The following is a 144,179-nucleotide window of genomic DNA, read 5'->3' as shown; positions in this document are numbered from 1 at the left end:
TTGGACTCCGTCTATCTTGAGTGTGACCCAGATAGTCTGGTGATCCTCCATTTTGGTTACCTTATGTAGTTTCAGACAACCCAGCTCCTTGCTTCCGGAGTCTGTATCATTTCCCTGTTCGTCTGAACTACTGTCCATCACCTTATGTACCTTTTTGTACTTCTCCTGTGGAGATTTCTTGCTGTTGGTTTTCTTCCCTGACCTGCAGACTCTTGCTATGTGTCCTGTTTTTCCACACTGTCTGCACACTTGGTCCTTGAACCAACAATCCTTCTGATCGTGTGTTGTTCTGCCGCAGCGAAAACACTTCCCTGCTCCATATGACATTTCATTGGTGCCGTATTCTTGCGGTCTCCGTTGTATCTCTGCAGCGCCCCATGCGGCTGCATCGTGTGATACTGCCATGCTGAAAGCCTTGTCCAGCGTAAGATCCTTTTCTGATAAAAGCCGTTTCTGAGTTCCTTCACTTTGAAGCCCACACACAAACTTGTCCCTTAACGTATCTGATAGTCCCGCACCAAACTGTCAGTGTTTCGATAACTTGCGCAGTTCCGTTAAGTACTCAGCATTACTTTCGTCTTTATGCTGGTTCCTTTTGTGGGACTTAAATCTTTCTGCTATCAGCAGCGGTGTGGGTCTTAAGTGGTCCTGTAGGATTTCTACTATACTTTCGAAATTCTTCTCCACGGGCTTCTCTGGGGTTATCAGGTTTCGCAGTGGGCCATAAGTTTTTGCACCCATGGAATTTAACAAAACCAGTGCTTTCCTAGCATCTGGCACTTCATTCACCCTGCAGTACACCTCAATGCGTTCCACATATGTCGCCCAATCTTCGACTTCATTGTCGAACGCCGTGATACTGCCATTCTTCGCCATCCCTGGGTGTAATTTAACTGTCTAAATGGCATCTCCCATGCTCTCCCTTCTTCTCCGCTGGAACAAAATGGCGTCTCCCGCGCTTTCCTTCCTTCCCGCGCTCGCCCTTCTTCTCCGCTGCGGCTTCAAAAAAAATGGCGTCTCCCGCGCTCTCCCTTCTTCTCCGCAGCTCAATGGCGTCTCCCGCACTCTCCCTTCTTCTCCCCGCGGACGCAGTTCAGCCCTTGAGCCCTGGCTGTGCTCTGCGCGTTCTCCTGTACGCCTTTCCCGTTGCCGTCGCTCGGTCCTGAACCCGGCTGCTGCTTTAACCTCTCTCTCTCTCTGCTTGTTTTTCCTCGACGCCGCTTCACCCTCTCTCTTACCCCATCGACGCTGCTTGGCTTTTCTACGCCGTCGGTCGGCTCCCGCCGCCGCTGTCCGGGAAGGGTGTGCACTGCACCTGTTGCCAGTCTGTTGCTGGATCATCGTGGCTCTCAACAGCCACTCCTGCGATGTTCACTTGCTGCCGGATGACTGGGTGGTTGCTCGTGGTCGACACCCGTGCTTCTGGCCTCGACTTTCTTCCACTGTCCTCCCGGAGCAACTCCTTGACGGGAAATGCAGAGTTGCAGGCAGATTCGAATCAACCTCGTCGCCACTGTTAGATCTGTGATTCTTTAAATAGGATGTTTCCCCAAGAACGACACGGAGGCTGTAACTTAACAATCAACAGGTGTTTACTAGAGTAGAGTAGTCTCAAGACTGACGTACAGAAGCCTGCTCCGGCTTTATATACAGGTGTGGTCACTGCCGGTACTACAGTATACAGGAGCTGTAAAACAGTTCTCTCTTAAAGGTACATACACAACAAGTTACAGGTGTACTGTTGCCCTTTAAAGGTAAAGGCAAACTTGTCCTGATCCTTAAAGGGATAGACCAAAACCCATTGGAAATATCCAGCACCGTGAAAGTGGTCGCGGATGCTGGGATACTCCCTATCAGGTCGGCAACTGCTGCTACCGTCGGCGCGCAGGCTGGGATGTTGCTATTGAGGACTCTGTAGTCCACCGTGGCTCTCCAGGAATCGTCCGGCTTCCTCACCGGCCATAACAGAGAGTTTACATGGGTGACTATCGGTCTCAACACGCCCTGCTGCACCAGTGAAGACATTGCTGTCTCCATGTCGGGCTCCGCTTCCAGGGGGAAGTTGTACTGTTTTTGGGGTCGGGCCATGGGGTCTCCATCTACTCTGACCTCAAACCCGGTGACCCTCCTGCAATCGTGCTTGTGCGTGGCAAACGTAGTCAGATTGTCTGACACGAATGCCTGCAGATCTGGGGTCGTAGCCCTCTTTTGGCTTCACGGTACACAGGGTCCCCCTTTCTCCTTTCCCTGGGATGACGACTACCTTGCCTGGCTTACCCTTACCCGCTCCCCAAAGTCAATGATTTCTTAGATCCACGAGGATCCCGTGGTCCTAAATGAACGGAGAGGGGAATGGAAAATGCGCCAGCCTGTTCCTTGCCTGTGTAGCCCGACAGAATATATGGAACCCCGGTGGACAGAGGTGAGGTGGCAGGGTCATCTGTGTGGATCACGGTGCACGATGCCTCCGTATCCAGTAAATAGGTCCCTTTCACCTCCTCCACTTCCATCTCCACGAGGGGTCGCCTCCATACATCATATCGCAGCGCACACAAGTAAACGGGCTGCGCCGGCTCTAGTCATTTGGGCACAGCGGTCGGGGTTTCGGGAATGACAAGACCAGTGGTGACGGCTATCTTCCCCTGTGCGATCATCAGAGACCGCATTGTCCCTAAGATTGATTCAATCGCAGCGGGATCCATAGCTGCACCAACTCCTTGGGCTGGGGCAGGAGCTACGGCTTGAGTTTGGGCTGGTGCTGGGGCGGCGGTCTGGGCTTGGGCTTGGGCTGCGGAAATGTTCCCTTATTACCCTTCCACGGATTTCTACAGTCCTTGCGCCAATGTCCATCCTTCCCATACCCGTAGCAATTGAGCTTGGCTTGGGCAGGGTGATTCCCCTCCTGACGCCACTCCTTCTTGCTTGGGGCTGCGGGTTTTGCCTCATGCACCTTTCCCTTCTGGGGAGGTGTTTCCTGCCCTCTACAATTCTTATACGCAACGTTGAGCTGGCGGAGTACCGTCTCCTCCATGACACCGGGACCTTGGGGATCAAACCAAGATCTGGCTAGGGCCCGTATCTGCGGCAAGCTGTTGGTGACCAAGCAACGGAGCCAATGAACCCGCTGTTTGTCGTTCATTGCAGCCCAGTCAGGCATGCCCGGACAGCTGCGCCGATACACTGGCCACAGCCTTTCAGCGAAAACCCGTGGGGGTTCTCCAGATAACTGCACAGTCCCTTCCACACGGTCGAATGGACTACCGTCATCCACTCCCATTACTTCTAAAACTTCCTCCCTGAGATCTGCATACCCTTTCCGTCCCCTCTTACTCTCATCTGAGAGGCACTGAAGGATTGTGCAATCCAGGGAGAAAAGCAACATTTTTGCCAGTTCCTGATCATTACAGTCACTAATGGCTGCTGTCTCCTCTGTCTCCCTGAAATGAATCGAGGGATCTCCCTTTACCGTGAGTCTTGCAAGGTGGCTCACCATGGACCTTAATTGCTGGGTAGCGTAGGGCACCACGAGCTGGTTCTGGTGGGGTCCGGCATCGCCATTTGCGGCGTTGCGACCGAACCTCTGGTGCCGAGCAGGACACATTGGTGCCGGCTCCGGCTTTGCTACCAGTGGCTGTTCTTCCTCACATTCCACCTCGGCTACCTCCTCTTTTACCACCCCCTGATTTTCCGACCAAGCCTCACGATAGCTCGGCGGTGCTGAGGCCTCGGTGGCTGGTACCACAACTGCTTCGGCTGGAATCGGCTGTTTCGATTCCTTTAAAAAGTCCATGTGACTGGCTTTCGGGCTGACGAGACACACCATGCCTTTTGCCCTAGCCAGGGCCATTCTCAGGTCCTCTATGGTCTTTTGGCAGGGGCCATGGTCTGTGCTCTCAAACCCGTGCTCGAGGGCTAGCTTGTAAGCTGCCTTAACCTCCACTACTCTCTCCTCCTGCGCTCTTCGCTGTTGTGTGAGGTGGGCGTTTTTCTCCCGTATCCTCATTTCATTGATCTTTGCCTCAGTAACCTGGCACTCCAGGTACTCTATTCTAGCCTGATGTTGACTAGCTACCACTTGGCATTCCTTATTCAGCGCGTGAAGCGCTGTGATGAGTTTTTCCCCACCCGTGGCCTTTTCCTCTATCTCTGCTGCCTGGGTTGTGATCCTGGCTGCCTGTGCTGCAACAACTCGGTCCAAGATCTGAACTTGCTTCTTGTAACACATCAGCCACACTGCCTTCTCCACTGACTTCTTATGCTCTTTGCTCTCTGTCCACCTGATGGCTGCATCCACCGGACGCCCATCCAGTAAGAGATCGGAAATCCACTGCTTAGTGAGATTTACCTTGCCAAAGACATAATCTGCTATCCTCTCATCCATTGCATTTCGGCCATTCAAACTTGGACCTACTACATTGCAATCCTGCTGCCAGAGTCCTGCTGCGGTCGCCATTTTCTGTAAGGGGTTTTAGATCGCAGAGGTTTCTCTCTCCAGAGGTCTCTCTCTCTTGCACAGTAAAACCGTGAGCGGTTCGACCCACTCGCCCCTTAGATTGTGTACTCTGGACTTTGGGGCAGGAACTACAATGTAGAGAAAACTCTTATAGACCAAGTTTGATGAAACAAAATGGAATTTTATTGCATAATGTAAAACAAATCAAGATGCAAGCAAATAAGAGGGTACATGGGAGGGGAAAACATAAACAAATCATAACGACACAGTACTAACTAAGGCAAATACAGACATATTATACTCTACAAAGATCATCATGAAATGGGGAAAACACACGGAACATCGAGGGACAACAACTCCTGTTAATTATACCCTTAAATGTCCACCCCCTTAAACCTATCTAGATCTGATTATGAAGGGCCAGAAACATGCTCACCAATCCAACTAGGAAGTGCAAGGTTTTGAAACAAGTCTGCGTTTGATCCTTTCAGGCGTCCCGTCTCCACGTGGTTGTTGGAGCCCCAGCGAACTGCGCCACACCTCTCTCGGTGTGGGGGTCGGGGATGGCTGGACATCAGCTGGTCTGGATGTCGGCGGGGTCGGGGATCGTTTGCTCGACCCCGGTCAGAGGAGCCTTGGGCTGGCCCCCATTATCTTTTCTGTAGTTTTATCTTATCTCTTCTCCCGAGCCAGAGCGGGTCGATGGCCTCTCGTTTCGTCAACGGCCCGGGGTTGGTCGATGATCTCCCGATGTTTTACCCCAGGGCGGGACGCCGGCTCGAACCGCCTTCCTCTCCGATGATGGCCGCTCCGTTTATGTCATCCTCCCGTTTTCCACGATGCTTCCCTCGATGGCTTCTTTCTACCTCCGGGTTCCCAGATATACTTCTCAACAGAAGCCCTTATTATTGCGCCAAATCAGGTTAGTCTTTTGTTTTAATTTTGGCGGGCTGGGAGCACAACGGGGTAGTTATTATATTTTAAACTGTTCTTGGATGGCTGGTAACGGGCCATCTCTGGTCTGGAATGACCTTAATTGTTTTTAATGTCCTGGTGATGTCATTAACGGGCCCTTGATGCTCTTCTCATGAATATGAAACTGTTCCCTTTTGTCTGGTTAAACATTTAGATGGCCTTTATCTACAGGCCGATCTTGACTGCATCTGCATCCAATCTATAGGTATATGTGGGTGTCTGGTTTCATTCTCTCAGAAACGGCTTCCAGAACTTACTGGTATAAAGTATATACATTACAGTTTCACTGTGAGGGGTCTCCCGTTGGCAGAGGCGTATCCGCGGCGGGACCAAATGGCCAGGTACTCCGTACACGAATTGCACGTGAACATGCTGTCCGAGCAAATCGTGTATGGGGTGGGGAATATTTCGGGGTGTGCAACGACGTACACTACCGCGGACAGTTCAGCATGCTGGGCGCTCATGGTGCTGGGGAGCTTAATCGCCAGGGCAATGTTTGCCGCTGGGTCGTAAACTCCACACCCCGTGAGACGCTCGCCAGCAGATACCGTGCTGGAACCATCTACATAGATCTCGCGGCCTGTGGGATGTATCCTGGCCTGTAAACCTATGTCCACTTCCCAAACCCCTTCTATGGAACACCGGTGGGCTGTTCCAGGATATACCAAGTTGGCTGTGAGCTTTGGCTCACAGAGACCCTTCACTTTAATATCCATCTGTGAGAGGAGCAGGGTCCAGCGGGCAATGCGGGCACTGCTCACTGTTCCATCCTTGATCCTTCCATCCAGAAGCATCTGGGTGGGTGTGTGATGGGTGAGGAGGGTGATGGGAGAGGTGCCTGTGAAGATCAGTGATCTTTTCACAGCCCAATGTGTGGCCAAGAGGTGCCGCTCACAGTTGGAGTAGCTCCTCTCCACATCCGTATCCTGGAAGAGTAGACCACCGGCCTTAGCCTGCCGTGCCGCTCTTGGAGCAGCACAGCACTCGGGCTGTCCCCGCTGGCTGCTACCTCCAGGAAAAACTCTTTGGCCTAGAAATTCAGTATAGCCACTTTTGGGGCGGTAAAGTCGGGCGGCCGCTAAAGTTTGCGCCCGGCGCAAAGTGGAGGCCACTTCGCCGATATTCAGTAGCTTTGGCCAAGGAGTTTGCTCGAGCGCTAAAACTGGCGATGCACGGCTATCTTTAGGCGCTAAGCCGGCGGTGCAGAGTGATACCGCCGAGGCCGGGCGCAGCGCAGGTGCGGTCATTTCTTGATTGACAGCAGACACCCTGGCGCCGGCCAGCTCTTAAAGGGGGAAGGGTCGAGTTCGTCTGCTGCCACGCCCTGGATACTGCAGCCCTCCAGCTAGGCCTAAACACTGCTGCTGGAGAGAAATAGTGCCAGGAAGGATGCAGAGGGCCCGTGAGCGAGTGCAGCGCTTCTCTGCCCATGATTTAAAGGTGCTGGTTAGGGCTTTGAAGAGGAGACGCCATATCTTGTTCCCGGACAGTGGCAAGAAGCCTGCCACCAGGGTGTACAGGAAAGCCTGGAGGGATGTCGCCCAGAGGGTCACAGCCACCTGCGATGTCCCCAGGACTGGTGTCCAATGCCGGAAAAAGTTTAACGACCTCACTCGGATTGTCAGGGTGAGTACCCTTTCCAGTGTCCTCCTCATCCTTGCATGTGCACCTCACATTATGGGCAAAGGGACCTCAAAGCCCTAATGGCCAGCCCTCATCCAGCAGCTATGGCACTGGCATGAACATCAATTGCACTTTCTGCACTTTACACACTGGCCAAGCTATTCGACCATGGGAGGCAGTGCATACAGCAACAGGGCACCACACTGGCCAAGCTATTCGACCATGGGAGGCAGTGCATACAGCAACAGGGCACCACACTGGCCAAGCTATTCGACCATGGGAGGCAGTGCATACAACAACAGGGCACCACACTGGCCAAGCTATTCAACCATGGGAGGCAGTGCATACAACAACAGGGCACCACACTGGCCAAGCTGTTCGACCATGGGAGGCAGTGCACACAACAACAGGGCACCACACTGTACTTAGAGGCCGTCCTTTCTCTTGCAGGCCAAGCTGGCCCAGAATCTGAGGAGCCGGACTGACACCGGGGGAGGCCGTCCCCAGTTCCAGCAGCTCAGTGGCCTGGAGGAGCGCGTGGGTCAACTCATGGGTGGCCGGCTGATTGGCCCCGTTGCATGTGGAGATGCCGACCCTGTGCTGGGCCCCAATGGTAAGGACATCACCTTTTGGACCTCTCTCGTTCCCCTTGCGCTTCAGATCTACATCCTTTGCCACTGTCCGACCAATGCGCTGAATGCCACCACTCATGCCTCCCTCGCTGACGCCCTGTCCTCACTCTAAAGCTACTCTTGTGCCTTCCTGCTTTCAGCTGGTGAGGAGGAGGTCCCTGAAGCTGCCAGTGACAGTCCCTCGGAAGAGGAGGACGAGGAGGAGCAAGAGGAAGGCGGCCCATCGGGGGAACCCTCATCCGCGCCAGGGGATGGCAATGGAGGGGACACGTCTTCCCTGGAGGAGAGCCAGGGGGAAGTGTCGGAGGGGGGTGTAGCTCCTGTGCCCAGTGGCGTCCAGCAATGCAGGAATGGTCGGCCAGCTCAGCGGCCTTCTCCCCAGAGGGGGGAAGTGTTGCAGGGGAGTGTAGTTGCTGGGCCCAGTGGCGTCCAGCCACGCGGGAAGGGTCGGGCAGCTCGGCGGCCTTCTCCCCAGAGGGAGAGTCCGGCCTCCAGTCCGGAGACGGTCCTCGCCCAGGAGGTGCGCCTCCTCGATCAAATGTCCGCGGACTCGGATCGCCGGCACACCGAGTTCATGGGGGTTGTGGCACGGTTGCCTGAGGCCATCGAGTCCCTGGCTCATAGTGTGTCCGATTTCGGGGCCTCACAGGCCAGGGGTTTCGAGCAACTCGGGGCAGCACAGGCCAGGGGTTTCGAGCAATTCGGGGCAGCACAGGACGCGAGTCGGGCCGAATTCAGGGCAGCACAGGACGCGAGTCGGGACGACTTCAGGGCAGCACAGGCAGCGAGTGGCCAGTTGATCAGTGGTGCCGTGCAGTCACTGGCTGGTCTGATGCGGGCACAGACCAGGGCAGTACGGGCACTCACTGCTGCCACACTCGCTGTGTCAGCCAGGCATCGCCAGGGCACCCGCCGCGCTGCAGCAGCACAGCGGTCTGGCCTTCAGCAGATTGCTGCGCATGCTGCAGTGCCAGCCCGGCCGAGTGCCAGTGTCTCAGGCGAGCAGCGAGCGCCTGGCATCAGCCAGCTTGCCCCCATTGCTGCAGCCGCCACTGCCACTCCCCCAGTGAAGCTGCCACGAGCTGCTGGAGAGACTGATGATGCCCAGCCCACAGCTGCAGCAGTCAGCAGCCGACCCCTCGAGGGCCAGAGCTCGTCTAGGCCGACCCCCAAGGGCATCTGCCGTCACGCCATGTGCCCCTCAGGAGCCTTCCCCCAGCCTTGCAGCACCCACAGGGCCCAGGTTGAGGCGGAGCAGCAGGTTGGCCAGGGGCCGGAAAAGGCTGGACAAGGACTCGCCCTCTCGGCACACAAAGTAGAGGGTGTTGCCAAATGTTTTTTTATATGGGGGTGGTTGTGTTGTCTATGGGGGTGGTTGTTTTGGTAAGGCCGAGGATGAAGGCCATTTGGATGGAAAAGTTTTGTTATTCCTCCCCAGGTTGTGGGAGTGAGTCATGTGTTTGACTGTTTTTTGGGGGTGTTGTCTGTTTTTGGGTTTCATGTGGGAAGGGCCCTGAGTTTGTTCAATAAAGCTTTTTCTTTATTCAGCTTGTCCATGTTTGATGTTTGAAGTGGTTGTTGCGTTAACCGGCTGAGGGCTTGCGGAGCGGCTGCATTCATGTCCCTTCATTGCCACAAGCCATTCCCTGACAGGGGGCCTAGAAGTGTCGTTCAATAAGCCGCCGACGGATGGCCCTTGGACCTTGTGGCTCCCTCCTGGGCTGGTACTCCTCCTCCTCCTCCTCCTCCTCATGGTCCTCCTGCTCCTCCTCCTGAGGTGGTGGTCCAACGTGAGGTGGCAGTGCCTGAGTCCTGCGGATAGCCAGGTTGTGCAGCATGCAGCAAACGACGACGAACTGGGAGACTCTATCCGGCGAATACTGCAGAGATCCGCCGGAGCGATCCAGGCAGCGGAACCGTTGCTTGAGGACGCCAATCGTTTGCTCTATGATGTTCCTTGTGGCTTGATGGTTTTCGTTGTATGCCTCCTCAGCAGGGGTCCTGGGTGCACGGAGCGGGGTCATGAGCCATGTACACAAAGGATAGCCTTTGTCCCCGATAAGCCATCCTCTTGGGGGAGGCTGTGCCTGGAACATGTCAGCCACAGTAGTCTGGCGCAGGATAAATGCATCGTGGCTGCTGCCTGGAAAGCGGGCATTGACAGCTAGGATGCGCTGCCTGTTGTCACACACCAGCTGTACATTGAGGGAATGGTAGCCCTTCCGGTTGTGGTAATCCTCGGCATTGTCGATAGGTGCCCGCAAAGCCACATGCGTGCAGTCAATGGCGCCCTGCACCATGGGGAAGTCCGCGATCCTCGCAAATCCGACTGCACGCTGCTCCTGCCTCTCCAGGGTCATGGGGAAGGAGATGAATTGGTGTCTCCTTGTGAAAAGGGCATCGGTGACCTGCCGGATGCAGTGATGCACGGCGAACTGGGATATGTTAGCTATGTCCCCAGCAGCGGCTTGGAAGGAGCCGCTTGCATAAAAGTTCAGAGCCACCGTGACCTTCACTTCCACCGACAGAGACGTCCTGCACATCAGCTGTGGATGCAGATCTCTGTGAAGCAGCTGGCAGATCTCTGCAACCACCTCCCTTCTGAAGCGCAGCCTCTTAACACACTGCGCGGCAGTCATGGTGAGATAGGACACCTGCTGGCGGTATTCCCTGAGTGGGTAAGGCCTACGTTGCCGACGCCTGATGCCCCCTCTGCGTCTAGGTATGGCTGCCCCTCTCACACAGCGTCTGCGAGCCCTTCGCACATAATGCTGGAACTGAGGGTTGCCACCCCATGCAGCCCCCATAATATACTGGCAAACAATGAAATCACAATGAGGCAAATTGCCAAGCTCTGGCCAGAAGCCAAAAATACCTCTCCTATGTTGGGCCAAATCAGTAAGGTCTCTTCCTTGGTCTCTGTCCAGAAATCCGTTGCACAAAAGTAATTGCAGCAAAATGGCTGGCCTTTATAGTTCAGTGTAAGTGCCCTTTAATTAGCGCTCCCCGAGGCCCGCAGGGCCTCTGCTGCGTTCCACTTCACAGTTCTTAGCACTGCCACGCCCACATTGGGCGGGCGTGACTGAAGTTCCGGTTTGGGGGGCACAAAGGGCGTTGCACGACGAAATGACGTCATAAGCTGCGCGCGCAGCTGAGCGCGCGCAAACACTTTGCGCCGGTGCTAAATGTCTACTGAAGTTGGGCGTAGGCGCAGATCGCGCTGCGCCCGGCCGCTAAGTGCCTAGCGCTCGAGATCTACTCCTCTTAAGGCGCTAACGGCTGGCGCATGCAACTGAATTTCTAGGCCTTTCCCCCCATCTATGGCCCCTAGAGCTGGTGTGGTCTGCAAGTCCTTCTTGAGCCTGACAAATGCTGCCTGGCAGCCCTCATCCCAAACCCACTCCACTCCCTTGTGTAGGAGTCGGAGCAGAGGGGCCGCTGTGGCTGCACAGTCCTCAATAAAGTCTCTGCAGTACCCGGTTAGCCCTAGAAACGACCTCACACCCGTTACTGTGTTGGGGACTGGTAACTCTTGTACCGCTTCTCTACTAGCCTTATCTATGGCCCTTTCTCCAGCGCGTACGGTCAGGCCCAGGAATTTCACCTCCTGCTGGCCGATCTGCGCTTTCTTGGGGTTTACCTTAAAACCCTTCTGCCCAAGCAGCTCCAGCAGTTCGGCCAATAGTGGGCCATGCTCCTCTCTCGAATCGGTGAACAGGAGCAGGTCATCCACATATTGTACCAACTGTCTGGGCTGACTGAAATCCTTTAAACTGTTGGCCATGCATTGATGGAAAATGCTGGGGCTGTTATGGAAGCCCTGAGGCAAGCAGTTCCACGTGTACTGTTGCCCTTTAAATGTAAAGGCAAACATGTACTGATCCTCCCTCCTTAAAGGGATGGACCAAAACCCGTTGGAAATATCCAGCACCGTGAAAGTAGTCGCGGATGCTGGGATACTTCCTATCAGGTCGGCAACTGCTGCTACCGTGGGTGCACAGGCTGGTATGTTACTATTGAGCACCCGATAGTCCACCGTGGCCCTCCAGGAATTGTCCGGCTTTCTAACCGGCCACAATGGAGAGTTTGCATGGGTGGCTATCGGTCTCAGAACTCCCTGCTGTACTAAAGAGGACATGGCTCCTTCCATGTCTGGCTCTGCTTCCCTGGGGAAGTTATACTGTTTCTGTGGTCGGGCCATGGGGTCCCCGTCTATGCTGACCTCAAACCCGTTGACCTTCCCGCAGTTGTGCTTGTGTGTGGCAAATGTGGCCACGTGGGCCTACACAAATGCCTGGAACTCCTGTGGGGTGTTACTGACCATAAGCTTGAGGTTTTAACCCTCTTTGGTCTTCATGGTGCATAGGGTCCCCTTCCCTTCCTTTCCTGGGATAACTACTATCTCGCCATCCTTTCCTTTACTTGGGCCCCATAGGCAATGATTTCTCAAATCTACTAGATTCCCGTGGCCTGCAATAAAGTCGGCTCCCAGGACCCCTTGGAGCGGAGCGGTCCTAAACGAATGGCGAGCGGGATGGAAAATGAACTGGCCTGTTCTTTGCCTGTGAACCCCGACAGACTGTATGGGACCCCATTAGATCGAGGCGAGGTGGCGGGGTTAGCTGAGTGGACCACGGTGCAGAAAAGACTCGAGTAGACAGGTGGTTTGGATGTAAGAAAACCAAGATTTTATTAAAATTGAAATTAACACAATCTTATGAGAAGTTACTAGTATAGAATTACAGGCAAATACAAATAACTAAACCTATACAGGGAATGGGGAACACACGGCACATCAAGGGAAAACAAAATATCTTAACAATCCCCTTATCCTTATCCCACCCCTTATACCTAACTAGATTAAGCTATGAGGGGCCAGAATTCATGCTCACCAATCCAAAATAAAAGCCAACTGTTAACGAGTGCGAGTTTTGAAGTCTGGTTTCTGGTCCTTCTAGGTACCCCGTCGCCACGTGGTCTTCAGGGGCGTGGTGCTGGGTCTGTTACTGCGACACACCTTCTCCCCTGCGCTGCCACCGTCGACTCGTCGCAATGGGTTCTCCTCTTCTTCTTCCTCGGGCGGTCGGCGGCGGCACCGTTGTGCCTACAGGGCAGCTGGCAGTTTTAACTGCCTAGATTGTCCTACCCAAGCTTAAGAACGCCAGTCTATTTGTTGTGGCGTGTGTATTGATTTCTTTGTGGGTTCAATGACGAGACATTTATGAAAGAGAATGTCTTTTAATCTAAAGTCTGTTCAACTCTTTTTAACAGCATTACAGGAGACACCATGCTAGAAATCCATCTAAAATGAAACTAAAACTAAACTGCTTGTCTCTGTCACATGCCCTCTGCTGGTCAGGCATAAGTAATCAATCAGGCAACTATGCTGGTAAGGCATCATAATCAAACAGGCAAATACCATCACTATTTGCTGATATCATTACATCTCCCTTTCTTAAAACAAAAGTATTTTACTTTTATCTAACAACATGTTTTCTTTGTATTACTCTGCATTTTAACTGTAACACTTAATGAACTTACATTATCATTATCACGATCAAGGTTTTTTAACCTTGCTTTGTGTGTTCACATGAAATATGTAAATACACTAGAACTTGAAGAAAGAATAAGATAACATTACTTCCTTCTATAACAATAGTCCTTAAATTTGCTCAATGAGTCTCTCAGGAGGCTTCACGTGTCTTGAGGATTTTCTGATTGATTGTCCTTGAATCTGAGTTGTTGCCTCCGATGATGATTTCTCAGCTGTGTGATTAGGTTGTTCAACAGTATCAGTCTTTTGACCTGCTGTGTGATCAGGTTGTTCAACAGTATCAGTCTTTTGACCTGCTGTGGCTGGTCCCCTGAGAAGATCTCGACGATTTCTTCGCAGAACAGCACCCTCATCTGTCTGAATGGTGTATGATCTTGGTTGAACTTCACTCAGGACAGTTCCCTTCTGAGTCCATATGTTTGTTTTGTCTTTGAACCTTACTTGGTCACCAGTGTGGAGTTCAGATAGGTTTTGTGTTCCTCTGTCATAGTAGTACTTTTGCTTTTCTTTCTGTTGTTCTTTGAACTTCCTCACTTTCTCCCCCTCTTTTGTTTTCAGGAGGTTCTCCGGGATGGGTAGGTTTGACCTTAGCCGACGTCCCATAAGGAGTTGGGCTGGTGACATACCACACTCGAGCGGCGTTGTGCGGTATACAAGCATGCTCTGGTAGAAATCAGTTCCACTGTCTTTTGCCTTGTACATCAGTCTTTTCACTGTCTGGACTGATTTTTCCACTAGTCCATTGGACTGTGGAAAGTGAGGACTTGACGTTGTGTGGACAAAGTCCCACTCTTTGGCAAAGTGTCGGAAACTTGCATTGTAAAACTGGGGTCCGTTGTCTGTGAAGACCTCGCTTGCCACGCCATGTCTGGAGAATATGGCTTTCATACATGTTATCACAGCATCTGCAGTGGTGGTGTACAGTCTACAAACCTCTGGATACAGGGAGTAATAGTCTGTGACTACAAGATAGTCCTTCCCTTGACATACGAATAGGTCAGCGCCTACCTTCTGGTAAGGTCTGTCTGGCACTGGGTGTGGCTTTAGTGGTTCTACTGGATTGCTTGCTCGATATTTCAGGCATATTGTGCAGTTTGACACCTCATTTGTCACATCTTGGTTGATTCGTGGCCAGTACATCACCTCTCGTGCTCTTTTCTTACACTTTTCGATTCCCAGATGTCCTCCATGGATCCTTTTTAGCATCTCTTTTCTCAGACTCTTTGGGATAACTATTTTACTTCTTTTGTAGATGATGTCTTCGACCACCGATAGTTCCGCCCTGCAGTTCCAGTACTCTGCCATGTCAGGTGAGCAGTCTTGCTTCATGTTGGGTCATCCATCCAAGATGCTTTTCCTCAGTCGTCTCATTGTTTCATCTTTGTTTGTCTCAGTCTTTATGAGCTCCATTTTTGCATCTGTTATGGGCAGTGCACTTGTGATCATGTCCACGTAGGCGTTCACTTTTTCATCCATTTTGGTGTTTGCGGGCTCACTTGGGTCAACAGCTCTGGACAACGTGTCTGCTGTATACATCAGCTTACCCGGTGTGTACGCAACATTCAGTGTATAGCGTTGCAGCCTGATCATCATTCTTTGTATTCTAAGCGGACAGCTATTTAGTGGCTTTTGGAACAATGCAATCAAGGGCTTATGGTCAGTCTCTACACTGATTGCTTGTCCTGCCACAAACTGGTGAAATCTTTCACAGGCGTATGTGATGCTGAGCAGCTCCTTTTCTATTTGAGCATATCGCGTCTCCGCGTCTGTCATTGAGCGCGATGCATATGCAATAGGTTGCCAGTAGTCATATTTTTGCAGAAGAACGGCACCGAGCCCACTCTGTGATGCATCTGATGATATCGTGATGGGTCTCGCTGGGTCATAAAACCTCAGAACTGGTTCCTCTGTGAGCAGTTTCTTTAGATCGCTCCATGACTTCTCATGCTCATGATTCCATTCCCATACTATGTTCTTTTCAGTTAGTCTTCTCAGTGGCGCCATCTTTTCTGAGAGGTTGGATATGAATTTACCCATGTAGTTGATCATTCCATTAAACCTCTGCACGTCCTTTTTGCATTGTGGCTTTGGCATATTCTCAATGGCGGACACCTTTCTGGGATCTGGTCTGATGCCCTCACTGCTAAGGATATCTCCCACGAATGTCAGTTCTGTCACCCCGAGCTGGCATTTCTCTCTATTCAGCTTCAGGTTTGTTTTTCTTGTTGCTTCCAGCACTTTTTTCAGTCTCTCGTCATGCTCAGTTCTCGTGGTTCCCCATACTATGATGTCATCCATTGATGTATCAACTCCCTCCAGGTGCTCATAGATCATATGGATAGTTTTGTGATACACTTCAGGAGCTGAGGCAATGCCAAATGGTAACCTTAGGAATCTGTATCTGCCAAATGGACTGTTGAATGTGCAGTCTTGAACTTGCTTCATCCAGTTTCACCTGCCAAAATCCTGATGATGCATCTAACTTGCTGAAATACTTTGCATTTGCAAACTGTGACATGATTTCCTCACGTGTAGGAAGCTTGAAGTGCTCTCTCTTTATTGCTCTGTTTAGATCTCTTGGATCCAGGCAAATTCTGAGCTTTCCATTCTTTTTGTCCACTACGACGAGGGAACTCACCCACTCAGTTGGCTCATCTATCTTCTGAATCATGTTCAGGCTTTCCATCCTGTCCAACTCTGCCTTCAGTTGCTTTTGAAGAGCAAACGGAACTTTTCTGCATGGATGTATGACCGTTGGCATACTTTTATCTACTCTGATTGTGTGTTCTCCTGGAAGGCAGCCTAGACCCTGAAATAGGTCGTTGTACTCATTCATGAGTTCATCATAGACTGTTTCTCCTTCGCTTTCCACAACGAGGACTCTCTTTACCAGGTTCAGTCTCTCACAGGCTTTTAAACCTAGTATGGCTTGCACATCCTTTGGCACCATGATTAATGCTAGCGTGTGCTCTCTGTCCTTGTGTGTCACTTTGACAATGCATCTTCCTTTCACTGGTATATCAGTACCTGAGTATCCTGTCACTTTCACTTTTATTCCATGTATCTTGGGTCTGGGTCTAATTTTCTTAAAATCAGTCTCTGATATCACATTAACTTGTGCTCCAGTATCCAATTTAAATGGAATATGTATGTCATTCACTTTTAGTGTCAACATCCAGTCTCTTTTTTTCTTCTTTGTTTTCAGACACAACATCTACATTGAACTCCTCTATCTCGCTTTCATCTACTGTATGGACTTTGCTTTGTTGCGCTTGGTTCTTGCAGCAATGGGCATAATGGTTGTTTTTGTTGCAACTATTGCATGTTTTACCATATGCTGGACACTTTCTTGGTGGATGCTGTGTACCGCATCAACTACATGACTTTCGATTGCCCCTTTCATTTTTGTTTGCTGGCCACGCCTCTTTTTTCACATTGGCGCTCTTTTTGTTAAACGGTTTGTATCCGTTCATTCTCACTGCATCCACGTTGCAGCTACTGTCACTGAACAGCTCCTTTGCCTGCAACTTCACAGTCTCTGTAGCCCTACACAGTGCTATGGCTTTTCCCAGGTCTAGATCTTGCTCTCTTAGCAGTCTTTCCCTTAGACCATTATCTGGAATACCACACACCAGTCTGTCTTTTATCAGCGAGTCTGTCAGTCCCCCAAATTCACATGTTTTGCTTCGGTTTCTCAGTTCAGTCACATACTGATCAATAGTCTCACCCGTTTTCTGTACACATGTGAAAAATCTGTGCCTCTCAAACGTCACGTTACGTTTAGGTATGCAGTAGGCCTCAAACTGTTCCATTATTTTATCCAGCTTCATTTTGTCTCCATCAACAGCGAATGTGAAGTTATTATACACCTCCAGCGCTTCATCACCCACGACATGTCAGAACACTGACGCTTTCCTTTTTATCACTTTTCTCGTCAGCTCCGATTGCCGCTATATACAACTCCAAACGTTGTTTGAACCTCCTCCAATTTTCAGCCACATTACCTGTCAACTGAAGCTTCGCCGGTGGGTGTAAACCTTCCATTTTTCACTTCGTTAGCTATTCTTCAAAGGTAAGTAACGATGTTCTCTTTTGGCTTGCTAATATGTGGAGAGCTGATTTAACTTCAGATTTTTCCTCTTCATCTCTTTCAATCACCTTCTGACACCATGTATTGATTTCTTTGTGGGTTCAATGACGAGACATTTATGAAAGAGAATGTCTTTTAATCTAAAGTCTGTTCAACTCTTTTTAACAGCATTACAGGAGACACCATGCTAGAAATCCATCTAAAATGAAACTAAAACTAAACTGCTTGTCTCTGTCACATGCCCTCTGCTGGTCAGGCATAAGTAATCAATCAGGCAGCTATGCTGGTAAGGCATCATAATCAAACAGGCAAATACCATCACTATTTGCTGATATCATTACAGCGTGGCCACCTGCGTTTTCACAGTGTTCAACGAGGAATGTTCGTCTTCCCAAGCGCCAGCTTATAACTAGGCGCTTGGTTTTCTTAGTGATATGTTTTTCGCTGCTCTGCTCTGCCCTTATCGAGTTGTTATCGTCTTCTTCATCTCTACTCATCTCGTCTTGTCAGACTACTATACAAGTCCTGGGCTACCTGCTCAACTTCGTCTCGCCCCTTTCTGCGGCCTGGGCGTCCTGGATGGCAATGGACTTGGGTCTTGTTCCCCTTCCCTGCATTTAGTATGGTGTAACTGGCTACTGAAAACCTGTTATGGGGAGAGAACCCGCCACGAGGCCAGGGCACGATTATGAGCGGCCGCCCAAGAGGCCGGAGCCACGAGAGCAGAGAGCAGAGTCAAGAGAAAGATTGCTACCCGGGTCCTTCAGTTATACTCCTTACGAAAACCCTTATCTGCGCGCTAAATCAGGTTAGTTCATTGTCCCAATCTTGGCGGGCTAGATTAAATAATTGTAGCAATCTAAACTAACTGTTTTTAGATGGCCGTTGATCGCACCTAATGGTCTGATGTCTGAGCTGTATTGTTATTAATGCATCTTAGTCGGCCTGTCCAGCCTCGATGGCTTCCTTAAGCTGTTTCCGATTATTTATGCAAACAACTTGATGGCCTCAAGTATAGGTCTAACTGGTTTTGGTCTGTCTACGATTTAGCTTAATGCATATTCAGAGTTCTGTCTGCTTTTCAAAATACAAAAGTCCTTCTTCACAGAAACTGCATTTTAGGTTTTGATTTCCCCAAAAGCTGCTTGTGCCACAGAGTCCAAGCTTTTAAAATCTTGCAGGCTTTTGGCCACGAGGTGCAGACGCCAGAGTGTGACAGGAAGGGACAGAATGTTTAAAAATAAGAATGCAACAGAAAATGGGGCCAAAACAAGGAGAAATGGTAAAAAGGTAAAGTTAAAAGCACTGTATCTGACTGCACGCAGCATTCGTAACAAGATAGATGAGTTGACGGCACAAATAGATACAAATGGGTATGATCTGATCGCCATTACAGAGATGTGGTTGCAAGGTGACCAGGGCTGGGAACTGAATATTCCAAGATATTTGACATTTCGGAAGGATAGACAGAAAGGAAAGGGAGGTGGGGTGGCTTTGTTGGTAAAGGATGGGATCAGTTCAGTGTTGAGAAGTGATATTGGCTCAGAAGATCAAGATGTAGAATCGGTTTGGGTGGAGATAAAAAATAATAAGGGGAAAAAGTCTCTGGTGGGCGTAGTCTACAGGCCCCCGAACAGTAACAATACTGTTGGACAGAGTATAAATCAACAAATAATGGAGGCCTGTAAAAAAGGTACGGTAATAATCATGGGGGATTTTAATCTCCATATTGATTGGATAAACCAAATTGGCCATGGTAGCCTTGAGGAGGAGTTCATAGAGTGCATCTGGAATGGTTTCCTAGAACAGTATGTAATGGAACCAACCAGGGAGCAGGCTACCTTGGATCTGGTACTGTGTAATGGGACAGAATTAATAAATGATCTCATAGTAAAGGATCCTCTAGGAAAGAGTGATTATAGCATGGTTGAATTTCAAATTCAGTTGGAGGGTGAGAAAGTTGTATCTCAAACGAGTGTCCTGATCTTAAACAAAGGCAATTACAATGGCATGAGGGCAGAACTGGTTAAAGTGGACTGGAAAAATAAATTAAAAGGTAAGACAGTTGAAATGCAGTGGCGGATATTTAAGGAGATATTTTATAACTCTCAACAAAAATATATTCCAGTGAGAAAGAAAGATTTTAAGAGAAGGGAGTACTATCCGTGGCTAACTAAGGAAGTAAAGGATGGTATCAAATTGAAAACAAAGGCATACAATGTTGCTAAGATTGGTGGGAGGCCAGAGGATTGGGAAATTTTTAAAAACCAGCAAAGGATGACCAAAAACTTAATAGAGAGAGAAGATGAATTATGAGAGTAAACTGGCAAGAAATATTAAAACAGAAAGTAAGAGCTTCTACAGGTATATAAAAAGGAAGAGAGTAGCTAAAGTAAGCATTGGTTCCTTAGAGGGTGAGAATGGGGAATTAATAATGGGGAACGAGGAAATGGCAGAGTCACTTAACAAATATTTTGTATCTGTCTTCATGGTAGAAGACACTAACAACATCCCAATAATGGATAATCAAGGGGCCACAGGGAGGGGGGAACTAATGACAATCACTATCACTAAAGAAAAAGTACTTGGTAAAATAATGGGACTAAAATATGACAAGTCCCCTGGACCAGATGGCCTGCATCCCAGGGTCTTAAAAGAAGTGGCTGCAGAAATAGTGGATGCATTGGTTGCAATATACCAAAATTCCCTGGACTCTGGAGAGGTCCCAACGGATTGGAAAACCGCAAATGTAACACCCCTATTTAAGAAAGGAGGGAGACAGAAAGCAGGAAACTATAGACCAGTTAGCCTAACATCTGTCATTGGGAAAATGCTGGAGTCCTTCATTAAGGACATTTGGAAAATCATAATGCAGTCAAGCAGAGTCAACATGGTTTTATGAAAGGGAAATCATGTTTTACAAATTTGCTGGAGTTCTTTGTGGATGTAATGAGCAGGGTGGATAAGGGTGAGCCAGTGGATGTGGTGTATTTGGATTTCCAGATGGCATTCGTTAAGGTGCCACATTAAATGTTACTGCATAAGATAAGAGCTCACAGATTTGGGCATAATATATTTTAGCATAGATAGATAGTTGGCTAACTAACAAAAAGCAGAGAGTGGGGATAAATGGGTAATTTTCCAGTTGGCAAACAGTTACTAGTGGGGTGCCACAGGGATCGGTGCTGGGCCCTCAATTATTTACAATCTACATTAATGACTTGGATGAAGGGACCGAGTATAATGTAGCCAAGTTTGCTGATGATACAAAGATGGGTGGGAAAGCAAGTTGTGCAGAGGACTCAAAGAACCTGCAAAGGGATATAGACAGGCTAAGTGAGTGGGCAAACATTTGGCAGATGGAGTATAATGTGGGAAAGTGCGAGGTTATCCACTTTGGCAGGAAAAATAAAAAAACAAATTTTTATTTAGAGAGAGATTACAAAATGCTACAGTTCAGAGGGACCTGGGGGTCCTTGTGCATGAAACACAAAAAGTTAGCATGCAGGTACAGCAAGTAATCAAAAAGGTAAATGGAATGTTGGCCTTTATTGCAAGGAGGTTGGAGTATAAAAGCAGGGAAGTCCTGCTACAACTGTACAGGGTATTGGTGAGACCACACCTCAAGTACTGCGTACAGTTTTGGTCTCCTTATTTAAGGAAGGATATACTTGCATTGGAGGCAGTTCAGAGACGATTCACTAGGTTAATTCCTGAGATGAGGCGGTTGACTTATGAAGAAAGGTTGAGCAGGATGTCTGAGCCCCAACACGATGTCCCATAGGATGACTGACCGGGAACCCTTTGCCAGTGGCTGCAGTACTAAGGATTAATACTGAAGAGTACAGATGGCATTGTCTAGCTAGAATTAAATTCAAACCATGCATCAGAGTGCTTTGTAATGGAACTGTTGTTGAGGGCTTTTGGAGCTCTAATTATTTTGTCCTTTCGTGGATGTTCTGAATATTATATTTCTCTAATTATAGCTTTCTAAATTAAATTGACTTGAAGTACAATGTAAGAAGGAGTGACATCGGATGGTGATGTGGATGTTAAAAGAAAAAATCCCTTGAAATAAAGACTAAGTCAAAACTGTTGGGGGGAGGAATTGGTCAATGAAAAGTTTTATTTTCACATTGGCTTATTTTTGATTTCTTTCAGCTTTGTGTGTTGTGGCACGGAGCTTGGTTTGAAAACTACTGCAATGGGAAAATTCACTGATGCCTAAAACAATTTAAAGGCCTTTGACACCTAATATTAAAATGTGACAAATGAGACTTTCAGGCTTTCCAGACACGCACAAAACAGACTTTTGTGGGGGGGGGGTTTTAATGAAGGATGGCAGTGCTGAGGAACGGTGCACTTTCCTATTTGGGCCCAGCCAGGTGAAACCCTATGTTCTCTTCAGCTCCAAAGTTTTCCTGTTTTGTATTGTTTTTTCAGCCACTGTCACCATCAAGCCTCTCGCAGGTCAGGTATATTTTGTAGGAATATGCACTGCTGACACAGAGGACTGAGTATTGGGAATTCAGGCATGTGCTCGCAGTGACTCTGCCCATTTTAAGGATGTTAAGATTGTGGGAGTGTGTGTCTGATTTTCCAAAATTGGCTCTTTGCAGGTAAAGCTTCATACTGGAAGAATGGGTTTGTAACACTATCCCTAGTAAGTCAACAGTGTTGGTTCTTGACTCCTGGGCTGAGAATACTGATTATATATAGGCTACGTAGTGGATTGAAATAGGCCCTTCTAAACAACATTGGGGATTAATGTTCAATTTTGAGTACCATATATTTAATGGGCTGCCACTGAACCAGGGGGATGGTTTGCTCAAGGACCCGAACCTTTGCACCTTTGCCTCCCCGATGGCACCTGCTTCAGCAAGGGGTGCAGGAGGTGTCAATCCTTGCAGCCCCGCCCTTCGTCTTTTAATGGGGCTAAATTATACAGGCCTTTTGCAGTTGGTGTACAGTGAGAGCCTAGGCCACTGTCATTTTGAGGGGAGCAATCCACGCTTGATAAAAACATAGGAGAGCCATAGAACCATTTGCCCGAAGAAGCCCATTGCTTCTGCACACAAGTGTACAATGTGTCCCACACATTAATTTCTCTGAGTGAAAGTTCTGAGATCCTGAAAGGGAATTGAAGCAAAGTCCAGAATATTCATCCAGCCCCATATCGTTGCTATTCAGCTCTAGCCTCCTACTCTCCACTGACAGCAACACCCTTTCCCCCCCATTCCCCATCTCATTTGCACAGGAACTGTCATAACCCTACAAGAAATGTACAGCGTGGTGGCGGCGGAATTTTTCACCCATTCTATGTCTGAAATCAGGGTGCTAATAGCAGTAAAGGTGCACCAGTTTGCACCGGTTCCAGAATTCGCCTGATTTTCCGGGGTCGGCGAGTGGGTGGAGAATTCTAGGTAACCAGAGCTCCCATCTGAAAGGGGCAGGAGTCTCCTCAATAATGGCAAATTGCAGCTGCATTATGTGATTAAGATACTGATGCATTTTCCCCAACTTTACCACCACTTCCTGCTCCCACCCCCAAGCCATGTTAGCCTTGAAGATGTTAGGTAGCCATTTCAAACACTATTTAAAGGGATCTTCAGCCGCTCTCTGGTAAAACAAATAGAGCTGTTAGATACATTTTCTTACACTAACTTGTCCTTATAGCTAGTAAAAATAGTTTTATTCACTACTCTGGACTGTGAGGGGGCTTTGACATTGCAATTGTATCTCCATCAAGGGTACTTTTATGGATGCCAATTTCGGGCTGGCCTCGGGCTTCATGTTCATTAGTTGGGTGAGCTGCTAGCGCCTGTTATGGTGATCACTGAGGAATGCTAAGAAGGCCCGGAGCCTCTTCAGAATCCATTTTAGCAATGGGGCCCTCTCTGTATATACACAAGGGTCCTAATGTCTGTTTTAGGTGGCCGCCAAAGCCGTTTAAAAGATGACTCGACCCAATATCTGGTTGGACCTCTTTCAGGTGTCATTGGAGCGCAAAGTGTTAGTCCCCAAAATTGGCCCTTGTTGTGCCTGTTTTACACTATTGTTTCCACTGATTTCTACCCCATTGTTTTTGACCCCTCCCAAAAGACAGAAGATTGGACCCCCCACCCCCCAACTCCTGACCTGCTGTTCACAGGAAGTTCATGGAAACATTGTGATTCATTCTGTGCTAAGTGCTCGTGATGCAGGTTATTTCAAATTGCAAGCGATGTGCTATAAATTCTCCCTTGGTGTTTCCTGGAAGGGATTTTACTGCATACAAAATCATCAGTTGGTTTGCAGCAGAAAGCTTTTCCTTTATGTCTGCCTTGGGCTCTTATTGGCCCGCTCAAACCCATTTGATGAGAATCCTTGATGTTTTCCTTGGTATTAATGTGTTCAAAATCACAGAGATGAAAGATATGAGCCTGGAGGAGATCTCGTTCCTGAACCTGGCCCTGCACCATGGACATCTGCAGCAACAGTTCCATGGTGGAGAAATGATCAGAACCAACTGCTCTCCCACCCCGCCCCTCTCCCCTGCCCATTGTGCAACAGCTATAGATCAATGCCAAAGCCCCAACTCTTTAGGAGGAGATTTAAACTGAGGCCTCACCTGCATTCTGTGAATGTACAACACCATTGAAACAGATTATCTGGTCATGTATCTTGTTGCTCTCTGTAGGACCTTCCTATGCCCAAATTGGCTGCTGTGTTTCCCTACATGACAACAGTGACTACACTTCAAAAGTACTTCATTGGCTGTGAAAGAAAAAAAAGACTTGCATTTATATAGTGCCTTTCACGACCTCAGGACATCCCAAAGTGATTTACAGCCAATGAAGTACTTTTGAAATGTAGTCACTGGTGTAATGTGGGAAATGCAGCAGCCAATTGGTGCACAGCAAGTTACCACAAACAGCAATGTGATAATGACCAGATAATCTGTTTTTGTAATGTTGATTGAGGGACAAATATTGGCCAGGACACTGGGATAACTGCATCTCCAGCTTTTTCCAGTTCTGACGAAGGGTCATCGACCTGAAGTGTTAACTCTGTTTCTCTCTCTACAGATGCTGCCTGACCACCTGAGTATTTCCAGCAATTTTTTGTTTTTATTTCAGATTTCCAGCAGCCACAGTATTTTGCTTTTGCACTGGGGATAACTCCCCTGCTCCTCTTCAAAATAGTGCCATGGAATCTTTTGTGTCCACCTGAGAGAGCAGACAGAGCCTCGGTTTAACGTCTCATCCAAAAGACAGCACCACCGACAGTGCAGCACTGGAGTGTCAGCCTAGATTTTTGTGCTCAAGCCTCTGGAGTGGGACTTAAACCCACAACCTTCTGACCCAGAGGCGAGAGCGCTACCAACTGAGCCACGGCTGACACTCCAAATGCTTTGAGACGTCCTGAGGCTGTGGAAGGTGCTATAGAAATGCAAGTGCTTTCTTTCTTCCTCTAAGCAACTCACCTGCCTTTGGATGAAGCTGATTTAACTGGTCAAGTATGGTAGTTATTCTTACCAGAGACTTTTTAAAAAGAAGTACTGAGATATATCCTGCCTTGGCATGTCTCTCAGAAATATCTCTAAGTGTTTCACATACAATGAATTAGTTTTGAAGTGCATTGGCAGCTGCTAATTAGGCAAGTGTGGCAACCACTTTGTGCATGGCAAGATCCCACAAATGAGATGACTGTCCGGTTATCTGTTTTTGATGGTGTTCCTTGAGGGAGAGATTTTGGCCAAGACAGTGGGAGAGCTCCCTGTTCTTTGAATAGGGCCTGGACCATTCGACCAGGCAGATAGGGCCTCAGATTAACATAAAATAAAAACAGAAAATGCTGGAAATACTCAGCAGGCCAGGTTAACATCTCATCTAAAGAAGGCCACCTCCAGCAATATAGCACTTTATCAGTACTGCAGTGGAGTTCCGGCCTACATTATGTGCTCAAATCCTGGTGTGGGGCTTGAAGCCAAACCTTCTGACCTTTACCAATTCACCTCTTATTTCATTTTCTTTACATAAAATCACCCTTTCCTCCATCAATTCTCTTTTTCTTGCCCTTTCCTCTTTTTCTTGTTCTCTCCTTCTCTTCCCCTTTACTTCTTGACCGATATCCTTTCACTTACCCCGTTTGTTTCTACAGCATTTTTGCAGATTTCCTGCAGCATTCCCACTGCTGGGTGGGGAGACTGTTGCCGAAGATGAGTGTGTGGCAGAAAACGCAGAGTTCAAGAGCAAGCTAGCCATAGTCATCTCTTTGGAGGGTGTGGTAAATCCATGCAGTGGAACAAGAACTCGAACAGGTGATATCTTAGAATTAGCACGAGTACTTTATTAACAACTGTGTAGCAAACAAAACAGGCCTGCATCCTGCATCCTGGCATTCCACCTTAGCTGACCTTAACAGGGAGCAAACCCCTGACCTTAGCAGCAGCATTGGCTACAGCACCACCTGGTGGATAACCTTAATCATAACATCCCAGATTATTATATCCCTCCCCCCCTTAAGATTTCAGTATGAATTTCTTAACAAACAACCATTCCTAAGGGTCACATAAGAAGTCTCCATTCACCATGTTCCATACTTGATGAATCTAACAGGTCAGTATCAATCTCTCTGGTGGCTTGCGAGTCCTTTGTGAATGTCTGATAGTAAAGTCCCTGCTTGTTTGTGGTGAAGCCACCAGCTGCTCCTGAGCAGTGCTCAGAGTATCTGACTCTGCAACGATGGTTTCCTCTTGAAGAATAGGTTCCTGTTGAATTGTCTCTGTCCATGGTGGTGGCACCACAGATGCACTTGGATAACTGGGGGCAAACCTGTCCTCAGCCATTGCATCTGGAACCTTCATTTCGATTTCCCCATGTCTGTGAAGTATCTGATCTACATGTCTGCGTACTACCCTACCATCTCCCAACATGACCTTGTATGATACTGGCCCTGTCATGGAGTCTATTAAGCCAGGAATCCACTTTGGTCCATAACTGAAATTCCTGGTAAGGACTGCATCTCCTTCTCCAAAACTTCAGCTCTTTGTTCTTTTGTCATGGTTCTCTTTTTGTTTGTTTTGTCTGTTTTCCATTTTCCTTTTTAGGTCGGGTGGACAAGGTCAAGAGTGGAGCGTAGTCTACGACCTAATAACATCTCAGCAGGAGAGAGTCCTGTGGTGGATTGAAGTGTTATTCTGTAGCTGAACAGAACCCGTGACACTTTGGCTGCTAAACTCCCTTCTGCACTTTTTTTTATCATCTCTTTAAATGTTTGTACGGCTCTCTCCGCAAGTCCATTTGAGGACGGATGATATGGAGCCGAGGTCACCAGCACTATGCCATTTTTTCTTATGAATTCTTTTGTCTCTGTACTCACAAAACAAGTGGCATTGTCACTTACCACGATCTCCAGTAGCCCTTGATTACTGAAGCTCCGACGCAGGCAGTCTATAGTAGTAGTGGAGGAAGCAGAATTAACAGGATAAACATCCATCCATTTGGAATGTGCATCAATGATTATGAGGAACATCTTCCCCATGAATGGACCCACATAATCTAAGTGCAATCTTCTCCATGGTTTATCCGGCCACTCCCAGGGGTGGAGAGGAGCCGCTGCTGGTGCCTTCCTATGTGCCTGACAAGTGCTGCATGTCTTGACTAGATTTTCTATCTCCTCATCTAGCTTTGGCCACCACAAGTATCTCCTAGCCAAGGCTTTCATACGCGAGACCCCAGGATTACACTGATGTAGTTGCTCTAGGATAGACTGTCGTGCTGGCTGTGGAATAATCACTTGTGCTTCCCACAACACGCAAACATCCTGCACACTCAGCTCTATTTTCCTGACACTGTAGGGTGTGAAGTCAGCCCCTTCCGGATGTTGTGGCTATCCCCTCACCACATATTCTCAAACTCTAGACAGTACTGGATCTTTACCTGTCCATGTTCTTACTTGCTCTGCAGTCACAAGTGCCATGTCAGTGTCCTCCAACATCAAAACTCTGTCCTCTGGGGCTGCACGGATAGGTGTGCCTGGCAGTGGAAGGCGGCTCAAGGCATCTGCATTCCCATGGTACTTGCCCGCCTTGTAGACGATGACATACTCATATGCCCTCAACGTCACGGCCCACCTCTGGATCCGGGGTGACACCATCTGTGGAACTGCTTTCATTTCATTGAAAAGAGAGATAAGAGGTTTATGATCAGTGCATATGGTGAACTTCCTGCCATATATGTACTTGTGGAACCTCTGTAACCCAAATATTACTGCTAACCCCTCTTTGTCTAACTGGGAATAGTTTTTTCTGCTGGTGTTAGAGTTCGGGACATAAACCCTATTGGTCTTTCAGTTCCATCTTCCATGCGATGTGAAAGAACTGCCCCCACCCCGTAAAGTGAAGCGTCACAAGAGAGAATGATGTCTTTCTCTTCATTGTAGTGAACCAGCACATCCGACAACAGCATCAATTTCTTGGACTGTTCAAATGAAACCCCCTGCTCCTCTCCCCACTGCCACTGTGTCTCCTTGTGCAGCAGTTTGTGAAGCGGTGTTAACACTGTTGACAAGTTTGGTAAAAACCTGTTATAATAGTTCAGCAATCCCAGGTAAGCTTTTAACTCAGGCACATTGGTAGGAGCAGGGGCATCCTGCAGTGCTTGTACCTTCTCCTTGAGTGGATGGAGCCCGGTGGCGTCCACTCTGTGTCCCAGGAACACTGCCTCATTCCCCAGGAAAGTGCACTTACTCCTCTTGAGTCGTAACCCTGCCCTCTCCAATCTCTGTAGTACCTCTCTCAGAGTGCTCAGATGCTCCTGGTCGGTTCTTCCCATCACCAGAATGTCATCCAGATAGATGGAAACATGTGGAATCCCTTGCAGTACACCTTCGATTGTCCTCTGGAAGATAGCTGGTCTAGATGAGACACCAAACGGTAAGTGGTTATATGTAAACAAGCCCTTGTGTGTATTTATGGTGACATACTTCTTTGATTCGTCATCCAGTGTAATCTGCAAGTATGCATGACTAATATCCAACTTTGTGAATTTCTTTCCTCCAGCCAGGTTTGCAAAGAGATCCTCTGTTTTGGGAATAGGATACTGCTCTAGTTTGGACACCCGATTGACTGTCAATTAATAATCTCCACAGAGTCTTACCGAATTGTTCGGTTTCAAAACAGGTACTATGGGAGCTGCCCATTCCGAACATTTCACTGGCTCCAGTATGTTCTCTCTCAATAGATGGTCAAGCTCAGCCTCTACCTTTGGCTTCATGGCATAAGGCACAGGTCGTTGTTTAAAAAACCTTGGCGGTCCCTCCTTGCCTACATAAATCTTAGCTGGGGGGCCATTAAATGTGCCAAGTTCCTCCTTGAACACATTCTCATGTTCACTCAACACTCAACACTCAACACCGGCAGCATGGTGGCATAGTGGTTAGCACTGTTGCCTCACAGCTCCAGGGACCCGGGTTCGAATCCGGCCTCGGATGACTGTCTGTGTGGAGTTTGCACATTCTCCCCGTGTTTGCGTGGGTTTCCTCCGGGTGCTCCGGTTTCCTCCCACAGTCCAAAGATGTGCAGGTTAGGTTGATTGGCTATGATAAAATTGACCCTTAGTGTTAGGGGGATTAAATACGTGGGGTTACGGGGATAGGGTGGGATATGTGTTGGTGTAGGGGTTACGGGGATCGGGGGTGGGATATGTGTCGGTCGGTGCAGGCTCGATGGGCCGAAATGGCCTCTATCTGCACTGTGAGGTTTCTGTGATTCTGTGATTCTGTGATTCTTGCAAAGTCAATTGTTTGCCCTCATCTATTTGATTTACTGCTCTCCAGTCTAATTTAAGTTATCTTATCCAGCCCCAACCTAACAGGTTTGGTCCGGTACCCGATACTATAACTACAGGTAGCTGTTCCACTGTGTCCCTGTGCTGCACAGTCACATTAGCTGCACCTAATGTTGCTACTCATTCACCTGTATATGTTTTAAGATGCAGAGAGCAAGACTTTAACTCTGGAACTTTTGCACGGTTCCACAATTTTGCGTACTCTGCCTTGATCATTATGGTTACACCGCATCCTGTATCGACTTCAAAGTTCACCTTAGAGTCATTTACTATCAGTTGCAATGTGATAGGAGCCACTTTTGGAATGTTCTCTAACATGCTATACATTATGAACATGTCTTCTTCTTCCTCAGCTTCCCCGCTGATGTGGTGTGCTCCCTGTTTTTTCACTTCTCTTCCTTGGTTTTGCTTTCCTCCCCCTTTTTGTTTGGATTCCTCCACAGGTGATTTTGCCCTGCATGCTTGTTTTATGTGTCCTTGTTTCCCACACTTGTGGCACTTTTCCTCCAGAAACCGGCATTCACTCGCCAGGTGATCGCCCTTGCATCTATAACATGCCTTCCCATGCTCACGTTGTGGTTTCTGATGCATGTTTAACTTGTGCACAACAACCTGACCTGCAACTTGCTTAGCATTAGCCCTGTCTGAACCCTGTATTTCTTTTACATCTCAGTTCGCTATCTCTATGGCTTGAGCAAGTTCCAATGCTTTTTCATAAGTAAGCCCAGTCTCGGATAATAATCTACACTGCATTTGGTCATCCATTATTCCGCAAACTAGCCTATCTCTCAGCATTTCCTTCTGGTTGTTCCCATAATTGCAATCTTGTGCTAATTTACGCAACACCGCAACATAGTCCATTACACTCTCTTCCTCTTTTCTGTTCCTTGAATTAAACTTGAACTGCTGTACAATCTCACTAGGCTTGGGGTTGACATGTTCTTTGAGCAAGGCCACTAATTCAACAAATGATTTCTCTCCAGGCTTTTCAGGACTGAGCAGATTCCTCATCAAACTGTAGGTCTGGCTTCCCACTGAACTAAGCAGAACGGCTTTCCTTTTTCCGGCATCATTTATTTCATTTACTTTGAAGAAATAACCCAACACTTCACAGTATTCCTCCCAGGTTTGTGCTCGAATATCAAAAGCAGAGACCATTCCTACCGTGGCAGCCATGGTCTCTTCCAACTGGTAGCTAACTTCAGCTCGTGAGTTTGATGTTTAAAAGTCCTGGCAGACTTCTCTTCTTTATTCAGGGTCCTTTTTACCTCATCACCAAATGTGATAAACCCATGTAGCGGAACAAGAACTCGAAGAGGCGATATCTTAGAATTAGCACGAGTACTTTATTAACAACTGTGTAGCAAACAAAACAGGCCTGCATCCTGCATCCTGGCATTCCACCTTAGCTGACCTTAACAGGAAGCAAACCCCTGACCTTAGCAGCAGCATTGGCTACAGCACTGTAGAGTCCACGTATCAATAACACACGGACTGCAGGAGAATGGTGTCACGGGGCCGTTTTGCTAGGGTTTCGGTAGAGGACCCAAGCGCAGGAAACATATCCAAGGACTCGAGACCGGGTAGAACTCGAAAGAAGCTTCACTTGATACTCGAAAACACAGAGACATGGTAACACTCGAAAGGAGATTCACTTGAGACTCGAAAACACAGAGAAACTTGAGAACGCCAGAGACACAGCAAGAGCTGTTACTTGCAGGCAGGCGAACCCAGGACTGAGCAAAGAGGACAGGAAACAGGAAGCTTAAATACAGGCCAGAGTGGTCACGTGACATAATTAATCAAATGAGACAGGAGACAAATACATTAACAAGACACAGGTGAGGCCAGAGGCACAGAGAAACAAGGCAAGGACAAAACTGAACAACTTTATTAACTAGCCTAATTACTCTGATGAGATCAATTACTCGAGAAACAGGTGAGGAGAGAGGCCCAGAAGGCACAGCAGCAGCGCACCGAGGCCTCAAAAACCACCCTCAGGCGCCGAGCAGAGCGAAGTGCCGCTGAAACCGTTACAGTACCCCCCCCTTTTAGGGACGGCACCTGACGTCCCATAAGCCTAAGATGATCCCAATTTTATTTATTTATTTATTTAATACTTTATTTTTTAGCGAGACTCGAGAATTAAACACAAAAAACACAGTGGGAGCTCGGGAGTGCTCGAGAGTTCAACAGCACAAAACACAGCAAAAGCCCAAATATTTGCCCAAGATAACTTGAGAGTTTATCTTGTGCAGGAGAGCTCGAAAGTTTAACTTGTCCAGGAGAGCTTGAGAGTGTATCTTGTCCAGGAGAGCTCGAAAGTTTAACTTGTCCAGGAGAATTTGAGAGTATCTTATCCAGGAGAGCTCGAAAGTTATCTTGTCCAGGAGAACTTGAGAGTTTATCTTGTCCAGGACAGCTCGAAAATTTAACTTGTCCAGGAGAACGCAAGAGTCCATACGATCCAGAAGAACTCGAGAGTTTAACTTGTCCAGGAGAGCTTGAGAGTTTATCTTGTCCAGGAGAGCTCAAAAGTTTAATTTGTCCAGGAGAACGCGAGAGTTTCTTATCTAGGAGAGCTCGAAAGTTTCTTATCCAGGGGAGCTCGAGAACTTAACTTGCCCAGGGGAACTTGAGAATATCTTATCCAGTAGAGCTCGAAAGTTTCTTATCCAGGGGAGCTCGAAAGTTCATCGATACCAAAGCCGAAGAGTTCGAGAGTTTATTTTGTCCAGGAGAGCTCGAGAGTTTATTTTGTCCCGGAGAGCTCGAAAGTTTACTTAAATTGCCCAGGAGAACTGGAAAACTTCTTCTCTTCTTTATTTTCTTTACTCCTTATCTTGTCCAGGAGAGCTCAAAAATCAAACTTGTCCAGGAGAACTCAAAAGTTTATCTTGCCCAGGAGAGCTCGAAAGTTTATCTTGTCCCAACCAGGAGGGTAGCAAACACAGCGGGGGTCCTCTTCCTAGGAGACTCGAAAATTATACACAAAGACACAGCGGGGAGTCTTCTTCCTAGGAGACCAAATATTTGCCCAAGAGAGCTTGAGAGTTTAACACAACGAAGGCCCAGGATGCTTGAGAGTTGACTTGAGAATTTAACAATGAAGGCCCAGGAAACTTGAGAGTTCACTTGGGAGTCTAACACAGTAGAAGCCCAGGATGCTTGAAAGTTAACGAGAAAGTTAGCACAATGAAAGTCCAGGAAACTTGAAAGTTCACTCGAGAGTTTAACACAATGAGGGCCAGGAGACTTGAGAGTTCACTCGAAAATTTAACTTGAGAATTTAAGACAGTAGAGGGCCAGGAAGCTTGAGAGTTAAACACAATGAAGGTCCAGTAGACTTGAAAGTTCACTCGAAAATCTAACACTATGAAGGCCAACAGGAGGCCTGAGAGTTCACTTGGGGGTCTAACACAGTAGAGGCCCAGGAAGCTTGAGAGTTGACTTGAAAATATAACACAACGAAGGCCCAGGAAACTTGGAAGTTAACTAGAGAGTTAACACAACGAAGGCCCAGAAGACTTGAAAGTTCACTTGAATTTAACATAGGAGACTTGAAAGTTCACTCGAAAATTTAACACTATGAAGGCCCAGGAACTTGAAAGTTGACTTGAAAGTTTAACACAACGGGAGGCCAGGAAACTTGAAAGTTGACTCGAAAATCTAACACTATGAAGGCCAACAGGAGGCCTGAGAGTTCACTTGGGGTCTAACACAGTAGAGGCCCAGGAAGCTTGAAAGTTAACACAATGAAAGTCCAGGAGACTTGAAAGTTCACTAGAAAGTTTAAAACTGGAGACTTGAAAATTCACTCAAAAATTTAACACAGAGGGGGTCTTCTTCCTAGGAGACCAAATATTGCCCAAGAGAGCTCGAAAATTAACTCGAGAGTTTCAAACCTTGGCTGGTTGGTTTCTGCTGGGTCCACGTATGGCTCAGTCCTACTGTCACGGGGCCGTGCATTCATGGGGCTGTTTTGCTAGGGTTTCGGTAGAGGACCCAAGCGCAGGAAACCTATCCAAGGACTCGAGACTGGGTAGAACTCGAAAGAAGCTTCACTTGATACTCGAAAACACAGAGACATGGTAACACTCAAAAGGAGATTCACTTGAGACTCGAAAACACAGAGAAACTTGAGAACGCCAGAGACACAGCAAGAGCTGTTACTTGCAGGCAGGCGAACCCAGGACTGAGCAAAGAGGACAGGAAACAGGAAGCTTAAATACAGGCCAGAGTGGTCACGTGACATAATTAATCAAATGAGACAGGAGACAAATACATTAACAAGACACAGGTGAGGCCAGAGGCACAGAGAAACAAGACAAGGACAAACACACAACTTTATTCATTCTCTGCCTTGCTGTCTGTGGTGCTGGTTGGAGCTGCAGCAGAGTGGAAAGTGGTGGTCGCCTTGACCAGGGAGTGGAGGGGAAGGAGAGACCCCAGGCCACCACTGCCATCAACCAACTTTATTTACCGAGGTGCCTGGAGAGGGAGGAGGAGAGGGGAGGAGGAGGCGAGGGGAAGAGGAGGCCAGCATTTACAACTGGAGAGGCCTTTCCATCACTGCCTCCCCAAATTGGCCTCCTTTCCAGGAGAGGGGAGAGGAGCTGCATTCAACACCCACTGCTTGGAAGGAGGGTAGGAGCAACTTCCTTTTCTATTTTGAACTTCTGCAGGGGGGTGTCAGTCGGTGCATTCCCCAAAGACTTTGTATTGTGGGTAGGGGGAGGAAGGAAGACCGGGCCGGAAGACCAAGGGGTGTCAAAAGCCCCTTCCATTGCCTGGCCTGGGTTAGCTGGAGCTGCCCGGGTGAAGCCTTTCCAGCACATCAAGAAGACCTGGTGTGGGGCTGAGCCTGGGCTTTTCTCCAGCTTCCCCAGGTGAAGACATCTTCTCCCCCTGCCTGAAGACCACCCGCAGAGACTTTATTTATTTTTACCATCGGGGAGTGCACCCCCTGCCGACACCCACCCACCCACCCACCCACCCACCTGCCATCCTGAGTGGCGCCCCTGCCTTTGCGGCCTCCCTCCTTCCCGCCCCCCCCCCCTCTCTCTTTGTCTCTCTCTCTCCCTGTCTCTCAGGAGGCACCTCTTTCTCCAAACTTATACTAATTGCCACTTGAGCCGAGGGAAGAAGGCCCCCCTCCCAATTACTTTCAACAAGGGGAGAGGCGGGCCTTTAATTTAACAGCTCCCTCTGCTCAAGGGAAGACTTTAAAAAACGGAGGCCTTTTTTAACTCCTTCAGGCCTGTGACTTGGGGTGAGTGTAGCTTTTTCTTTTAAAAAAAGAAGGACCACCCCATAATGGCGACTACATCTTCGCCGGTGGCGGGGTCAGTCAGGACCTATGCGAGAGTGGCAGCCGCAGCCACAGCCGCTCTCGCTTCTTCTGCTGCCCCGTCACCTTTTAAACTTATTACTAAAAAGCTCGGGGTGAAGAGCCACACCCACCCCAATATGACAATTGAGGCGTGCGTTAAGGCTATGGCCGGGGTTGTCGGCCCTCCGGCCATAGTGGCCGCCTCAAAAATGTACGGGAAGGCTGTCTTCTTCCTGGAGTCCGAGCGGGCGGTGGCCCTGGCCATCGCTCAGGGGCTCACCGTGGGCGGGACATTCCTGCCGGTGGACCCGCTGGAGGCCACCGCGCAGAGGGTGGTGTTATCAAACGTCCCGCCCTTTATCACCTGTGAGCTCCTCCTCCCCCACCTACACCAACTCGGGGAGGTGAGGTCGGGGATTTCCCCGATCCCGCTCGGACTCCGGGAGAGCAGCCTTCGCCATGTCTTCTCCTTCCGGCGCCAGGCCTTTATCCAGCTGGCGCGGGAGGGGGAGACGGACGGGGCTTTCACGGTCCTCCACGGGGGGACCTCGTACCGCGTCTTCTGGACGTCGGACGGCGTGCGGTGCCACGCCTGTAGGGAGGTGGGGCACGTGCGGAAAAACTGCCCCGCCTCCAAGGCCGCCAAGTCATCTGGCGTGGCCAAGGCTGGCGCCGTCGCCGCTCCTCCTTCCGGGTCTAGCCGCGCCCCCGCTCAATCGAATGCTACCGGGGCGCGGTCGTCGTCGGAGGCCAACGACATCCAGGCCTCCGGCGGGGGGGAGGAGGGAGGTCCGGTCAGAAAGAAGGCGCGGGACAAGACCAGAAACCGTAGGGTGGGTCCCCCCGCGGAGGGCGTCCCCCTGAATTTGGAGGCCCTGACGCCCGAGCGCGTAATCGCGATAATCGCGGAGTGCGGAGGTGGGGGGGACCTCGTGCCCGAGCCTGTGGCCGCGACCGCCGAGGCGGTCACGCCAGAACCTGCGGCCGGGCTCGGGCCCGGGGGACCCAAAGAACTCGCTCCACCAGAAGGAGCAGGGGAGGCCCCTGAGGAAATGGAGGCCTCCCTTTACCCCTCCGCGCTGAAAAGAAGGCGCGACCCCCTGGATGAGGAGGAGGACCGGGAGGAGGAAGGTCCCTCCGGTCAGGGGGAGTCGTCGCCTGCCGCGGGCACTGCGCCCCACCCCACCGCTAACACCATTACGGGCGAACGGCAGGGGTCGCCTGTCCCTGGGGAGGCTGAGGCAGAAGCGTCTGCCCAGCTCGTGCCTCCCGGGGATGGGGACGAGACCCTGCCCGTGGGGGGGGTCGCGGAACAACCCGCGGCGGTTATTGAGCCATTGCTGGTGGCATTGCCCCTCGACGGGTCGGGCGGCCAGGGGACCGGGTCGGGCGAGTCGTCTGAGGACGAGCTCGCCCAGAACGACCCGGATTTTTCCCAGGTGCTGCTCGACCTCGTCTAGGTGTGTCAGAATTTTCCCCCGTCTGCTGGGTCAGAGGCCGGTGGCGTCGCTGAGGAGGGCCCTCGGTCTGTGTCTCCGGCGCCGGGCGACTTGGAGGAGGTCCGGTTTTTGTATTCTCCGGTCTCTCCGGCCTCTCCGGTCGTTCCGGCGCCTGGGGCGGAGGGGGTCTCCGAACCGCCGCCACCTGCTGGCCTGGCCCCCCTAGAGGAGCCCGGGGGGGAATCCTCCGCTACCGATCCTGGGGGTGGGATCCGGGCGGAGGCGGGGCCGGCTGTCGCGGCCGGGCCGCCCGATGCGCATTGCGTGGTGGACGGTTCGGCCGCCGGTGGCGACCCCCCGGAGGAGGACGGGGACTCGGTGGTGGGGGCGGAGGAGGACTTAGAGTCCGTCGCCGACGAGGCGATGGATGACCTCGCGCCCCTCGCCGGGACCCCCCTCGTTCTTATTCCCATCAGGGAGCTCCGGGAATTTGTGGCCACGAGCCAGGGTCGCCGCAGGACCCAGCAGGCCCTCGACAGATGGTCGGGGCTGGCGCTGCTCATCGGGTCGGCCCGCGTCACCTACAAGACCATGGGTGCGGACGCGGGCGTGAGCCCGTCCGAGCTGTGTCGGTTCCGGGCATTCCTCACCGGGCTGCTAAGGGAGTGGCGGTCGGCTAGCGGCCGCCCTCCCTTCCCCCGTTAGGTTTAAGTAGGGGTTGGTTGTGCTTCTGAAATGAAGATAACCATAGCCAGCCTCAACGTCAACGGCAGCAGGGAGGCTAGCCGCAGATTTAATAACTTTTCGGTCCTTCGGGACGGGAAGTATGCGGTGTGCTTCCTGCAAGAAACCCACACCGTTCCGGGAGACGAGGCCACGTGGCTCCTGGAGTGGCAAGGAGGGGTCAACATGAGTCACCTCTCCAGTGTTTCCAGTGGGGTGGCTATCTTGTTGGCCCCGCATTTTCAGCCGGAGATCTTGGGGGTCAAGGAGCTCGTGCCGGGCCGCTTGCTCCAGGTCACTGTTCGCCTGGGGGGCGTGCCGTTCCATCTAGTGAACGTGTACGCCCCTCAGGCTGGTGCGCAGCAAGCGCGCTTCTTTGAAGAAGTGTCCACTCTTTTGGGCTCCATCGACGCGGGTGAGTGCGTCATCCTCGGGGGGGATTTTAATTGTACCCTCGAGGCGAGGGACCGCACGGGTACCCAGCCGTGCCCAGCGGCGATGGGGAAGCTGAGGGACCTGGTCGGGTCCCTCGACTTGGTGGACGTCTGGCGTAATCTCCATCCCGACTCCAGCGCCTTCACTTTTGTGAGGTCTGGGGGAGGAGCGTCCAGGATCGACCGCCTCTACATTTCCCGGGCATACGTCTCCTGCGTTCCGGCGGCTTCCGTGCGGCCGGTGCCGTGCACGGACCACCACCTGGTGTGGGCGGAGCTCGTGCCGCCGCGCGCCGGGGGGGGTCCGCGTACTGGCACTTTAACAACCTGCTGCTGGAGGACGCGCGGTTCCGGGATTCGTTCGGTCGGTTCTGGGCCGGCTGGAGAAGGAAGCAGGGGGGCTTCCCCTCCTTGAGGCTATGGTGGGATGTGGGCAAGGCTCACATCCGTCTCTTCTGTCAGGAGTACGCGAAGGGGTCGACCAAGAGGCGGGAGGCCCGGGTCGGGCAGTTGGAGAAGGAGGTGCTCGACCTGGAGTCCCGTCTCGGTCAAGTCGCCGAGGACCCGGCCCTGCGGCTGGCGTACGAAGAGAAGAAGGGCGCGCTGAAGGACCTGCAGCTCGTCGGGTCCCGAGGCGCGTACGTGAGGTCGCGGATCCAGTTCCTGCGGGACCTGGACCGCGGCTCCCCCTTCTTCTACTCGCTGGAAAAAAGACGGGGGGTCCGTAAGCAGCTTTTGGAGCTGCTGGCCGACGACGGATCTCCGGTCTCGGATCCGGAGGGAATCCGCGCGGAGACCCGCGCCTATTACAGGGCTCTGTTCTCTCCGGATCCGTCCAGCGAGGAAGCGCGCAGAGTTTTGTGGGAGGACCTGCCGAAGGTCGGCCTGGAGGGCACCGAAAAATTGGACGCTCCTCTGAGTTTGGAGGAGCTGTCCGGCGCCCTCCGCCAGCTCTCTAGGGGGAAGTCCCCGGGGTTGGACGGGCTGACCGTGGAGTTCCACAGGGCGTTCTGGGGCGTCCTGGGGGGCGACTACGTGCGGGTCCTGGGGGAATGTTTGGCGACCGGGGAGATGCCCCTCTCGTGGCGCAGGGCGGTGATCGTCCTGCTGCCTAAGAGGGGTGATCTCCGCCTCCTTAAGAACTGGCGCCCGGTCTCCCTCCTCAGCACGGATTACAAAATCTTTGCCAGGGCCATGTCCATTCGCCTTGGCACCGTGCTGGCCCACATGATCCATCCCGACCAGTCCTACACGGTCCCGGGCCGGACCATTCACGATAACATCCATCTGGTCCGGGACCTGGTCCACCATTCCCAGAGGGCTGGTCTGTCGGTCGCCTTCCTTTCCCTGGATCAGGAGAAGGCGTTCGACAGGGTGGATCACGAGTATCTTTTCGGGACTCTGCGCGCATTCGGGTTCGGGACGCATTTCGTCGCCCGGATCCGACTTCTGTACGCTGCCGCGGAGTGTCTGATTAAAGTTAACGGGTCCTTGACGGCGCCCCTTCGCTTCGGGAGGGGGGTGCGTCAGGGATGCCCCATGTCCGGCCAGTTATATGCCATTTGCGTGGAGCCTTTCCTGCGCCTCTTGCGGAAGAGGTTGGCGGGATTGGCTCTGCAAGGGCCGGGCGTGGAGGTGGTCCTCTCGGCTTACGCCGATGACGTGCTCCTCATGGTCACGGATCCCGTTGACTTGCGGAGGATGCGGGAATGCCAGCAGATTTACTCGGACGCATCCTCCGCCAGGATCAACTGGGGGAAATGTTCTGGACTCCTGGTGGGTCAGTGGCAGGTGGACTCTCTGCCGGAGGAGTTCAGGCCCTTCGCCTGGAGTACGACGCACCTCCTCTACTTGGGAGTCTACCTCAGCCCGGCCGAGGACGCCTGGCCGGCGAACTGGCACGAGCTGGAGGCCAAAGTCACCGCTCGCTTAGGACGCTGGACAGGATTGCTCCGAGTGTTGTCCTACAGGGGTCGGGCGTTGGTCATAAACCAACTGGTGGCCGCCATGTTGTGGTACCGGTTGGTTACTCTGATCCCCCCCCCTGCGTTTGTCGCCAAGATACAGAAGAAGCTCGTCGACTTCTTCTGGAACAATAGGATACACTGGGTCGCTGCCGCGGTTCTGAGTCTCCCGCTTAGGGAGGGCGGTCAGGCGCTGGTGTGCCTTCGCACCCAGGCTGCGACTTTCCGTCTTCAGACGCTGCAGAGATACCTGTACGTCGAGAATCCTCCCAGATGGTGTGCGCTGGCGACGTATTTCTTCCGCCAGCTGCACGGCCTCAATTACGACATGCAGCTCCTGTTTCTGGAAGTGGGCAGCAGGCGTGCCAGCCTGCAGGAGCTGCCTGTCTTTTACCAGGAACTGCTATGGGTTTGGAACTCCGTCGCCTCCAGGCGGAGCTCTCCCCCGTCAGGAATGGCGGCTGTCCTTCGAGAGCCGCTGTTCAGGAATCCGCACCTCCGCGTCCGTGAGTTCGGGCGGCTGGTGGAGCGGAGGGCTGTGCCTGGCAGGGTGACTAGAGTCGGGGACCTACTCGATGGCGGAGGAGCGGGCTGGATGGCGCCGGAGGAGTTGGCGCGGCGTATGTCGTGGGGCAACGTCCGGCTCGCGGTCGATGCCATCGAGGCGGTGAAGGCGAGGTTGCGCCCCGGCGCCACGAGGTGTATCGAGGCGGCTCAAGCGCGTGGGGCGATCCCGCCCGGGCTTACTCCCGTTCGGACGGAATTCCATATCGGCGCCCTGCCCCAAAGCTCCCCTAGGGGTTTGGTGCCTCACAACTTGAGCCGTCTCGAGGAGATGCCCTCCGTGCCTTTCCATTCTGCGCGGAGGGGTTTCCTGTACGGGCTGCTCTTGCACACCTTCCACTTTGCCATCTTCGCCTGCCGTCCGGACACGCCGTGGCGTGCCGTTTTACCTTCCGGCGGAGGCGGAGGTCCCCAATGGGGGGCTCTCTATGCGGGAGTCTTCCCTTGTTCTATTGGGGACTTGGCCTGGAGGGTGTTGCACAGAGCAGTCCCGTGCAATAGGTTTTTAAGTAGGTTCACGGACTCCCGGGCCGCCTGTTTGTTCTGCGGTCTGGAGGAGTCCGTGTTCCATGTGTATGTCGTGTGTGGGAGGTTGCAGCCCCTCTTTCACTATTTGAAGGGGCTGCTCCTCAAATTTTGGTTGCACTTCAGTCCCACGCTCTTGATCTACGGTCACCCGGTGCGGAGGGGAGCGGGCAGGTCGGAGGACCTCCTCGTGGGCCTGCTCCTGGGCCTGGCCAAGAAAGCCATTAATTGGTCCAGGCAGCGGGCGGCCGAGGGGGTCGTCCGGCCGGATTGCCTCCCTCTCTTCCGCGGCCATGTTCGCGGCCGGGTGGCCCTGGAGATGGAGCACGCGGTGTCCGCCGGCGAGCTCGAGCTCTTTCGTGACCGGTGGGCGCCGCGGGGACTGGAGTGCGTAATCGATTTAAGAGGCCAAATTTTAATTTGATTAATCGGGTCATTTAAAGGGTTTATTTGTTTAAGGGTTTATTTTTGGGTTTATAAAAAAAAAGAGGACAAGGACAAACACACAACTTTATTCATTCTCTGCCTTGCTGTCTGTGGTGCTGGTTGGAGCTGCAGCAGAGTGGAAAGTGGTGGTCGCCTTGACCAGGGAGTGGAGGGGAAGGAGAGACCCCAGGCCACCACTGCCATCAACCAACTTTATTTACCGAGGTGCCTGGAGAGGGAGGAGGAGAGGGGAGGAGGAGGCGAGGGGAAGAGGAGGCCAGCATTTACAACTGGAGAGGCCTTTCCATCACTGCCTCCCCAAATTGGCCTCCTTTCCAGGAGAGGGGAGAGGAGCTGCATTCAACACCCACTGCTTGGAAGGAGGGTAGGAGCAACTTCCTTTTCTATTTTGAACTTCTGCAGGGGGGTGTCAGTCGGTGCATTCCCCAAAGACTTTGTATTGTGGGTAGGGGGAGGAAGGAAGACCGGGCCGGAAGACCAAGGGGTGTCAAAAGCCCCTTCCATTGCCTGGCCTGGGTTAGCTGGAGCTGCCCGGGTGAAGCCTTTCCAGCACATCAAGAAGACCTGGTGTGGGGCTGAGCCTGGGCTTTTCTCCAGCTTCCCCAGGTGAAGACATCTTCTCCCCCTGCCTGAAGACCACCCGCAGAGACTTTATTTATTTTTACCATCGGGGAGTGCACCCCCTGCCGACACCCACCCACCCACCCACCCACCCACCTGCCATCCTGAGTGGCGCCCCTGCCTTTGCGGCCTCCCTCCTTCCCGCCCCCCCCCCCTCTCTCTTTGTCTCTCTCTCTCCCTGTCTCTCAGGAGGCACCTCTTTCTCCAAACTTATACTAATTGCCACTTGAGCCGAGGGAAGAAGGCCCCCCTCCCAATTACTTTCAACAAGGGGAGAGGCGGGCCTTTAATTTAACAGCTCCCTCTGCTCAAGGGAAGACTTTAAAAAACGGAGGCCTTTTTTAACTCCTTCAGGCCTGTGACTTGGGGTGAGTGTAGCTTTTTCTTTTAAAAAAAGAAGGACCACCCCATAATGGCGACTACATCTTCGCCGGTGGCGGGGTCAGTCAGGACCTACGCGAGAGTGGCAGCCGCAGCCACAGCCGCTCTCGCTTCTTCTGCTGCCCCGTCACCTTTTAAACTTATTACTAAAAAGCTCGGGGTGAAGAGCCACACCCACCCCAATATGACAATTGAGGCGTGCGTTAAGGCTATGGCCGGGGTTGTCGGCCCTCCGGCCATAGTGGCCGCCTCAAAAATGTACGGGAAGGCTGTCTTCTTCCTGGAGTCCGAGCGGGCGGTGGCCCTGGCCATCGCTCAGGGGCTCACCGTGGGCGGGACATTCCTGCCGGTGGACCCGCTGGAGGCCACCGCGCAGAGGGTGGTGTTATCAAACGTCCCGCCCTTTATCACCTGTGAGCTCCTCCTCCCCCACCTACACCAACTCGGGGAGGTGAGGTCGGGGATTTCCCCGATCCCGCTCGGACTCCGGGAGAGCAGCCTTCGCCATGTCTTCTCCTTCCGGCGCCAGGCCTTTATCCAGCTGGCGCGGGAGGGGGAGACGGACGGGGCTTTCACGGTCCTCCACGGGGGGACCTCGTACCGCGTCTTCTGGACGTCGGACGGCGTGCGGTGCCACGCCTGTAGGGAGGTGGGGCACGTGCGGAAAAACTGCCCCGCCTCCAAGGCCGCCAAGTCATCTGGCGTGGCCAAGGCTGGCGCCGTCGCCGCTCCTCCTTCCGGGTCTAGCCGCGCCCCCGCTCAATCGAATGCTACCGGGGCGCGGTCGTCGTCGGAGGCCAACGACATCCAGGCCTCCGGCGGGGGGGAGGAGGGAGGTCCGGTCAGAAAGAAGGCGCGGGACAAGACCAGAAACCGTAGGGTGGGTCCCCCCGCGGAGGGCGTCCCCCTGAATTTGGAGGCCCTGACGCCCGAGCGCGTAATCGCGATAATCGCGGAGTGCGGAGGTGGGGGGGACCTCGTGCCCGAGCCTGTGGCCGCGACCGCCGAGGCGGTCACGCCAGAACCTGCGGCCGGGCTCGGGCCCGGGGGACCCAAAGAACTCGCTCCACCAGAAGGAGCAGGGGAGGCCCCTGAGGAAATGGAGGCCTCCCTTTACCCCTCCGCGCTGAAAAGAAGGCGCGACCCCCTGGATGAGGAGGAGGACCGGGAGGAGGAAGGTCCCTCCGGTCAGGGGGAGTCGTCGCCTGCCGCGGGCACTGCGCCCCACCCCACCGCTAACACCATTACGGGCGAACGGCAGGGGTCGCCTGTCCCTGGGGAGGCTGAGGCAGAAGCGTCTGCCCAGCTCGTGCCTCCCGGGGATGGGGACGAGACCCTGCCCGTGGGGGGGGTCGCGGAACAACCCGCGGCGGTTATTGAGCCATTGCTGGTGGCATTGCCCCTCGACGGGTCGGGCGGCCAGGGGACCGGGTCGGGCGAGTCGTCTGAGGACGAGCTCGCCCAGAACGACCCGGATTTTTCCCAGGTGCTGCTCGACCTCGTCTAGGTGTGTCAGAATTTTCCCCCGTCTGCTGGGTCAGAGGCCGGTGGCGTCGCTGAGGAGGGCCCTCGGTCTGTGTCTCCGGCGCCGGGCGACTTGGAGGAGGTCCGGTTTTTGTATTCTCCGGTCTCTCCGGCCTCTCCGGTCGTTCCGGCGCCTGGGGCGGAGGGGGTCTCCGAACCGCCGCCACCTGCTGGCCTGGCCCCCCTAGAGGAGCCCGGGGGGGAATCCTCCGCTACCGATCCTGGGGGTGGGATCCGGGCGGAGGCGGGGCCGGCTGTCGCGGCCGGGCCGCCCGATGCGCATTGCGTGGTGGACGGTTCGGCCGCCGGTGGCGACCCCCCGGAGGAGGACGGGGACTCGGTGGTGGGGGCGGAGGAGGACTTAGAGTCCGTCGCCGACGAGGCGATGGATGACCTCGCGCCCCTCGCCGGGACCCCCCTCGTTCTTATTCCCATCAGGGAGCTCCGGGAATTTGTGGCCACGAGCCAGGGTCGCCGCAGGACCCAGCAGGCCCTCGACAGATGGTCGGGGCTGGCGCTGCTCATCGGGTCGGCCCGCGTCACCTACAAGACCATGGGTGCGGACGCGGGCGTGAGCCCGTCCGAGCTGTGTCGGTTCCGGGCATTCCTCACCGGGCTGCTAAGGGAGTGGCGGTCGGCTAGCGGCCGCCCTCCCTTCCCCCGTTAGGTTTAAGTAGGGGTTGGTTGTGCTTCTGAAATGAAGATAACCATAGCCAGCCTCAACGTCAACGGCAGCAGGGAGGCTAGCCGCAGATTTAATAACTTTTCGGTCCTTCGGGACGGGAAGTATGCGGTGTGCTTCCTGCAAGAAACCCACACCGTTCCGGGAGACGAGGCCACGTGGCTCCTGGAGTGGCAAGGAGGGGTCAACATGAGTCACCTCTCCAGTGTTTCCAGTGGGGTGGCTATCTTGTTGGCCCCGCATTTTCAGCCGGAGATCTTGGGGGTCAAGGAGCTCGTGCCGGGCCGCTTGCTCCAGGTCACTGTTCGCCTGGGGGGCGTGCCGTTCCATCTAGTGAACGTGTACGCCCCTCAGGCTGGTGCGCAGCAAGCGCGCTTCTTTGAAGAAGTGTCCACTCTTTTGGGCTCCATCGACGCGGGTGAGTGCGTCATCCTCGGGGGGGATTTTAATTGTACCCTCGAGGCGAGGGACCGCACGGGTACCCAGCCGTGCCCAGCGGCGATGGGGAAGCTGAGGGACCTGGTCGGGTCCCTCGACTTGGTGGACGTCTGGCGTAATCTCCATCCCGACTCCAGCGCCTTCACTTTTGTGAGGTCTGGGGGAGGAGCGTCCAGGATCGACCGCCTCTACATTTCCCGGGCATACGTCTCCTGCGTTCCGGCGGCTTCCGTGCGGCCGGTGCCGTGCACGGACCACCACCTGGTGTGGGCGGAGCTCGTGCCGCCGCGCGCCGGGGGGGGTCCGCGTACTGGCACTTTAACAACCTGCTGCTGGAGGACGCGCGGTTCCGGGATTCGTTCGGTCGGTTCTGGGCCGGCTGGAGAAGGAAGCAGGGGGGCTTCCCCTCCTTGAGGCTATGGTGGGATGTGGGCAAGGCTCACATCCGTCTCTTCTGTCAGGAGTACGCGAAGGGGTCGACCAAGAGGCGGGAGGCCCGGGTCGGGCAGTTGGAGAAGGAGGTGCTCGACCTGGAGTCCCGTCTCGGTCAAGTCGCCGAGGACCCGGCCCTGCGGCTGGCGTACGAAGAGAAGAAGGGCGCGCTGAAGGACCTGCAGCTCGTCGGGTCCCGAGGCGCGTACGTGAGGTCGCGGATCCAGTTCCTGCGGGACCTGGACCGCGGCTCCCCCTTCTTCTACTCGCTGGAAAAAAGACGGGGGGTCCGTAAGCAGCTTTTGGAGCTGCTGGCCGACGACGGATCTCCGGTCTCGGATCCGGAGGGAATCCGCGCGGAGACCCGCGCCTATTACAGGGCTCTGTTCTCTCCGGATCCGTCCAGCGAGGAAGCGCGCAGAGTTTTGTGGGAGGACCTGCCGAAGGTCGGCCTGGAGGGCACCGAAAAATTGGACGCTCCTCTGAGTTTGGAGGAGCTGTCCGGCGCCCTCCGCCAGCTCTCTAGGGGGAAGTCCCCGGGGTTGGACGGGCTGACCGTGGAGTTCCACAGGGCGTTCTGGGGCGTCCTGGGGGGCGACTACGTGCGGGTCCTGGGGGAATGTTTGGCGACCGGGGAGATGCCCCTCTCGTGGCGCAGGGCGGTGATCGTCCTGCTGCCTAAGAGGGGTGATCTCCGCCTCCTTAAGAACTGGCGCCCGGTCTCCCTCCTCAGCACGGATTACAAAATCTTTGCCAGGGCCATGTCCATTCGCCTTGGCACCGTGCTGGCCCACATGATCCATCCCGACCAGTCCTACACGGTCCCGGGCCGGACCATTCACGATAACATCCATCTGGTCCGGGACCTGGTCCACCATTCCCAGAGGGCTGGTCTGTCGGTCGCCTTCCTTTCCCTGGATCAGGAGAAGGCGTTCGACAGGGTGGATCACGAGTATCTTTTCGGGACTCTGCGCGCATTCGGGTTCGGGACGCATTTCGTCGCCCGGATCCGACTTCTGTACGCTGCCGCGGAGTGTCTGATTAAAGTTAACGGGTCCTTGACGGCGCCCCTTCGCTTCGGGAGGGGGGTGCGTCAGGGATGCCCCATGTCCGGCCAGTTATATGCCATTTGCGTGGAGCCTTTCCTGCGCCTCTTGCGGAAGAGGTTGGCGGGATTGGCTCTGCAAGGGCCGGGCGTGGAGGTGGTCCTCTCGGCTTACGCCGATGACGTGCTCCTCATGGTCACGGATCCCGTTGACTTGCGGAGGATGCGGGAATGCCAGCAGATTTACTCGGACGCATCCTCCGCCAGGATCAACTGGGGGAAATGTTCTGGACTCCTGGTGGGTCAGTGGCAGGTGGACTCTCTGCCGGAGGAGTTCAGGCCCTTCGCCTGGAGTACGACGCACCTCCTCTACTTGGGAGTCTACCTCAGCCCGGCCGAGGACGCCTGGCCGGCGAACTGGCACGAGCTGGAGGCCAAAGTCACCGCTCGCTTAGGACGCTGGACAGGATTGCTCCGAGTGTTGTCCTACAGGGGTCGGGCGTTGGTCATAAACCAACTGGTGGCCGCCATGTTGTGGTACCGGTTGGTTACTCTGATCCCCCCCCCTGCGTTTGTCGCCAAGATACAGAAGAAGCTCGTCGACTTCTTCTGGAACAATAGGATACACTGGGTCGCTGCCGCGGTTCTGAGTCTCCCGCTTAGGGAGGGCGGTCAGGCGCTGGTGTGCCTTCGCACCCAGGCTGCGACTTTCCGTCTTCAGACGCTGCAGAGATACCTGTACGTCGAGAATCCTCCCAGATGGTGTGCGCTGGCGACGTATTTCTTCCGCCAGCTGCACGGCCTCAATTACGACATGCAGCTCCTGTTTCTGGAAGTGGGCAGCAGGCGTGCCAGCCTGCAGGAGCTGCCTGTCTTTTACCAGGAACTGCTATGGGTTTGGAACTCCGTCGCCTCCAGGCGGAGCTCTCCCCCGTCAGGAATGGCGGCTGTCCTTCGAGAGCCGCTGTTCAGGAATCCGCACCTCCGCGTCCGTGAGTTCGGGCGGCTGGCGGAGCGGAGGGCTGTGCCTGGCAGGGTGACTAGAGTCGGGGACCTACTCGATGGCGGAGGAGCGGGCTGGATGGCGCCGGAGGAGTTGGCGCAGCGTATGTCGTGGGGCAACGTCCGGCTCGCGGTCGATGCCATCGAGGCGGTGAAGGCGAGGTTGCGCCCCGGCACCACGAGGTGTATCGAGGCGGCTCAAGCGCGTGGGGCGATCCCGCCCGGGCTTACTCCCGTTCGGACGGAATTCCATATCGGCGCCCTGCCCCAAAGCTCCCCTAGGGGTTTGGTGCCTCACAACTTGAGCCGTCTCGAGGAGACGCCCTCCGTGCCTTTCCATTCTGCGCGGAGGGGTTTCCTGTACGGGCTGCTCTTGCACACCTTCCACTTTGCCATCTTCGCCTGCCGTCCGGACACGCCGTGGCGTGCCGTTTTACCTTCCGGCGGAGGCGGAGGTCCCCAATGGGGGGCTCTCTATGCGGGAGTCTTCCCTTGTTCTATTGGGGACTTGGCCTGGAGGGTGTTGCACAGAGCAGTCCCGTGCAATAGGTTTTTAAGTAGGTTCACGGACTCCCGGGCCGCCTGTTTGTTCTGCGGTCTGGAGGAGTCCGTGTTCCATGTGTATGTCGAGTGTGGGAGGTTGCAGCCCCTCTTTCACTAATTGAAGGGGCTGCTCCTCAAATTTTGGTTGCACTTCAGTCCCACGCTCTTGATCTACGGTCACCCGGTGCGGAGGGGAGCGGGCAGGTCGGAGGACCTCCTCGTGGGCCTGCTCCTGGGCCTGGCCAAGAAAGCCATTAATTGGTCCAGGCAGCGGGCGGCCGAGGGGGTCGTCCGGCCGGATTGCCTCCCTCTCTTCCGCGGCCATGTTCGCGGCCGGGTGGCCCTGGAGATGGAGCACGCGGTGTCCGCCGGCGAGCTCGAGCTCTTTCGTGACCGGTGGGCGCCGCAGGGACTGGAGTGCGTAATCGATTTAAGAGGCCAAATTTTAATTTGATTAATCGGGTCATTTAAAGGGTTTATTTGTTTAAGGGTTTATTTTTGGGTTTATAAAAGAGGACAAGGACAAACACACAACTTTATTCATTCTCTGCCTTGCTGTCTGTGGTGCTGGTTGGAGCTGCAGCAGAGTGGAAAGTGGTGGTCGCCTTGACCAGGGAGTGGAGGGGAAGGAGAGACCCCAGGCCACCACTGCCATCAACCAACTTTATTTACCGAGGTGCCTGGAGAGGGAGGAGGAGAGGGGAGGAGGAGGCGAGGGGAAGAGGAGGCCAGCATTTACAACTGGAGAGGCCTTTCCATCACTGCCTCCCCAAATTGGCCTCCTTTCCAGGAGAGGGGAGAGGAGCTGCATTCAACACCCACTGCTTGGAAGGAGGGTAGGAGCAACTTCCTTTTCTATTTTGAACTTCTGCAGGGGGGTGTCAGTTGGTGCATTCCCCAAAGACTTTGTATTGTGGGTAGGGGGAGGAAGGAAGACCGGGCCGGAAGACCAAGGGGTGTCAAAAGCCCCTTCCATTGCCTGGCCTGGGTTAGCTGGAGCTGCCCGGGTGAAGCCTTTCCAGCACATCAAGAAGACCTGGTGTGGGGCTGAGCCTGGGCTTTTCTCCAGCTTCCCCAGGTGAAGACATCTTCTCCCCCTGCCTGAAGACCACCCGCAGAGACTTTATTTATTTTTACCATCGGGGAGTGCACCCCCTGCCGACACCCACCCACCCACCTGCCATCCTGAGTGGCGCCCCTGCCTTTGCGGCCTCCCTCCTTCCCGCCCCCCCCCCTCTCTCTTTGTCTCTCTCTCTCCCTGTCTCTCAGGAGGCACCTCTTTCTCCAAACTTATACTAATTGCCACTTGAGCCGAGGGAAGAAGGCCCCCCTCCCAATTACTTTCAACAAGGGGAGAGGCGGGCCTTTAATTTAACAGCTCCCTCTGCTCAAGGGAAGACTTTAAAAAACGGAGGCCTTTTTTAACTCCTTCAGGCCTGTGACTTGGGGTGAGTGTAGCTTTTTCTTTTAAAAAAAGAAGGACCACCCCATAATGGCGACTACATCTTCGCCGGTGGCGGGGTCAGTCAGGACCTACGCGAGAGTGGCAGCCGCAGCCACAGCCGCTCTCGCTTCTTCTGCTGCCCCGTCACCTTTTAAACTTATTACTAAAAAGCTCGGGGTGAAGAGCTACACCCACCCCAATATGACAATTGAGGCGTGCGTTAAGGCTATGGCCGGGGTTGTCGGCCCTCCGGCCATAGTGGCCGCCTCAAAAATGTACGGGAAGGCTGTCTTCTTCCTGGAGTCCGAGCGGGCGGTGGCCCTGGCCATCGCTCAGGGGCTCACCGTGGGCGGGACTTTCCTGCCGGTGGACCCGCTGGAGGCCACCGCGCAGAGGGTGGTGTTATCAAACGTCCCGCCCTTTATCACCTGTGAGCTCCTCCTCCCCCACCTACACCAACTCGGGGAGGTGAGGTCGGGGATTTCCCCGATCCCGCTCGGACTCCGGGAGAGCAGCCTTCGCCATGTCTTCTCCTTCCGGCGCCAGGCCTTTATCCAGCTGGCGCGGGAGGGGGAGACGGACGGGGCTTTCACGGTCCTCCACGGGGGGACCTCGTACCGCGTCTTCTGGACGTCGGACGGCGTGCGGTGCCACGCCTGTAGGGAGGTGGGGCACGTGCGGAAAAACTGCCCCGCCTCCAAGGCCACCAAGTCATCTGGCGTGGCCAAGGCTGGCGCCGTCGCCGCTCCTCCTTCCGGGTCTAGCCGCGCCCCCGCTCAATCGAATGCTACCGGGGCGCGGTCGTCGTCGGAGGCCAACGACATCCAGGCCTCCGGCGGGGGGGAGGAGGGAGGTCCGGTCAGAAAGAAGGCGCGGGACAAGACCAGAAACCGTAGGGTGGGTCCCCCCGCGGAGGGCGTCCCCCTGAATTTGGAGGCCCTGACGCCCGAGCGCGTAATCGCGATAATCGCGGAGTGCGGAGGTGGGGGGGACCTCGTGCCCGAGCCTGTGGCCGCGACCGCCGAGGCGGTCACGCCAGAACCTGCGGCCGGGCTCGGGCCCGGGGGACCCAAAGAACTCGCTCCACCAGAAGGAGCAGGGGAGGCCCCTGAGGAAATGGAGGCCTCCCTTTACCCCTCCGCGCTGAAAAGAAGGCGCGACCCCCTGGATGAGGAGGAGAACCGGGAGGAGGAAGGTCCCTCCAGTCAGGGGGAGTCGTCGCCCGCCGCGGGCACTGCGCCCCACCCCACCGCTAACACCATTACGGGCGAACGGCAGGGGTCGCCTGTCCCTGGGGAGGCTGAGGCAGAAGCGTCTGCCCAGCTCGTGCCTCCCGGGGATGGGGACGAGACCCTGCCCGTGGGGGGGGTCGCGGAACAACCCGCGGCGGTTATTGAGCCATTGCTGGTGGCATTGCCCCTCGACGGGTCGGGCGGCCAGGGGACCGGGTCGGGCGAGTCGTCTGAGGACGAGCTCGCCCAGAACGACCCGGATTTTTCCCAGGTGCTGCTCGACCTCGTCGAGGTGTGTCAGAATTTTCCCCCGTCTGCTGGGTCAGAGGCCGGTGGCGTCGCTGAGGAGGGCCCTCGGTCTGTGTCTCCGGCGCCGGGCGACTTGGAGGAGGTCCGGTTTTTGTATTCTCCGGTCTCTCCGGCCTCTCCGGTCGTTCCGGCGCCTGGGGCGGAGGGCGTCTCCGAACCGCCGCCGCCTGCTGGCCCGGCCCCCCTAGAGGAGCCCGGGGGGGAATCCTCCGCTACCGATCCTGGGGGTGGGATCCGGGCGGAGGCGGGGCCGGCTGTCGCGGCCGGGCCGCCCGATGCGCATTGCGTGGTGGACGGTTCGGCCGCCGGTGGCGACCCCCCGGAGGAGGACGGGGACTCGGTGGTGGGGGCGGAGGAGGACTTAGAGTCCGTCGCCGACGAGGCGATGGATGACCTCGCGCCCCTCGCCGGGACCCCCCTCGTTCTTATTCCCATCAGGGAGCTCCGGGAATTTGTGGCCACGAGCCAGGGTCGCCGCAGGACCCAGCAGGCCCTCGACAGATGGTCGGGGCTGGCGCTGCTCATCGGGTCGGCCCGCGTCGCCTACAAGACCATGGGTGCGGACGCGGGCGTGAGCCCGTCCGAGCTGTGTCGGTTCCGGGCATTCCTCACCGGGCTGCTAAGGGAGTGGCGGTCGGCTAGCGGCCGCCCTCCCTTCCCCCGTTAGGTTTAAGTAGGGGTTGGTTGTGCTTCTGAAATGAAGATAACCATAGCCAGCCTCAACGTCAACGGCAGCAGGGAGGCTAGCCGCAAATTTAATAACTTTTCGGTCCTTCGGGACGGGAAGTATGCGGTGTGCTTCCTGCAAGAAACCCACACCGTTCCGGGAGACGAGGCCACGTGGCTCCTAGAGTGGCAAGGAGGGGTCAACATGAGTCACCTCTCCAGTGTTTCCAGTGGGGTGGCTATCTTGTTGGCCCCGCATTTTCAGCCGGAGATCTTGGGGGTCAAGGAGCTCGTGCCGGGCCGCTTGCTCCAGGTCACTGTTCGCCTGGGGGGCGTGCCGTTCCATCTAGTGAATGTGTACGCCCCTCAGGCTGGTGCGCAGCAAGCGCGCTTCTTTGAAGAAGTGTCCACTCTTTTGGGCTCCATCGACGCGGGCGAGTGCGTCATCCTCGGGGGGGATTTTAATTGTACCCTCGAGGCGAGGGACCGCACGGGTACCCAGCCGTACCCAGCGGCGATGGGGAAGCTGAGGGACCTGGTCGGGTCCCTCGACTTGGTGGACGTCTGGCGTAATCTCCATCCCGACTCCAGCGCCTTCACTTTTGTGAGGTCTGGGGGAGGAGCGTCCAGGATCGACCGCCTCTACATTTCCCGGGCATACGTCTCCTGCGTTCCGGCGGCTTCCGTGCGGCCGGTGCCGTGCACGGACCACCACCTGGTGTGGGCGGAGCTCGTGCCGCCGCGCGCCGGGGGGGGTCCGCGTACTGGCACTTTAACAACCTGCTGCTGGAGGACGCGCGGTTCCGGGATTCGTTCGGTCGGTTCTGGGCCGGCTGGAGAAGGAAGCAGGGGGGCTTCCCCTCCTTGAGGCTATGGTGGGATGTGGGCAAGGCTCACATCCGTCTCTTCTGTCAGGAGTACGCGAAGGGGTCGACCAAGAGGCGGGAGGCCCGGGTCGGGCAGTTGGAGAAGGAGGTGCTCGACCTGGAGTCCCGTCTCGGTCAAGTCGCCGAGGACCCGGCCCTGCGGCTGGCGTACGAAGAGAAGAAGGGCGCGCTGAAGGACCTGCAGCTCGTCGGGTCCCGAGGCGCGTACGTGAGGTCGCGGATCCAGTTCCTGCGGGACCTGGACCGCGGCTCCCCCTTCTTCTACTCGCTGGAAAAAAGACGGGGGGTCCGTAAGCAGCTTTTGGAGCTGCTGGCCGACGACGGATCTCCGGTCTCGGATCCGGAGGGAATCCGCGCGGAGACCCGCGCCTATTACAGGGCTCTGTTCTCTCCGGATCCGTCCAGCGAGGAAGCGCGCAGAGTTTTGTGGGAGGACCTGCCGAAGGTCGGCCTGGAGGGCACCGAAAAATTGGACGCTCCTCTGAGTTTGGAGGAGCTGTCCGGCGCCCTCCGCCAGCTCTCTAGGGGGAAGTCCCCGGGGTTGGACGGGCTGACCGTGGAGTTCCACAGGGCGTTCTGGGGCGTCCTGGGGGGCGACTACGTGCGGGTCCTGGGGGAATGTTTGGCGACCGGGGAGATGCCCCTCTCGTGGCGCAGGGCGGTGATCGTCCTGCTGCCTAAGAGGGGTGATCTCCGCCTCCTTAAGAACTGGCGCCCGGTCTCCCTCCTCAGCACGGATTACAAAATCTTTGCCAGGGCCATGTCCGTTCGCCTTGGCACCGTGCTGGCCCACATGATCCATCCCGACCAGTCCTACACGGTCCCGGGCCGGACCATTCACGATAACATCCATCTGGTCCGGGACCTGGTCCACCATTCCCAGAGGGCTGGTCTGTCGGTCGCCTTCCTTTCCCTGGATCAGGAGAAGGCGTTCGACAGGGTGGATCACGAGTATCTTTTCGGGACTCTGCGCGCATTCGGGTTCGGGACGCATTTCGTCGCCCGGATCCGACTTCTGTATGCTGCCGCGGAGTGTCTGATTAAAGTTAACGGGTCCTTGACGGCGCCCCTTCGCTTCGGGAGGGGGGTGCGTCAGGGATGCCCCATGTCCGGCCAGTTATATGCCATTTGCGTGGAGCCTTTCCTGCGCCTCTTGCGGAAGAGGTTGGCGGGATTGGCTCTGCAAGGGCCGGGCGTGGAGGTGGTCCTCTCGGCTTACGCCGATGACGTGCTCCTCATGGTCACGGATCCCGTTGACTTGCGGAGGATGCGGGAATGCCAGCAGATTTACTCGGACGCATCCTCCGCCAGGATCAACTGGGGGAAATGTTCTGGACTCCTGGTGGGTCAGTGGCAGGTGGACTCTCTGCCGGAGGAGTTCAGGCCCTTCGCCTGGAGTACGACGCACCTCCTCTACTTGGGAGTCTACCTCAGCCCGGCCGAGGACGCCTGGCCGGCGAACTGGCACGAGCTGGAGGCCAAAGTCACCGCTCGCTTAGGACGCTGGACAGGATTGCTCCGAGTGTTGTCCTACAGGGGTCGGGCGTTGGTCATAAACCAACTGGTGGCCGCCATGTTGTGGTACCGGTTGGTTACTCTGATCCCCCCCCCTGCGTTTGTCGCCAAGATACAGAAGAAGCTCGTCGACTTCTTCTGGAACAATAGGATACACTGGGTCGCTGCCGCGGTTCTGAGTCTCCCGCTTAGGGAGGGCGGTCAGGCGCTGGTGTGCCTTCGCACCCAGGCTGCGACTTTCCGTCTTCAGACGCTGCAGAGATAACTGTACGTCGAGAATCCTCCCAGATGGTGTGCGCTGGCGACGTATTTCTTCCGCCAGCTGCACGGCCTCAATTACGACATGCAGCTCCTGTTTCTGGAAGTGGGCAGCAGGCGTGCCAGCCTGCAGGAGCTGCCTGTCTTTTACCAGGAACTGCTATGGGTTTGGAACTCCGTCGCCTCCAGGCGGAGCTCTCCCCCGTCAGGAATGGCGGCTGTCCTTCGAGAGCCGCTGTTCAGGAATCCGCACCTCCGCGTCCGTGAGTTCGGGCGGCTGGCGGAGCGGAGGGCTGTGCCTGGCAGGGTGACTAGAGTCGGGGACCTACTCGATGGCGGAGGAGCGGGCTGGATGGCGCCGGAGGAGTTGGCGCGGCGTATGTCGTGGGGCAACGTCCGGCTCGCGGTCGATGCCATCGAGGCGGTGAAGGCGAGGTTGCGCCCCGGCGCCACGAGGTGTATCGAGGCGGCTCAAGCGCGTGGGGCGATCCCGCCCGGGCTTACTCCCGTTCGGACGGAATTCCATATCGGCGCCCTGCCCCAAAGCTCCCCTAGGGGTTTGGTGCCTCACAACTTGAGCCGTCTCGAGGAGACGCCCTCCGTGCCTTTCCATTCTGCGCGGAGGGGTTTCCTGTACGGGCTGCTCTTGCACACCTTCCACTTTGCCATCTTCGCCTGCCGTCCGGACACGCCGTGGCGTGCCGTTTTACCTTCCGGCGGAGGCGGAGGTCCCCAATGGGGGGCTCTCTATGCGGGAGTCTTCCCTTGTTCTATTGGGGACTTGGCCTGGAGGGTGTTGCACAGAGCAGTCCCGTGCAATAGGTTTTTAAGTAGGTTCACGGACTCCCGGGCCGCCTGTTTGTTCTGCGGTCTGGAGGAGTCCGTGTTCCATGTGTATGTCGAGTGTGGGAGGTTGCAGCCCCTCTTTCACTATTTGAAGGGGCTGCTCCTCAAATTTTGGTTGCACTTCAGTCCCACGCTCTTGATCTACGGTCACCCGGTGCGGAGGGGAGCGGGCAGGTCGGAGGACCTCCTCGTGGGCCTGCTCCTGGGCCTGGCCAAGAAAGCCATTAATTGGTCCAGGCAGCGGGCGGCCGAGGGGGTCATCCGGCCGGATTGCCTCCCTCTCTTCCGCGGCCATGTTCGCGGCCGGGTGGCCCTGGAGATGGAGCACGCGGTGTCCGCCGGCGAGCTCGAGCTCTTTCGTGACCGGTGGGCGCCGCGGGGACTGGAGTGCGTAATCGATTTAAGAGGCCAAATTTTAATTTGATTAATCGGGTCATTTAAAGGGTTTATTTGTTTAAGGGTTTATTTTTGGGTTTATAAAAAGAGGACAAAACTGAACAACTTTATTAACTCGCCTAATTACTCTGATGAGATCAATTACTCGAGAAACAGGTGAGGAGAGGGGCCCAGAAGGCACAGCAGCAGCGCACCGAAGCCTCAAAAACCACCCTCAGGCGGCGAGCAGAGGGAAGTGCCGCTGAAGCCGTTACAAACGGTAATAAGAGGTGTTTACTGAACAGAGGGTATGCTGGAACTGAAAGTACAGAAGCCTGCTACGGCTTTATATACAGGTGTGGTCGCTGCCAGTACTACAGTATAAAAGCAGTTCTCTCTTAAAGGTACATACACAACAATTCCTCCTCTTTTAGATAAACAGTACATAACATTCATTTAACAATTGAATAATAATTAATTACAATTACAATTTTCTTTGTACTATATACATCAGCTGAAAGTAATCATTTATAAATTCAGTCATTGAGGAGGCTTCCTGATCCTGTCTGGATAGCACCTTTCTCGAATATCCTGTTCTTGCGGCGGAGTCGATTCTGGCTCATTGTCATTGGTTGGTTCGTCAGCTTCCAATACCACTGATTCTGAGGTAGACGTAATCTGTACTTCGGGTTCATCACCAGGTGCGCATGCTCGTGGTATGGGTTTGACTTGTTCCTGTGACTCTAGAATCTGGTCAGCATGGCGTCTCACGATGCTCTCTCCAATGTCCACTGTGTACATTAGTGGTCCCTGCCGTGTGCATATCGTTCCTGGCTGCCATTTTTCTGTTCAGTAGTCGTGGGCCAAGACTGGTTGCCCTATCTTGAAGCTCCTGGTTGGCTTTTCATTGATGTGCTGGAATTGCTTCTCGTCTTATGTTTGGTTTGAGCAAGTCCAGGCGACATCTTAACCCGCGGTTAAAGAACATCATGGCTGGAGCTTGGTTGGTGACTGCATGTGTCGCATTTTGGTAAGCAAACAAGAAATTATCCACCTTGTGTTGCAGTGGTATGTTGTCGTTATACATCGCCTTTATTGCTTTTTTAAAGGTTTGAACAAACCTCTCACCCAATCCATTTGTGGCTGGATGATATGGGGCGGATGTGTAATACTTTACCCCATTATTCCTCAAAAACCTCCGGAAATCCTCGGACACAAACTGTGGTCCATTGTCGGAGCAAATCTGTTCTGGCAAGCCATTCCTGGCGAAGATGGTCCGTAGGACTGCAATAGTTTTCTCCGTGGTGGTGGAGGACATTTTGATGACCTCTGGCCATTTCGAATGTGCATCCACAGCGATTAAAAATATTGAGTCCATAAATGGACCAGCAAAATCAATGTGCACCCATTGCCATGGAGATGAGGGCCACTCCCATGGGTGTAGCGGGGCCTGTGGTGGAGCGTTTTGGACTTTCTGGCATCCTGTGCATCTCTTGGTCATTTCCTCGATTTCTTTATCGATTCCCGGCCACCACACAAACGCCCTGGCTAGGCTCTTCATTTTTACCCCTCCCAGATGACCCTCATGAAGCTGATTGAGCACTCTTTCTCTCAACTTGGGTGGAATTACCACTCGGGATCCACACATCAAGGTCCCCCGGCACACTGACAGCTGTTCTCTCCTTGGTGAGAATGCTGGCAACAGTGAGTCGCCATGTGCTGGCCATCCCTTCACTGTCAAATCATAGACCCGAGAGAGTGTCGGGTCATTTCGGGTTTCCTTCTCTATACTTGAGTTTGTAACAGGTAGACATTCGACTATGGTTGAATGGAATATCTCAACAGGGTCCACTGCAGGTGCTTCCTCCACCGTAGGCAGCAGCAGGCGCGACAGCCCATCAGCGTTTCCATGCTGTTTCGTGCCCTTATACTCTATGTCGTATTGATGTGCCCCTAGAAAAAGGGACCATCTTTGCAGCCGTTGTGCCGTCATCACCGGAATGCCCTTCTTTGGGTTAAAAATGGAGACAAGAGGCTGGTGATCAGTCAGTAAGGTGAATTTCTGCCCATGCAGATAGTGATTGAACTTCTTCACCCCCCACACCAGGCTGAGGGCCTCTCTGTCAATCTGGGCGTAGTTACGCTCAGCTGAAGTTAACGAGCGTGACGCAAAGGCTATTGGCCTCTCTGAACCGTCAAGGAATATGTGCGACAGCACCGCTCCAATGCCGTAGGGAGACGCATCACATGCCAACCGAATCGGTAGTGGTGGATTGTAGTGGGCCAATACTTCTTTTGAAGTGATTAGGCATTTACATTTCTGAAAGGCACGCTTACACTCATCACTCCATTTCCATGCTACTCCAGTTTGCAGCAGGGCGTTCAGTGGGTGCAGAATTGTAGACAAATTTGGCAAGAACTTATGGTTGTAGTTCACCAACCCGAGGAACGACCTCAGTTGTGACACATTTTCCGGTGCTGGAGCCTTGACTACTGCCTTAATCTTGTCTGGGGACTTATGTAACCCCTCTTCATCAATCACGTGGCCACAATACGAGATTTGTTTCCTGAAAAAGTCGCATTTGGGGCGGTTGGGTCGTAGCCCATATTCTTGTAATCTAGTGAGCACCTGCTCCAGGTTGGCAAGGTGTTCACTGTCATTTCCGCCCGTAACCAGGATGTCGTCCAAATAACACTGGGTCCCCGAGATCCCTTGCAGGACTTGTTCCATCGCTCTCTGCCAAATTGCCGGAGCTGATGCTACCCCGAATACCAGTCGGTTGTACTGGTAAAGACCTTTGTGAGTGTTTATCGTGAGGTATTTTCTAGATGATTCATCTACCTCCATTTGTAGATACGCTTGGGCCAGATCAATCTTCGTAAAGCATTTCCCTCCAGATAGTGAGGCGAAAATATCTTCTATCCACGGAAGTGGATATTGTACTGTGTGAAGGACTGGGTTCACAGTTACCTTAAAGTCCCCACAGATGCGAACCTTCTTCGGTTCCCCAGGCGTGCTGCTCAATGATTTCTTCATTACAGGAACGATGGGTGTGGCCCACTCGCTCCAGTCCACCTTGGACAGCACACTCGCACGCTCCAGACTCTCCAGCTCTGCTTCGACGGCTGGGCGGATCGCATACGGTACCGGTCTGGCCTTAAAAAGTTTTGGGTTTGCGTTATCTTCAATTTTTATCATTGCCGTTATGCCTTTTAGAGTCCCAAGTCCTTGCTGGAACACCTCTTTTGCATCAGTTAGAATTTTTGACAGTCGTCCAGGTGCGGCGTCGTCATCCTTTTTGTCAGCCACAGCTAGCGCCTGAATGGAATGCCAATCCAATTGTATTTTTCGGATCCATTCACGTCCCAATAATGGTGGTCCTCCATCTTGTAGTATATATAGATACAGTTCCTGTGTTTCCTTGCCGTTGTATTTAACAGGCACCCTTATTTTTCCTCTGGGGTAGACTTTGTGCCCCGTATATGTCTTCAGGACAATGGACGTATCCTTCAAGGGAATGTGTGAGAATAGTCGCTCGTAGTCTCGTCGATTCATGACTGTTAGGGCTGATCCTGTGTCCAATTCCATCTTTACTTGGGACCCTGCTATCATGAGGGTGACCCAAATGGTTCGGTGATCCTCCTTTGCGATCACATTGTGTAACTTTAGACAACTTAGTCTCCTGCTCCCGGAGTCATTATCACTCTTCTGGTCTTCTGAACTACTGTCCGTCATCTTTTGTACTTTCTTGTACTTTTCCTTAGTAGTTCTTTTAGTGTTGGTTTTCTTTCCCGACCTGCAGACTCGTGCTATGTGTCCCACTTTTCCACGTTGCCTGCATACTTTGTCCTTAGCCCAGCAATCCCTCTGGTCATGGTTTGTTCTGCCGCAGCGATAGCACTTTTCTGTTCCATATGCCATTTCATTGGTGCTATATTCTTACGGTTTCTGTTGTATTTCTGCTGCTTCGTAGGATACTGCAACACTGAAAGCCTTTTCTAGCATAAGGTCCTTTTCCGAAAGTAGTCGTTTCTGGGTTCCTTCACTCTGGAGCCCGCAGGCAAACTTATCCCTTAATGTATCTGCCAGTCCTGCTCCGAACTGGCAGTGCTTCGATAACTTGCGTAGTTCCGTAAGATAGTCAGCATTACGCTCATCTTTGTGCTGGTTTCTTTTATGGAACTTGAATCTTTCTGCTATCAGCAGCGGTGTAGGGTTTAGATGTTCCTGTAGGATATTGACAATCTCTTCAAAGCTTTTCTCCATTGGTTTAGCTGGGGTAATTAAATTCCGCAATAGGCCGTACATTCTCGCGCCAATCAAATTTAATAATGCCGACGCCTTCTTTTCATCGGCCACCCCATTTGCCTTGCAGTACACTTCAATTCTTTCCACATACGTGGTCCAGTCTTCTATTTCGTTGTCGAAAGCAGTGATACTGCCGCTCTTCAGCATCTTGGGTGGTTAAAAATGGCGCCTCCCACGCTTTTCCTTCTTCCCCAATGGATTAAAATGGTGCCTCCCGCGCTTTTCCTTCTTCCCCTTGCTGCCAATGCTGCTCCTAGCGTTCTAAATAGTAATGGCGGCGCCCCGCAGCTTCGGCGCATCTCTCTTTTGTTAGTTAAATTCCTTAGTTTTATTCTTCTTTGACGCTGTCCACTGCGCGTCTCTTTTCCTTCCCCTCTTTTATTTTCTCTAACGCTGCCCGGCTCTTGAGCACCGACCGTGCCCTGTGCGCTCCACTCTCTCTCTCTCTTTTCCTTCCCGACGATGTTGCACGGCCCCCTTGCAGAGCTGCTCGATCGAGCTCAAGCCCGCCGCAGTCCGGAAGGGTCAGCGCACTACCTGCTACCAGCACGATTTGCTGGAACACCTTGACTGGGGAGCCAAGCCCAGCTCTCCACAGCTTCCCCTGCGATTCACTGAACTCTGATGGATCACTGGGCGGTTGCGCACGGTCGATGCCCGTTGCTCTGGCTTCGACCTCCAAGAAGCTTCTTTTCAGGGATGGATCCCCGTGAGGTGATGCAGTACTGCAGGTGAGTTCGAACCTGCTCGTCGCCACTATAGTGTCCGCGTATCAATAACACACGGACTGCAGGAGAACGGTAATAAGAGGTGTTTACTGAACAGAGGGTATGCTGGAACTGAAAGTACAGAAGCCTGCTACGGCTTTATATACAGGTGTGGTCACTGCCGGTACTACAGTATAAAAGCAGTTCTCTCTTAAAGGTACATACACAACAAGCACCACCTGGTGGATAACCTTAATCATAACATCCCAGATTACTATAGAGGGGTGGTCCTGGGAACTGTGTTGTGCTGAGGCGGAAGATGAGGAGACTCCAGTGGACAGTGCGTGTCGGCTGGGGAGGAACAGTTTTTCAGGATATGATTGGGAATACAATTGGTGCACAATGAAAATAGAAAATAACCAATTAGAAAGGAAAACGGCAGAGACCAATGAGGTTGAAAGAAAATTAGCCCATGGCTTGACAACTGCAACATATGGCGCACACAAGACGTACATGGATAATGTATTGTGGTACATTTTGATATAACCACTACGGCTGTATTATATATGCAACAGGGGTAAAATGTAATAGAAACAGAAAATGCTAGAAATACTCAGCAGGTCAGGCAGCATCAGTGGAGAGAGAAACAGAGTTAACGTTTCAGGCCAATGACAAGGTCTGCCTGACCTGCTGAGTGTTTCCAACATTTTCTGTTTCTATTTCAGATTTCCAGCATCCGCAGTATTTTGCTTTTGCTGTAGGGGTAAAATGTAACCTATTTGTTATATTAAAAGTATATGAGGTAAATCCTCCGAGACCCTGAACCACATGAGGGGCCTCATACACAGCCTGCAAGGATTAGCAAATCACTGGCGCAGCACCGTGGGTTCTCCCGCAAGGCACCCACGATTTTCCAATCAGTGCTAGCTACCTGTAAGGACCCACTGGTGGCCCAGAGTCACAGAAAATGTACCTCCCACCTTAGTACTTTTATCACAAGTAGGCTACATTTTATTTTTGGATTCCAACTTTCCTGCTGCTGTATCAGGAAGTCGCCATGTTCACCAAGTGAGATATAAGACCCCAACTAATCCACTGTCCGCCCTTCTCACTGCTCTATGCAAGTGCATCTGTGATTTATGGTAAGAAGGAATTAACCACTCGAGGACCAACCCCCCCGACTTTCCGGACTGTCCAAGGCAATCTGCGCCTCATAAGTAATCTGCAGGAATTGGCAGTGCAACGCACTCCGTATCACCCAGCTTGTTCTTTGCAAATAGGAAGGGGCTTTACGTGTCGGGACTGTGGGGTTTGTAGTAGATGATCACCTGGCTAAGGGTACAGGGCTTCTAGGGACGCAGGTTGTATTGCAGTAGCAAGCAATGACAAAAGTTTCCAAGGTCCGGAAACTACAACTGTTCATTGATAATGTATTTATTTAATGTAATCCCATCTCTGCTAAATTGCAAAAAGGAAATCGCATTTAAGCAGCCAAAGCGAGTTTTTATCAGGCTGAAGAGCTCTTGACAGAATGGATCAGCTTATCAAAACAAAGCATTACTCATCCCAACTGCCCGCTTAAGCAAGTCCCTGAAGGTCCAGGCTTCAAACTGATATTTTTATCTGTGTCCTCAGAGATATGGTAGATGAATCTCTGTCACTCCTCCTCCTCCCCCTGCTTTAAGCTTTTGCTCTTCTTCCGAATACAAGGCCATTTGTGTGTCTGATATTAAATCTGGGGCACTTGCAAACCTGGACCTGCTCCCACTGTATTGATTCTGAATGTCTTCCAAGTCTTTTGGAATTTGAAGCTCGTTGTGAGAAGCCTCAATACTGAGATCTGTCCGTTTTTAACTCTGCTCTCATTTCAATTATGTAAAGAGGGCTAAAGATCATAGGTTTCTGGGGTCGTGATGTCACATATAATGTACCTATACTCTGTGTAAAGGACTTGGTTTCATAAGCTCCACTAAGTCCTGCTAAAAGCATTTGATATTGTTTTGGTTTTTTCCTCAAGCAACCTCATTGAGTTGACGGATGACACTTTAGGCCCCCTCCCCCACAATGCTCGATTCATATTTGTCTTTGTCTCCACTTGGTTAGTTGTGGATGTCCCACGGCGCTGCTCAAAGCAAGTCAGACAGTACCATGTTTTAGATTGAGCTTTGCTACCCGTGCAGTTGCAATAAATGTATAATTGACAATTTTTAGTGAGACTTTGCAAATGCAAATTATCGGTTAGATTGTTGCAAAATCTATGAACGAGAATGATGAAGAATGTAAAGAATCCCATCCTGACAATGAAATAGGATTGCGGGGGTTGGGGGGGGGGGTGGGGCGGTGCAATATTAAATGAAAACAATGAGAAGCCATTCCAGAGTAAACTCCTCTATGCGTTGGTTACTAATAAACATAGAAACAGTGAAGTGAGGAAGAACAATTAAATTGGTTAAAGGCATGATAGCAGATCATAGTTCAGACTTTGGGGAAAGTATAAATATTGTAAATGTATAATTAGATTTATTCATTTGGAATTGATTTAGAAGAAAGGGAGATGCATACAAAAAGCACCTTTAACATCTTCAGGATATCCCAAAGCGCTTTAAGCCAACTGAGTACTTTTGAAGTGTAGCCACTGTTGTAATGTTGGAAACACGACAGCCAATTCGCCCACATTAAGGTCCCACAAACAGCAATTAAATAAATGACCAGATCATCTGTTTTAGGTGTTGATTGATTGAGGGATAAATGTTGGCTTTCGAAATAGGTTTTCACGTCCATCTGAGAGGGCAGACAGGACCTCTGTTTAACGTCACATCCAAATGATGGCACCTCCAATAGTGCAGCACTCCCTCAGTACTGCACTGGCGTGGCAGCTGAGATAATGGCCCAGAAATTCGGGTCTCCACGGGTGAGTACACACGGGGTACTCACCCGTAGGCCGAAAGGAAGTGTCGGTTTTCTGCATGCACTGCGCATGCGCGGGAAACCGGCACTTCCGATCCTCTGAACAAAAGGAGTTCAGAGGTCGAACACGCGCGCAGGAGAGGCTGCGCGTGCGCTTTGAACTTAGGTTTTCTTTGCAGGTTTTCCCGGGATCGTAAGCCTGCAGTATTTAGAAATGTAAAAAGCAGGCGTAAGGCCTGCTTTTTACAAGGTAAGTGGTCAATTAATTAAAATTAAAAAAAAATTTCCACAGGTTTATTATTTTTAAATACTTTAAAGCAAGGTAAGTTTATTTTTAGCCCCATTGGAATATAAAATTATTTTTTTCAAAAATTTAAATTATTGTTTAAAATATTTATTTAATGTAATTTATAGTTTATTTAAAAAGTGTGAGTTAAAAAAAATTATTTGAAGGTTTACTGCTATTTTGGGGCCGTAGTATTCATAAGTTTTGACAGGTCTTCCTGTCAATCTTATGAATGGGCTTTTCCCTCCTCTGATTGGCTGCCCATGGCTCACGTGATCCCAGGGGATGCATCCACTAACTACGCCCCTGGGACACGCAAGCACAGCGCGCTGACAGCTGGGCCAGGTCCCGGAGCGGAATTCCACAGGGCCCTACAGCTCAACGGCCGGCGCGCAAGGTAAGTGCAGATCGGAAGCCCCCGACCCGAATTTCTGGGCCAATGTGCTCAATTCTCTGGAGTGAAGAAAGGCTCATCGCAGTCTTAGTGATTTAAGTGGACAAACGGGATTATTTGTTTCTAAATGTTTTTAAGAAGTAGAAGGCAGGCTGGGGTAGTGGGACTTTAGGTGGGCAGGTCTGGGTAGTGGGACTTTAGTTGGGCAGGTGGGGTAGTGGGATTTTAGGTGGGCAGGTCTGAGTAGTGGGACTTTAGGTGGGCAGGTGGGGTAGTGAACGTCACTGGTATGGAAAGAATCAGTGATATCCGACGAGCTTCTTCCTGGTCTGGAAACGAGTTTCATGAAGTGAAATGATGGTTTTGGCCATCCGGGTATTAAAAAGGAACTGTGCATATGGGGCCAAGAATTGCTCTCTTTTGTTTTCAAATGGTAGATATTTATTACATACCCTTGCAAACTTAAAAAAAAATCCCATTGCTGATCTACAGTCCTGTCTGCCAATCTCTGTCTTTCCGCCTTGCCTCAACCCGCTCACTCAACTTTTGCATAAACATTTTCTCTTTCTATTTCGACCTAAACCGTGTCATTTTGTGGTCACTACTCCTGAGATAACTCATCTACTTCATCTATTTTGTTACTCATAACTGGATCCAGCAATGCCTCTCCCCTTGTAGGTGTATGAATGCCTGCTTGATGAAGGAGCCCTGTTTCTCCTCTTCTTAGGCAGTCCCTCGGAACCGAGGATGACTTGCTTCCACATTAAAAATGAGTTCTCAGGTGGCTGATGAGTCCAATGCGGGACCTACAGTCTCTGTCACAGGTGGGGCAGACGATGGTTGAAGGGGCGGGTGGGCGGGGTGCTTGGGTTGATGTGCACTCCTTGCGCTTGCTCCCGGCGAAGAGACTCGAGGTGTTCGGTGCCTTCCCGGATGCTTCTCCTCCACTTTGTGTGGTCTTGGGCCAGGGATTCCCAGGTGTCAGTGGGGATGTTGCACTTTTTCAAGGAGGCTTTGAGGGTGTCCTTGAAGCGTTTCCTCTGCCCACCTGGGGCTCTCTTGCCGGGCCGGAGCTCCAAGTAGAGCGCTTGTTTTGGGGATCTCATATCGGGCATGCGGACGACGTGACTCGTCCATCGGAGCTGATTGAGCGTGGTCAAAGCTTCGATGCTGGTGATGTTGGCCTGAGCGAGAACACTGACGTTGGTGCGCCTATCCTGCCAATGGATTTGCAGGACCTTGCGGAGGCAGCATTGATGGTACCTCTCCACTGCTTTGAGGTGCCTGCTGTACATGGCCCATATCTCTGAGGCATACAGGAGGGCGGGTATCACTGCTGCTCTGTAGACCATGAGCTTAGTACTGGGTTTGAGGTCCTGGTCTTCAAACACTCTCTTCCTCAGGCGACCGAAGGCTGCACTGGCACACTGAAGGCGGTGTTGGACGTAGTCATCGACGTCTGCCCTTGTTGACAGTAGGCTCCCGAGGTATGGAAAGTGGTCCATGTTGTCCAAGGCCTCATCATGGATTTTGATAATCGGGGGAGCAGTACTGTGTGGCAGGGACAGGTTGGTAGAGGACCTTTGTCTTACAGATGTTCAGTTTAAGGCCCATGCTCTCGTATGCTTTGGTGAAGGTGTTGCGGTGGTTTGGAGTTCGACCTCTAAGTGAGCGCAGATGCAAGTGTCGTCTGCATACTGTAATTCGATGACAGAGGATGGGATGACATTGGATCTGGACTGGAGGTGACGGAGGTTGAACAGTTTCCCATTTGCTCTGTAAATTAGCTCCACTCCAGCAGGGAGCTTACTGAGGGTGAGATGGAGCATTGCAGCAAGGAAGATCAAGAAGAGAATTGGTGCGATGACACAGCCTTGCTTGACCCCCGAAGGGGCCCTGCACAAGTTTTAGGAATCCCATTCCCTTTTCTCCGTAACAGTGAGGTGGGAAAAGTGTGAGAACAGTGCTTCTAAAAGAGGAATTTGGCTAGAGTAGGAATTGAAAGCAGAGAGGGGGAAGGAAGAGCAGAGTCATTTAATTGAAATATAAGTCAAGAATGTAAACTTTGAACTTAACTCACATTTACAGTAAAAAAAAATGGCAGCACAGGAAAAGGCAAAGATGTATGGACCCTGTATGATGTGGAAGTTCGAGTAGCAGACACTGGGGAGATTGTCAACTGATGGTCGTCTGTTTCTTGCCTGAGAAATGGGCAATTGGCAGAAGGAGCTCTGATGGGGACCTTGGACACCCACTTACCTTCCTGATTCAATTTTCAGGTTGGCCCTTAAACAGGCGGGAGGCTGTTAAAATTTGGATATCAGGATCGTAGGCCGGTTTTTTGATCCTGATTGCAATTTTGATGGAGAAATGGGCGGAGCATGCAACGCACATGCTAGTTCCAGTTTATCCAGGCGTTGATGGCATCACCAAAATCCCTTAAAGGGACCAATCGGGGCCGCTCAAAGGTTATGGTTTAAATTTTCTTTTTAAAACGCTTTTGTGGGGCCAGAAGGAACATTCATTCGGCCTGCTGCTGGCCTGTACTTGCCCACGCCCCCCAACCCCTCGAGGCCTTACATGCTGGCCAGCTCCGTGCTGAAGCTGGCTGATTGTTTTTGCTATACCAAACCGGAGATAGAAAGAACTTTTATTTATATAGCGCCTTTCGCGAACTCGGAACGTCCCAGAGTGCTTTACAGCCAATGAAGCACTTGTAAAGTGTAGTCACTGTTGTAAAGTAGGACACGCGGCAGCGGAGTGCCTATTCAGCACCTGCAGCTCATCAGGCCCAAACCTGAAAATGGTTCGGGTCTCCCAACCATGGTCTTGAGCGAGCACACCATCGGCATCGCGTCTGTTTTGGGCCCAACTTGAAAACCCCCCCGAACGTCTTGGACAAATACACCTGCAGGAAGCGTCTCCAACTGAGATTACATGAGCTCGAGATCTTGGAACTTGAGATGGAGACAATCCAATACATCAGAGAGGGGTTTCTGGAGCAAGTTTCAGGATGTAGTCACCCCATTGAGAGATAGGGAGCCAATAGTGATAGAGGGAAGGGGTGGTGACCATCCACAGGCCAGGGAAAGCCAGATGGAAAAGGCTAGAACAAGAACACCCAGATCAATTTATCTTCTCCCAACAAGAACAGGCTTCCCGTGGGGAAGATGAGGACACTGGGCAGGACAATCTAATGGATTACAATGGCACCAAACACGTGAGATGGCTCAAGGGAAGGAAATCACCAGTTCAGTTAAGAATGTACTGGTAATAGGAGACTCAATAGAAAGGTGGACACTATCTTTTGCGGTCCAGCCCAAGAGTCCTGGCTGTTTATTGCCTCCATGGTGTTATTTGTAGCTCAGCTGGTAGCACTCTTGCCTCTGAATCAATAGATTATGGGTTCAAGTCTCACTCCAGAGACTTGAGCACAAAATCCAGGCTGACACTTCAGTACAGTAATGAGGAAGTGCTGCACTGTTGGAGGTGCCGTCTTTCAGATGAGATGTTAAACCAAGGTCCTGTCTACCCTCAGGTGGATGTAAAAGATCCCATGGCACTATTTCAAAGAAGAACAGGGGAGTTTTCCCTGGTGTCCCCAGGGCAATATTTATCCCTCAACCAACATCACTGAAACAGATTATCTAGTCATCATCACTTTTCTGTTTGTGGGAGCCTGCTGTGTGCAAATTGGCTGCTGCGTTTCCTTCATTACAACAGTGACTACACTTCAAAAGTACTTCATTGGTTGTATTGCACTTTAGAACATCCTGAGGTCACGAAAGGCGCTATATAAATGAAAGTCTTTCTTTTCTTTCTTACCCAGATAAGAACATAAGAAATAGGAGCATGTGGAGGCCATTTGGCTCTTCGAGCCTGCTCCGCCATTCAATAAGATCATGGCTGATCTTCTACCTCATCTCCACTTTCCTGAACTTTCCCCATATCCCTTGATTCCCTTAATATTCAAAAATCTAGTGATCTTTGTTTTGAATATACTCAAAGACTGAGCCTCCACAGCCCTCTGGGGTAGAGAATTCCAAAGATTCACCACCCTCTGAGTGAAGAAATTTCTCCTCATCTCAGTCCTAAATGGCCAACCCCTTATTCTGAGACTGTGACCCCTGGTTCTGGACTCCCCAGCCAGGGGAAACATCCTCCCTGCATCTACTCGGTCAAGCACTAAGAACTTTGGTGTAAGAGGCATTTTGGAAACACAAGAAAAGATTGTGGAAGGAGTGGGACTTCAGCAAATCAGTATGCTCCATGTGGGACTTGTGGGAGGCAATGATAGAGCGAAGGAAAAACCTAAAGACCTCCAAAAGACTTTTAAAAGATTAGGAAGCAGATTTATGAGCAGGACTTCAAGGGTGGTAATTTCTGGATTATTCCCCCAGCCACATGCTAGAATAGGGAAGGATAGAAAGATTAGGGAGTTTAACACGTGGCTAAACGGGTGTCAGAAAGAGAGTTTGGGGGAGAAATTCAGTATCGCCCCATTTGGGGCGCAATTATCGGCCAGGCGCAAAGTTTAGCGCCCGGCGCAAATTATCGCCTCTGACTGCAAACTTGGCTCCCATCTCCCCGGAGGTGATTGGAACACTAAATCAGGCACTACACACCAGTCTTAAGGCGAAAAGGCTGAGGAGCAAGGTGCTACCTCAGAGCACTGGCGAAGCTCATGTGATGTCAGTCAGCAATGGAACACAGACAAACTGGCGCCAGCCAGTTCTTAAAGCTCTCCAGCCACACCCTGCTCATTGCAGCCTTAAATCTCGGCCTGGACAGACCTCAACTTCAAAGCTGCTGCAAAGGATTATGGAGAGGCCCAGGGAACAAGCTCAGCGCTTCAGCGACCGGGCCTTGGTGGCTCTCGTTGGCGCAGTGGAGCACCGAAGATCAATACTGTACCCAGAGCGTGGCAGGAGGCCATTGCCCCACGACTATAGAAGAGTGTGGAGGGAGGTGGCTCAGCACGTCTCCTCCAGGAATATGGTGCCCAGGACCCATACACAATGTCGGATAAAGTTCAACGACCTCACTCAGGTGGTCAGGGTGAGCGGCTGCTTTTCAATACCTCTCCATCCCTCCATCTCAACCTCATTCTATGGCCAGAGGGTGTAAAAACCCCAAATACCCAACTCATCCAAGACCTATGGCCATCTCATAAAACACACATGCATATTCCACACCTTGCATACATTAAGGGCTGTTCAACTATGGGAGGCACATCAGGCAAGCACATGGCTGCATACATTAAGGGCTATTCAACTATGGGAGGCACATCAGGCAAGCACATGGCTGCACATTTAATCAGACGCCGTCCTTTTTCTTGCAGGCCAAGTTATCTCACAACAGGCAGGAGCAGCAATGGACAGGTGGAGGGCTGTCTCAGTTGCAAACCCTCAGCGATCTGGAGGCGCGCGCCCACAGGATCGTCGCAAGCCAGGTGATGGGTCCCATCGCCACTGGAGAGGTCAATCTCCTTCAGGACAGCAATGGTAAGGTCATCAGCTTTCTCTCCTCTCTCATTCCACTTGTCCCTCACAACACCAGCCTTTTACACTTTCAATCCAACTTACTAAATGTCTACAGCCCTTGCTCCTTTACTGTCCCCCTGTCCTCACGCTAAAACCACTCTTGTACCTCCCTGCTTTCAGATGGTGAACCACCAGCTGAGGAGACGGGCCCTCAACCAACCAATGGGAGCGACGCCGCAGGCGAGGAGGAAGAGGAAGCTGGAGCCTCAGTGCCGGCATTTCCCAAGGGAGCCCATGCCCACACTGGGACCACGCCTTCCCTGGAGGAGAGCAGGGGGGGAAGGGCCTGATGAGGGTGAAGCTCCGGGACCCAGCGGGCTGAGGCAATGCGATGGGGGTAGGGAAACTCGGGGGCCTTCTCTCCAGAGGGAGTGTAGGCAAGCGAGTCCTGTTGCACTGGACGCAGAGGAGGAGCGGCTCATCGCGGAAATGAACAGCCAGGCCTTGAACCTGCACACTCAGCTCATGGGTGCAGTGGGAAGGGTGCCCGAAAGCATTGATGGACTGGCAAGGAGTGTGGAGCACTCTGCTGCAGCACAGGCGGACGCAACGCAACTGCTTAGTGCTGCAATTCAGTCACTGGCTGCTGCCATCCAATCACAGGCTGCACTCATGCAATCTCAGATTGATGTAACACAAGCACTGACTGCTGCCATCGTCGCTGGTTCGGCCACATTGCCCCGGGGCTCTCGTGGTGCCACAGCAGGCCAGCAATCTGTGCTCGAGCAGATTGCTCCGGATGCTGAGGTACTGCCCCGTGGGAGTGCCAGTGTGTCGGTCAAGCAGAGAGGTGCTGTCCTCTCTAGGATGACAGCATTCCTGCTCCCACCACTGTCACTTCCCCATTGCACTTGCCACCGCCTGCAACACAGCCAGCCCAGACTGCTGCCGCCCATGCAGAGTTGGTGCAATCTGCAGCCGGGGCCTCCAGGCCCAGAGCTTGTTGAGGGCATCCTTCAAGGGCATCTGTAGTCTCAGCATCTGACATTCAGCAGCCTTGCTGCAGCCACTGGGGCCCCATTATGGAGGAGCAGTAGGGTGGGAAGGGGGGATGTGCGCAAGGGATGGTGATCACCCTCGAAGGGCAAAAGTAGGAGGTCTCAAGAAAGGTTGGAAATGTTTTTATTAAAGGCCGAGGTTCGTCTGATAACTTTTGTTTAGTGTTTTGGCCATTATCTCTAGCTTGTGAGAACCAGTTGTGTTAATTAATGATTTGTTGTGTTTGTTTCTATTAGTTTGTCATGAATAAATGACACACACAGAATTTGTAAAATAAAAAAGTTGTTGTATTCAAAATGTACGTTTGGCCTTTGGAATCATTGCTGCCTTGGCCAGCTATTGGGGTTACGGGTTGCTTTCCATGATGTTGTTCTCCATGCCAGAAGCCATCTTCTGAGTAGGGGCCTAGAAGCGGCTTGTTATCAACCGCTGACAGACGGCCCTTGCAGTTTCAACATTGTGGACCTCCCTCCCGCCTTAGTGCTGCTGCTGATCATCCTCCTCCTCTTCCTCCTCCTCCTCCGGTGGTGCACCAATCACTGGTGGCATTGGCTGGGTCCTAAGGATTGCCAGGTTATGACCAATGCAGCATACAACTATGAAGAGGGAGACTCGCTCAGGAGAGTACTGCAGGGCTCCTCCTGAGTGGTCCAGACAGCGGAACCATTGCTTGAGCACGCCGAGCATGCTCAATGATGTTCCTGGTGGCGAGATGGCTCTCACTGTACCGCAGCTCAGCAGGGGTGTCGGGGTTACGGAGCGGTTTCACCAGCCAGGTGCAGGGTGGATAACCCTTGTCCCCGTGGAGCCAACCACTTGGCTGATGCAGTGCCTGGAAAAGGTCTGGCACACCAGTCTGGCGCAGGATGAAAGCATCGTGGCTGCTGCCAGGATAGCGGGCATTGACGGCGAGTATCAGCTGTCTGTGGTCACAGACCAACTGGACATTTAAGAAGTGGTAACCCTTGCAGTTTTGAAAAACCTCTGCATTCTCATGTGGTGCCCACAATGCCACGTGCGTGCAGTCAATGGCGCCCTGCACCATGGGGAAGCCTGCTATCCTCGTGAAGCCAAAAGCGTGTTCATGCTGTTGTAGGGGGGCATCTTTTACCTGGTTTATGGTAATTTACCTGCCTTTTCCTGGTTTACGGTAATTTACCTGGTCAAGCAGCCCTTTTTTCCACTGCACTGAGACCAATACCAAACAGCGGTTTCGAATCGCTAAACCTACCCTTCCAGTTCTGACTGGAGGAACTTATAATTAATGACATATTAAAATGGACAAAATGGTCTGGATGCGAGAAAATCATATTATATTAACTAAAGAAAACTACACCACATGATCAAAGTAATAAAGAAACTACACCACACGATCAATGTGAAATTGCTTAACAGGGGAAGGTAGATGGCAAAAACGAGGGATAAATGGCTACAATGTAAGTCTTACAATCTTAGCATTTTCCCTTAAATTACCACCCCTCTAACTCCTTACTAGATTGCCTTGCTGAGGAGTCAGAACCCTGCTCACCTGTGGTCCAAAAAGTAAGAGAGAGCTCACCTGCAGTCCAAGGAAAAAGAGAGACATGCTTCTGAGAAGCTATCTTTATATCCTGGGAGCTCCTGCTGTTTTGGTGCTGAAAAGGTCTGTGTGCAAATTCGCGCTGAAAAGCTCGAATACACAAGAGAAAGGCCATGATTGGCTGATTCAAAAGGGCTATTTCCCAGTGGCCAATCTGCTCTCTTTGTCTGGAATGGGTGATTCAAACCCATTCAGTCTAAACTGTTCCCTTTCTCAGTTTGAGTGTCTTTTCCATAGTTTCGGTGTGTTCTCATTGTGTGCTGGGCTTTGAATGGAGTTGGATTACTAGGTAAACAGAAGCCCTTTGTCCTGCGGTCACTGAAACCGCAGCCTAAGTGGATAATCCTTGTGTCAACATCCTGCAGCAGTTTCTGTAAACAAACATTGCCTCTGTAGGGAAGGGAAACTCCCTTTTTTTGATTGACAGAATCTGACTGCCACTGCTTGATCCTCCCACTTTTCACAGACCTACATGAGCTGTTTTCCAAGCCCCTTTGTCCTTGGCCATGCTTTTCTGATGGCCATTTTTGTCCCTTTGCAATTTACACAGTTCAAAACTCAAGAGTACATTTTTTAAATAAAATGTGCTGTCTTAAAGTGTACGAATTTTTCCACGAAGTTCCTCAATTCTGGTGTTGCCCACGTGCTGCCTAACTCAACGCAGCCCCCCTGTGATTCTGGGTATGTTTAAAACATTGTCCAACCCAGAGGCAATTTAAAGTCACGCACAGTCTCCGTCCACGATGTGAATTAATATCTCCAGTATCTTCGGGGCTCTGGGGATTTTGCGAACCCCTACATTCCTCCCTTTGGATACTTCCAACTTGCTTGTAGTATCCGCTTGAAGAAGTGAGCAAAATTTTCTGCCCCCCGACAAACCACCATCCCCTGTATTTACCTATAGCTACCTGTCACTGACCCCCCCGACCCGTCTATTCCCCTTAAATCCGAGAAAAACCGTGGTACGGCAGGCATCTACAGATACATCAACTACAAAATGTTACAACAAGGGTCCAATACCCTTGCACCACTTGTTACATTATAACATATTACAAAATGTTGCAATCTTGGTTATACAATGTAATCAAAATGATTCCAAGCACGGAGAGGGTCCTATGCCTCTGCACCACTTGGAACTGTAAAACAAGATACAAAAATCTCCATTAAACATTTGAAACAAAATGCTGAAACATTTGAAACAAAATGCTGAAATAAACCCCGGCCATCACGTGCCAATGATGGGTCGCAAAATTCGAGTGGGTATTGCTCCTCCCATCCAGGCAGTAAATGTTCCTTCCACCCCCCTTTAATGGTCTTAAACTTTTAAAACATGATCCGCCAGCCCCGAGCCATTCCCTTGTCCCTTTGTGGAGGCGGGGTACCCCTCACTTTTCACAGACTGAGACCGGAGAGTATGGGATTGCGACTCCCAGTCCCTCCCCCTCCCGTCTTTCCTCGACTGGCTGGAGAGAATGATGGGTGCCTGTGTGACGGCTCTGACTGGCCCCACACTCAAACTTGGATCCCAGATCCGGCCACCCACTCATCCTCCCCAGCCACACTTACACTCTAACTTTGCCCGTGGGCCCCGGGTGAGTTCCTCCCTTCCCCGAATGCACCCATGCGACTCTTGGGTCTCCCCCTCCCCTATATAATCTTTCCCAGGCCATCACCACCCACTCCCAGGGAACACGTCCCTATCTGACAAGGCACCCGCGCTTCCCCACCATGACTCCTCAATGGCAAGGTCTCCCGCAAGTGAACTTCGGTCAGGATAGTGCTGGGTTGGGGGCCGTGCCCCACCCAGCTGGGGCCATCTCTTCCGCGTAGGATGAGTAGGCAAGTTCCTCCGGACCCTGTCCGGCTTCTCCCAAAGGTCGCTGTGGGGTCTCCTCCTGGATTTGTCCAGTGGCGAGGTGATCCCCAACATTCTGCATCCATATCTTCATTCGATGCCCAGCTCGGGCTGGGCGAACAGGGCTGTTCCTTTGTCCACTCTCCTGTAAAAAACTTAAAAGGACATGCAGCCAGGTCTCTCACTGTCCTGCTGCCTTAGGTGGAGACATGGTCGGGTCCCTCAACCTCGGACCAAAATACAAGCATTTGGCACACTTCTAAACTTAAACTCTAAAAACTACTAGTTATATCAAAACTTAAAATTCAAACCCCTTAAAAACCAGCTATATACATTAGTTACTTAACACAAAGCTATAATACAAATGCCACCCATCTCCAGATGGCCAGGCTAATCTCTGGTGTCACTGTCGCAGATTACTGCTGCCTGCAGCGAAGCTGGACTGATTCCAGCTTCTGGTCCCTGGCAGCTTATGGCTGCTGATTGGGGGCCTCTGCCATTTGGCTTCTCCCTGGATCGGGAGACGGCCCTACTCCACTGTAAAGTGGGTGACCATGCTTTCTTGGGCTGGGGCACCCGAAGAGACCTTCTGAGGGGCGTTTCTGTGGGGGAAACTTTGGCTGACGGACCCTGAGCCTGGGTCACAGCCCTAGCTGGCTGGGAACCTTCTCCCCCTGGTGCAAACAGCCCGGACTGTATAATATACCTGGCAGCCTGCCGGTACTCCAGGTTTGTCTCCTTTTCCCTACCCACTCCGGTACTGGGGGCAGGTATCCCCTCACCACCCGCTTCTGATGGCTGAAAATCTTCCTCTCCAGGTCCAAAACCTGGTACCGGCTCCCCTGCAAGAGAACTTGCTATCCCTTCCTCCCCAGAGTCCCACACCATAGGGGGAACCACTCTAGAAGCGGGCTGGGAAGCTTGTCCCTTTAAACAGGCGACTGCGCCTGCGCAAACCTCCTCCCCGGAGTCCCATAGCAGAGGCTGTGAAGCCTCTGTCTTCAAACAGGCGACTGCGCCTGCGCAAACCTCCTCCCCAGAGTCCCATAGCAGAGGCTGTGAAGCCTCTGTCTTCAAACAGGCGACTGCGACTGCGCCTGCGCAGGGAAACTGCAGAGGAGCCACTGTGGTCCCACAGGAAACTGCACCTGCGCGAACAATCTCTTCACAGGGCTGGAGAACCACTACACTATCACAGGCAACCACGCCTGCACGTTCGATTTCTTTGGAAAGGGTAGGAAGAACCGCTGGGTCTTCCAAGCAGGCTACTGCGCCTGCGCGTATAGACTGAGAAGCAGGGACCTTTAAACGGCCGACTGCGCCTGCGCGCATGGCCTCACAGTGAACAGGAGCCGCTGGGGGTTCAAAGTCCGTGACTGCGCCTGCGCGAACCCGGTGTTGGGAAACCTCTCCCCTCAGGCGCGCGACTGCGCCTGCGCGGGCAAACTGAAGAAGAGCCGCTTGGGTCACGGGCTGGGGAACTACGCCTGCACGAACAGGCCGTTCAAAAGACTGGGGAATTCCTGTCTCCAGACCAGCGACTGCGCATGCGCGAGTAGTCTTTTCTGTGAATGAACTGGCAGCAGCCTGCAGATTTCTACTCTCAGGCTGCTGTTTCTCTGTTTCTGAACCAAATAACTGGTTCAAATTTAAACTTTGGCCAAAACTTAGGTTCCACTGGGGTGGGGAAGTGTCCCAATTGGTTGGCCAGACAACCTTTCCCTTGAAACAAGCCACAGCGCCTGTCTTTACAGCCTGTGGACTTGAACTTGTATGGTCAGATTTATACAGTTTTCCCTGTGTCCCATCCCTGCCTGTAATCGCTGCCACTGGCCCGGACTCATATTGGTCCCAGAAAGTGCCTGTGCGTGCACCCTCCTTGGCCAGCATACCAGCCAGTCATTGTGGGGAGGCAGAGGTGGGCGAGGGGGCTGCAGCACCACTGATGGCTGCTACCTTTCCCTGATTGGCCCTGAGGAAAGATTTTATTGACTCCATGACGGATCCGACTGTACTGGGCGGGGTTTCTGTCTCTGCCTTCTGAGTTGGGGCTGCGGGGGTCCTGGCTTTATCGTCTCTCCCAGGCTTTTTACAATCCCTGTGCCAGTGGCCATCCTCCCCGCACCTGTAACACGTGATCTTGTTCTGGGAGGGACGGCTCCCCTCCTGGCGCCACTCTTTCTTGTATTGAGCCCCAGGTTTGACCTCGTGGACCTTACCCTTGTGCTGCGGGGTCCCACTATTCCTACTGTTCCTATATGCTACCGTGAGCTGCCGGATTACAGTCTCTTCGGTTGCTAGGGGGTCTCGGTGGTCAAACCAAGTATCAGCCTTTGCTCTTGAACACCAGGCAACAAAGCCATTGGGTCCGCTGCCGCTGGTTCAGGTGTGCCCTATCTTGTCCCCCTGTACACGCACTGTTGTAGACTGGCCACAGCCTGTCTGCAAATGCCTGTGGGGTCTCCCCTTCCTTCTGCAGTGTTTTCCCTATGCGATCGAACGGATTGCCGTCGTTCGCACCCATGGCTTCCAGTATTTCCTCCTTTAGGTCCTCAAAACCCTTCTGCTCTCTCTTAGCCTCATCTGACAGGGTCTGATAGAACTTACTATCTACAGAGAAAAGCAACATTTTGGCTTTCTCTTCCTCATCACAGCCGTTAACACAGGCTGCCTGTTCTATCCCCTGGAAGTGCACTGAGTGGTCTCCCTTTTCAGAGAGCAGGGGAATATGTTTCACCAGGCCTCTGAGCTGTTGGGTATCATAGGCTACCAGATAGGTGTGCTGAACAGCCCCATGGTCATTATTATCGTTCACGGGCGGACCGTACCTCCATTGTCGGAGGGGGTACACTGCTCCTGGTCCCCGCCTGCCTAGCGGGACCTGCTGGCGTTCTTCTACCACCCCATTGTCCACCCCTCATTGATGCCAGAGCTCCTCAAAACCCGGAGCTGTGGGCTGCGGTCTTGGGCTCTCTAATTCACTAGCCAGCCTTTCCCTGGGTGTTGCCTGTGGGGAGGTATGATTTGGGCTGCTGGTACTGTCCGACGGACTCCCCTTCGAACTTATGAGACATACCATCCCTATAGTCCTCCTTAACTCCATACCCAAACTCTCTGGGGGAGACATTGGGTGGAGCCACAAACGGGGCGCCAAGCTCGCCTGGGCGCCAGATTTTGCGCTGCGATCGGAGCAGCAGCGATCGCCGGAAATTCAGCTTGAGCGCCCCAAGAGGGACACGGGGTGAGGCTCGAGGCGCTCCACGTCCCTCTTAGGGCGCTGAAACTGAATATCGCAGCGCAACGTGTCGCAGCACCACACGCTGCGGCACGGCGTGCTGTGGTACTGCAGGCCTTCCTCCCATTCTTAAGGGGGAGGGGCCTGCACCAGCGCGATGAGCGATCACGAGTGCCGGCAAAAGAGCCCGGCACCGAGTAGAAGTGCCGGGCTCTTGGAAAACAGCCGGCAATGCTGCGGGGGGAGAACAGGAGGCCGGGGACGGAGGTACTGGCAGGCGGCCGCCGAAAAAAACGGCCGCCCCGCACCTCCACCTTAATTTGCACCACTGCCGCCACAGGTAGGCCCTGTGAACCGGGCGTGATTAGCGAGCGGCGCTACAGAGGCGGTCGCTGCCAAATATCGCGATCGGGGCGGTAGCGGGACGCTGCGCACACCGATGACATCATCGCTGGCGGTGCAGTGCAACAGGCTAACGCCGCCATTAGCGCCCCAGCTAAATATCGCGGGAGGCATGGCCAGTGGCGCTAAAGCCACTGAGTGCCCTCTTTAGGCGCTAACTGGTGGCGCAGCCCACCGAATTTCTCCCCCTCTATCTTTCGGTTACATGGGGTATGATCTGCTCCACTAAACCTTTGGTCGTAGGCCAGCTTATAAGCTGCCTTTATCTCCCTAACCATTTCCTCCTGCTCTATTACTTCTGAGGTGAGGTGGGCATTCTCTTCCCGCAGTCTCATCTCATTACTCCTTGCTTCTGTAAACTGGCACTTTAGGAACTCTATCTTGTGCCTCGCATGGCTTTTGCCCTCACTAGCTTCTTGGGTGAGGCGTGTGTTTTCCTCCTGTAGCCTCTTCTCACTGTCCCTAGCCTCTGTGACTTCCTGCACAAGGCGCTCTATCTCTGCCTGGCATTTTGTGACCTCTAGTGTGAGGCGTGCATTTTCTTCCCGCACCCTCATCCCACTATCTCTGGCCTCATTCACCTCTCTTATGAGGCGTTCTACCTCCACCTGGCATTTTTCCAACTCAGACTCCCGATTCCTGGCCTCTGAAACCTCCTCCCACACCCTCATCTCACCCTTCTTAACACAGCCACCTATACCATAATAGGTCAGCTTACATGCTGCCGCTAACTTCTGCAGGGCTACACACAGACTGAAAGCAAGAAAGGCAATAGCTGATGCTTTCTCCAGATCCAGACCACTTATCATATCAAAAACTGCCTCCAGTCCTGCCGCGGTCGTCAATTTGTAGGGGGCATCTTTTACCTGGTTTACGGTAATTTACCTTCCTTTACCTGGTTTACGGTAATTTACCTGGTCACGCAGCCCTTTTTTCCACTGCACTGAGACCAATACCAAACAGCGGTTTCGAATCGCTAAACCCACCCTTCCAGTTCTGACTAGAGGAACTTATAATTAATGATATATTAAAACGGACAAAATGGTCTGGGTGCGAAAAAATCAATTATATTAACTAAAGAAAACTACACCACATGATCAAAGTAATAAAGAAACTACACCACACGATCAATGTGAAATTGCTTAACAGGGGAAGGCAGATGGCAAAAACGAGGGATAAATGGCTGATGTAAGCCCCCAAAGTGTGGACTGAGTGATATACACAGTCGACAACACTGGCTTGTTGTAAGAAAGACAGACCCAATAATTGAAGTAAAAACGGTTTATTCAGGCCTGGGGAGCTATGGCTCTTGCGTCCCAACACAAGGCTCCAACTCCACCGAATCTCTTGAGGTTTACACAGTTATACACATATTCCGAGACCTCCTACTCCAGAGGTCCAATCGATTTAAAAGTCTATACATTAATCACTAACTAGGTGTGCCTAACTTCTACAAGGTAACCAATAACATAAGTTTCACTTTTCACTGTATGGGCCTGTGGCCCCTCTGATTTCTTGGAAATGAGTCATCAGGTCATGTGATTTCTGAGAAACGAGACCCTCTCTCTCTTGACCACTACTGAGTTTCGTTTTTCCAGAAAAGGGTTATGTCATTGTCTCTTTTTGTAAGTTTCATCTCTCTAAACTGGTATGGTCATTTCTGCAATTAAACATACGAGTAATTAGTACATTTCATCTTTAAACATTTTGCTGCGCAATTGCGTTCTACTAAACATGCCCTGTTACGCTCATTTTTAAATCTTACTTCAATGGCTACAATGTAAGTCTTACAATCTTAGAAATTTCCCTTAAATTACCACCCCTCTAACTCCTTACTAGATTGCCTTGCTGAGGAGTCAGAACCCTGCTCACCTGTGGTCCAAAAAGTAAGAGAGAGCTCACCTGCAGTCCAAGGAAAAAGAGAGATATGCTTCTGAGAAGCTATCTTTATATCCTGGGAGCTCCTGCTGTTTTGGCGCTGAAAAGGTCTGTGTGCAAATTCGCGCTGAAAAGTTCGAATACACAAGAGAAAGGCCATGATTGGCTGATTCAAAAGGGCTATTTCCCAGTGGCCAAACTGCTCCCATTGTCTGGAATAGGTGATTCAAACCCATTCAGTCTAAACTGTTCCCTTTCTCAGTTTGAGTGTCTTTTCCGTAGTTTCGGTGTGTTCTCATTGTGTGCTGGGCTTTGAATGGAGTTGGATTACTAGGTAAACAGAAGCCCTTTGTCCTGCGGTCACTGAAACCGCAGCCTAAGTGGATAATCCTTGTGTCAACATCCTGCAGCAGTTTCTGTAAACAAACATTGCCTCTGTAGGGAAGGGAAACTCCCTTTTTTTGATTGACAGAATCTGACTGCCACTGCTTGATCCTCCCACTTTTCACAGACCTACATGAGCTGTTTTCCAAGCCCCTTTGTCCTTGGCCATGCTTTTCTGACGGTCATTTTTGTCCCTTTGCAATTTACACAGTTCAAAACTCAAGAGTACATTTTTTAAATAAAATGTGCTGTCTTAAAGAGTGCGAATTTTTCCACGAAGTTCCTCGATTCCAGTGTTTTCCACGTGCTGCCCAACTCAACGCAGCCCCCCTGCAATTCTGGGTATGTTTAAAACATTGTCCAACCCAGAGACAATTTAAAGTCACGCACAGTCTCCGTCCACGATGTGGATTAATATCTCCAGTATCTTCGGGGCTGAGGGGATTTTGCGAACCCCTACACTGTTTGGCCCGATTCATGGGGAAAGAGATGTACTGGCATCTCCTTTTATAGAGGGCATTTGTCACCTCCCGGATACAGCAATGGACAGCGAACTGGGAGATATTGGCAATGTCCCCAGTAGCTGCTTGAAAGGAGCTGGTGGCATAAAAATTCAGAGCCACTGTGATCTTCACTGCCACTGACAGAGACGACCTGGTCCTCAGTAGAGGCTGCAGATCTGGTTGCAGCAGATGGCAGGGCTCAGTGACCACCTCCTTGCTGAAGCGCAGCCTGTGCAAACACTGCTCCTCAGACAAATGAATGTAGGAGAATTGTTCCTGGAATACCCTGGGAGGGTAAGGTCTCCTGTGCAGAGGCCTGTTGGCCCTCCTCCCTCTGGCCATGATTGCTACTCTCTCTCTGCATCTCTGATGCCTCCAATTCTGCAGGCGCAGAACGACGCCTCGAATCAGTGGAGCCCCCAAAGTCTCTTGACAATCGAAGCAATGACGGTCAAATCCAAAAGAATCTGCAAAGTGCTGCTCAGTACAGAATCTCTCTCAGAATGAGTGGTGCAAAAATGTCTCTCACAAAAAAAGGCAGGAAGCGCTCCCCCAGACCCTTCCCGACTGCAAAACGTTCCACTCTCCCTGTCGTTGCTTGCGGCAGGCGGAAAGGAAGGTGGCGCCACTCAATATCCGGTCTGGGGCGCCACTGGGCCATTGCATGCTCGACTGGGGTCATGATCTGCGGCCGCAGGAGATCGTGGTGGTAGATTTTAGCGCCGCCGCATAAACTCTGGTCAATTTCGCGAGCGGCGCAAACATTGCTGCGCCTGGGCGCTATTTGCTTTGCGCCCCGTTAGTGCCCTCTTAGCGTGCAAATGGGAGGCGCTAATCAACCGAATTTTTCCCCCTTTGTGTTTTCTGGGCCTTTAGCACCAGTTCCAGGGAAGATGGGAGTTATTCTGCAAGGATGGGCTACATTTGAACAGGAATGGAGCTAATGAACTGGCAAAATGGATAAATAGAAAATGAGTTCATTTAAATTGAGGACAGGGGAAAAATGCACAGAAAGAACAAGTAGAGAAGGTAGAAATAAGTGAGGTTAATATACAAATAAAAAAATATTTTGCAAAAGAGATAGCATGCAGAAGGAATAATAGGAGAAGAGGAGTGTAATATATATGGGTAGAACAAATGAAGGACAGGGACAGGATGAGTTACTGGTCCATGCGCTTGCTTTATTAGGCCAGAGCGAACTGAGCATGCTCATACTAAACAATGTGATAATACATTACACTGCTTTCCCCTTAAAAAAAAAGTATGTATTCCCCTCTCAAATACAACAAAACTATGGTCCCAGCATTACATGTACCACACAACAAAAACTCCTGGATTTTTTTTTCTTTTAAATGAACTACCAATTCAGTTTAATAACAGGTTTGCGGAGCCTTCCTGATCTCCTTACAGAAGGTTTTGGTGTTGAACCAATTTTCGGGCTGTTTTATTTTGGTTCCGAACTCAAAGATGATCCTGTTACTAGCTCAGACTTGTTTGAACCTATATGTTTCACTTCAATCAACTTTGAGTGACTATCTATAAGTACCAGGAAATAATCATTTGCTTTCTCACAGAAGTCTACATGTACTCTCTGAAAAAGTCTGCTTGGTCATGACCAGGGTTGTAGTGGAATTTTGGATGGTTTGTTTCTGCAATTTTGGCAAACTCTGCATTTGCTGACAAGTGATTCAAGATCACTGTCCAATCCAGGCCAGTAAACAAAGCTTCTTGCAATTGATTTTATACTGACGATCCCTGGATGATCAGTATGAAGTTCGCCAGAATTCTATCTTTCAAAGAAGTAGGTACCACCACTCTGTTTCCCCACTTGATACGGTTATGGAATGGTTTCAATTCTGTGTCCAGACACTGATCAGTCCATCGAAGCAGGGTGTTTTCATACACTCTTTTCAGTACTGAGTTCTTTTGAGTCTCATCTGCAATCTCAGTTGCATTCATGGGAAAGTCTTTGTCAACTGCACCTCGTGTGAAAATCTCACCTTCACTCCCAACACACGAGTCCTCATGTGGCAATCTGGACAAGGCATCTGTGATTGCGTTTTGCTTTGAAGTGCGATATTCAATTGTTTAGTCATGTTGTGACAACAACACTGCCCAACGTTGCATTCTTGATGCAGCCATTGCAGGGATGGCAGGTTTGGGCCCCAATATTGCTAAGAGCGGTTTGTGATCGGTTATCAGGGTGTGGCGTACCAATCACAGAAAGGACACAATCCGCTTTCCGGTCCGTAGACTATAAATCAGGCGTCATGCGTTTAAGAAGGATCACACTTTTAAGAAACTCGATCTGCAACACAGTTAAACCCAGAGCGGGGGAGGAGAAGTCGAAGCTGTGCACTGATGAAAGGCAGTCGTACTTTGTGTAGTCTCTGACTCCATTTTGTGTTCAGCATGCAGCCTCAACAATTAAACCTTTTCTGTTGAACCTCTCCGAGTTCAGTATTTTTTGCTAGGAGTACGTAGACTCCTACATTGGTGACCCCGACGCTCAGGACAACTCCTAAGCGTAACCATGGCTGACACAAACGCAGTTTCTGTGAAGCTGCCGGAGTTCTGGGAGAACCTGGCCACCGCCTGGTTCCTTCAAGCCGAATCGCAATTCCGGCTCCGCAGCATCACCGCCGACGCAATGATGTACGACTACCTCCTCGCCTCCCTGGGCAGCTCCACAATCACGAAAGTCTGGACAACACTACAAAACCCTCCGGAGGAAGGCAAGTACGCACTTCTCAAGGCTGCGCTCATTAAAAAATTCACAGCCTCCCAATTCTTGCGCAACTGCCACCTCCTTGACCTCCCGGGCCTCGGTGACTCCACGCTGTCAGACTTGCTCTCACACATGCTTGCTCTGACCGACGAAAAACCGCCCGGCTCCCTCTTCCGCACGCTCTTCATCCGCCAACTACCTCCCAGCATCCGCCCGGCGATCATGGCGTCCAGCCTCATGGACCTCAAGGCCCTGGCCGACGAAGCCGATAAGCTCCTGTCCGCCAGCTCCAACCACGCCATCACCCCCGACCTGGCCTCCGCAGCGTCGGCGCGCGCTCCACCCTCTATTGCGTGGCCACACAGCTCGGCCACGAGGCCCCCCAGGCCCCCACGTCCCCCAAGCCCTCTGACCCAGGGCTACTGCTACTTCCATACCCGGTTCGGCACACGGGCACGCCACTGCAACCATCCCTGCACGTTTCCAACCGCCCACACACTGGCCTACACGATGGCCGTTGGGCAAGCAGGCGCGCTGCTGTACGTTACGGACAGCGCCTCCGGACGCCGTTTCCTATGCGACACGGGCGCGCAGCATCATCCCCGCGTCTGCCCTCGAGATCCAGCGAGGCGGCCGCGGCCCAGCGCTGGCTGCCGCCAATGGCACCGACATCCGGATGTACGGCACCCGCACCGTCACCATCGACCTCGCAGGCCGCCGCTACCACTGGGAGTTTATCACTGCCAAGGTGCTCTCCCCGCTCCTCGGTGCGGATTTCCTGTGCGCCCACGGCCTGTTGGTCGACATGCCTCGGCGCCGCCTCGTGGACATGAACACCATGTCACCTATCCCGGGCGCCATGGACCTCCCCAACCCGCCAAAATGGCGTGGCAGTGCCGCGCCCGCTCAACGGACGACTACTCAGCACTCCTGGCTGAGTTCCCAGCCCTCACCAACCCGACCTTCTCCGCAAAGGTTGCTAAGCATGGGGTAGAACACTTCATCCCCACCACAGGCCCACCGATGTATGCCCACGCCCGCAGGCTGGACCCGGCCAAGCTGGAGATCGCGCGGGCCGAGTTCGCCACAATGGAACAGCTCGGCATCATCCGCCGCTCCAACAGCCCCTGGGCCTCCCCACTCCACATCGTCACCAAACCCGACGGGGGATGGCGCCCCTGCGGGGACTACCGGCGCCTTAACGACGCCACCACGCCAGATCGGCACCCCATACCGCACATTCAAGACTTCTCGGATAGACTGGCAGGCCACTCAGTCTTCTCCAAAGTCGACCTGGTGCGCGGTTACCATCAGGTGCCAGTCCACCCCACGGACATTCCCAAGACGGCCATAATCACCCCTTTTGGGCTATTTGAGTTCCTCCGAATGCCCTTCGGCCTCAAAAATGCGGCCCAGGCCTTCCAGCGGCTCATGGACTCGGTCCTCCGGGACCTGAAGTTCCTCTTTGTCTACCTGGATGACATCCTGGTAGCTTGTTCCTCCAAGCAGGAACACATCAAGCACCTCCGCACCCTGTTCCAGCGGCTCAGTGAGCACGGGCTCATCATCAGCCCAGCCAAGTGCCAATTCGGCCTCAGCAGGATCGAATTCCTTGGCCACCACATCACGCAGTACGGAGCCATTCCCCTGCCCGCCAAGGTGCAAGCCGTCCAGCAGTTCCACCAGCCTACCACCATCAAAGGCCTCCAGGAGTTCTTGGGGATGATCATCTTCTACACCCGCTTCATTCCCAGAGCGGCCTCCCTCATGCGCCCCCTATACGAAGCCCTCCAGGGTAAGAAAGACAGAATGGCGATCGAGTGGTCGGCGGACATGTTGACCGCTTTCGACTCGACCAAAAAGGCGCTAGCCGACGCCACCATGCTCGCTCACCCACAGCCTAAAGCCAGGGTGGCCCTCACCACAGACGCCTCCGACCACGTGGTCGGCGCCGTGTACGAACAGTGGGTCGACGGGGCCTGGCAACCGCTGGCCTTTTTCAGCCGCCAACTTCGCCCCCCGGAGGCCAAATACAGCGCCTTTGACCGCGAGCTCCTCGCACTGTACCTAGCAGTCCGCCATTTTAGATTTCTTCTGGAGGGCCGCCCCTTCACCGCGTTTGTCGACCACAAACCCCTGACATTCGCGATGGCGAAATCTGCGGACCCGTGGTCAGCCAGGCAACAACGCCAGCTCGCCGCGGTGTCCGAATTCACCACGGACATCCGGCACGTCTCCGGTCGAGACAACGTGGTGGCCGACTGCCTATCCCGCCCCGCCGTCCATGGCGCCCGCCTGGCAGTGGACTATGCTCAACTGGCAGCGGAGCAACGCACCGACCCCGATCTGCTCTCCATGCCCACAACCCTCCCAGGGCTGCGACTGACCGATGTCGCCTGCGGCCCGTCCGCCATCACAGTCAAATGCGACACCTCCTTGGCGCAACCCCGCCCCGTAGTCCCGGCGTCCTGGCGAAAACGGGTGTTCGACATCGTCCACGGCCTCTCACGCCCCGGCACCCGCGCGTCCATTAGGCTGGTGGCCAACTGATTTGTCTGGCGCGGCCTGCACAAAGATGTGCGCATCTGGTCCAGATCCTGCATAGCTTGCCAGTGTGCCAAAATCCACCAGCACGTCAAAGCCCCACTCGAGGAGTTCACCGTGCCAGAAAGAAGGTTCGACCACGTCCACATCGACCTCGTCGGCCCCCTGCCGCCATCACAAGGTCACACGCACCTGCTGACAATCGTGGACCGTACCACCCGCTGGCCCGAGGCCATTCCACTGACGTCCACCACCACCGCCGACATCGCGAGGGCATTCATCCGTACCTGGGTCGCTCGGTTCAGCGTCCCCTCCGACATGACTTCGGATAGAGGCCCGCAGTCCACCTCTGATCTGTGGGCTGCCATCGCCCGAAACCTCGGGGTGGCCATTCACCGCACCATGGCTTACCACCCCCAAGCCAACGGACTGTGCGAGCGATTCCACAGGTCCATGAAGGCATCCCTCCGTGCCAGCCTCGAGGACGAAGCTTGGATCGACCGCCTCCCGTGGGTGCTACTCAGCCTACGCTCCACGGTCAAGGAAGACCTGCAAGCCTCGGCGGCGGAACTCGTGTACGGCCAGCCGCTGCGCGTACCCGGAGAGTTCCTGCCCACCGCCACGAACCCCTGGTCGGCTGACCAGCAACGCCGCGCTTTCGCCAACCGAGCACAACAGTTCGCTCTGGTACCCACCGGCCGGCACGGCGAACCAGCAACCCGCGTACCACCTAGCCTGCTCATGGCCAAATTTGTTTTCGTGCGCCATGATGCCCACCGAGGACCTCTACGGCCCCCATACGATGGACCCTGCAAGGTACTCCAGACAGGGAACAAGTTCTTCCTCCTCGAAGTGGGCGGCAGAACTGACAAGGTGTTGGTTGACCGGCTCAAGCTGGCGCACCTAGAGCCTGACGAACCCATTCAAGTGGGCCAACCCCCACCGCGGGGCAGACCGCCTAAGAGCCCAACGCGTCCGACCGCCCTGCTCCCGACACCAACCGCCAAGAGCCGTTCCGGCCGTGCCATCAAGCCGCCATGCCGGTTCGTACACTCCCTACTAGTGGATTCTGGGGGGAGCTGTGTGGCGTACCGATCACAGAAAGGACACAATCCGCTTTCCAGTCCGTAGACTATAAATCAGGCGTCATGCCTTTAAGAAGGATCACACCTTTAAGAAACTTGATCTGCAACATAGTTAAGCCCAGAGCGGGGGAGGAGCTGTCGAAGCTGTGCACTGATGAAAGGCAGTCGTACTTTGTGTAGTCTCTGACTCCATTTTGTGTTCAGCATGCAGCCCCAACAATTAAACCTTTTCTGTTGAACCTCTCCGAGTTCAGTATTTTTTGCTAGGAGTACGTAGACTCCTACAAGGGTAAACTTTCTGCCGATCAAGAACTTCTTTTTTTATTCGTTCCTGGGATGTGGGTGTTGCTGGCAAAGCCAGCATTTACTGCCCATTCCTAATTGCCCTCAAGAAGCTGGTGGTGAGCTGCCTTCTTGAACCACTGCAGTCTGTGTGGTGAAGGTACTCCCACAGTGCTGTTAGGTAGGGAGTTCCAGGATTTCGATCCAGCAATGATGAAAGAACGGCGATATATTTCCAAGTCAGGATGGTGTATGACTTGGAGGGGAACTTGGAGGTACTGGTGTTCCGATGCGCCTGCTGCCCTTGTCCTTCTAGATGGTAGAGGTCATGGATTTGGGAGGTACCGTCGAAGAAGCCTTGGCAAGTTGCTGGAGTACATCTTGTAGATGGTACACACTGCAGCCACGGTATGCCGGTGGTGGAGGGAGTGAATGTTTAAGGTGGTGGATGGGGTGCCAATCAAGCAGGCTGCTTTATCCTGAATGGTGTCAAGCTTCTTGTGTGTTGTTGGAGCTGCACTCATCCAGGCAAGTGGAGAGTATTCCATCACACTGCTGACTTGTGCCTTGTAGATGGTGGAAAGGCTTTGGGGAGTCAGGAGGTGAGACACTCGCCGCAGAATACCTAGCCTCTGACCTTCTCTTGTAGCCACAGTATTTATGTGGCTGGTCCAGTTAAGTTTCTGATCAATGGTGACACCCCAGGTTGTTGATAGCGGGGGATTCGGTGACGATAATGCTGTTGATTGTCAAGGGGCGGTGGTTAGACACTCACTTGTTGGAGATAGTCATTGCCTGGCACTTGTGTGACGTGAATGTTGTTTGCCACTTATCAGCCCAAGCCTGAATGTCATCCAGGTCTTGCTGCATGTAGGCGTAGACTGCTTCATTATCTGAGGAGTTGCAAATGGAACTGAACACTGTGCAATCATCAGCAAACATCCCCACTTCTGACCTTATAATGGAGGGAAGGTCATCGATGAAGCAGCTGAAGATTGCTGGGCCTCGGACACTGCTCTGAGGAACTCCTGCAGTGATGTCCTGGGGCTGAGATGATTGGCCCCCAACAACCACAATCATCTTCCTTTGTGCTAGGTATGACTCCAGGCAATGGAGAGTTTCCCCGCCCGATTCCCATTGACTTCAATTTTACGATGGCTGCTTGATGCCACACTCGGTCAAATGCTGCCTTGATGTCAAGGGCAGTCACTCGCACCTCGCCTCTGGAATTCAGCTCTTTTTTCCATGTTTGGACCAAGGCTGTAATGAGGTCTGGAGCCGAGTGGTCCTGGCGGAACCCAAACTGAGCATTGCTGAGCAGGTTATTGGTGAGTAAGTACCGCTTGAAAGCACTGTTGACGACACCTTCCATCACTTTGCTGATGACTGAGAGTAGACTGAAAGGCCTAGAAATTCAGTATAGCCACTTTTGGGGCGGTAAAGTAATGCGGGCGCTAAAGTTAGCGCCCGCCGGAAAGTGGAGGCCACTTCGCCGATATTCAGTAGCTTTGGCCAAGGAGTTTGGGCGAGCGCTGAAACTGGCGTTGCACCCCTATCTTTAGGCGCTAAGCCGGTGGTGCAGAGTGATAACGCCGAGGCCGGGCGCAGCGCAGGTGCGGTCATGTTTTGATTGACAGCAGACACCCTGACGCCGGCCAGCTCTTAAAGGGGGAAGGGTCGACTTGGTCTGCTGCCACGCACTGGATAGTGGAGCCCTCCAGCTAGGCCTGAACACTGCTGCTGGACCCAAATAGCGCCTGAAGCCATGCAGAAGGCCCGTGAACGAGCGCAGCGCTTCTCAGAGCATGCTTTGAGGGTGCTGCTTAGGGGTTTGGAGAAGAAAAGAGATATATTGTGCCCGGACAGTGGCAAGAAGGCTCCCAAGAGGCTGTACAGGAGAGCCTGGAGGGAAATCACCCAGAGGGTCACAGCCAACAGCGATGTCCCCAGGACTGGTGACCAATGCCGCAAGAAGTTCAACGACCTCACTCGGTTGGTCAGGGTGAGTACCCTTTCCAGTGTCCTCCTCATCCTTGCATGTGCACCTCACATTATGGGCAAAGGGACCTCAAAGGCCTAATGGCCAGCCCTCCTCCAGCAGCGATGGCACTGGCATGATCATCAGTAGCACTTTCTGCACTTGACACACTGGCCAAGCTATTCGACCATGGGAGGCAGTGCACACAACAACAGGGCACCACACTGGCCAAGCTATTCCACCATGGGAGGCAGTGCACACAACAACAGGGCACCACATTGTACTTAGAGGCCGTCCTTTCTCTTGCAGGCCAAGCTGGCGCAGAATCTGAAGAGCCGGACTGTCACCGGGGGAGGCCGTGTCCAGTTCCAGGAGCTCAGTGACCTGGAGGAGCGCATGGCTCGACTCATGCGTGCCCGGGTGATTGGCCCCGTTGCTATTGGAGATGCCGACCCTGTGCTGGGCCCCAATGGTAAGGACATGACCGTTTGGACCTCTCTCGTTCCCCTTGCGCTTCAGATCTACATCCTTTGCCACTGTCCCACCAATGCGCATAATGCCACCACTCATGCCTCCCTCGCTGACGCCCTGTCCTCACTCTAAAGCTACTCTTGCGCCTTCCTGCTTTCAGCTGGTGAGGAGGAGGTCCCTGAAGCTGTGAGTGTCAGTCCCTCGGAAGAGGAGGACGGCGAGGACCAAGAGGAAGGCGGCACATCGGGGGAACCCTCATCCGCGCCAGGGGATGGCAATGGAGGGGACACGTCTTGCCTGGAGGAGAGCCAGGGGGAAGTGTTGCAGGGGGGTGTAGCTCCTGTGCCCAGTGGCGTCCAGCCACGCGGGAAGGGTCGGGCAGCACGGCTGCCTTCTCCCCAGAGGGGGGAAGTGTTGCAGGGGAGGGCAGTTGCTGGGCCCAGTGGCGTCCAGCCACGCGGGAAGGGTCGGCCAGCTCGGCGGCCTTCTCCCCAGAGGGAGAGTCCGGCCTCCAGTCCGGAGACGGTCCTCGCCCAGGAGGTGCGCCTCCTCGATCAAATGTCCGCGGACTCGGAGCAGCGCCACACCGAGTTCATGGGGGTTGTGGGACAGTTGCCTCAGGCCATTGAGTCCCTGGCTCATAGTGTGGCCGATTTCGGGGACTCACAGGCCAGGGGTGTCGAACAACTCGCGGCAGCACAGGACGCGAGTCGAGAGTTCATGAGTGGTGCCATGCAGACACTGGCTGGTCTGATGCGGGCACAGACCAGGGCAGTACGGGCACTCACTTCTGCCACACTCGCTGTGTCACGGACGCATCGCCAGGGCACCCGCCGCGCTGCTGCAGCACAGCGGTCTGGCCTTCACCAGATTGCTGCGCTTGCTGCAGTGCCAGCCCGGCCGAGTGCCAGTGTCTCTGGCGACCAGCGAGCGCCTGGCATCAGCCAGCTTGCCCCCATTGCTGCAGCCGCCACTGCCACTCCCCCAGCAAAGCTGCGACGAGCTGCTGGAGAGACTGATGCTGCCCAGCCACAGCTGCAGCAGTCAGCAGCCGGCCCCTCCAGGGCCGGACCTCGTCTAGGCCGACCCCCAAGGGCATCTGCCGTCATGCTTTGTGCCCCTCAGGAGCCTTCCCCCAGCCTTGCAACACCCACAGGGCCCAGGTTGAGGCGAAGCAGCAGGTCGGGCAGGGGCCGGAGAAGCCTGCACAAGGACTCACCCTCTCGGCACACCAAGTAGAGTGTGTTGCCAAATGTTTTTTTATATGGGGGTGTTTGTGTTCTGTATGGGGGGGGTTTATTTTGGTAAGGCCGAAGATGATGGCAAATGTTTTTTTAGATGGGGGTGTTTGTGTTCTGTATGGGGGGGTTTGTCTTGGTAAGGCCGAGGATGAAGGCCAATTGGATGGACAAGTTTTGTTATTCCTCCCCAGGTTGTGGGAGTGAGATATGTTTTTGACTGTTTTTTGGGGGTCTTGTCTGTTTTTGTGTTTCATGTGGGAAGGGCCCTGAGTTTGTTAAATAAAGCTTTTTATTTATTCAGCTTGTCCATGTGTCATGTTTCAAGTGGTTGTTGCGTTAACCGGCTGAGGGCTTGCGGAGCGGCTGCATTCAGGTGCGTTCATTGCCACAAGCCATTCCCTGACAGGGGGCCTAGAAGTGTCATTCAATAAGCCGCCGACGGACGGCCCTTGGACCTTGTGGCTCCCTCCTGGGCTGGTACTCCTCCTCCTCCTCCTCCTCCTCCTCATGCTCCTCCTGCTCCTCCTCCTGAGGTGGTGGTCCAACGTGAGGTGGCAGTGCCTGAGTCCTGCGGATAGCCAGGTTGTGCAGCATGCAGCAAACGACGACGAACTGGGAGACTCTATCCGGCGAATACTGTAGAGATCCGCCGGAACGATCCAGGCAGCGGAACCGTTGCTTGAGGACGCCAATCGTTTGCTCTATGATGTTCCTTGTGGCTTGATGGCTTTCGTTGTATGCCTCCTCAGCAGGGGTCCTGGGTGCACGGAGCGGGGTCATGAGCCATGTACACAAAGGATAGCCTTTGTCCCCGATAAGCCATCCTCTTGGGGGAGGCTGTGCCTGGAACATGTCAGCCACAGTAGTCTGGCGCAGGATAAATGCATCGTGGCTGCTGCCTGGAAAGCGGGCATTGACAGCTAGGATGCGCTGCCTGTGGTCACACACCAGCTGTACATTGAGGGAATGGTAGCCCTTCCGGTTGCGGTAATCCTTGGCATTGTCGATAGGTGCCCGCATAGCCACATGCGTGCAGTCAATGGCGCCCTGCACCATGGGGAAGTCGGCGATCCTGGCAAATCCGACTGCACGCTGCTCCTGCCTCTCTAGGGTCATGGGGAAGGAGATGAATTGGTGTCTCCTTGCGAAAAGGGCATCGGTGACCTGCTGGATGCAGCGATGCACGGCGAACTGGGAGATGTTCGCTATGTCCCCAGCAGCGGCTTGGAAGGAGCCGCTTCCATAAAAGTTCAGAGCCACCGTGACCTTCACTTCCACCGACAGAGACGTCCTGCACATCAGCTGTGGACGCAGATCTCTGTGAAGCAGCTGGCAGATCTCTGCAACCACCTCCCTTCTGAAGCGCAGCCTCTTCACACAATGCGCGGCAGTCATGGTGAGATAGGACACCTGCTGGCGGTATTCCCTGAGTGGGTAAGGCCTACATTGCCGACGCCTGATGGCCCCTCTGCGTCTAGGCATGGCTGCCTCTCTCACACAGCGTCTGCGAGCCCTTCGCACATAATGCTGGAACTGAGGGTTGGAACCCCATGCAGCCCCCATAATATACTTGCAAACAGTCAAATCACAATGAGTCAAATTTCCAAGCTCTGGCCAGAAGCCAAAAATACCTCTCCTATGTTGTCCCAAATCAGTAAGGTCTGTTCCTTGGTCTCTCTCCAGAAATCCAAAGCACTAAAGTCATTGCAGCAAAATGGCTGGCCTTTATACCTCAGTCTAAGTGCCCTTTAATTAGCGCTCCCTGAGGCCCGCAGGGCCTCTGCTGCGTTCCACTTCACAGTTCTTAACAGCGCCACACCCACATTGGGCGGGCGCCACTGAAGTTCCGGTTTGGGGCGCACAAACGGCGTTGCACGATGAAATGACGTCATAAGGTGCGCGCGCAGCTGAGCGCGTGCAAACACTTTGCGCCGGCGCAAAATGTCAACTGAAGTTGGGCGTAGGCGCAGATCACTCTGCGCCTGGGCGCAAAGTGCCTAGCGCTCGAAATCTACTCCTCTTATGGCGCTAACGGCCGGCGAACGCAACTGAATTTCTAGGCCAAAGGGTGGTAATTGGCCAGATTGGATTTGTCCTGTTTTTTGTAGACAGGACATACCTGGGCAGTTTTCCACATTGTCGGGTAGATGCCAGTGTTGTAGCTGTACTGGAACAGCTTGGCTAGAGGCTTGGCTAGAGGCGCAGCTAGTTCTGGAGCACAAGTCTTCAGCATAACAGCTGTGATATTGTCGGGGCCCATAGCCTTTGTTGGGTCCGATGCGTTCAGCCATTTCTTGATATCACGTGGAGTGAATCGAATTGGCTGAAGACTGGCTTCTGTGATGGTGGGGACCTCAGGAGGAGGCCAAGATGGATCATCTGCTCGGCACTTCTGGCTGAAGATGGTAGCAAACACTTCAGCCTTGTCTTTTGCACTCACGTGCTAGGCTCCACCATCACTGAGGATGGAGATGTTTATGGAGCCTCCTCCTCCCATCAGTTGTTTAATGGTCCACCGCCATTCACGACTGGATGTGGCAGGACTGCAGAGCTTTGATCTGATCCGTTGGTTGTGGGATCGCTTAGCTCTGTTTGTAGCGTGCTGCTTCCATTGATTAGCGTGTATGCAGTCCTGTGTTGCAGCTTCCCCAGGTTGGCACCTAATTTTTAGGTATGCCTGGTGCTGCTCCTGGCATGCTCCTCATTGAATCAGGTTTGGTTGCTTGGCTTGATTTTAGTGGTAGAGTGAGGGATATTTTGGGCCATGAGGTTACAGGTTGTGGTGGAATACAATTCTGCTGCTGCTGATGGCCCACAGCGCCTCATGGATGCCCAGTTCTGAGCTGCGAGATCTGTTCTGAATCAATCCCATATGGCACGATGGTAGTGCCACACAACACGATGGCGAGTTTCCTCAGTGTGAAGACGGGATTTTATCTCCACAAGGACTGTGCGGTAGTCACTGCTCCCAAGATTGTCATGGACCGATGCATCTGTGACAGGTAGATTGGTGAGGATGAGGTCAAGTAGGTTTTTCCCTTGTGTTGGTTCTCTCACCACCTGCTGCAGGCCCAGTCTGGCAGCTGTGTCCTTCATGAATTTCTGTTAGAACTGTTGGAATTTCTTGATTCCAAACACTATGGCGAGTGCTTCCTTTTCAATTTGCATGTAGTTTCTTTTACTCTTTGTGAGGGTTCACAATGCGAATGTGATTGGTTTCTCTTGGCCGTCATCCATGACGTGGCTTATGACAGCTCCCACATCGTAGGTGGAAGCATCACACGCTAGCTTAAGCTGACACTCTGGGGTAGATTTTCCCGAACCTGTCGAGAAGAAGGCGGGACTTCCCCTTTCGGGTTTTTGACCCGCCTACTTCGACATCCGGCCAATCCGTGCAATTTTCCCTTGATTGACCTTGTTGAGCCCGCCCAGCAGGCTCAGCAGGCCAATTAAGGGCCACCCGGCTACAGGTGACATCACAGGCTGCAATTTCATCTGTCAAGAGTTTTTGACAGATGAAATATCAGCGTTTGACAGCTGTTTGAAGCTGTGAAACACTGACACTCTGAGTTCCAACATGAGTCCTTCTGCACAGACTCAGTTAGAACTCTCACCGGCACTCAAAGCTGAAGGCTGTCACTTTTGACAGATCGCAGCCATTCAGCTTTAAGTTCCGACTGAGTGATGCGCTCCCGACGGCTATAGGAAGAAAGGCTGTGAAGGTAAGTACAGGTAAGTAAAAGTTCTTTACACACTTTAGACACACCAAACACACTTACCTTTACACTCATGCACCCATCACTCACCTGAGCACCGACATCGCGACCCCTCCAACTCCTTCAGCCCGACGGCCCGCCTGCTCTAACCTGGCGTGGTTTGGAGCCGTCGGGAAACCCACACGAAACCCCTCAAAATAGGGATTAGGCTAAAAACTGCCTGTTAACTACCTGTTAATAGGCAGTTAATTGGCACTAATCCATTCCCGCCTGGTTTCAGCGGGTCCCAGTGCGGGGTGGGTACCCGCTGCCCCTGAAACTTATGTGGGGTGGGGTTTTGGGCGGGATGGTGTCGGGACCCCCAAATTCGGGATTTTCCCTCCGCACATGCCTGAAACCCCGCCTGACGGCTCCACGAAAATCTAGCCCTCTGTGTCATAGTGCACAATTAGAGCATCGCTAGAAACACTTCTCTTACAAGTGCCATAGGCTTCCTGTTGCGCTTTCGTCCACTTCCACTGGACATCCTTCTTGAGGAGTTCGCGCAATGGAGCTAACATGGTCACTAACTCAGGTAAGAAACATGCGTAGTACTTGACCATTCCAAGGCAAGATCTTAACTCAGATACCTTCATGGTTTTAGAGCATTGATCATCAACCTTCACTGGTTGCAAGCCATCTGCATCAACTTTCAGACCAAGGTACACAACCTCGGGCTGCACAAAAGCACATTTGCTCCTTTTTAATTTGACATTGTGGGCATTCAACATTTTGAAGCACTAAATCTAACACTTCTAGATTTTCTTCCTCACTGCTTGTTGCAATCAGTACATCGTCTTCATTGCATAAACATAGAAACATAGAAGATAGGAGCAGGAGTAGGCCATTCGGCCCCTCGAACCTGCTCCGCCATTTAATGAGATCATGGCTGATCATTCAAATTCAGTACCCTGTCCCTGCTTTCTCCCCATATCCCTTGATCCATTTAGCCTTAAGAAATATATCTAACTCCTTCTTGATTTGCAAGAAGTTCCAAACAATTTGGAACGCCTTGCAAAATCTTATCCATCGTTGCCTGGAAGATTTTTGGGGAGGACTTTACACCATATGATAGCTTGGTGTATGAGTGCAGTCCTTTGTGTGTTGATGGTGAGTTACTGTTGACTCTCTTTTCAACATTCAGCTGAGCGTAAATGTGTGGCAGGTCAAGTTTGGAGAAAACCTTTGACCCAGAGAGAGCTGCATACAAATCTTGCGATGTAGGCAATGGGTACTGCTCATCATCAACTGCTTGGTTGATAGTAAATTTGTAGTCACCGCACAAGTGTACAGTTTTGTCTGCTTTGGGCACTACCATGATCGGGGTAGCCCATTCACTTTTTGTCAGTTTTTACTAGCACTCCGTTCTCTCTGAGCTTCACGAGCTCTTCCTCCACCTGACTTTTCAACGCATAGGGGACCAGCCTTGCCTTACAATAGACAGGCTTCGCATTGGACTTGATGCAGATATGTACGTCATACCCAGTGATGCGCTCATAACTGTCTGAGAACATGCTTTCGTACTTGTTCAGCATTGTGTCGAGTCGCTTCTTTGAAGCATCTACACTGAAGATGTTTTTCCAGTCTAGTTTCAACTTTCTCAACCAGTCTTTGCCCATGAGGGTTGGCCTGTTGTTGTAGCTTGCTATAACAATAGGCAGCTTTACTGACTGGCCATTGTGCTGAACTGTACATTCCATTTGTCCACATGTCTCTAGGATTTCTCCGGAGTAGATTTTTAACTCTACGGTACACTTTGTAAGTGGTATTTGATTAAACTGACTCTCATATGTGTTAGATCCGTGATTCTGAGAGTATGATGTTTTTCAATAACTACACGGATGCTGTAACTTAACAATCAACAGGTGTTTACTGGAGTAGGGTAGTCTCAAGACTGGGATACAGAGGCATGCTCAAGGCTTATATACAGGTGTGGTCACTGCCGGTACTACAGTATACAGGAGCTGTAAAAGTAGTTCTCTCTTAAAGGTACATACACTACAATTCCTCCCCTTTTAGATTAGCAGTACCCATAATATTCAAATAACAATTAACACTTTAACATGTACATTAAACAACAATAGTCCATTTATAGATTCAGTCTTTGGGGCAGCTTCCTGATCCTTTTGGGATAGCGCCTTTCCTGAGGTTCTTGTTCTTGGTGCGGAGGCGATTCTGGCCCCTTTTCGTCGGTTAGTTCATCGGTTTCCACTGCTACTGGTTCTGAGGTAGAGGCTACCGGTATGTTGGGTTCATCCCCAGGTACGCGAGACATGGGGTTGACTCGTTCCTGTGACGCTAAGATCTGATCGACGTGGCGTCTCACAATGTTCTCCCGACATCCACTGTGTACATTAATGGCCCCTGCCTTGTGCAGATCGTTCCGGGTTGCCATTTTTCTGTTCGGTAGTCACGGGCCAAGACTGGTTGTCCTACGTTGAAGCTCCTTGTCGGCTTCTCATTGATGTGCTGGAATTGTTTATCCTCAACATTTCTTCGCACATTTCGTCTGAGCAAATCCAGACGAGATCTCAACCTTTGGTTAAAGAACATCATGGCTGGGGTCTGGTTGGTAACTGCATGTGTCGCATTTCTGTAGGCTAATAAGAAATTGTCCACCTTATGCTGTAGTGGAATTTCATCGTCGCACATGGCCTTTATCGCCTTTTTAAAGGTTTGTACGAACCTCTCAGCCAATCCATTTGTGGCTGAATGATACGGGGCGGATGTGTAATGCCTTCCCCCATTCCTTCTCATAAATTTCCGAAACTCTTCGGACACAAACTGTGGTCCATTATCAGAGCAAATCTGCTCTGGCAAGTCGTTCCTGGCAAATATAGTCCGTAGGACTGCAATCGTTTTCTCTGTAGTGGTTGAGGACATTTTTATCACCTCAGGCCATTTCGAATGAGCATCCACTGCTATTAAGAACATTGAGTCCATGAATGGACCAGCAAAATCAATATGCACCCATTGCCATGGAGATGAGGGCCACTCCCATGGGTGTAGAGGGGCATGTGGTGGTGCATTTTGGACCTTCTGGCATTCTGAGCAGCTCTTGGTTAGGTCCTCGATTTGTTGATCGATTCCCGGCCACCACACATAAGCCCTAGCAAGGCTTTTCATTTTCACTCCTCCCAGATGACCTTCATGAAGCTCATTTAGCACTCTCTCCCTTAACTTGGGTGGAATCACCACTCTGGATCCACACATCACTGTCCCCTGGCATACTGACAGCTGTTCTCTTCTGGATGAAAATGCTGGCAACAGTGAGTCGCCATGTGTTGGCCATCCCCTCACCGTCAAATCATATACCCGAGACAGCGTCGGATCATTGCGGGTCTCCTTCTCTATATCCGCGTTCGTTACTGGCAATCGTTCAATTATTGACGAATAAAATATGTCGATAGGGTCCACTGCTGGTGCTTCCTCCACAGTAGGCAGTGGCAGGCGTGATAGCCCATCAGCGTTTCCATGCTGTTTCGTGTCTTTATATTCTATTTCATGTTGATTCGCCCCTAGAAACAGGGACCATCTTTGTAACCGTTGTGCAGTCATCACTGGAACGCCCTTCTTAGGATTAAAGATGGAGACAAGTGGTTGGTGGTCAGTCAGCAAGGTGAACTTCTGCCCATGCAGATAGTGGTTGAATTTTTTTACTCCCCATACTAGGCTGAGGGCCTCCCTGTCAATCTGGGCGTAGTTGCGCTCGGCTGAGGTTAGTGACCGAGACGCAAAGGCTACTGGCCTCTCCAACCCGTCTGGGAATTTGTGCGACAGCACCGCTCCAATACCATAGGGTGATGCATCACATGCCAAACGAATTGGTAGTGCTGGGTTGAAATGGGCCAATACCTCTTTTGATGTGATCAATTCTTTGCACTTCTGGAAAGCTCGTTTACGTTCGTCATTCCACTTCCATGGTACCCCTGTTTGCAGTAGGGTGTTCAGTGGGTGTAATACCGTAGACAAATTTGGTAAGAACTTATGGTAGTAGTTTACCAGCCCGAGGAACGACCTCAGTTGTGACACATTTTCCGGTGCTGGAGCCTTGACTACTGCCTCAATCTTTTCAGGGGACTTATGTAACCCCTCTTCATTGATAACATGGCCACAATACGAGATCTGCTTCTGGAAAAACTCGCACTTGTGGCGATTAGCTCGCAGTCCATATTCCTTTAATCTGGTGAGCACCTTCTCCAAGTTGGCGAGGTGATCACTGTCATTTTCGCCCATGACCAGGATGTCGTCCAAATAACACTGGGTCCCTGGAATCCCTTGCAGGACTTGATCCATTGCCCTTTGCCAAATAGCCGGAGCCGATGCTACCCCGAACACCAGCCGGTTGTATTGATAGAGACCTTTATGAGTGTTGATCGTGAGGTATTGTTTTGAGGCTTCTTCTACCTCCATTTGCAAGTACGCCTGGGCTAGATCAATTTTGGTGAAGCATTTACCTCCAGATAGCGAGGCGAAAATATCCTCAATTCGTGGAAGCGGATATTGTACCGTGTGAAGGACTGGGTTCACTGTCACCTTAAAATCCCCACAGATGCGGACCTTCTTTGGTTCCCCAGGCGTATTACTCAATGACCTCTTCATTACAGGAACGATGGGTGTAGCCCACTCGCTCCAGTCTACTTTGGACAGTACTCCTGAACTTTCCAACCCTTCCAGCTCTGCTTCGACAGCTGGTCTGATCGCATAAGGCACTGGTCTGGCCTTAAGAAACTTTGGGCTTGCATTTTCCTCTATTTTAATCATTGCTGTTATGCCTTTTAGTGTTCCAAGTCCCTCCTGGAACACTTCTTTTGCGTCAGTTAGCATTTTTGACAGTCGTCCAGGTGTGACGTCGTCATCCTTTCTGACCTCAACCTTCAGTGCCTGTATGGAATGCCAATCTAATTGTATCTTCCGGATCCATTCACGTCCTAGCAGTGGTGGTCCTCCATCTGGCAATACATATAAGTCCATTTTAGGTATTTCCTGACCTTTGTATATCACTTTCACCCTTATTTTTCCTTTGGGGTAGACTTTTTGCCCCGTGTACGTCTTCAAGACAATCTCCGTAGCTTTCAAGGGTATATGTGAAAATAGCCGCTTGTAGTCCCTTTGGTTTATGACTGTTAGGGCTGATCCTGTGTCCAATTCCATTTTCACTTGGCCTCCGTCTATCTTGAGTGTAACCCAGATAGTCTGGTGATCCTCCATTTTGGTTACCTTATGTAGTTTCAGACAACCCAGCTCCTTGCTTCCGGAGTCTGTATCACTTTTCTGTTCGTCTGAACTACTGTCCATCACCTTATGTACCTTTTTGTACTTCTCCTGTGGAGATTTCTTGCTGTTGGTTTTCTTCCCAGACCTGCAGACTCTTGCTATGTGTCCTGCTTTTCCACACTGTCTGCACACTTGGTCCTTGAACCAACAATCCTTCTGGTCGTGTGTTGTTCTGCCGCAGCGATAGCACTTCCCTGTTCCATAGGACATTTCATTGGTGCCATATTCTTGCGGTCTCCGTTGTATCTCTGCAGCGCCCCTTGCGGCTGCTTCGTGTGATACTGCCATACTGAAAGCCTTGTCCAGCGTAAGATCCTTTTCTGATAGAAGCCGTATCTGGGTTCCTTCACTTTGCAGCCCACACACAAACTTGTCCCTTAACGTATCTGCTAGCCCCACTCCAAACTGGCAGTGTTTCGATAGCTTGCGCAGTTCCGTTAAGTACTCAGCATTGCTTTCGCCTTTGTGTTGCTTCCTTTTATGGAACTTAAATCTTTCTGCTATCAGCAGCAGTGTGGGGTTTAAGTGGTCCTGTAGGATTTCTACTATGCTTTCAAAATTCTTATTCACGGGCTTCTCTGGGGTTATTAGGTTTCGCAGTAACCCATAGGTTTTTGCACCCATGGAATTTAACAAAAGCAGTGCTTTCCTAGCATCTGGCACTTCATTCACCCTGCAGGTCACCTCAATACATTCCACATATGTCGCCCAATCGTCGACTTCATTGTCGATCGTAGAGATACTGCCACTCTTTGGCATCCCTGGGTGTGATTGAACTGTCAAAAATGGCGTCTCCCGCACTCTCCCTTCTTCTCCGCTGGCACAAAATGGCGTCTCCCGTGCTTTCCTTTCTTCCCGCGCTCGCCCTTCTTCTCCGCTGCGGCTTCTAAAAATGGCGTCTCCCGCGCTTTCCTTTCTTCCCGCGCTCGCCCTTCTTCTCCGCTGCGGCTTCTAAAAATGGCATCTCCCACGCTCTTCCTTCTTCTCCGTGGCTCAATGGCATCTCCCGCGCCCTCCCTTCTTCTCCCCGTGGACACTGTTCAGCCCTTGAGCCTTGGCTGTGCTCTGCGCGTTTTTGTTATTTTTTCTGTGCGCCTTTCCCGTTTCCGCCGCTCGGTCCTGAACCCGGCTGCTGCTTTACCCTCTCGCTCTCCATTTTGTTTTTCCTCGACGCCGCTCGGTTTTCAACCCCGGCTGCACCCTGTGCGCTTCACCCTCTATCTTACCCTGTCGACGCTGCTCGGCTTTTTCTCTGCCGTTGGTCGGCTCCAGCCGGCGCTGTCCGGGAAGGGGCTGCGCTGTACCTGTCGTCAGTCTGTTGCTGATCGTTGTGGCTGGGGAACCAAGCCCGGCTCTCCATAGCCTCCCCTTTGATGTTCACTCTCTGCCGGACGACTGGGCGGTTGCTCGTGGTCGATGCCCGTGCTTCTGGCCTCGACTTTCTTCCACCGCCCTCCCGGAACGAATCCTCGAGGGGAAATGCAGAGTTGCAGGTAGATTCGAATCAACACTCGTCGCCACTGTTAGATCCGTGATTCTGAGAGTATGATGTTTTTCAATAACTACACGGATGCTGTAACTTAACAATCAACAGGTATTTACTGGAGTAGGGTAGTCTCAAGACTGGGGTACAGAGGCATGCTCAAGGCTTATATACAGGTGTGGTCACTGCCGGTACTACAGTATACAGGAGCTGTAAAAGTAGTTCTCTCTTAAAGGTACATACACTACAATATGTGTCCTTACTCATGATAGAGCAGTCCGTCGCTGTGGAGGTGCACATATCAATATATTGCTCGTTGAGCAAATGTTTTGTATGGAAGTCTTTCTCACGACTGCTAGCATTGCCACTAGTGGCATAGATACTGTAGATGCCTAGTTCTTCAACATCAGGTATGTTACCTTCAACATTGTGAACTCCTCCCTTTTGTTGTCGCTGCTTTGCTTTGCCACTAGAATGGTTCTTACTTCCTGCTTTAGATCTAGCTTGCTTCTGGCAGTGAAAACACTTCGCATTTTTGTAGTGGCATGGCTGTGGTGAGTGATTTCCATTGCAGAGATAACAATTCACTGAACTGCTCTCACCGACATGCTTTTGACTCGGTCTCACAGCTTTAGGTTTGGCAGTGGCTTTGTAACTGTAGACTTCCGCTGCACTAGTCACTTGAGTTGGACAGAGCTCCCTAGCATTCTTAGACGCCATCTCCATAGATAGGGAAATTTTGCAAGCTATGTCAAACGTTAGGTTCGGAGTGTTCAGTAACTTGGACTGTGTGCGCTCATCCACCAGTCCACACACAAACTTATCTCGCAACGCATGATCCAAAAATTTGCTGACGTTACAATGCAAAGACAGGTTCTTAAGAGCTACAATGTACTCACTGATGGTTTCACTTTGTTTTTGGTTTCTAGTCCCAAACATATAACTCTCTGCTATTTCTAATGGCTTTGGGTTGAAATGGTCTTCGAGTTTCTCGACAATGTCTTCAAACGACGCATTCTTTGATTTCCCTGGCGCAAGTAGGTTTGTCAATGTTCTGTAGCCATCTGGCTCGATCTCCGTTAGAAAAATTGCTTTTTTCCGTTCACGAATTACTTTATTTTGAGCTTGAACATTCTCATCTGCACCTTTCGGTCTCAATAATGTTATTAGCCCCCCAAAAAATCTCTATCCGCTCAATGTAAGACATGAATGGCTCACGAGCTCGATCATACATGCTGAGGCTTCTGATGAATCCCGTAGGCGCGGCCATGATTGTCCCAATCCCATCGAACAGTGACTCAGCACGCTGCCTGTGTACATGTGAGAATCAACACCGTTGTTGCTGTGTATACATACAAGCAAAGGCGAAGCACAGAGGATTCGGCATCAGCATTAACGGTAAAACATCGCAAAAATTCAGTTTAGATGTCACAAATTCACGTTAAACTTGTCTACTGGAAGGTTGAACACTGTGTCTTTCCATGATCCCTAAAAATGGCTTTGGGATCCCATCCTCATCACCAAAAATGTAATATTTGTGGGTAGAACAAATGAAGGACAGAGACAGGATGAGTTGCTAGTCAATGTGCTTGCTTTATTAGGCCAGAGCAAACTGAGCATGCTCAAACTAAACCATGTGATAATACATTACAAGGAGAAAAATCAAATTGACCAGTTATCAGAGAAAAGACTGAAATAAAGGAGCTTGGTGTTAGTTTGGACTGTAAGGGGTTTTAGATCGCAGAGGTTTCTCTCTCTAGAGGCCTCTCTCTCTTGCACAGTAAAACCGTGAGTGGTTCGACCCACTCGCCCCTTAGATTCTGTACTCTGGACTTTGGGGCAGGAACTACAATGAAGAGAAAACTCTTATAGACCAAGTTTGATGAAACGAAATGGAATTTTATTGCATAATGTAAAACAAAATCAAAATGCAAGCAAATAAGAGGGTACATGGGAGGGGAAAACACAAACAAATCATAACGACACAATACTAAGGCAAATACAGGCATATTATACTCTACAAAGATCATCATGAAATGGGGAAAACACACGGAACATCGAGGGGCAACAACTCATGTTAATTATACCCTTAAATGTCCACCCCCTTAAACCTATCTAGATCTGATTATGAAGGGCCAGAAACATGCTCACCAATCCAACTAGGAAGTGTAAGGTTTTGAAACAGGTCTGCGTTTGATCCTTTCAGGCGCCTTGTCTCCACGTGGTTGGTGGAGCCCCAGCGAGCTGCGCCACACCTCTCTCCTGAGGTGGGGGTCGGGGATGGCTGGACACCAGCTGGTCTGGATGTCGGCGGGGTCGGGGATCGTCTGCTCGACCCCGGTCAGAGGAGCCTTGGGCTGTCCCCCATAGTTTCTTCAGTTTTTTATTGTCTCTTCTCCCGAGCCGGAGTGGGTCGATGGCCTCCCGTTTCGTCAACGGCCCGGGGTTGGTCGATGATCTCCCGATGTTTTACCCTGGGGTGGGATGCCGGCTCGAACCGTCTTCTTCTCCTTCTTCTAGCGATGACGCCACCGATACGATGGTAGCACCACGATGACCGCTTTTTCTTTCTTTCTACCCCTGGGTTCCCAGATATACTTCTCATCAGAAGCCCTTATCTCGCGCCAAATCAGGTTAGTCTTTTGTTTTAATTTTGGCGGGCTGGGAGCACAACGGGGTAGTTATATTTTAAACTGTTCTTGGATGGCCGGTAATGGGCCATCTCTGGTCTGGAATGACCTTCATTGTTTTTAATGTCCTGGTGATGTCCTTAACGGGTCCTCGATGCTCTTCTCATGAATATGAAACTGTTCCCTTTTGTCTGGGTAAACATTTAGATGGCCTTTATCTACAGGCCGATCTTGACTGGATCTGCATCCAATCTATATGTATATATGGGTGTCTGGTTTTGTTCTCTCAGAAACGGCTTCCAGAACTTACTGTGGGCTGAATCCACAAAGCTGTCTGAGGACTGCAGGAGCCATTTAAAAGTGTCCCAATAAGTTGGTCACGGGGTCTGGCGGCCATTTTGAATGCCCCTTTTTCCTAGGCTTCTTTTAAAACAGTCTTTAAAGTCATGGCCTCTTCTGCCATTCGACCCTCTATAATATAAAGTTCAATTTTGCGAATCCTACACTCCCCCCCGATGATACTGTAACTTGCTTGAAGTACCATAATTCTGGGTGAGCAAAATTTTCTGACCTTCCATAATCAAACCATCCCCAGTATTTACCTATCTATGACCCCACAACACATGCATTTCCCATTTCAGAAAAACCTAGTGTACATTAAGCATCTATAGATGGCAATACTTCAGATGTGAAATTTGACATACTCACTTCCAGGCGTGGAGGGGGGCCTAATACCCTTACATCACCTGGTGCATACACACTATCTTTTAATAATAACAACACATCTGATAAAATTCAAGAATAAAAATAAAATACACACACAAAAATCAAATGCACATGAATACATATCAAAATAATACAGAGGAGGGAGGGAAAACTTTAACTTTTTACAGGGGCAGCAAAAATCTAAACAGGTGTCTCTTCTTCTACCCGCACATAATGCTCCCTCCATTCCCCTCTATTCTCATACTTTTGTGAATGTTTGACCTTTTTACAGTGTACAAACAGTAAATAAACTACAATGATAACCTGGTACACTACAAGAATGTGAGAGGCTATCCTAATCCAAGAAGGGCCTTCTATATTAGTTAACAGGTCCCACCACGGTGGGGTCACTATATCCAATATGTCTGCCCTATCTCTAAAGCCTTCTGCTGCAGTGTATAGAAATGTTTCTGTGAATGGCTTTTAATATCTTGGTGAGGTGTTCAGGGAGAGGGGAAATGATATATCCAAAATGTGCAACGAATCGCTAGAGATCGGTGAAATTCTCTTTAACAGTGATGTAAACAGTGGAAGGTTCAGGAATGGGGACAATTCGCTCTTGGGCCACTTGAACTTCTGCCCTGGGCTTGAAACAGAAGCTGCTGTCACTAACCGGACACCAACCGTGCTGTCCATGTTGGTAGTGGGGTGCTGCAGTGGTGACACAGTATGTCCCACCTCCTATATATGCCACCTGCGGGGGCACATGGCCTTGTGCCATTGCCTCCATGGTGCAATTTATAGGCTCCGTGCCAGCAGTTCTGAACCCACACTGTGGTATTGAATGGGCATTCAAGTGCTGGGGACACAGGATGATGTGTGCTCCCCGGCTCTGGCACCCCGAGAGGTCGGTACCCATCATTGCATGCTCCCATCAAATGACATAAGGTGGGACCCCTGTGTAGCGAATGTGCGCACCCCCCTGAATTACTCCAATGTTCTCCACCCTGTATACCAGGGCGGGTTTAGCTGTCTTTCCCATCACCGGCATTCTTACCACTATACCCATAATGGTGTAGTTAGACCGTCCACAGTCCACTGGGACTGGGTAGGCTTCTGAAGCTAGTCTGAGCTGGCACGGACTCAATGCGTTCTCAAAATGGTGGAGGGCTGCGAGGTGCTTGTTGCTGATCCAGGAAGGGACTAAACCTTGTTTCAAATCCTCCAGGTTACTGCAGCCCTCGCCCAGTAACCACGCCCCGTATAGCACACAAGCTTCGTTCTGCGCAGCCTGATTGGACGCATTCCGATCCTCCCTGATGAGAGCATTTACCGTTCTGGCATGTTTTTCCAGCTCAGCTATAATTTCTTTTAAGTGTAGTGTCATGGCCTGGTCCTCATGTAACTCAGAACCCACTACCTTGTTCTCATCAGTCAGTATCTTTCTTAACTGTATTTTCAAACCATTGATCTGGGTTTGCAGCTCCACATCATCCAGTGTGTTGATGACGGAAGTTCCTGTATTAAAAGCTGTGAAAATATCATTTACTGCACCCCTTCTTTGCCTCCCTATCCTGTCCAAGACCTCATGTGGTGTGGTGTACAATTCAGCTCTGTCGACCTCGGCAAAGTCGAATTCGTAAAACTGTTTAAACATGTTTGTTAACAGGACCTGGTACAATTACTCCGTTTCCCTGGGGCACCACTCAGGCAAGCGCACCTCGGTGAGGTTTAAAATCACCGAAGCCACCGCGTAGTGTACCCCTTGGTACAGCACCTGACCTGTGGGTACTAATACCAATCCGTTCCCGGGTCCCTTGGTAGTGGTGGAGCACCCTTCCTTGCGGGCTTTGGCTACCGGAATCATGGGCAGGGGCTTGCGGGGGTGGGTGATGAGCTCAGTGGCGTTTACTGGGATCTGAGAGTATGGGACTCCGCACGCCCGTGTGCTGACATCCCACCTCATTCCTCTCCCGGCATCTTGCCACTGCCTTTGGAAAAAGATGGAGACACCTGTGGGGCAAGTGCGTTCTGAACCCCACATACAGATGTAGATCCCCTCATCTGGTTCCCACCATTTGTCCCAACAGACACTCAACCCCCCATGAGTCCCCGTAATAGTCCGATGGGTGTTGTTACCCAATCTCTCCCACTCGACCATGGAGTTCTTCATGGTGCTGTTCAACTTGCGCAGCCACCACCAGCGATTCAAAGGTACATGTCCCTTGCAGACCAGGCAAATCTTCTTCCCGACGGTGATGCTTATTCTGGGTGCAATGATCCGCACCCTGGGGCACATCAGAGATGTCTCTCTGTATGCAAACCCCGTCTGACTGGAGTATTCAGTAGAGTTCGACCCCAGCCAGCCTGGCCATCTACCTTCATGGAAGTAGGCAGCAGTCTCTTCAGCGTCCCGTGGGCTGGTTCCATCAATCGCGATGGGGCCTCTGTTGCCAGAGCACCCGTACACTGTGGAATCCTTAGTGTGGCCCCGATAGGCCACACTGTACCCGATCATCATGGCCACGACAAGGATCCTGCTCATCTTTCTCCTGGTTCCTGCAACAAATTAAACAACGCCGCCAGGCTCCCGAGAGATTCTGGCTTAGGTGAAGGCATGATCGGGTCTTTCGACCTCGATCCCAAAACAACACACATACTGGGCAGATTCCAAAACTACTTATAACTCTAATTACTCTAATATTTACACAACTTAAACTTAAAACTTAAACTTATGTACAGCGCCGCCCGTTCCCGGGCGGCTTGCCTAATCCCTGATTGGACTGCAGCTTGCCGCTCCCTGTGGCGGGCTGCAGTGACCTGTGGCTTGGGTTCCTCGCAGCCTTTTGCTGTCAACTGGGGACTGCATTCTGCCAGGGGTTTCCCAAGTCTGCGTTTACTAAAGGTGGGGGAATCGGGCCAGGGCTTCCTTGGCTGGGGCGCCCGAGGTGACCTGCGAGGGGATGCCTTTGGTGAGGTTCCCGTCGCGAGTGGACCTTTGAATGGGACCTTGGCTCTCACAGCCCGTGGCTCCTCCACGACTGCTGGCTTCGGCTCCCTTCCCTCAGGCTCCGCCCCTTTGGGATTTGGGTCTGTGGCAGACAACTCCTCCTCACCTGTCCCTGCAGGTGGAGGATCTCCGCCCCCAATTTCTACCTCCCCCAAACTTGAGTCGAGGGTGGGATCTCCGTCCTCCGACTCCACGTCCTCCAGAATCGTATCAAGGGCGTGGCCAAGCTGTTCGGGCTCCTCGTCTCCGATAGCGTTTGGATCGGGGGAGGGCCTTGATCTTCGGGCTCCTCCTCGTCCGAGTCCCAGGCCATAGGGGAAACCTCCCCCCAGGTGGGCGGGACAGCTTCTCCTTCCAGCTTGTGTGGTCTGTGGCTCATCGCACGCCTCAGGCTGAGGATCTTTACCCTCAGACCTGGCATTCCCTGCTGGTTCATTTGCACCCGGCTTAAACAGTTTGCACTGATTGATGTGAAACCATTTAGTGCGCCGGGGCAACTTCACTGCAATTACCATGGGGCTGGCCTTGTCTACAATGCTGTAGGGCTCCATGTACACTGGTTCTAAACTCCCTACTCGGGCATAGTTTCTCACCATGACCTGATCTCCAACTTCCCACTCGTGCTTTTCGGGGTTCAAGCAGCAATCGGTTGCCCTTATGCTGCCTTCCCATGTTCCCAGCCGTTTGCCCATAAATCTGTTTCAGGCGCTCAAAGAGGGTTCGGGCAAACTTGTCCCGATTTACCTCTCGGAGCTGACCCTCAGTGAGCACCGGGCTAGTACATGGGTGGGGGTTCACATGACTCTCCCAGTCATTAATTCGTGAGGGGAGTACCCCGTACTTTTAGACTGGCTAGCCCGGATCCCCATGAGGACTAGGGGCAAGGCCTCTGCCCATTTCTGGGGCGAGTCCCTCATCTCCTTCCTCAGCTTTTCTTTTAGGGTGCGGTTCATGTGTTCCACAATCCCAGATGACTGCGGATTGTGGGCCACGTGCCACTTCCCTTCAATGCCTAAGAGCATGAGGGTGTCCTGCATCACTTGGCCAGTGAAATGAGCCCCTTGGTCAGACTCCACAAATCGTGGTAGTCCCCACCGCGAGAACACCTCCCGGACCAAGATCCTGGCAGTACCAAGTGCTGTGGCTGTTCGGCATGGGAAGGCTTCTACCCACTTGGTGAACACATCCACCAGGACGAGGCAGTACTTAAAACCTCCCTGGGCGGTGGGCAGTGGCCTGATGTAATCGATCTGTATTGACTGCCATGGTCCCTCTACTCTCCTGATGTGTCCCAAAAGCACCTTCCTTTTCTGGGGGTCTGGGTTGTTCGCAGCGCACACTAGGCAATTGGCGCAGAACTCGTGGACATCGTCCCGAAGTCCCGGCCACCACCCCGCCTGTTCCACCCGTTGCCAGGTGACCTCAGGCCTGGGGTGTCCTGCTCCTGGACCCTCATGGGCCAGTTGAAGGAATTCCCTCTGGTGCTGCTGCAGCACAACCCACTGTTCCTCTCGGAACAGCAAGCCTTCCTTGATGGAGAGGGCTGCTGTACCGTATGGACCCTCTACTTCCTTGCCCTCAGTGATGGCATTGAGGACTGTTTTTAGGGCGGGATCTAGGGTTTGGACGGTCTTGAGGTCTGGGGGCAGTGTTACACCTGTGGTTCCCTGAGTCCCATCCCTGCCTCGGATTACTGCCATGGGTTTGGACCCATAGGGATCCCAGAAAATGCCGGTGTGGGCACACTCCCTGGCTAGCATATCCGCTTGCTGATTACCCTCGCCACGGGGCTCCATGGAGGAATGGGCCTTTACCTTGTGGATAAAGACTTCCCCTTTCTCTCCCACCACAGCTAAGATCTTTTCTAACAGGGGCTTTATGGTCACGGGTCGCCCGTCCGCAGAGGTATATCCGCGGCGGGACCAGATGGCTAGGTACTCCGTACACGAGTTGCATGTGAACATGCTGTCCGAGCAAATCGTGTATGGGGTGGGGAAGATCTCGGGGTGTGTAACGACGTACACCACCGCAGCCAGTTCAGCCTGCTGGGCGCTCATAGTGCTGGGGAGCTTAATCGCCACGGCAATGTTTGCCGCGGGGTCATAAACTCCACACCCTGTGAGTCGTTCGCCAGCGGATACCGTGCTGGAACCGTCTACGTAGATCTCGCGGCCCGTGGGATGTATCCCGGCCCGTAAACCTACGTCCACCTCCCATACCCCTTCTACGGAACACCGATGGGCTGTTCCGGGATATACCATGTTGGCCGCGAGCTTGGGCTCGCAGAGACCCTTTACCTTCACCTCCATCTGTGAAAGGAGGAGGGTCCAGCGTGCAATGCGTGCACTGCTTACTGTCCCATCCTTAATCCTTCCATCCAGAAGCATCCGGGTGGGTGTGTGATGGGTGAGGAGAGTGATGGGAGAGGTGCCTGTGAAGATCAGAGACCTTTTCACAGCCCAATGCGTGGCCAGAAGATGCCGCTCGCAATTGGAAAAACTCCTTTCCACATCATTGAGCACCCTGGAGGAATAGACCACTGGCCTCAGCTTGCCGCATCGCTCTTGAAGCAGTACAGCGCTCAAGCTATCCCCGCTAGCCGCTACCTCCAGGAAAAACTCCTCTCCCCCATCTATGGCCCCCAGGGCTGGCGCGGTCTACAAGTCTCTCTTGAGTTTCTCAAATGCTGCCTGGCAACCCTCATCCCAGGACCACTCCACTCCCTTGTGTAGGAGTCGGAGCAGCAGGGCGGCTGTGGCTGCATAGTCCTCAATGAAGTCTCTGCAATACCCGGTCAGTCCCAGAAAGGACCTCACACCTGTTACGGTGGTGGGGATCGGTAGTTCTTGCACCGATTCCCGTCTGGCTTTATCTATGGCTCTTTCGCCGGCACGGATGGTCAGACCCAAGAATTTTACTTCCTGCTGGCCAATCCGTGCCTTCTTCGGGTTCACCTTAAAACCCTTTCTGCCTAACAGCTCCAACAACTCGGCCAATAGTGGGCCATGCTCCTCTCTGGAATCCGTGAACAGGAGCAGGTCGTCCACATATTGCACTAGTTGGTTGGGCTGGCTGAACTCCTTTAAACTCCCTGCCATGCATTGATGAAAAATGCTGGGGCTGTTGTGGAAACCCTGTGGCAAGCAGTTCCAGGTATACTGTTGCCCTTTAAAGGTAAAGGCAAACTTGTACTGATCCTCCCTCCTTAAAGGGATGGACCAAAACCCGTTGGAAATATCCAGCACCGTGAACGTGGTCGCGGAGGCTGGAATGCTTCCTATCAGGTTGGCAACTGCTGCTACCATTGGCGCGCAGGCTGGGATGTTGCTATTGAGGACTCTGTAGTCCACCGTGGCTCTCCAGGAATCGTCCGGCTTCCTCACCGGCCATAACGGAGAGTTTACATGGGTGACTATCGGTCTCAACACGCCCTGCTGCACCAGTGAAGACATTGCTGTCTCCATGTCGGGCTCTGCTTCCCGGGGGAAGTTGTACTGTTTTGGGGGTCGGGCCATGGGGTCTCCGTCTACTCTGACCTCGAACCCGGTGACCCTCCCACAATTGTGCTTGTGCGTGGCAAACGTAGTCAGATTGTCTGACACGAATGCCTGCAGATCTGGTGGGACGCCTGCGACCATGAGCTCGAGGTCGTAGCCCTCTTTTGGCGTCACAGTACACAGGGTCCCTCTTTCTCCTTTCCCTGGGATGACGACTACCTAGCCCGGCTTACCCATACCCGCTCCCCAAAGACAATGATTTCGTAGGTCCACGAGGGTCCCGTGTTCCGCCAAGAAATCGGATCCGAGGATCCCCTTTCCACCCTTCACCTCCCACTTCATCAGTATACACTTCCACTTGGTGCGGAGTGGTCCTAAATGAACGGAGAGGGGAATGGAAAATGCGTCAGCCTGTTCCTTGCCTGTGAGGCCCGACAGAATATATGGAACCCCGGTGGATAGGGGAGAGGCGATAGGGTTATCTGCGTGGATCACGGTGCACGATGCTCCCGTATCCAGCAGATAGGTACCTTTTTCCTCCTCCACTTCCATCTCCACGAGGGGTCGCCTCCATACATCATATTACAGCGCACACAGGTAGACGGGCTGCGCCGGCTCTAGTCATTTGGATACAGGAGTTGGGGTTTCGGGAACGACAAGACCCATTGTGACGGCTATCTTCCCCTGCGCGATCATCAGAGACCGCATTGTCTCTATGATTGATTCAATCGCAGCGGGATCCATAGCTGCACCAACTCCTTGTGCTGGGGCAGGAGCTACGGCTTGGGTTTGGGCTGGTGCTGGGGTGGCGGTCTGGGCTTGGGCTTGTGCTGCGGGAAATTTTCCCTTATTATCCTTCCATGGATTTCTACAATCCTTGCGCCAATGTCCATCCTTCCCACACCCGTGCCAATTGAGCTTGGCTTGGGCAGGGCAATGCCCCTCCTGACGCTACTCCTTCTTGCTTGGGGCTGCGGGTTTTGCCTCATGCACCTTTCCCTTCTGGGGAGGTGTTTCCTGACCTCTACAATTCTTATACGCAACGTTGAGCTGGCGGAGCACCATCTCCTCCGTGACACCGGGACCTTGGGGATCAAACCAAGATCTGGCTAGGGCCCGTATCTGCGGCAAGCTGTTGGTAACCAAGCAACGGAGCCAATGAACCCGCTGTTCGTCGTTCATTGCAACCCGGTCAGGCATGCCCGGACAGCTGCGTCGATACACTGACCAGAGCCTTTCTGCGAAAACCTGTGGGGGTTCTCCAGATAGCTGCACAGTCCCTTCCACACGGTCGAACGGACTACCGTCGTCCACTCCCATTACTTCTAAAACTTCCTCCCTGAGATCCACATACCCTTTCCGCCCCCTCTTACTCTCATCTGAGAGGCACTGAAGGATTGTGCAATCCAGGGAGAAAATCAACATTTTCACCTGTTCCTGATCATCACAGTTATTAATGGCTGCTGTCTCCTCTGTCTCCCTGAAATGAATCGAGGGATCTCCCTTTACTGTGAGTCTTGCGAGGTGGCTCACCATGGACCTTAATTGCTGGGCAGCGTAGGGCACCACGAGCTGGTTCTGCTGGGGTCCGGCATCGCCATTTGCGGTGTTGGGACCGAACCTCTGGTGCCGAGCAGGACACATCGGTGCCGGTCCCGGCTTTGCTACCAGTGGCTGTTCTTCCTCACATTCCACCTCGGCTACCTCCTCTTTTACAACCCCCTGTTTTTCCGACCAAGCCTCACTATAGCTCGGCAGTGCTGAGGGCTCGGTGGCTGGTACCACAACTACTTCGGCTGGAATCGGCTGTTTCGATTCCTTTAAAAAGTCCATGTGACTGGCTTTCGGGCTGACGAGACACACCATGCCTTTTGCCTTAACCAGGGCCGTTCTTAGGTCCTCTATGGTCTTTTGGCAGGGGCCGTGGTCTGTGCTCTCAAACTCGTGCTCGAGGGCTAGCTTGTAAGCTGCCTTAACCTCCACTACTCTCTCCTCCTGCGCTCTTAGCTGTTGTGCGAGGCGGGCGTTTTTCTCCCGTATCCTCGTTTCATTGATCTTTGCCTCAGTAACCTGGCACTCCAGGTACTCTATTCTAGCCTGATGTTGACTAGCTACCACTTGGCGTCCCAGATTCAGCGCGTGAAATGCTGTGATGAGTTTTTCCCCACCCATGGCCTTTTCCTCTATCTCTGCTGCCTGGGTTGTGATCCTGGCTGCCTGTGCTGCAACAACTCGGTCCAAGATCTGGACTTGCTTCTTGTAACACATCATCCACACTGCCTTCTTCACTGACTTCTTATGCTCTTTCCTCTCTGTCCACCTGATGGCTGCGTCCACCAGACGCCCATCCAGTAAGAGATCGGAAATCTACTGCTTAGTGAGATTTACCTTGCCAAAGACATAATCCACTATCATCTCATCCATTGCATTTCTGCCATTCAAACTTGGATCTAGTACATTGCAATCCTGCTGCCAGAGTCCTGCCGCGGTCGCCATTTTCTGTAAGGGGTTTTAGATCACAGAGGTTTCTCTCTCTAGAGGCCTCTCTCTCTTGCACAGTAAAACCGTGAGTGGTTCGACCCACTCGCCCCTTAGATTCTGTATTCTGGACTTTGGGGCAGGAACTACAATGTAGAGAAAACTCTTATAGACCAAGTTTGATGAAACGAAATGGAATTTTATTGCATAATGTAAAACAAAATCAAAATGCAAGCAAATAAGAGGGTACATGGGAGGGGAAAACACAAACAAATCATAACGACACAATACTAACTAAGGCAAATACAGGCATATTATACTCTACAAAGATCATCATGAAATGGGGAAAACACACGGAACATCGAGGGATAACAACTCCTGTTAATTATACCCTTAAATGTCCACCCCCTTAAACCTATCTAGATCTGATTATGAAGGGCCAGAAACATGCTCACCAATCCAACTAGGAAGTGTAAGGTTTTGAAACAGGTCTGCGTTTGATCCTTTCAAGCGTCTTGTCTCCACGTGGTTGGTGGAGCCCCAGCGAGCTGCGCCACACCTCTCTCCTGAGGTGGGGGTCGGGGACGGCTGGACACCGGCTGGTCTGGATGTTGGCGGGGTCGGGGATCGTCTGCTCGACCCCGGTCAGAGAAGCCTCGGGCTGTCCCCCATAGTTTCTTCAGTTTTTTATTGTCTCTTCTCCCGAGCCGGAGTGGGTCGATGGCCTCCCGTTTCGTCAACGGCCCGGGGTTGGTCGATGATCTCCCGATGTTTTACCCCGGGGCGGGATGCCGGCTCGAACCGTCTTCTTCTCCTTCTTCTAGCGATGACGCCACCGATACGATGGTAGCACCACGATGACCGCTTTTTCTTTCTTTCTACCCCTGGGTTCCCAGATATACTTCTCATCAAAAGCCCTTATCTCGCGCCGAATCAGGTTAGTCTTTTGTTTTAATTTTGGCGGGCTGGGAGCACAACAGGGTAGTTATTATATTTTAAACTGTTCTTGGATGGCCGGTAATGGGCCATCTCTGGTCTGGAATTACCTTCATTGTTTTTAATGTCCTGGTGATGTCCTTAATGGGTCCTTGATGCTCTTCTCATGAATATGAAACTGTTCCCTTTTGTCTGGGTAAACATTTAGATGGCCTTTATCTACAGCCCGATCTTGACTGGATCTGCATCCAATCTATATGTATATGTGGGTGTCTGGTTTCGTTCTCTCAGAAACGGCTTCCAGAACTTACTGTGGGCTGAATCCACAAAGCTGTCTGAGGACTGCAGGAACCATTTAAAAGTGTCCCAATAAGTTGGTCACGGGGTCTGGCGGCCATTTTGAATGCCCCTTTTTCCTAGGCTTCTTTTAAAACAGTCTTTAAAATCATGGCCTCTTCTGCCATTCGACCCTTTATAATATAAAGTTCAATTTTGCTAATCCTACAGGACAAAAATACTCAAGGGAAAAGGAGTAGCATTGAATACAAACAAAAGAAAGCTAAGTGTGTGTGTTGCAATGCTCAGTGTGGGGAGGTAGAAGTAATTGTGTCACGGAAAGGTATAGATTTAGTAGCACTAACAGAAACTTGGCTGCACACTGGACACAAGTGGAAAATAAACATAATGGCCCTGAAATTAGGATCGGGGGCTTGCCGCGCGTGCAAGCCCCCGATGTGCACTCACCCTGCGCGCCGACATCTGAAGCCCGGGCCTGCTTGTATTTCCTGTCACTGGCCCGGTTCAGATGTCGGCGCGATGTGCTTACCTGATCCAGCGGCGTAGTTAGTGCGATGTGCCGGCTGGGATCAGGTGAGCACTGTGCAGCCAATCAGGGGAGGGGAAACTCATTCATGAGTTTGACAGTAAGAGCTGTCAAACTCATGAAAAGTATGGGCTGCCAAAACACTACTTTAACTTTAAATAAAATTTTAAAAAACATCCCACTGATTATATTAACTATAAATAAGTTTTAAAAAATGTTTTAAACAATTAATCAATTTTTTGAAAAAATAAATTTTTTAAAAATTGGGTCTAAAACTAAACTTACCATCCTTTAAATTCTTTAAAAATAACAAACCTGTGGAAAAAAAAATTCTACATTGTACTAAAAGCCCACTTACCTGAAAAACTAAATACTTATGTGTTGTTTTTCCACGTGTAAAGACCGGAGGCCTTTACACGCGCGCAACTCTGAAAAAAAAAGGAATTTTACTGCGCACGCGCTGCCTGTGCAGTCGCACGCGTTCTGCCTCAACCCCTTGGGTCAGAGGACAGGAAATGCCGGTTTTCAGCGCACGCGCTGTGCATGCTGAAAACCGGCAATTCCTCCGGGCACACGCGTGAGTACCCCGTCTTTACTCACGCGTTGTGCCCGGGATTACTGGGCCATTGAGTTGTAATATTTTTAGGAGGAACAGAATAGATGAGAAAGGGGGAGTTGTGATAATATTGGTGAAGGAGGGAATTCATGCTGGAGAGAGAATTTCCTCCAACTGAATATTGAGAAGGCTGAAGCCACTGTCTTCGGTCCCCACCACATACTTTCTTCACTAGCCACCAACTCCATCCCTCTCCCTGGCAACTGTCTGAGTCTGAACCAGACTGTTTGAAACCTTGGTGTCATATTGACCCCGAGATGAGCTTCCGACCACATATCCATTTCCATCACCAAGACTGCCTATTTCCACCTCCATAACATCTCCTGACTCCGCCCCTGTCTCAACTCATCTGCAGCTGAAACCCTCATCCATGCCATTGTTACCTCTAGACTTGACGATTCCAATGCTCTCCTGGCCAGCCTCCCATCTCCTACCCTCTATAAACTTGAGCTCATCCAAAACTCTGCTGCCTGTATCCTAACTAGCACCAAGTCCTGTTCACCCAACACCCTTATGCTCGCTGACCTACATTGGCTCCCGGTCCAGCAATACCACAATTTAAAAATTCTTACCCTTGTTTTCAAATTCCTCCATGGCCTCACCCCTCCCGGTCTCTGTAACCTCCTTCAGTCCTACAACTCTCCGAGATCTCTGCGCTCCTCGAATTCTGGCCTCTTGCGCATCCCCAATTTTAATCGCTCCACAATTGGTGGCTGTGCCTTAAGCTGCCTAGGCTGTAAGCTCTGAAATTCCATCCCTAAACCTCTCTATCTCTCTTTCCTCCTTTACGACACTCCTTAAAACCTACCTCTTTGACCAAGCTTTGTGTCACCTGTCCTAATATCTCCTTATGTGGCTTGGTGTTAAATATTGTTTGATAACGCTCCTGTGAAGCACCTTGGGATGTTTTATTGTGTTAAAGGTGTTATATCGATACAAGATGTTGTTGTTGACTGATGTATGCAAAAAAGAGGTTCTGACAGAATTAATATGGTTAGAGATCAAAGATAAAAAATACATTGTTAGAGAGGTTGGACTACAGACCCCCTAATTGTGAACGGAAAATCTCTAGACAGCCCACGGAGATGAGTAGAAATAATAAAATTATTGTTCTAGGATATTTTAATTACATAAGAACATAAGAACATAAGAACATAAGAAATAGGAGCAGGAGTAGGCCAATCGGCCCCTTGAGCCTGCTCCACCATTCAATAAGATCATGGCTGATCTGATCCTAACCTCAAATCTTCTATCACTCTGCATCCACCCGAACCCATGTGATCTCCCGGGAGAGGCGAAAAACCAGATAAAGACCCAATGGCCAATTTGGGAGAAAAAAATCTGGGAAATTCCTCTCCGACCCATCTAGGCGATCGAAATTCTTCCAGGAGATCACTCTGTCCCGATATTTTCTACAGTACTTACCTTCTGTAAAGGCGATCTCCACCCCAGCCAGGAACAGGAATAAAACCATCTCCTGAAATCTAACAGAATTAGAACACAGTAGGAGCAGAACAAGGCTACACGGCCCCTGGGCCCACTCCACTACCCACAGGGCCATGACCATTCCGAACCTAGACTCATGTCCAATTTCCTGCCCGCTCCCCGTAACCCTTAATTCCCTTTACTTCTAGGAAACTATCTATTTCTGTTTTAAATTTATTTAATGATGTAGCTTCCACAGCTTTCTGGGGCAGCAAATTCCACAAACCTACCACCCTCTGAGTGAAGAAGTTTCTCCTCATCTCAGTTTTGAATGAGCAGCCCCTTATTTTAAGATTATGCCCCCTAGTTCTAGTTTCACCCATCATTGGGAACATCCTCACCGCATCCACCCGATCAAGCCCCTTCACAATCTTATATGTTTCAATAAGATCGCCTCTCATTCTTCTGAACTCCAATGAGTAGAGTCCCAATCTACTCAACCTCTCCTCATATGACCACCCCCTCATCCCTGGGATTAACCGAGTGAACCTTCTTTGTACTGACTCGAGAGCAAGTATGTCTTTTCTTAAGTATGGACACCAAAACTGTATGCAGTATTCCAGGTGCGGTCTCACCAATACCTTGTACAACTGCAGCAATACCTCCCTGTTTTTATATTCCAACCCCCTAGCAATAAAAGCCAACATTCCATTGGCCTTCTTAATCACTTGCTGCACCTGCATACTAACTTTTTGAGTTTTGTGCACCAGGACCCCCAGATCCCTTTGTACTACAGTACTTTCCAGTTTCTTGCCATTAAGATAATAACTTGCTCTATGATTTTTCCTGCCAAAGTGCATAACCTCACACTTTCCAATCATTGGGACAGAAAAGGAGTAAATGGAGAAAAAATAGACTACTATAATGATGTACCTTAGTCCACCAGCCTCTTAAAATTGTGCACACTCTTACTTTCTTTCTCTCTCTATCTTTGTTGCAACAAAGTGATATTTGCATATGCTTTATGATGACCCTTGTAAATGTGGCCAGCACCAACTGATGTTTCATTCAGGATCACCTTTGTGCTGTGGAATTGTGCCCATTGAAAACTAAAGTAAGACTGCCCAAAGCCAATTTATTTAGTGCACTTAACGAGCTTCAGAGAGAGGAAACTTGTCTGTTTTGTGTTGGTGCTGGGTCTGTTCCAGACTTCAGAGATACGAGGTCAAGGTGCTAAGAATTCCTAATTGGCAATGGCACACTTATGTAGCAGGCTAAGCTTTTCTGTGACTTTGGCTGAAGTGCATTGTGTTGGCACCGTAGAACTAATGGAATGTTGTTGCTATAATTGGGTGTATCACTATATAAAAAACCTATTCTCCACCCTTAACCATTTAATTTACACAGAAAATTGCTAAATGAAAGGTAAATGTATGAAGTATCATTAGCTGCAGCTTTACTTCCCAATCAGATGATTGATTTCCCTGAGATTTATTATCAGGTAATGCTACTTAGTGCAGCTGCTGTGATTCTCCTTTGTTTTACGTCTTGGCTGGTTGCAGAGTTGCACTGATGGTGGTGGTGGTTATGGAAGGTCCACATCTTCGTCCATTCTCCCTGAACTCCACTGGCAACAATACTGTAGTCTCATCCATTCACAGGGTGAGGACTCAAGGTTTACAGATAGACAGGGATTTGTGTTGTGGATGGGAAAGTCCCATTACTATACTGTCCGGAAAGGTGATTTAAAGCCATTCAAAATCATGAGGGGTCTAGACAGAGTAGATAGAGAGATAATGTTCCCATTTGTGGAAGGGTTGAGAACCAGATGACACAGATTTAAGGTGATTGGCAAAAGAACCAAAGGCGACATGAGGAAAAACTTCTTTACACAGCACGAGTAAACCAAGTACTTGCCCACCCAAGTACCATAAAAATGTTATTACCGAGATATCTTCACTGCTTTCCTCCCTCAGCCTCTGCACCGAGCGACTTCTTATCCTCTGTAATTTCAACCTCCATCTCAATTCATCATGCTCTCTCTCCTCTGAGTTCACTAGCCTCCCATCCTCCCTAAATCTCTCCCTCCATGTAAACTCCCCAACCCCCTTGTCCTTGCCATCTCTCGTGGCCTCGCTACTCCCACCGTGTCAATCGCAGATAAGGCCATCTCTGACCACTTCCTCATATCGCTCGCCACCCACATCCCCTCAACCTTGCCATCTCTCGAGGCCTCGCTACTCCCATCGTGTCAATTGCAGATAAGGCCATCTCTGATTACTTTCTCGTATCGCTTGCCACCCACATCCCCCTTCCACTAGCCACCCCCACCACCACCTCCCCCCCCGCCCACCCACCCAACGCTACTTCCTTCTGTGTCTGCCCCTGGAAAAACTCTCTCACAACTCTATTACAACTGCACTTACAAAATCCCAACTGTCCAGCCTTTGGCCCTCCATTCACCATGACATTTCTGCAGCTACCGATCTGCTCAACCACACCCTCACCACCACCTTTGATGCCCTAGTCCCTATCAAACAATTAAGAGTAATTGCTGTTCCCCTTGATACGGCCTTAACTTCACTTCCTTAAGTCCAAGGGATGCAGACTTGAATGGATATGACAGACAACTGGTTTAGCCATTCACCGTCAGATTTGGCTGGACCACATAAAGCATTATCGGGTCCTACTCTCATCTGCCAAATTTGCTCACTATTCCAGAATCATTCGGGAATCCTTCTGGAATGCAAAAATAAACCCCGGCTTCTATTCTCCACTGCTATCCATCTTCTTAAACCCCTCTCCCTGTCTCCTCCACCCTCATCTCCGACAAGAAGTGTGAGGAGTTCATGGAGTTCTTTATCTCTAAGATTGAGACCATTCATTCAGCTGCCTCTGCCACTTCCCTTCCCTCCCCTAGCCCACCGAGCCAAACTTCCTCTAAGGTTCCTTCCTGCCCTAGCCCTGAACTCACATCTTTCTCCAGTTTCTCTCTGATCTCCCCTCATGTCCTCTCTGCGCTCATCTTGTCCATGAGACCCATTTCCTGCTCCCTCGACCCTATTCCCACCAAACTGCTGAGCACCCAACTTTCTTTTCTGACTCCCATGTTAGCTGACATTGTTAACAGTTTGCTCTCCTCAGGTACTGTCTCCCTCTCCCTCAAATCTGCCGTCATCACCCCTCTCCTCAAAAAACCAACCCTTGACTCCTCCGTCCTTGCAAACTACCACCCCATCTCCAACCTCCCTTTCCTCTCAAGTCCTTGAATGTGTTGTCACTTCCCAAATCCATGCTCATCTTTCCCTCAACTCCATGTTTGAATCCCTCCAATTAGGTTTCCGTCCCTGCCACAGTACTGAAACGGTTCTCATCAAAGTCACAAATGGCATCCTTTGTGACTGTGACAAAGGTAAACTATCCCTCCTCATCCTTCTTGACTTGTCTGTAGCCTTTGACAGGGTTCTTCTCCAATGCCTCTCCACCGTTGTCCAGCTGGGTGGGACTGCACTTGCTTGGTTCCATTCTTATCTATCTCATCATAGCCAGAGAATCACCTGTAATGGCTTCTCTTCCTGCTCCCGCTTCATTACTTCTGGTGTCCCCAAAGGATTTATCCTTGGCCCCCTCCTATTTCTCATCTACATGCTGCCCCTTGGCGACATCATCCGAAAACACAGCATCAGTTTCCATATGTACGCTAACGACACCCAGCGCTACCTTACCACCACTTCTCTTGACCCCTCCATGGTCTCTAAATTGTCAGACTGCTTGTCCGACATCTAGTGCTGGATGAGCAGAAATTTTCTCCAATTAAATATTGGGAAGACCGATTGTTTTCGGTCCCTGCCACAAACTCTGTTCCCTAGCTACTGACTCCATCCCTCTCCCTAACATCTATCTGAGGCTGAACCACACTGTTCGCAACCTTGGTGTCATATTTGACCCTGAAATGAGCTTCTGACCACATATCCACGGCATAACTAAGACCGCCTATTGCCACCTCCGTAACATCGCCCGTCTCCGACCTTGCCTCAGCTCATCCACTGCTGAAACCCTCATTCATGCTTTTGTGGCCTCTAGACTTGACTATTCCAATGCACTCCTGGCTGGCCTCCCACATTCTACCCTGTGTAAACTTGAGGTCATCCAAAACTCGGCTGCCCGTGTCCTAACTCGCACCAAGTCCCGTTCACCCATCACCCCTGTGCTCACGGACCTACATTAGCTCCCAGTTAAGCAACGCCTCGATTTCAAAATTCCCATCCTTGTTTTCAAATCCCTCCATGGCCTCACCCCTCCCTATCTCTGTAATCTCCTCCAGCCCCACAATCCCCCGAGATATCTGCGCTCCTCTAATTCTGCCCTCTTGAGCATCCCTGATTATAATCGCTCAACCTTTGGTGGCTGTGCCTTCTGTTGCTTAGGTCCTAAACTCCAGAATTCCCTGCCTAAATCTCTCCCCCTCTCTACCTCTCTTTCCTCCTTTAAGACGCTCCTTAAAACCTACCTCTTTGACCAAGCTTTTGGCCACCTGCTCTAATTTTTCCTTATGTGGCTCGGTGTCAATTTTTTTTTCTTATAATAGTCCTGTGAAGCGCCTTGGGACATTTTACTACATTAAAGGTGCTATATAAATACAGGTTGTTGCTGTTGTTGAGTGGTTAGGATCTGGAATGCACTGCCTGACAGGGTGCTGGAGGCAGACTCAATCATGACTTTCAAAAGGGAATTGGATAAGTACCTGAAGGAAAAGAAATTGCAGGGCTACGGGGAAAGGGTGGGGGAGTGGAACTAGCTGAAGTGCTCTTGCAGAAAGCTGGCATGGGCTCGACGGGCTGAATGGCCTCCTTCTGTGCTGTAACCGTCCTATGATTCTATTCTATGAAAGCCAACAGAATGGGTTTCATTTCATTTTTTAAAATATTTTAATATATGTGTGTTACTTTCAGGATTTTGCCACAGAAAATAAATGGAAGAGAGTTACATTTAAGTGTTGGGCTTATAAAATATTGTAGGAGTCTACGTACTCCTAGCAAAAAATACTGAACTTGGAGAGGTTCAACAGAAAAGGTTTAATTGTTGAGGCTGCATGCTGAACACAAAATGGAGTCAGAGACTACACAAAGTACGACTGCCTTTCATCAGTGCACAGCTTCGACTGCTCCTCCCCCACTCTGGGCTTAACTATGTTGCAGATCGAGTTTCTTAAAGGTGTGATCCTTCTTAAAGGCATGGCGCCTGATTTATAGTCTACGGACCGGAAAGCGGATTGTGTCCTTTCTGTGATCAGTACGCCACACAGCTCCCCCCAGAATCCGCTAGTGGGGAGTGTACGAACCGGCGTGGCGGCTTGATGGCACGGCTGGAACGGCTCTTGGCGGTTGGTGTCGGGAGCGGGGCGGTCGGACGCGTCGGGTTCTTAGGCCGTCTGCCCCGCGGTGGGGGTTGGCCCACTTGAACGGGTTGGTCGGGCTCTAGGTGCGCCAGCTTGAGCCGGACGACCGACACCTTGTCAGTTCTGCTGCCCACTTCGAGGAGGAAGAACTTGTTCCCCGTCTGGAGTACTTTGTAGGGTCCGTTGTATGGGGGCCGTAGAGGTCCTCGGTGGGCATCGTGGCGCACGAAAACAAATTTGGCCATGTGCAGACTAGGTGGTACGCGGGTTGCTGGTTCGCCATGCTGGCCGGTGGGTACCGGAGCGAACTGTTGTGCTCGGTTGGCGAAAGCGTGGCGTTGCTGGTCAGCCGACCAGGGGGTCGTGGCGGTGGGCAGGAACTCTCTGGGTACGCGCAGCGGCTGGCTGTACACGAGTTCCGTCGTCGATCCTGCTGAGGCCGAATTGGCACTTGGCTGGGCTGATGATGAGCCCATGCTCACTGAGCCGCTGGAACAGGGTACGGAGGTGCTCGATGTGTTCCTGCTTGGAGGAACTAGCTACCAGGATGTCATCCAGGTAGACAAAGAGGAACTTCAGGTCCCGGAGGACCGAGTCCATGAGCCGCTGGAAGGCCTGGGCCGCGTTTTTGAGGCCGAAGGGCATTCGGAGGAACTCGAATAGCCCAAAAGGGGTGATTATGGCCGTCTTGGGAACGTCCGTGGGGTGGACTGGCACCTGATGGTAACCGCGCACCAGGTCGACTTTGGAGAAGACTGAGCGGCTGGCCAGTCTAGCCGAGAAGTCTTGAATGTGCGGTATGGGGTACCGATCCGGCGTGGTGGCGTCGTTTAGGCGCCGGTAGTCCCCGCAGGGGTGCCATCCCCCGTCGGGTTTGGTGACGATGTGGAGTGGGGAGGCCCAGGGGCTGTTGGAGCGGCAGATGATGCCGAGCTGTTCCATTGTGGCGAACTCGGCCCGCGCGATCTCCAGCTTGGCCGGGTCCAGCCTGCGGGCGTGGGCATACACCGGTGGGCCTGTGGTGGGGATGAAGTGTTCTACCCCGTGCTTAGCAACCTTCGCGGAGAAGGTCGGGTTGGTGAGGGCTGGGGACTCAGCCAGGAGTGCTGAGTAGTCGTCCGTTGAGTGGGCGCGGCACTGCCACGCCATTTCGGCGGGTTGGGGGGGGCCATGGCACCCGGGATGGGTGACATGGTGTTCATGTCCACGAGGCGGCGCCGAGGCATGTCGACCAACAGGACGTGGGCACACAGGAAATCCGCACCGAGGAGCGGGGAGAGCACCTTGGCGGTGATAAACTCCCAGTGGTAGCGGCGGCCTGCGAGGTCGATGGTGACGGTGCGGGTGCCATACGTCCGGATGTCGGTGCCGTTGGCGGCAGCCAGTGCAGGGCCACGGCTGCCTCGCTGGATCTCGAGGGCGGACGCGGGGATGATGCTGCGCTGCGTGCCCATGTCGCATAGGAAACGGCGTCCGGAGGTGCTGTCCGTAACGTACAGCAGCGCGCCTGCTTGCCCCACGGCCATCGTGGGGGCGGTTGGAAATGTGCAGGGATGGCTGCAGCGGCGTGCCCGTGCACCGAACCGGGTATGGAAGTAGCAGTAGCCCTGGGTCGGAGAGCTTGGGGGACATGGGGGCCTGGGGGGCCTCGTGGCCAAGCTGTGTGGCCGCGCGATAGAGGGTGGAGCGCGTGCCGACGCTGCGGAGGCCAGGTCGGGGTTGACGGCGTGGTTGGAGCTGGCGGACAGGAGCTTATCGGCTTCGTCGGCCAGGGCCTCGAGGTCCGTGAGGCTGGACGCCACGATCGCCGGGCGGATGCTGGGAGGTAGTTGGCGGATAAAGAGCGTGCGGAAGAGGGAGCCGGGCGGTTTCTCGTCGGTCAGAGCAAGCATGTGTGACAGCAAATCTGACGGCGTGGAGTCACCGAGGCCCGGGAGGTCGAGGAGGTGGCAGTTGCACAAGAATTGGGAGACTGTGAATTTTTTAATGAGCGCGGCCTTGAGATGTGCGTACTTGCCTTCCTCCGGAGGGTTTTGTAGTGTTGTCCAGACTGTCGTGATTGTGGAGCTGCCCAGGGAGGCGAGGAGGTAGTCGTACATCGTTGCGTCGGTGGTGATGCCGCGGAGTCGGAATTGCGATTCGGCTTGAAGGAACCAGGCGGTGGCTATGTTCTCCCAGAACTCCGGCAGCTTCACAGAAACTGCGTTTGTGTCAGCCATGGTTATGCTTAGGAGTCGTCCTGAGCATCGGGGTCACCAATGTAGGAGTCTACGTACTCCTAGCAAAAAATACTGAACTCGGAGAGGTTCAACAGAAAAGGTTTAATTGTTGAGGCTGCATGCTGAACACAAAATGGAGTCAGAGACTACACAAAGTACGACTGCCTTTCATCAGTGCACAGCTTTGACTGCTCCTACCCCGCTCTGGGCTTAACTATGTTGCAGATCGAGTTTCTTAAAGGTGTGATCCTTCTTAAAGGCATGACGCCTCATTTATAGTCTATGGACCGGAAAGCGGATTGTGTCCTTTCTGTGGTCGGTACGCCACAATATAATGAATTTGTAGAAGTTTTACCCGTGATGATTGGGAATATTAATGGCTTATTATCTCATCTCCGGGGCTCCCAGCAAATATTCACACCATAGGGTGTTCGAGTCTGCCTTCCTGTTAAGGTGCATGATGCTGGTTTCAAAAGGAGGGGCTGGGGGGTAACACATTTGATTAGCAGCTCTTCTAGCCAATCATCACACAGGGGAGGGATCAGGAGCTGAGCCCCAACTTCCTGTGTGGACAGGAAAGAGGGGAACATATGTCATAGGTGGTAAGTCCGATTTTTCAAGACTGCAAAGATTTTTGATGCAATTAAGAGGTTAGAAGTGCTGGAGGAACAGTTAGAATTCATTTTGTTGGTTATAGAGTCTTGCAACACAGAAGGAGGCCATAGCCCTGCAAACTTTTCCATTTCAAGTATATATCCAATTCCTTTTTGATAGATGAATGTGTTTCCACCACCTTTTCAATATTCAATATTGAGGGCGCCTCTGGCCTCACCATTCAACAACAACTTGCATTTATATAGCGCCTTTAACGTAGTGAAATATAGCAAGGCACTTCACAGGAGTGCAAGCCAGAAAGCGATATTGGGACAGGTGAGGTCAAGAGGTAGGTTTTAGGGACGTCTTAAAGGAAGAAAGGCAGAGAGGTTTAGTGAGTCAATTGCAGATATTAGGGCCTAGACGGCTGAAGGCACGGCCACCAATGGTAGAGCGATGGAAATTGGGGCTGCGCAAGAGGCCAGAATTAGAGGAACACAGAGATCTCAGCGGGTTTTAAGGCCGGAGGAGGTTACAGAGATAGGGAGGAGCAAGGCCACAGAGGGACTGTCAGGTGCAAGAATATTTCCCTGCTCCCTAAATTCTACCCCTCCATTTCCAAGAAATACAAGGAGGGGCCAATTTTCCTCCTGGGCAGATCAGTAGCTTTACTTCAGCAAGCTGTGACTTTGGCCCACCCCATGCCAGTGCTTTTGACCCTGGCTGTTTTTCCTGGGATCAGGCTCATTAAAGGAACTTCAATGACGGCCTCGATTTTAATTTAATTTTGTGTGGTTCAGGAGTCAGTGTAACGCCAGAGGTAGATTAGGCCTGACATTTATCACCCCGATTGTTGTGTATGTAACCGTTTACCTTTAAGGGAACTATAGAATGTAACCGTTCGCCTTTAAGAGCACTACTTTAGGGTGGCACTATTTGTTGGCTCATGTATACTGTAATACCGATAGTGACCACACCAGTATATAAGGGTTGTGATACGTTAACTAGGGCAGAATCGCCCGAACCTCTGAATAGTAAAGACCTGTTTTATTTTGTTAATCGTGGAGTCTGTGTATTATTTACAATACAACCCACAGACTTAACACTGGCGACGAGTCGGATTCGAACCCTGCGGCAGTTATTCCACGGCGGCTTCGTCCAAAGACAGGACGTTGAAGAGAGGTTTCAATCCTCACCACCCCACTGGAAGCGACAGGCATTAGGACCCTGCAGCCTCCATCAGCGACTGAAAACTGGAGTGCAGAAGAAACAGGGCTGGGAAGAAAGAGGTACAGGCGCTCGCGATCGGCAGATAAGGGCCGGGCCGCTTTGAAGTGAGGGGCGCAGCCGGGCCATCGATCGCAACCACCGATAAGGGCCGCACTCGGGCTGAAAGGGCAGCGGCTGCAGAAATTGAAGGCGCGAGAGCCGTGGTGCACAGCGCGGGCCATCGATCGCGATCGGGAGATAAGGGCTTTGGAGTGCGAGGCGCAGCCGGGCCATCGATCGCAAGCACTGATAAGGGCCGGGCCGCTTTCAAGTGCGAGGCGCAGCCGGGCCATCGATCACATCCGCTGATAAGGGCCGCACTCGGGCTGAAAGACAGCGTCGGGGGACGGGTGAAGACCGTCAAGCGCGGGAAAACCGCCATTGAAGTGGGCGGGGAGAGCGAGAAGCGCGGGAAAGCCGCCATTTTTCGCGGGTAAACCGCTGGGGAAGAAGACAGAAGCGGGAAACCGCCATCTTAGAAAATTAATTAGAATTTTCAGAAAGGCTGGTGTGTTCTCAAGAAGAGAGGAAAAATAAGAATAAGTAAAGCAATACTTGTGGTGTTCTCAAGAAGAGAAGAAAATTAATAATAAGTAAAGAAATACTTGTACTGTTCTCGAAAAGAGAAGAAGATGCCTAAGCGAGGAAATATTAATGATTTTAATGCTGAAATAGAAGACTGGGCCACGTATGTGGAACGCATAGAAATATATTGCGTAGCCAACGAAATTGAGGATGACGACAAGGCAATAACTTTGTTAAATTCGATGGGAGCAAAAACATACGGGCTTTTGAAACATCTAATAGCACCAGTTAAACCAGTGGACCAGACTTTCGAAGAGATCGTAACAGTGTTGAAGGATCACTTGAACCCCACACCGTTGATGCTGGCTGAACGATTTAAATTTTACGCAAGAACCCAGAGGCAAGATGAAAGCAATGCGGAATACTTAGTCGAACTGTGTAAGCTAGCGAAATACTGCCAGTTTGGAGGGAATTTGACAGAGGCGCTGCGGGACAAGTTCGTATGCGGCTTGGCCAAAGAAGGAACGCAGAAGCGACTTCTGGAAGAAAACGACCTCACACTGGACAGGGCTGTCCTCATAGCTTCATCGCACGAAGCCGCAGCGAAAGGAATGGCGGAAATGCAGCAAAAGGCGGCGGCACTCGGGGTGGACCAAATTACTGCAAGCACTTCCAAATGCTACCGTTGTGGAAAGACAACGCACGACCAGAATCAGTGCTGGTTTAAGAACCAAGAGTGCAGGAAATGTGGCAAACTGGGTCACATCGCGAGGGTATGCAGGTCCGGAAAGAAGACCAACAAGCAAAGGAAGCCACCACCACAAGAAAAGTACAACAAGGTGCATCAGGTGGCTGAAAAGAGTTCAGACGAACAAAATTCAGACTCAGACCCAAACAGCCAGGAGCTGGATAGTCTGAGAATCCACAATGTGGGTAAAGTAACTGATCTACAGATGATCTGGGTCACACTAAAAATAGCGGGAGTCCAGGTACGAATGGAGCTGGACACGGGATCAGCTGTATCCGTCATCAACCAAAAGGACTATCACCGGCTGTTCTCTCACATACCCTTAAGAAATACCAAATTCGTATTACAGACATACACGGGGCATAATGTATACCCCATGGGAAAAATACGAGTCAAAGTGAGGGATAGGAGCAAAGAACACCCACGAATGTATCTGTACGTAGTACCTGAGGGAGGACCACCACTCCTAGGGCGGGAGTGGATGCAGAAAATAGACATGGAATGGCACTACCTACAAGCAATGACGAGTGAGGACTCGGTGCAGACAAGCAGCTCAGACTCCGAGCCGGAAGACGATAAGTCCAGCTTACGTATGAAAAACAAGGTTAACATGAACTCACGGACTAAGGTTGGAAAATCGATGGCGTGCATAAAGACAGAGAATTCTGAGTCTGTTCAAGTTACAGACATATGCATTACGGAGGAACACCGGGCTCGAACTCAACGTTATTTCAAAGAACAACAACAATTAGAACAATTAAGTTACCGCCTCGTACAAGAGATGAAAACAATGAAAAAGTTCTATGACACCGAATGGGAGAGGCTGGAAAGACAACAGAACCTACTGGCTCAAGCAGAGAGCGACCATAGAGCCATCGTGACCAATTACCGATCACATCTCCCTTATGATGTTCAGGAGTTAGAATATTTGCATGATCTAGAGATACAGCAGAAGGGCAAACCACACTACACTGAGGATTTTGTTCTGCAATTAGAGACGGAGCTAGTGCAGGCAAGGTTAAGAGAAGTTGAATCGCAGTGTGCTCTTAAGGAGATGCAGAAACAAATCTTGGACATGGAAAAGAGAAACGCTTCTTTACCTGATGTGAATAATGTGGACATGTTGCGAGAGGGGATTATTGAGGCGAAACTGAAAGAAGCTAAGCAAAGGATGTTGGAACTTGAAACACAGAACCAAATCAGCAGAAATCAGCTATGTCGAGCAGAGAAGGAGTGCTATGGTCTACATGAGAAGGTGCAATATCTCTCAGCCCAGAATAAGGGGCTACTCACTCAGTTAAATGAGAGTAAACGGGAAATGGCTGAGATAGACTGCAAGAATAAAGAAGAATTGATGGCAGTGAGACTTCGAGAGGCAGATAGCATAGCAGCCTTGGCTGAACTCCAACAGGAAATTGCAAAAAAACCAATTGCAGAGGAATCTTCAGGAAGCCAGGATTTTATTCCAGTCCTTCTTTACGACTCCTTACAAGCAGAGTGTGAGAAGTTGAAAGAACAGTATGGACAGGCCCAGGCTACAATTCTGGAGGGGGTTAACTCGGCAACCCCCGAAAAGCTAGTTTCAGTAGAAGCATATGAACAACTAAAGGTTGAACATGAGCAAGAAGTCCAAAGGCTGCAGGAAATGTTTGATGAGCTCCAGGCCAAGGCTGCCTCATCGGTAAAGATTCCATCCATAGATGAAACATTAGTGGTGGAAGAGGAGAGGGGTTTGGAGCTCTCAAAAGTTATGGAAATAGCTGAGGTTGCAACACAGACTGAGAAGATGGCAGCAGAGCAACCCTGGGATACCAAAAGTACGCTGACTCACGTCAATGTAGAACAACAGACCGCTGAAACAGCTGCTCCGGTAGAGGGATTGAATAGTCCGATCAATCAATCTCCAAAGGAAGTTGAAGTATTAAAATCACAAATGAGGTCATTAGTAAACGACTTGCTGAAAGCCCAGAAAAAGCTGGATGAAGAGGTACACATGAAGAAGTCTCTTCAGGAAAGATGTCTGGATTTGGAACAAGAGCTGGCTAACGTCCAGCTGGGTATGGAGGAAATAGACGACCCTCTCGCTGGCCTAGCTCAGGACGACACCGAATATTACCGTGACCTGGTGGACTACACCGAATATTGCGATGTCCTGTCCTGCCCAGCTTGTAACTTCGACTCCCAAAGTGCAGAAATCATGGAGGAGCACCAAAAGTCTACGGAACATCGGGTGAAGCTGGCTCTACGACGGAAACAGGAGGCAGAGAAGGAGGAACTGCGCAGGCAGCTGGCAGCTGACAGTGGAGCCCAGAGAGTCTCCAAGAAGCAAAAAAGGAAAAGTCGAAACAGAAGATGACCCATCTGAACCATTATCACCTCTACCAGATCACACACGTGGTCCCTCCGAACGGAGCCAAATCAGTTCGGAAGTTCAAACTGTTAAATCCATGGAAGGACTATTGAATGAGTCACTTCAGCAATGTGAACTGTTTTCCGCAGAGACTGAATCTGTGATCTGTTTTGACATGAAGTTATATATGTTATTATGTTATGTTAAACATGAAGTTATATGATGTTGACTCCATCGAGAGTATATCTGTAAACTGTTTATATGAAGTTAAAGATTGTATGTTTAAAGGGGATTCTGTAAGTAATAAGCTAAAAAGGGAGGAGTGTTGTGTATGTAACCGTTTACCTTTAAGGGAACTATAGAATGTAACCGTTCGCCTTTAAGAGCACTACTTTAGGGTGGCACTATTTGTTGGCTCATGTATACTGTAATACCGATAGTGACCACACCAGTATATAAGGGTTGTGATACGTTAACTAGGGCAGAATCGCCCGAACCTCTGAATAGTAAAGACCTGTTTTATTTTGTTAATCGTGGAGTCTGTGTATTATTTACAATACAACCCACAGACTTAACACCGATAAGCAAAAGAATTCATTTAAACTAGGATGATATTTTGAAAGGGTCCTTGCAAGGGTTAAAGAAAACAATCCAGTTGACTCATGGCTGTGCTGCCAAGGCCTACAGCTTCGTGCTATAAGCAGCTCTACTGATAATATCCTATTCCACTGTCGCAATGTAACCTTACTTTTCTTTGAACAAGGCGAAAATGTCATTACTGCAACTGGCTAATGCTGCAAGTGGGCACTGTTGTGTTTTATGTCCCTCTACATCAGATAAATACAACTCGGCCTAGCTCCTCGCAGAAGGCTGGCACTCAACCTCACATCACCGATAGCATCACTCACAGTGAAGCAACAATGTTCAGTACCGATCGAAGAAATGGCTCTGACAACACTCTGCCTCCCTTCAAAAACAGAGTACCATACTTTGCTTTTCATGAGATGCTTCATCTGATAGTCCAGCTAAGGACTGTTAAAGTTTCCTGACCAAGGGAGGCCACAGGTTAAAAGTCACTGTTGAGTGACCCTGCTGCTCCTTCTCCATCTCTTCAACCATATTGCTTTCTTTTTTTGGGCCTGACTTTGTGTTTTTACCATTCTTATTTATTTATCTTGTGAATTTTTGTTTTTCTTGAAATAAGAGAAGGCCCGTGCCACTTTTAATCAATTGTTATTCACCATGAACTCCCCATGAGACTAGGTGCTGGGTAAAGCTACCTTTACTCAGCCCTGTCAATCACCAGAACCAGACAGAGTAAAGTTCCCACTACACAGGCCCATCAAGCACTCACAGGTAAGGTATAGCACAGGTAACACCACCATCTCCAAGTTCCCCTCCAAGTCACACACCACACTGACTTGGAAGTATATTGATGTTCCTTCATCGTCTCTGGGTCAAAATCCTGGAACTCCCTCCCTAACAGCACTGTGGGAGTACCTTCACCACACGGACTGCAGCGGTTCAAGGAGGTGGCTCACCACCACCTTCTCAAGGGCAATTAGGGATGGGCAATAAATGCTGGCCTTGCCAGTGATGCCCACATCCCATGAACGAATAAAAAAAAAATGCAGAGTGAAGCTCCCTCTGTTCTGCCCAAACAATGTGTCTTAACCTTAAACTCAGATACTCTGTGGTGCTGGTAAATTACAGTTGGACTCCACCATGTCACCCTTGTGCAAAGTTATTTCTCTTGAAGCAATAGAGTGGGGAAGCTACCTTCACGTTACTGCAGGCTGGGCTTGAACCCCCTCCCAGACATGAAAGGATTGTACTTTGATGCATCCACTCATCCCGGGTTGAGTGGCTTTCACCAAAAGAAAAGACTTGCATTTATATAGCGCCTTTCACAACCTCAGGACATCTCAAAGCGCTTTACAGTCAATGAAGTACTTTTGAAGTGCAGCCACTGTTGTAATGTAGGGAAATGAGGCAGCCAGTTTGCACACAGCGATGTGATAATGATCAGCTCATCTGTTTTTTAGTGATGTTGGTTGAGGGATAAATATTCATGGGGGTGCACTCCTAAGCTCCTCTTCAAAACAATGGGATCTTTTACGTCCACCTTAAAGGGGCAGATGGGACCTCAGTTTAACATCTCATTCAAAAGATGGCACCTCCGACAGTACAGCACTCCCTCAATACTTCACTGAGAGTATCAGCCTAGATTTTGTGCTCAAGTCTCTGGAAGTGAGACTTGAACCCACAAACCTTCTGATTCAAAGGTGAGAGTGCTACCACTGAGCCACAACTGATATCAAGGTTCTTTCATTCAGCTGAGCTAAGGCTGCATCAGACACAAAATAGATGAATAACTGCAGATGCCCTTCCTGTCCCACTCCCATGCAGGTTTTATCACTTTCGTGCCTATATGAATATGTGGACTCCTTTTTCTGTTAAGCAATGGACATCCCTATATACAAAACACCATCAGCAATATCCTGTGCTTGTGATGTTGCCTCCCTTGGTGATAGCTTAGTTTAGTCAAATCTAACAAAAGAAACAAATGTGGGACTGAGCAAGGTGTAAATGTCAAGATAAGGAATTGTTTTATATTGGAACAGAGAACTGACTAAAACACTCACTGTGTGCCTGCAATTGGATCACAGTCCTCTATTCCAAAAAAAAGCACTCCACATTGTTCCTTATTTAACCCGCATATACAGTCCTACACTCTATAGCCATTAGATCACTCCTTTGTGATCAGTCTATAAACTTGGAGGGATTAGTTTCCACTCACCAATCTTATTGCATTAGTTATTTTAATAAACTCCATCTATTGATGTAAACTTTAAGCCTTTTATACCCTTGGACTCCCAGTGATTGAGAGCTGACCTTCTTAGACGCCACTGCACTTTGATTCAGTAATAAAGCAGCTCTATTGTATGAAGCTTTCCGTTATTAAGTTTTAAAAGCTGCTTGCCTCACATTGGAAAAAGTGCATTGCTTTTAAACTAAAACCTGATTCATTCCAGACAGTGCTGAGAGACTATAATTCCACGTGCTGTGTCAGGGAAATGAAACTTTATGGCCCTGGGAAATTGTTGCACAGCAATAAGTACAAATAAAACGACAATATTCTACGGCCATCCAGAGCACTTCAGATTCTTACCAGGCTCGTTCTCACTTATTCAGTGAATTTCCATCGATTGCTCTCTCGGTTCGTTTTGGGATTAATTTTTAACCACAGATCTCCTCCTTGGCCAGTACTGCGTCATTTTACAGTTCTTGTTTGTAACTCATTGAATTCATACAGCTCCCCTGTTCATTCTGTATAGCTCCCCACTCTAACATATGTTCTGTCCATACAACTCCTCCCTATAATGTACTGTTCGGTTCTTCTTTTAATGCACTGTGCAGTTTGTACAGCTCCCCTGTGCAATGCACTGTGCTCCCCATGAGCTTATCCAATCGATGAGACCCGCCTCCTGCACCCTTGACCCTATTGCCACTAAACTGCTGACCGACCACCCAACTCCCATTCCTGGCCCCCCAGGCTTCTGATCCCCACATCCTCTCCATTCACGAATACCGCCTTCCTCCTTGTCCTCACTAACTTGCATTGGCTCCTGGTCTCCCAATGCCTCAAGTTTAAAATTCTTGTCCTTGTTTAACTCCCTTCACATCCTCGCCCTACCAGTCTCTAACTTCCTCCAGCCCTACATCTTCCACTCTCTCCCAGATCTCTGTGATCCTCTGACTCTTGCCTCGTGCATACCCAACCCCCCATGCCCCATCAATGTCAGCTGTGCCTTCAGCTGCCGAGGCCCCACACTCTGGAAATCCCTACCCCCTTAGCCTCTCCGTCTCCCTTAAGACCCTCCTCAAACTCCACCTTTTTGACCTATCTGCCCATTTAAAAAAAATTCCCTTTTAAGTGCTTTAAGATGGTTCTTTATGTTAAAAGTGCAAGTTGCTGTTGATTCCCTGCCCCCAAGGGAGAGTTAGGTGGGAGCACATGCTAATCTCCGTCACTCGTACTTCCAATACCTCAATAATGTCCTTGTTAGTCCCTGTCATCGTAATTATTCTCTGGTTTGACCTTCCTTCGAGCCTCAATTTTACATTTTCTGGGTGCACTAACTCCCTCTGATTGCTGCCACATGATGCTGTTTCCACCAGGTTGGCCGTAGGTTGCTGATTTGATGGTGAGAGCTAATTCTGAGCCACTTTCAACCCCCAAAGTTCGGATTCTGGACAGACTGCCATCGGCAGGAATCAGAATGGCCGACCCTTTAAAAACTGGGTAAGGGAGCCGGATTGAAAGGAATAAATGTCAGGAGACATGGTCTCCCGGAATCCGAACTAAAACAGCGGCAGTATGGGGTGGGGGGTGTAATGATATCAGCAAATAGAGATGGTATTTGCCTGTTCGATTATGATGCCTTAGCAGCATGATTGCAGGTATTGATTGCTTGTGCCTGACCAGCAGAGGTCATGTGACCGAGGCAAGCAAGGCAGTTGAGTTTAGTTTCAGTTTCGTTCTAGATGCATCACAGCATCGTGTCTCCTGTAAAAGCTGTATAAAAGAGTTGAACAAAGCTTTAGATTAAAAGACACTGGCCTAGAAATTCAGTATAGCCACTTTTGGGGCGGTAAAGTCGGGCGGGCGCTAAAGTTTGCGGCCGCCGGAAAGTGGAGGCCACTTCGCCGATATTCAGTAGCTTTGGCCAAGGAGTTTGCTTGAGCGCTAAAACTGGCGTTGTACCCCTATCTTTAGGCGCTAAGCCGGCGGTGCAGACTGATACCGCCGAGGCCGGGCACAGCGCAGGTGCGGTCATGTTTTGATTGACAGCAGACACCCTGGCGCCGGCCAGCTCTTAAAGGGGGAAGGGTCGACTTGGTCTGCTGCCACGCCCTGGATACTGCAGCCCTCCAGCTAGGCCTAAACACTGCTGCTGGAGAGAAATAGCGCCAGCAAGGATGCAGAGGGCCCGTGAGCGAGCGCAGCGCTTCTCTGCCCATGATTTGAAGGTGCTGGTTAGGGCTTTGGAGAAGAGAAGAGATATCTTGTTCCCGGACAGTGGCAAGAAGGCTCCCAAGAGGCTGTACAGGAGAGCCTGGAGGGAAATCGGCCAGAGGGTCACAGCCAACAGCGATGTCCCCAGGACTGGTGACCAATGCCGGAAAAAGTTTAACGACCTCACTCGGTTGGTCAGGGTGAGTACCCTTTCCAGTGTCCTCCTCATCCTTGCATGTGCACCTCACATTATGGGCAAAGGGACCTCAAAGGCCTAATGGCCAGCCCTCCTCCAGCAGCTATGGCACTGGCATGAACATCAATAGCACTTTCTGCACTTCACACACTGGCCAAGCTATTCCACCATGGGAGGCAGTGCACACAACAACAGGGCACCACACTGTACTTAGAAGCCGCCCTTTCTCTTGCAGGCCAAGCTGGCCGAGAATCTGAAGAGCCGGACTGTCACCGGGGGAGGCCATGCCCAGTTCCAGGAGCTCAGTGACCTGGAGGAGCGCGTGGGTCGACTCATGGGTGCCCGGGTGATTGGCCCCGTTGCAATTGGAGATGCCAACCCTGTGCTGGGCCCCAATGGTAAGGACATGACCGTTTGGACCTCTCTCATTCCCCTTGCGCTTCAGATCTACATCCTTTGCCACTGTCCGACCAATGCGCATAATGCCACCACTCATGCCTCCCTCGCTGACGCCCTGTCCTCACTCTAAAGCTACTCTTGTGCCTTCCTGCTTTCAGCTGGTGAGGAGGAGGTCCCTGAAGCTGCGAGTGTCAGTCCCTCGGAAGAGGAGGACGACGAGGAGCAAGAGGAAGGCGGCACATCGGGGGAACCCTCATCCGCGCCAGGGGATGGCAATGGAGGGGACATGTCTTGCCTGGAGGAGAGCCAGGGGGAAGTGTTGCAGGGGGGTGTAGCTCCTGTGCCCAGTGGCATCCTGCCACGCGGGAAGGGTCGGACAGCTCGGCGGCCTTCTCCCCAGAGGGGGGAAGTGTTGCAGGGGAGTGCAGTTGCTGGGCCCAGTGGCGTCCAGACACGCGGGAAGGGTCGGGCAGCTCGGCGGCCTTCTCCCCAGAGGGAGAGTCTGGCCTCCAGTCCGGAGACGGTCCTCACCCAGGAGGTGCGCCTCCTTGATCAAATGTCCGCGGACTCGGATCGTCGCCACACCGAGTTCATGGGGGTTGTGGCACGGTTGCCTGAGGCCATTGAGTCCCTGGCTCATAGTGTGGCCGATTTCGGGGACTCACAGGCCAGGGGTTTCGAACAACTCACGGCAGCATAGGCCAGGGGTCTCGAACAATTCGGGGCATCACAGGACGCGAGTCGGGCAGAATTCAGGGCATCACAGGACGCGAGTCGGTCCGAATTCAGGGCAGCACAGGCAGCGAGTGGAGAGTTGACGAGTGGTGCCGTGCAGTCACTGGCTGGTCTGATGCAGGCACAGACCAGGGCAGTACGGGCACTCACTGCTGCCACACTCGCTGTGTCACGGACGCATCGCCAGGGCACCCGCCGCGCTGCTGCAGCACAGCGGTCTGGCCTTCACCAGATTGCTGCGCTTGATGCAGTGCCAGTCCGGCCGACTGCCAGTGTCTCTGGCGACCAGCGAGCGCCTGGCATCAGCCAGCTTGCCCCCATTGCTGCAGCCGCCACTGCCACTCCCCCAGCAAAGCTGCGACGAGCTGCTGGAGAGACTGATGCTGCCCAGCCACAGCTGCAGCAGTCAGCAGCCGGCCCCTCCAGGGCCGGAACTCGTCTAGGCCGACCCCCAAGGGCATCTGCCGTCACGCATTGTGCCCCTCAGGAGCCTTCCCCCAGCCTTGCAACACCCACAGGGCCCAGGTTGAGGCGGAGCAGCAGGTCGGCCAGGGGCCGGAAAAGCCTGGACAAGGACTCGCCCTCTCGGCACACAAAGTAGAGTGTGTTGCCAAATGTTTTTTTATATGGGGGTGTTTTTGTTCTGTGTGGGGGGGTTTATTTTGGTAAGGCCGAAGATGAAGGCAAATGTTTTTTTATATGGGGGTGTTTGTGTTCTGTATGGGGGGGGTTTGTCTTGGTAAGGCCGAGGATGAAGGCCATTTGGATGGACAAGTTTTGTTATTCCTCCCCAGGTTGTGGGAGTGAGATATGTTTTTGACTGTTTTTTGGGGGTCTTGTCTGTTTCTTGGTTTCATGTGGGAAGGGCCCTGAGTTTGTTCAATAAAGCTTTTTATTTATTCAGCTTGTCCATGTGTGATGTTTCAAGTGGTTGTTGCGTTAACCGGCTGAGGGCTTGCGGAGCGGCTGCATTCATGTGCCTTCATTGCCACAAGCCATTCCCTGACAGGGGGCCTAGAAGTGTCGTTCAATAAGCCGCCGACGGACGGCCCTTGGACCTTGTGGCTCCCTCCTGGGCTGGTACTCCTCCTCCTCCTCCTCCTCCTCCTCATGCTCCTCCTGCTCCCCCTCCTGAGGTGGTGGTCCAACGTGAGGTGGCAGTGCCTGAGTCCTGCGGATAGCCAGGTTGTGCAGCATGCAGCAAACGACGACGAACTGGGAGACTCTATCCGGCGAATACTGTAGAGATCCGCCGGAACGATCCAGGCAGCGGAACCGTTGCTTGAGGACGCCAATCGTTTGCTCTATGATGTTCCTTGTGGCTTGATGGCTTTCGTTGTATGCCTCCTCAGCAGGGGTCATGGGCGCGCGGAGCGGGGTCATGAGCCATGTACACAAAGGATAGCCTTTGTCCCCAATAAGCCATCCTCTTGGGGGAGGCTGTGCCTGGAACATATCAGCCACAGTAGTCTGGCGCAGGATAAATGCATCGTGGCTGCTTCCTGGAAAGCGGACATTGACAGCTAGGATGCGCTGCCTGTGGTCACACACCAGCTGTACATTGAGGGAATGGTAGCCCTTCCGGTTGCGGTAATCCTCGGCATTGTCGATAGGTGCCCGCATAGCCACATGCGTGCAGTCAATGGCGCCCTGCACCATGGGGAAGTCGGCGATCCTCGCAAATCCGACTGCACGCTGCTCCTGCCTCTCTAGGGTCATGGGGAAGGAGATGAATTGGTGTCTTCTTGCGAAAAGGGCATCGGTGACCTGCCGGATGCAGCGATGCACGGCGAACTGGGAGATGTTCGCTATGTCCCCAGCAGCGGCTTGGAAGGAGCCGCTTGCATAAAAGTTCAGAGCCACCGTGACCTTCACTTCCACCGACAGAGACGTCCTGCACATCAGCTGTGGACGCAGATCTCTGTGAAGCAGCTGGCAGATCTCTGCAACCACCTCCCTTCTGAAGCGCAGCCTCTTAACACAATGCGCGGCAGTCATGGTGAGATAGGACACCTGCTGGCGGTATTCCCTGAGTGGGTAAGGCCTACGTTGCCGACGCCTGATGGCCCCTCTGCGTCTAGGCATGGCTGCCCCTCTCACACAGCGTCTGCGAGCCCTTCGCACATAATGCTGGAACTGAGGGTTGGAACCCCATGCAGCCCCCATAATATACTTGCAAACAGTGAAATCACAATGAGTCAAATTTCCAAGCTCTGGCCAGAAGCCAAAAATATCTCTCCTATGTTGGCCCAAATCAGTAAGGTCTCTTCCTTGGTCTCTGTCCAGAAATCCGTAGCACTAAAGTCATTGCAGCAAAATGGCTGGCCTTTATAATTCAGTGTAAGTGCCCTTTAATTAGCGCTCCCCGAGGCCCGCAGGGCCTCTGCTGCATTCCACTTCACAGTTCTTATCAGCGCCACGCCCACATTGGGCGGGCGCCACTGAAGTTCCGGTTTGGGGCGCACAAACGGCGTTGCACGACGAAATGACGTCATAAGCTGCGCGCGCAGCTGAGCGCGCGCAAACACTTTGCGCCGGCGCTAAATGTCAACTGAAGTTGGGCGTAGGCGCAGATCGGTCTGCGCCCGGGCGCTAAGTGCCTAGCGCTCGAGATCTACTCCTCTTATGGCGCTAACGGCTGGCGCACGCAACTGAATTTCTAGGCCACTCTCTTTCATAAATGTCTCCTCATTGAACCCACAAAGAAATCAATACACGGTGTCAGAAGTGATTGAAAGAGATGAAGAGAAAATATCTGAAGTTAAATCAGCTCTCCACAAATTAGCAAGCCAAAAGAGAACATCGTTGCTTACCATTGGAGAATAGCTAACGAAGTGAAAAAATGGAAGGTTTACACCCACCGGCGACGCTTCAGTTGACAGGTAATGTGGCTGAAAATTGGAGGAGATTCAAACAACGTGTGGGGTTGTATTTATCAGCAATCGGAGCTGACGAGAAAAGTAATAAAAAGAAATCGTCAATGTTCTTACATGTCGTGGGTGATGAAGCGCTGGAGGTGTATAATAACTTCACATTCGCTGCTAATGGAGACAAAATGAAGCTAGATAAAATAATGGAACAGTTTGAGGCCTACTGCATACCTAAATGTAACGTGACGTTTGAGAGGCACAGATTTTTCACATGTGTACAGAAAACGGGTGAGACTATTGATCAGTATGTGACTGAACTGAGAAACAGAAGCAAATCATGTGAATTTGGGGGACTGACAGACTCGCTGATAAAAGACAGACTGGTGTGTGGTATTCCAGATAATGATCTAAGGGAAAGACTGCTAAGACAGCAAGATCTAGACCTGGGAAAAGCCATAGCACTGTGTAGGGCTGCAGAGACTGTGAAGTTGTAGGCAAAGGAACTGTTCAGTGACAATAGCTGCAACGTGGATGCAGTGAGAAAGAACGGATACAAACCGTTTAACAAAATGAGCGCCAATGTGAAAAAAGAGGCGTGGCCAGCGAACAAAAATGAAAGGGACAATCGAAAGTCATGTAGTCGATGCGGTACACAGCATCCACCAAGAAAGTGTCCAGCATATGGTAAAACATGCAATAGTTGCAACAAGAACAACCATTATGCCCGTTGCTGTAAGACCCAAGCGCAACAAAGCAAGGTCCATACAGTAGATGAAAGCGAGATAGAGGAGTTCAATGTAGATGTTGTGTCTGAAAACAAAAAAGAAGAAAGAGAATGGATGTTGGCACTAAAAGTGAATGACATACACATTCCATTTAAATTGGATACTGGAGCACAAGTTAATGTGATATCAGAGACTGATTTTAAGAAAATTAGACCCAGACCAAAGATACATGGAATAAAAGTGAAAGTGACAGGATACTCAGGTACTGATATACCAGTGAAAGGAAGATGCATTGTCAAAGTAACACACAAGGACAGAGAGCACACGCTAGCATTAATCGTGGTGCCAAAGGATGTGCAAGCCATACCAGGTTTAAAAGCCTGTGAGAGACTGAACCTGGTAAAGAGAGTCCTCGTTGTGGAAAGCGAAGGAGAGACAGTTTATGATGAACTCATGAAAGAGTACAATGACCTATTTAAGGGTCTAGACTGCATTCCAGGAGAACACATGATCAGAGTAGATAAAAGTATGACACCGGTCATACATCCATGCAGAAAAGTTCCGTTTGCTCTTCAAAAGCAACTGAAGGCAGAGTTGGACAGGATGGAAAGCCTGAACGTGATTCAGAAGATAGATGAGCCAACTGAGTGGGTGAGTTCCCTCGTCGTAGTGGACAAAAAGAATGGAAAGCTCAGAATTGGCCTGGATCCAAGAGATCTAAACAGAGCAATAAAGAGAGAGCACTTCAAGCTTCCTACACGTGAGGAAATCATGGCACATTTTGATAATGCAAAATATTTCAGCAAGTTAGATGCATCATCAGGATTTTGGCAGATGAAGCTGGACGAATCAAGTTCAAGACTGTGCACGTTCAACAGTCCATTTGGCAGATACAGATTCCTAAGGTTACCATTTGGCATTGCCTCAGCTCCTGAAGTGTATCACAAGACTATCCATGTGATCTATGAGCACTTGGAGGGAGTTGATACATCAATGGATGACATCATAGTATGGGGAACCACGAGAACTGAGCATGACGAGAGGCTGAAAAAAGTGCTGGAAGCAACAAGGAAAACAAACCTGAAGCTGAATAGAGAGAAATGCCAGCTCGGGGTGACAGAACTGACATTCGTGGGAGATATCCTTAGCAGTGAGGGCATCAGACCAGATCCCAGAAAGGTGTCCACCATTGAGAATATGCCAAAACCACAATGCAAAAAGGACGTGCAGAGGTTTAATGGAATGATCAACTACATGGGGAAATTCATATCCAACCTCTCAGAAAAGATGGCGCCACTGAGAAGACTAACTGAAAAGAACATAGAATGGAAATGGAATCATGAGCATGAGAAGTCATGGAGCGATCTAAAGAAACTGCTCACAGAGGAACCAGTTCTGAGGTTTTATGACCCAGCGAGACCCATCAAGATATCATCAGATGCATCACAGAGTGGGCTCGGTGCCGTTCTTCTGCAACAATATGACTACTGGCAACCTATTGCATATGCATCGCGCTCAATGACAGACGCGGAGACGCGATATGCTCAAATAGAAAAGGAGCTGCTCAGCATCACATACGCCTGTGAAAGATTTCACCAGTTTGTGGCAGGACAAGCAATCAGTGTAGAGACTGACCATAAGCCCTTGATTGCATTGTTCCAAAAGCCACTAAATAGCTGTCCGCTTAGAATACAAAGAATGATGATCAGGCTGCAACGCTATACACTGAATGTTGCGTACACACCGGGTAAGCTGATGTATACAGCAGACACATTGTCCAGAGCTGTAGACCCAAGTGAGCCCGCAAACACCACAATGGATGACAAAGTGAACGCCTACGTGGACATGATCACAAGTGCACTGCCCATAGCAGATGCAAAAATGGAGCTCATAAAGACTGAGACAAACAAAGATGAAACAATGAGACGACTGAGAAAAAGCATCTTGGATGGATGGCCCAACATGAAGCAATACTGCTCACCTGATATAGCAGAGTACTGGAACTGCAGGGTGGAACTATCAGTGGTCGAAGACATCATCTACAAAGGAAGTAAAATAGTTATCCCAAAGAGTCTGAGAAGAGAGATGCTAAAAAAGATCCATGGAGGACATCTGGGAATCGAAAAGTGTAAGAAAAGAGCACGAGAGGTGATGTACTGGCCACGAATCAACCAAGATGTGACAAATGAGGTGTCAAACTGCACAATATGCCTGAAATATCGAGCAAGCAATCCGGTAGAACCACTAAAGCCACACCCAGCACCAGACAGACCTTACCAGAAGGTAGGCGCTGACCTAGTCGTATGTCAAGGGAAGGACTATCTTGTAGTCACAGACTATTACTCCCTGTATCCAGAGGTTTGTAGACTGCACACCACCACTGCAGATGCTGTGATAACATGTATGAAAGCCATATTCTCCAGACATGGCGTGGCAAGCGAGGTCTTCACAGACAACGGACCTCAGTTTTACAATGCAAGTTTCCGACACTTTGCCAAAGAGTGGGACTTTGTCCACACAACGTCAAGTCCTCACTTTCCACAGTCCAATGGACTAGTGGAAAAATCGGTCCAGACAGTGAAAAGACTGATGTACAAGGCAAAAGACAGTGGAACTGACTTCTACCAGAGCATGCTTGTATACCGCACAATGCCGCTCGAGTGTGGTATGTCACCAGCCCAACTCCTGATGGGACGTCGGCTAAGGTCAAACCTACCCATCCCGGAGAACCTCCTGAAAACAAAAGAGGGGGAGAAAGTGAGGAAGTTCAAAGAACAACAGAAAGAAAAGCAAAAGTACTACTATGGCAGAGGAACACAAAACCTACCTGAACTCCACACTGGTGACCAAGTAAGGTTGAAAGACAAAACAAACACATGGACTCAGAAGGGAACTGTCCTGAGTGAAGTTCAACCAAGATCATACACCATTCAGACAGATGAGGGTGCTGTTCTGAGAAGAAATCGTCGAGATCTTCTCATGGGACCAGCCACAGCAGGTCAAGATACTGATACTGTTGAACAACCTGATCACACAGCTGAGAACCAATCATCTGAGGCAACAACTCAGATTCAAGGACAATCAATCAGAAAATCCTCAAGACATGTGAAGGCTCCTGAGAGACTCATTGAGCAAATTTAAGGACTATTGTTGTAGAAGGAAGTAATGTTATCTTATTCTTTCTTCAAGTTCTAGTGTATTGACATATTTCATGTGAACACACAAAGCAAGGTTAAAAAACCTTGATCATGATAATGATAATGTAAGTTCATTAAGTGTTACAGTTAAAATGCAGATTAATACAAAGAAAACATGTTGTTAGTTAAAAGTAAAATACTTTTGTTTTAAGGAAAGGAGATGTAATGATATCAGCAAATAGAGATGGTATTTGCCTGTTCGATTATGATGCCTTAGCAGCATGATTGCAGGTATTGATTGCTTGTGCCTGACCAGCAGAGGTCATGTGACCGAGACAAGCAAGGCAGTTGAGTTTAGTTTCAGTTTCGTTCTAGATGCATCACAGCATCGTGTCTCCTGTAAAAGCTGTATAAAAGAGTTGAACAAAGCTTTAGATTAAAAGACATTCTCTTTCATAAATGTCTCCTCATTGAACCCACAAAGAAATCAATACAGGGGGCTCAACAGCAGGTGGCACGAGCGGAGTTTGAGAGCAGGCGGGGGGGAGGTGGGCTTGACACCAACTTTCGTCACCATGTCGGCAATCTCCAGTTGGTATTTGGTTTAATAAATTGGCAGAGTCTGGTTCATTTACCATTTAGTTTCCAAGATTGTTTTGCTTCTTGGGCAAATGATGATGGTTGCCTCTGTTTGCAAGGTGCATGCCAGTGCTGGAATTTCCTTGCCAAGTAAATCAGCAAATTTGGTTTGCTTCAGTTGATGGGTATTCATGGGAATGTTATTCTTGTAAAATAAAACTGGTGCCATGGGGCAGTACTGGGTGTGTTGGTCTCTAGGTGTTTTTCTGTTCATATGGAGTTGGGAAATCAGGGCCTGTGGGGAGGGCCAGCAGGAAACAGGCTCCTATTTTCCAGTGCCTCTAATGACAGCTCTCAGGATCTACCAAACGCCGGGTTCTCCTTTCTTATGTTGATTACACTCTGTGAGCAATTGGACTGCCATGCGCCTGCTGCGCCAGCACACTATCAACACAAGTATCGCGGGGCACTGTAGGTGTGTGTGCGTAGATTAATAAGGGGTCCTGGTGGTAAGACCCAGCATTTGGTGGAGCCATGCTTTCCCAGCAGGTAACTGGCACTGCGGCACAGAACAGTGGGCACTGAGGAACAACCAATATACCAGATGGATCAGATCAGGATGCTCAAGTTGCCACTGCTTGTAGCCACACATGGTGAAGGTCACAGGTTAGCAGCTCCACTAAC

Source organism: Somniosus microcephalus, chromosome 8 (assembly GCF_052327205.1).
Source record: "Somniosus microcephalus isolate GS21.2 chromosome 8, FLI_Smic_1.0, whole genome shotgun sequence".
Taxonomy (NCBI): Eukaryota; Metazoa; Chordata; class Chondrichthyes; order Squaliformes; family Somniosidae; genus Somniosus; species Somniosus microcephalus.
Note: the sequence above shows the minus strand (reverse complement) of the source record.